The sequence below is a fragment of the Oncorhynchus nerka genome, linkage group LG9b (assembly GCF_034236695.1).
Source record: "Oncorhynchus nerka isolate Pitt River linkage group LG9b, Oner_Uvic_2.0, whole genome shotgun sequence".
Lineage (NCBI taxonomy): Eukaryota > Metazoa > Chordata > Actinopteri > Salmoniformes > Salmonidae > Oncorhynchus > Oncorhynchus nerka.
Window position 1 is genome coordinate 34211204 of NC_088424.1, and position 144179 is coordinate 34355382.

The following is a 144179-nucleotide window of genomic DNA, read 5'->3' on the forward strand; positions in this document are numbered from 1 at the left end:
CGACGACGACCCGCCCCCCACACACACACAGCGCAAAAGGGAACGCACTACCTTTGAAAACACACTGTTCTAACTTTCAGCCAACCCAATTAAATTCTAAAAACACACATACGCCCACATGATATGGCTATTTCTGGTGGGCAGGAGTCTGGAAATATCTCAGTGACCCCCCCCCTCCCATACACACTTCAGCCCCCACCTCCCCCCAGACACAACCCTGTACCCATAGAATTAATGTAGGAACCTTATTTAGAAACTACAAGTACTTTCACCCCCTCACACACCCTCCAATCCATTAAAACCTCTTAAGGATCTGACCCTTTTTTCATTTTCCGCTTAAAATGACATTTAAATGATATTGTTTGAAAGAAAACACTTTGAAGTTTGTGGAAATGTTAAATGAATGTAGGAGAAAATAACACATTAGATCTGTTAAAAGATCAAGTAAAAAAACGAGGTTTTTTTTGTACCATCATCTTTGAAATGCAAGAGAAAGTATTTGCACTTGGGAGTATGGCTAGACGGTACACTATCCTTCTCTTGGTACATATCAAAGCTGCAGGCTAAAGTTAAATCTAGACTTTCTCTATCGTAATCTCCTCGTTCACCCCAGCTGCCAAACTAACCCTGATTCAGATGACCATCCTACCCATGCTAGAACACAGACATTTATAGATCGGCAGATAAGGGTGCTATCGAGCAGCTAGATGTTCTTTACCAGTCGGCCATCAGATTTGCCACAAATGCTCTTTAATGGACACATCACCACACTCTATACTCCTCTGTAAAACTGGTCATCTCTGTATACCTGTTGCAAGACTCACTGGTTGATGCTTATTTATAAAACCATCTTAGGCCTCACCCCCCCCCCCATCTGAGATATCTACTGCAGCTGCTACCGTGTTGTGTCGCTAACATGCTGTGTTGTCGTCTTAGGTCTCTATGTAATGTTGTCTCTTGTCGTGGTGTGTTTTGTCCTATAATTTATATTTAAAAATATATATTATTAATCCCAGCCCCCATCCCCTTTTGGTAGGTCGTCAATGTAAATAAAAATTTGTTCTTAACTGACTTTCCTAGTTAAATAAAAATTAAATAAAATAAATGTATTATTCCAGCCCAGGCACAATTTAGATTTTGGCCACTAGATGGCAACAGTGTGTGAGCAAAATTTCAGACTGAACCAAATAACCATGTTGTATTAAGACTGCCCAAATGTGCCTAATTGGTTAATTAATACATTTAAGTTCATAACTGTTCATAACTGTGCACCTTGCTCAAACAATAGAATGGCATTATTTCACTGTAATACCTACTGTAAATTGGACATTGCCGTTAGATTAACAAGAATTTAAGCTTTCTACCCATATCAGATATGTCTATGTCCCAAGATGTTTTTTTGTTACTTACAACCTCAGGCTAATGTGATTAGCATATGTTAGCTCAACCATCCCGCGGGAGGGGGAACACCAATCCCGTATTAATGTAGAAAACCCCTAGCATTCAGGCTGAGCTGGATTAGGCAGGCCCAGAGAGGATCACTGCTTATGCTCTGAGACAAAGAAACAGAGCCAAAACGCTGTATTTTGTTCAGATCAACCCTGCCGGTCTCTTTTGGCTTCTAATACCCAGGAAACTACTTACAACGTTTACAAATGTGTGTGTGTGTGTGTCTCTCATTACCTTCAGTACGTCCGTTGGGTTGGCGATGGACGAGGAGATGACTCCAGACAGAACACCACACAGGACGTTGGTCAACAATGTCTCATCTGAGAAAGAGAGGAGAAATTCAATTCAGGCTAGTCTTTGTACATTGAATTATAGTTCCTCTAAGTCTCACCCGCGCACACACTACCTCTATGATGTGTGTGTCCGTGTTACAATAGTGTATAATGGAGATATTATTCTCAGCAGAAACTGGGTCACACACATTAACTTGACCTACAACCTTCACACAGCTTGGGGTAGGTAAGCTCGTAGCATGTTCTGGTCCTAGCACATAAGGAGCTTTGCTGTCCTGTGGAATATATGCCCCAGAAGGCATCTCATAGCTCCTACCTACTCTTCTTTTCTCATACCTAGTCTTAGGGCTGGGAAATACATTTTAATAAATCAAATTCATTTGATATATGTTTTTGCGTGTTATTCCAAATGCCTGTATGACAGAATCAAGTAACTTTTCTGAACATGTATGTCTGCTTGTTCTCATGTTGTATGTTTAGTCTCATCTCCTTCGCGCCTTCTGTGCACCTTCCCATTTACACCAGAGATCTGTATATAATGATGAGATGCACGTCTCTGCCCTAACAATGGGAGTCCTTGTCCCAAAGACAGGCGAAGCAGTTGAAAAAACGTAGGTCCAAAATAAGCCCATGGAAAGACATCGGCCTCTTCCTCTGTTAACACACACTAAGCCCCTCCATATCTCTCACGCCAACAAAGTTGAGAGATCACATCTTTCTCTGACAAGTGGTTTCAACTCGATATTTAGTCCAAAAAAAACAAAAAAGGGTCATATGGACACCAATACACATGAATAAAAGAATGTCTCAGGGGAGAAGGTGACTTTTCTAAAGATATCCTTTTCAAATGTCTCAACTACTCAAATTGCACGCAGAGCAGAACCTACTGAAACATGAGTATCAATGAACATTAACAAACTGGAAATACATTTTCCAGAATCACTCGGGACATTGCGGTACCACTAGCAGCAATTTAGCCAAAGACTTAAACTAGCTGTCTAGTCTGTGTTTTATAAATGTGCAATAAGCATAAAACACAATTATATATCGAATTGGCAACTCGTCATTCTGAGAAATAAGATAGGTCACGATTTCAACATCTGAACAAAGTGGACAGGCTAACATGCTTTTTCAAACAGAACATTGTGTTCATAACAAATCAACTGTTCAACCTTGTTAGTTAGCAAATAGATTGAAGTTTGCTATACTTGAAATACAGTATAAAGATTAGCTGGCTAATCACTAGCACGTGGCCTTGAGAGATTGATGAGACGTGTTAATTTTCTATAGCCTAATACAAGAAGTTAGTTATTATTAGTGGATATCCATTATGCCTGGGTAGGGCATTTTCAGAGACTTGAAAGCCAGATCAGTGATTAGTGTGTCCCCCCCCAAAAAAATGGAGGTTAAACTGTTTTCATAAAATAATTAGTGGGTCTTATGGTTGTGTAAGGCTTATATTTATCCTAGGTACAACTTCACACGCCCGGAATTCATTAGATTATTGCTGTTTGAAATGCAGTTTGACCTTTAATTGTACAACTCTTATTTACATCGATATATATACAGTGGGGCAAAAAAGTATTTAGTCAGCCACCAATTGTGCAAGTTCTCCCACTTAAAAATATGAGAGGCCTGTAATTTTCATCACAGGTACACTTCAAATATGACAGACGAAATTAGAATAAAATAAATCCAGAAAATCACATTGTAGGATTTTTAATGAATTTATTTGCAAATTATGGTGGAAAATAAGTATTTGGTCACCTACAAACAAGCAAGAATTCTGGCTCTCACAGACCTGTAACTTCTTCTTTAAGAGGCTCCTCTGTCCTCCACTCGTTACCTGTATTAATGGCACCTGTTTGAACTTGTTATCAGTATAAAAGACACCTGTCCACAACCTCAAACAGTCACACTCCAAACTCCACTATGGCCAAGACCAAAGAGCTGTCAAAGGACACCAGAAACAAAATTGAAGTTCCTGCACCAGGCTGGGAAGACTGAATCTGCAATAGGTAAGCAGCTTGGTTTGAAGAAATCAACTGTGGGAGCAATTATTAGGAAATGGAAGACATACAAGACCACTGATAATCTCCCTAGATCTGGGGCTCCACGCAAGATCTCACCCCGTGGGGTCAAAATGATCACAAGAACAGTGAGCAAAAATCCCAGAACCACACGGGGGGACCTAGTGAATGACCTGCAGAGAGCTGGGACCAAAGTAACAAAGCCTACCATCAGTAACACACTACGCCGCCAGGGACTCAAATCCTGCAGTGCCAGACGTGCCCCCCTGCTTAAGCCAGTACATGTCCAGGCCCGTCTGAAGTTCGCGAGAGAGCATTTGGATGATCCAGAAGAAGATTGGGAGAATGTCATATGGTCAGATGAAACCAAAATATAACTTTTTGGTAAAAACTCAACTCGTCATGTTTGGAGGACAAAGAATGCTGAGTTGCATCCAAAGAACACCATACCTACTGTGAAGCATGGGGGTGGAAATATCATGCTTTGGGGCTGTTTTTCTGCAAAGGGACCAGGACGAATGATCCGTGTAAAGGAAAGAATTAATGGGGCCATGTATCGTGAGATTTTGAGTGAAAACCTCCTTCCATCAGCAAGGGCATTGAAGATGAAACGTGGCTGGGTCTTTCAGCATGACAATGATCCCGAACACACCGCCCAGGCAACGAAGGAGTGGCTTCGTAAGAAGCCTTTCAAGGTCCTGGAGTGGCCTAGCCAGTCTCCAGATCTCAACCCCATAGAAAATCTTTGGAGGGAGTTGAAAGTACGTGTTGCCCAGCAAACATCACTGCTCTAGAGGAGATCTGCATGGAGGAATGGGCCAAAATACCAGCAACAGTGTGTGAAAACCTTGTGAAGACTTACAGAAAACGTTTGACCTCTGTCATTGTCAACAAAGGGTATATAACAAAGTATTGAGATAAGTATTTGGTCAATAATAAGTTTATTTTCCACCATAATTTGCAAATAAATTCATAAAAAATCCTACAATGTGATTTTCAGGATTTTCTCTAATTTTGTCTGTCATAGTTGAAGTGTACCTATGATGAAAATTACAGGCCTCATCTTTTTAAGTGGGAGAACTTGCACAATTGTTGGCTGACTAAATACTTTTTTGCCCCACTGTATACAGACTTTATAGCTATAGCATGTGCACATCGCAATGAAAGTGACTGGGAGATATATACATACATACACTGTACCAGCCAAAAGTTTGGAAACACCAACTCATTCATTTTTACTATTTTCTATATTGTAGAAGAATCGTGAAGATATCAAAACTATGAAATAACACATATGGAATCATGTAGTTACCAGAAAAGTTCAATCAAATAGCATTTTATATTCTTCAAATATATAACTTCTCGGCACATGTGGGAACTCCTTAAAGACGGTTGGAAAAGCATTCCACATGAAGCTGGTTGAGAGAAGGCCAAGAGTGTGCAAAGCTGTCATCAAGGCAATGGGTGGCTACATTGAAGAATCAAAAATATACTTTGATTTGTTGAACCCTTTTTTGGTTACTGCATGATTCCATGTGTTATTTCATAGTTTTGATGTCTCCACTATTATTCTACAATGTAGAAAACAGTACAAATAAAGAAAACACCTTGAATGAGCAGGTGTGTCCAACCTTTTGACTAGTACTGTATGTTAAGTTTCCCTATATTTCTGTTGTTAGTGAGTCTGCGCAAGAATCTCACTTTGATGGACCTGGCCTGAGTGTAATGGCAACGATGTACTGTGGTAGGTAAAGTTGTTAAACTGGAACCTAGTCGTTGTGTAATTTTGAGTTAACACTGTGTGTGTGAGATATAGATGTAGATATATCCAAGTCAGTGTTCATTGCAATGCACACACACATGTAACAAGGTGAATAAATAGCTATGAGATCTAAAACCCTGATGTGTGTGCGTTCTCTTACCTTCTGGCCTGTCCACCAGTAGTCTTTTGAAGCTCTGGTATGTGCCAATCTTTATGGTCCCATAGGATGCCTGGCGCAACATTGCAGGGGCGAGACTGCAACACAGAAACACACAACGCGCGAGCATGACGTAAATAAAACAGGCTTAACAGTTACAATCAAAGGAGGACTTCCACTTATTGCTGCAGTTTTCAAACTAGGGGTCGTGACCCCATGTGGGGTCTCCTAATATGAAAATGTGGTCATGGGATAATTTTAAAAAATCCAGAAAAAAAAGGTACCAGTCAAAAGTTGACACACCAACTCATTCCAGGATTTTTCTTTATTTTGAATAATAGTGAAGACATCAAAACTATGAAATAACACATATGGAATCATGTAGTAACCAAACAAGTGTTAAACAAATCAAAATATATTTTATATTTGAGATTTTTCAAAGTAGCCTCCCTTTGCCTTGATGACAGCTTTGCACATATGGCATTCTCTCAACCAGCTTCACCTGGAATGCTTTTCCAACAGACTTGAAGGAGTTCCCAAATATGCTGAGCAGTTATATTTGAAGAACATCAAATTATTTTTTATTTAACTTTTCTGGTAAATACATGATTCCATACATGCTTTTCCTTTACTCTGTGGTCTGACTCATCCCAAACCATCTCAATTGGGTTTATGTCCAGTGATTGTGGAGGCCAGGTCATCTTGATGTAACGGCACAGGGGATGCTGCGTGGCTATATTCCATTGGATCGAATGGTGGAGGCTTTTTGCACAGATGGGGCTCCATCTATGGCGGGATGGCCTCTGCACTCTAGTTATGAATGTGTCTCTCTCTGCCATGTGGACGCATTGTATGTTACACCGAGAGCAACTGGCGGCAAAGGAGCGGAGCACAGAACTCCGAGCTATACTGCAGCAGGTAACTAAGACTAAACTACATCAAGCCACATTCCCTGCACACACACCTGTTCACAAAACTAAGTGGAGATATGGAATCAGAGCAGGACAATGTTCCATTTCACTCTGAGGTGATGTATTTGAAATATTTTCTCACATTCAGAGAGGAACTGTTCACAATGAATGTAAAAAAAAATAAAGGTTAAAAAGTTGACTTTCTGTGTAATGAAAATACATTTGTCTCCTTGCATATGTAACATACATGTTTGGGAAACTGAACGTAAGCACACAGGGGAAATACTAAAACATTCTACAGATGAGTGACCGAATCAGTGGATTCAGAGGAAAGAATTCTTATTGGAGAGTCTTTCAAAAGCGAACCATGCCCCCTTCCCTCAGCTGTGCATGTTTCAAACAGGAAAACAGCATCAGTAAGTGTCATACAAACACACACATAATGACTGCTCACCTCCAACGCTTAGAAGAGCACATTGGGACCTACTTCCCAATCCGTTTTATTTTGATCCTGGATCTGTTGATTGAGCTGTCATGTGACCAAATTCACAGGTCACTAAGGAGGACTTTTGGTTCTGACTCAAAGGGAATACCAAATATCTTTATAACTAAACCAAGATAAACCACAGCCTGTCATTTCAAATGGGAACCAATTAGTCAGTGAACAGAACAAGCAAGAAGGTGGGCAGTGCCAGTACGAGCTAGCGCAATCCTATTGGCACAACCATTTGCATATTTCCTTTAGGGAACGCCTACTCTGAAGTGCACGTGTGCAATAACTCAATATACATTTGCACTCCTAAACACACACAAAAAAAATACTTTGGCAGAAAGTAAAGTCTACAAAAATGTTGCCACTATGTTCGTAAAATATTATAGTTTGGGAACAGAAAATTGTACTGAGACCAAATGTTTCACCAATGAGAAATGTAGCAGAACGTTGGCCAAAATCCATGTCGTTCATATTTGGAAGTGAGTGGAAACACCAAGCAGCTGCTTCACATTTATACAACCAGTGCAATATCTGCCTCATTGTTCCACCTGTGGAAATATGTTGCCATCTCCCTCTGAGCATTAATACTGCATTTAAGACAACTGGGAACTTGTCAAAAATTAGCTCCAACTGGGAAAAATCTTTTAACCGGTCAGCCAACTTGTAATTCCAACTCAGGAACCTTTCTAGAGCTCTGACTTTCCGACCTGAAAGGTCACGGTCGTCCTGATTTCACCTCGTATTTTCCCCCAGCATCATCAGTGCTCTTGTCTTCATTAAAATATCGATTCAGGTTGGATGTGGCAGCTGAGATACGCACTGTCGACCAACTCCTGACTTTGAGAAGCGCTGACTCAACATGCATCAAGAACACCCATCTCATTAGTGATGGTGAGATAAAACATCAGACTAATTTGCAATTGACTATCATAGCCCCACATTAAAACGATGCGATGGTGAATTGAGAAAACAAATCACAAATACTGTTAGAATGTTTTCAATTGACTGCCATAGCACCAAGTAAAAAAGTTAACATTGGCTGTTAACCTCTGAGCACAGAACCCGGTAGCGGGCTGAAATTCCACAACATACGGTGATCGCTACAAAAATAGTCATATTAAACAGTCATGAAAATACAGGTGTCTCACATGTATCGAAAGTCTAGAATCTTGCTAATCCAACTCCGTTGTCAGATTTAAAAAAGGATTTACTGCGAAAGAATACGATTATCTGAGGATAGAGCCCCATAAAAAAAAAAAAAATCTCAACCAGCACAGGCGTAACAAAATCTCATGCTGCATTAAAATAAATAGTTTACCTCTGTTTGCAATCCCAATGCTCATTGTTACACAATGAATGATCTTTTGTTTGATAAAATCCGTTTTTATAGCCTAACACGAAACATTTTGTGAACCGCTTGTGTGAATTCCGTCTCATTCCATTTTCGACGACACATTCCAGGTAAATAACCCATACAGAACGTGACTTTTCCAGTCATGTTTGGTTTCATTACAATCAACTAGTTTGTTTGTAACACAACCAAACCTGATGGGCCATTTCGCGGGACGTATTGACTGAAAGATACCGATTTGAAGACAACAAGTAATGACATCATTGTGCACCAATGATATGACCACTGTTTCGTTGATTGACTGTATTTTAACCCAATGACCACTGATCGTCTTGAAATCTAGCTGGGTAGATAGCCAATGAGCTGAGGTAAACGGCAGTATGCAATGGTTGTGTGTTGGAAGACCAACCCATGTCGTAAACTCCGGCGTAAAGAGTCATTCGCTATTGAAGTTATTGCGGAAGGAGCTACGCATTTTAGGCACAGCGTTGTTTTGGTAAACGTTCAGATTCAGCTGTTTATATATCAATCAGTGTGGCGACTAAGTCAGGGAAAGCTAAATCTAAGTCTAGATATACACACAATTTTTGAAGAAATTGATCGGAAAAGTGAGACAGAGTGTTGTAAGACGATTCATTTAGCGATTCCCAAGTGGAGGAATATTTTTTGAACAGAGAGGACACCATTGTAGCCACTGTGTATAATCTGTAACGTGCCTGCAGAAGAGGAACAATGTCACCGTTTTGCCCTAGGACCATGCGTCAGGACTACCTGGCATGATGACTCCTTGCTGTCCCCAGTCCACCTGGCCTTGCTGCTGTTCCAGTTTCAACTGTTCTGCCTGTGGCTATGGAACCCTAAACTGTTCATTTTTACTCTTGAGGTGCTGTCCTGTTGCACCCTCTACAACCACTGTGATCTCCACCTGGCACAGCCAGAAGAGGACTGGCCACCCCTCATAGCCTGGTTCCTCTCTAGGTTTCTTCCTAGGTTTTGGCCTTTCTAGGGAGTTTTTCCTAGCCACCGTGCTTCTACACCTGCATTGGTTGCTGTTTGGGGTTTTAGGCTGGGTTTCTGTACAGCACTGAGATATTAGCTGATGTACGAAGGGCTTTATAAATACATTTGATTTGAGAGGACTGAGGGTCTTCCAAATATTGAAAGTGTGTAAATAGTTCACCAAAAATGGAGAAAAAAATATGGGTGAGTGTGTTAGAATACCATTTTGGCATTTTGTATATAGTTATTCCATTCAAAATGTATAACTTCACCAATTTGGCCACTTGGGTACATTTGGGCTACTTGTGTGGGACACCTGGGTGACTTTATGATAAATGTCATGTAGCACACTCATTTTGGAAGTTACCATTCTGAAACTTTGCACAAGTGCTGTTGCCCTCATATTTGTCACTGAAATTGTCCCCATCATCCTATCTGAATGTTTGTTTTATCTTGTTCAGTTTAAAGATGATACAACAATAAAAAAAAATTAAAAAGTATGTTTTTATCTAAACCAGATCTATTGTGTTATATTCTCCTACATTCAATTCACATTTACACACACTTCAGAGTGTTTTCTTTCAAATGGTACCAAGAATATGCATATCCTTGCTTCTGGGCCAGAGCTACAGGCAGTTAGATTTGGGTATGTCTTCAGGCAGAAATGGAAAAAAGGTTTTAATTACCATTTTTTCACATAGTTGGGGTCATGAGAATTTCCAGAGTTCCAGATCAAAATGTGGTCGTTGGCCAAAAAAGTTTAGGAACCCCTAATTTATTGGAAACTTCGCTGGCATGTGTAGCAACACACGGATGATCACATAGCTCGGTATTTATTGAGTAGCAGGTTTGATGGAGACAGATTAAGACAACATACTTTACGAAGAACACATTTCAATGGTGAATCTGAATTGAACATGCATTTTATTCTAGAACTAGGCTTAATCTGTGCTAATTTTGTGCAAAACGCAGAAAAGGACTTCAATCAAAATGGAATCATCATCATAAAACTGGTCAACACTCACCCTGAATAAAGTGCACTTATTCCCTCCTCTCTGCATATTCTGCCGATGGCGTGCAACATTCCCCGGTATCGAATCTCTCTATACTTGCTGTCGCCCACTTGGCCTTGAACTTGCAGCCGCGTCTTGGTCAAATCTATAGGAAATGTACCTACACAACGGATAGAAAGACATCAATTGAGAAACAATGACAGTAAATTAATGTTAATCCACCTCAAACACCTATGTGTAGTAAAAAATGAATAAATAAAAACTCACCGCATTCTGCAGTGACGGATGCCAGACCGCCGAAAACGAAAGGTTTCCAGTTGAAGTTGGACATTTGGATACACGCTGTAGTTATTCCGGTAGACAGAAAGTATACCGGTGTGTGGTGGTTGCAATATCTGTGGTAAGCACACTATTAGTGACAGCCGGAGAGACTAATAAATAAACCGGTAAAAAGGTTGCTGTCGCACACTTATTCAGTTCCCTCTCTCTTTTCAGTAGTGTAGCACATTTGCGTCGCCACTCCCACCTGCTCTTTCTATAACCCCTCCCACAGCTGTTGCCATAGCAGCAGTGGATCAGAGTTGCGCGCGCCGCCACCATCACAGTTTGCTCACTGATCCAGATACAGTTTTAGTTTTTGTTGTTGCTGCTTTAAGAATAATATCCTGCAATTATACACATTTTGCCACGAGGCAGAGAGAAAACGTGTAAGAGCTGTTTGTAATGACTGCCTGAAATGTCAGCCTGTTTGGGTATGAGTTTTGGCCTGCCTGGTGACATCACCAGGTGGTAAATGAGTAAATAGACCAATAAGAAAGTTCAACTAGGTCCTACAATGACTAAATAAACAGTTGATAAGGCTGTGATAAACAGTCATCTGAAATTAAAGTAGCTAAAAGCAACACAAGAAAAATATAATAATAAAAGGTATATAGTGTTTGTTTGATCCTCTCTTTTTTAGGACAGAGTGACTGGCTCCCCCTACTGCTAGCAACAGGATTTAAGGTGCTGCCTAAAAAAGTTGTGCAGGCACAGCCCTCACTCCATTAGAGTAGAGTTTCACTAAACTCGGTCCAGGGACCCCTCCCCTTGATTCAAATACCCCAGGTGGTGAGGGTAGGTAACAACATCTCCACCCCGCTGATCCTCAACACTGTGGCCCAACCAAGGGTGCGTTCTCAGCCCTCTCCTGTACTCCCTGTTCACCCATGACTGCATGGCCATGCACGCCTCCAACTCAATCATCAAGTTTTCAGGCGACACTACAGTGGTAGGCTTGATTACCAACAACGACGAGACGGCCTACATGGAGGAGGTGAGGGCCCTCAGAGTGTTGTGTCAGGAAAATAACCTCACACTCAACGCCAACAAAACAAAGGAGATGATCGTGGACTTCAGGAAACAGCAGAGGGAGCACCCCCCTATCCACATCGACGGAACAGTAGTGGAGAGGGTAGTAAGTTTTAAGTTCCTCGGTGTACACATCACGGACAAACTGAATTGGTCCACCCACAAAGACAGTGAGGTGAAGAAGGCGCAGCAGCGCCTCTTCAACCTCAGGAGTCTGAAGAAATTTGGCTTGTCACCAAAAGCACTCAAACTTTTACAGATGCACAATTGAGAGCATCCTGTTGGGCTGTATAACCGCCTGGTACGGCAACTGCTCCGCCCACAACCGTAAGGCTCTTCAGAGGGTAGTGAGGTCTGCACAACGCATCACCGGGGGCAAACTACCTGCCCTCCAGGACACCTACACCACCCGATGTCACAGGAAGGCCATAAAGATCATCAAGGACAACAACCACCCGAGCCACTGCCTGTTCACCCCGCTATCATCCAGAAGGCGAGGTCAGTACAGGTGCATCAAAGCAGGAACCGAGAGACTGAAAAACAGCTTCTATCTCAAGGCCATCAGACTGTTAAACAGCCACCATTAACATTGAGTGGCTGCTGCCAACATACTGACTCAACTCCAGCCACTTTAATAATGGAAAAATGTATGTAAAAAATATAATGTTTACATACCCTACATTACTCATCTCATATGTATATACTGTACTCTATACCATCTACTGCATCTTGCCATCTTTATGTAATACATGTATCACTAGCCACTTTAAACAATGCCACTTTTATATGCTTACATACCCTACTTTACTCATCTCATATGTATATACTGTACTCGATACCATCTACTGCATCTTGCCTATGCCGTTCTGTACCATCACTCATTCATATATCTTTATGTACATATTCTTCATCCCATTACACTTGTGTGCATAAGGTAGTTGTTGTGAAATTGTTAGGTTAGATTACTCGTTGGTTATTACTGCATTGTCGGAACTAGAAGCACAAGCATTTCGCTACACTCGCAATAACATCTGCTAACCATGTGTATGTGACAAAAACAATTGATTAGATTTGAAATAATCAAAGCTTGATGATGAGTAGGTTATACCTACACGTACGCTACGGTCACAAGACGCAGGCCTCCAACTGTCCCTAGAATTTCTAAGCAAATAGCTGGAGTCAGTGCTTTCTCCTATAGAGCTCCATTTTTATGGACTGGTCTGCCTACCCATGTGAGAGACGCAGACTTGGTCTCAACCTTTAAGTCTTTATTGAAGACTCATCTCTTCAGTAGGTCCTATGATTGAGTGCAGTTTGGCCCAGGAGTGTGTAGGTGAACGGAAAGGCACTGGAGCAACGAACCGCCCTTGCTGTCTCTGCCTGGCAGGTTCCCCTCTCTCCACTGGGATTCTCTGCCTCTAAATATATACAAGAGTCAATGTCTCACAATAAAACACATTCCCAATAACTACAGTCCCTTGTGAAAGTCATGCACATCCCTTGCACAGTCTTCACATTTTTGCTGCCTTTAAATAAAATCTAAATGGGTTACATTTGTTTTTTTCCTACAGATCTACACAACCAAATTATAGACCAAAAAAAAGATGTCTTGATTGCGTATTTCTTCTCACCCCAGAATTAATATTTGGTGGAAGCACCTTTGTCACGCCCACTCCTGCTCCCTCCCTCCGGTGCTCAACCTCACCGGTCTACTAACCACCAGCTCTGGCAACTATGATTATGCACTCCTGCTCCCCATCATTATGCACACCTGCTCATCATTATCTCTGTGCTTACTCCCCCTTTATTTAGCCCTCAGTAGACATCTGCCATAGACGTGTGTACAGGTGGCAGGGAAGTCAGGTGCAGAAGAATCAAACTTAAACAAGACAAGACAAAACCAATGGAAAATGAAAAATGGATCAATGATGGCTAAAAGACCGGTCACGTCGACCGCCGAGCACCGCCCGAACAAGGAGAGGCATCGACTTCGGCAGAAGTTGTGACAGTACTCCCCCCTGAAGCGCGGCTCCAGCTGCACGTCGACACCGGCCTCGGGGACGACCCGGAGGACGAGGCGCAGGGAGATCCGGATGGAGACGGTGGAGTTCTCGCAGCAGGGAAGGATCTAACACGTCTTCCACCGGAACCCAGCATCTCTCCTCCGGACCGTACCCCTCCCAGTCCACGAGGTACTGAAGGCCCCTCGCCCGACGTCTCGAATCCAGGATGGATCGAACGGAGTACGCCGGGCCCCCCTCGATGTCCAGAGGGGGTGGAGGAACCTCACGCACCTCAGCCTCCTGGAGCGGGCCAGCCACCACCGGCCTGATGAGAGACACATGGAACGAGGGGTTAATGCAGTAATTGGGGGGAAGCTGTAACCTATAACATACCTCGTTCACTCTCCTCAGGACCTTAAATGGCCCCGCAAACCGCGGACCCAGCTTCCGGCAGGGCAGGCGGAGGGGTAGGTTGATACCCTAATACACATTGAAAGGGAGAAAGGTTAGTGGAGGAGTGGCGGAGCAAGTTCTGGGCCATCTCTGCCCAGGGCATGAACGCCGCCCACTCCCCCGGCCGGTCCTGGCAATAAGACCTCAAAAACCTACCCACATCCTGGTTAACTCTCTCCACCTGCCCATTACTCTCGGGGTGAAAACCTGAGGTAAGGCTGATGAGACCCCCAGACGTTCCATGAACGCCTTCCAGACCCTTGACGTGAACTGTGTACCCCGATCAGACACTATATCCTCAGGCACCCCATAGTGCCGGAAGACGTGTGTAAACAGAGCCTCCGCAGTTTGTAGGGCCGTAAGGAGACAGGGCAAATGGAGGAGACGACAGGACAGAAAAACGATACACAACGACCAGGATCGTGGTGTTACCCTGTGAAGGTGGAAGCTCGGTTAGGAAATCCACCGACAGGTGCGACCACGGCCGTTGTGGAACGGGTAAGGGTTGTAACTTACCTCTGGGCAGGTGTCTAGGAGCCTTGCACTGGGGACACACTGAGCAGGAGGAAACATAAACCGCCACTTCCTTAGCTAAAGTGGGCTACCAGTACCTCCCATCAAGACAGCACACCGTACGACCGATCCCAGGATGACCAGAGGAGGGTGACATGTGTGCCCAATAGATCAGTCGGTCGCGGACAGCAGCCGGAACGTACAGGCGCCCAGCTAGACACTGAGGGGGAGTGGGCTCTGCATGTGATGCTCGCTCAATGTCCGCGTCCAGCTGCCACACTACCGGCGCCACCAAATAAGAGGCTGGGAGTATGGAAGTGGGATCCATGGGCCGCTACTCTGTGTCATTCAGCCGGGACAGTGCATCTGTCTTCACGTTCTGGGAGCCTGGTCTGTAAGAGAGGGTAAACACAAAACGGGTGAAGAACATGGCCCACCTTGCCTGACGAGGATTCAGTCTCCTCGCCTCCCGGATGTACTCCAGATTGCGATGGTCAGTCCAGATGAGAAAATGGTGTTTAGCCCCCTCAAGCCAATGTCTCCACGCCTTCAAAGCCTTGACGACAGCCAACAGCTCCCGGTCCCCCACATCAGAGTTTCGCTCCACCGGGCTGAGCTTCTTCAAAAAGAAGGCACATGGGCGGAGCTTCAGTGGCGTACCCGAGCGCTGAGAGAGCACAGCTCCTATCCCAGCCTCGGATGCGTCCACCTCCACTATGAACGGCAAAGAGGGATCCGGATGAGCCAACACAGGAGCCGAGGTAAACAGAGCCTTCAGGTGCCTAAAAGCCCTGTTCGCCTCAGCTGACCACTGCAAGCGCACCAGGCCCCCCTTTAGCAGTGAGGTAATGGGAGCAGCTACCTGACCAAAACCCTGGATAAACCTCTGGTAGTAGATGGCAAACCCTATGAATCGCTCGGACTGTTGAAAGAACAGGTATTTCTCAGCCTTGACGTACAGGCGACCAAGCACTTTGCGCACCATTGACACATGCTCGGCGAGTGTAGCGGAGTATATCAGAATGTCATGATATACACCACTTCACCCTGCCCGAGCAGGTCTCTGAAAATCTCATCTACAAAGGAATGGAAGAATGATGGAGCATTGTTCAACCCATAGAGCATGAAGAGGTACTCATAATGCCCTGAGGTGGTACTAAATGCCGTCTTCCACTCATCTCCCTTCCGGATACGCACCAGGTTGTACCAGCACTCCTGAGATCCAATTTAGTGAAGTAGTGTGCCCCGTGCATTGACTCAAACGACGTAGCGGGTAACTGTACCGCACCTTGATTTGATTGAGACCTCGATAATCAATGCACAGGCGCAAACCTCCATCTTTCTTCTTCACAAAAAAAAACTTGTGGAGACAGGTGAAGTGGAGGACCGAATGTACCCCTGACGCAGGGATTCGGAGACATGTCTCCATAGCCACCATCTTCGCTTGTGACAGGTGATACACGTGACTCCTGGGAAGTGCAGCTTCTACCAGGAGATTTATCGCACAATCCTGCCTGCGTGGCCATGGCAAGGTAAAGGCTTAGTTGGAGGAGGAAACTCTGGCAGTTGGCAGCACCGCCGTCGTACCCCTGTGGCATGGATAGACGGATCCCACTGGGTTCAGGCGGGAAAGGGGCCCTCAGGATAGACCCCGGTTGTGCTGGTGGAGGCGCTGGAAAAACTATGTTTTCTCCCAGAGGTCCATATTCTGGACAACGCGATCCATGGCGGCGATCAGATGGTAAATGTTCTCCGTATGTTCATGGACGAACTCCTCCACCTCCATGGCCGGGGTACCTTCTCCTGCTGACTTCATATATTTGGTCAGAGATTCTGTCATAGACGTGTGTACAGGTGGCAGGGAAGTTAGGCGCAGGAGAATAGAACTTGGTAAAATGGAGTAGTTTAATAACGTAAAAACATAGCTCCAAAACCATGACAATAATCAAAACAAAGTGGGTACGAGGACCCGACACGCACTAATACAAACAACACGATAAATGAACAACAAACAATCTCTGACAAGGACATGAGGGGAAACAGAGGGTTAAATACACAACAGGTAATGAATGGGATTGGAATCAGGTGTGTAGGAAGACAAGACAAAACCAATGGAAAATGGATCAATGATGGCAAGAAGACCAGTGACATCGACCGCCGAGCACCGCCCGAACAAGGAGAGGCATCGACTTCGGCAGAAGTCGTGACAACATCAGTCATTAGATAGCATTGTTTTCTCTCGCGTTCTGTGCACTTCTCATGTCTGTTCATCTGCATCTATTCATTATTAAACTTACCTTCTGCACCTTCTTCCTGACTCCCGGCGTATTACGTTACAACATTTGGCAGCCATTACAGCTATGAATCATGTTGAATAAGATTCTACCAATTTATCCGTTGTTTTTGTTAAAATTGGTCAAGCTCTGTAAATTAAGTTGGGAATAACTGATGGACGGCAATATTCAAACCTTGTTTCTGATCAGTCAGGACTGAGACTGTACCACTCAGGAACACTCAACACCTATTGGAAAGCCATTTTTGTGTGTCTTTGGCATTCATTCTTTTGTAAATGTCCAGATGAAAAATAAAACTTTATCCCAGGGTTAGGTTTTTAGAAGACTGTGGCAGGTTTTCCTCTAACTTTTTACCTGGAAATTGGTCCTTTCATATTTCTTTTGATCCTTACAAACTCCCAGTTCCTGTTGGTGACAAGCATACTCATAACATGATGATAATCTCGCGCTCTCATTGAGGTGCGTGGACTGAGTCTGAGATTAGAGTGTCATAAAATAGACCGATAATTTAATGAGATTAATTTAACGAAGTACAGTATGCACACACGGAAGTTCCATTCACTGGGTTGAGTTCCATTTGGCTTCCAATGCTCAAACACTTGAGATACTGTATAATACTGTCTTCTACATTTGCCAACATTTCAATGTGTTAATAGGGATTCCATGCATTCACTATGTCCCTCACTATGTCACTCCTGTATTCAAATTAAACTAAAGTTTATGAGAATCATTGTCAAAATGTCAAGCCCTATGTGTGGTATAAACCATCATTATATTAAGCAATAAGGCCCGAGGAGGTGTGGTATATGGCCAATATACCATGGCTAAGGGATGTTCTTATGCCCAACGCAGCGCAGAGTGCCTGGATACAGCCCTTAGCTGTGGTATATTGGCCATATACCACAAACCCCTGAGGTAGCTTTTGCTAAACTGGTTACAAATGTAATTAGAACAGTAAAAATACATGTTTTGTCATACCGTGGTATACGGTATCATATACCACGGCTTTCAGCTAATCAGCATTCAGGGCTCGAACCACCCAGTTTATAATAGCAAATAAACCGTTTATTACAAAAAGCTGTAACCATATCATGATGAAACATTACTTCGTACATGATCTAATATGGTTAATGTGCAGTTGTGGGTCTAGTTATGAAACCAATCAAATAGGTATTTTGATTAGTTGGCACAAGCACCAAAATTGGACACAATAGCCATTGTTGGCACCATCTTTGTGAGAAATCATTAAATAGTTACCCCTGCAGGTGTCAGTATGGCCATGCAGTTCAGTGGTCTACAGGCGTAGTGTTGACTGACCCCATCTACTAGCTACATCCAGGAAGAAAGATAACCGTACAACCAAAGAGTTCGATACAGCCAGCCAAGCAATCAATCCAGGCAGCACAAGGGAATTTGTGGAAGCGACGTTTGGAGCAGACTTCAATCTCAATGGAGTAACATCTATATTAAAATAGATAGGATGCTATTTGAAAATGTTCAATAGAAAGAAAAAGGAATTAAATAAAACTTCAGTTTCAAAGAAGAATCTTGGGGGAAACTTTGGGTCACATAACTCAACAGTAAGTAACGTTAACTCGCTAGCTAAACTAGCCTAGCTTTATGAAGACTATTTGCATCTCAGTCCTGGATAGTTTTCTGAGTTTGCGTGTTTGAATAATTTCGTAATTTATATCACTGCTTGTAAAGCCCCGCGAGTATATACATAATTTAGCTACTAGCTAAATATACTTGAAGTTGCATCAGGCATTGGTAGTGTAGGATAAGATAGAACGAATGTCCCTGAGGGGGAAACTGTTTTACGTTACATGTGTATTGCTTGCTAATGCCAACTTTAAGGGATTTATGTTTTGCAATGCCGCCAGGTGTGGGCGTGGCTTCCAGTCTGACACACCTGTCACCTGGCAATGATAAGTCAACTTGTCAGTGTTTGGGAATTTTCCAGTGTTGGTCATCCTCATTGAATCATCTTTCTCTTTCTGTGTTTTTTCCATATGCTTTTGCATTGTGACTCATGGCCTTTCAAATTGTTTTAGAGGTGCAGGTTTCTCAACAACACTTGTCTTCATCATCAGCATCATCATCCTCTAGTCGTAACATCTGTGTCATCACTCATCACCACCATTCTTCACCCCATCTCTTTCCTCTCCTTTCTCTCTTTCTACCTACCCGGCTCTCACTCTCCCATTCCCCACCCTACCTCTCCCTTGTCCTCTGGTGTGTCTCAACACCAGCTATCTGTCCTCCAGGAACAACCCACTAGAGATGGTGGCTTGGATGTCCCCCCCCCTTTCCCTGCATCCCTCCAGGACCCCCAGGCTCCTCCCTGCCCCACTACCACCTGTCTGCTGCACCCCAGGCTGGCCACGGCCACCAGCCCTCCCCCTGTCCTTGGAGCCTGCCTTAGACGGCCCACAGCCCTGAGTCGACATGCCAGTGCGGCTGGCTTCCCCCTACAGGCGGCTGGAGCCTGGGCCTTCAGTAAGACCCAGGGGAAAGGAGCGAGCCTTGCCTCCAGCCCCACCACAGAGGCCTCGGAGGTGGGCATCGAAGTGGAGGACATCCCCTCTTTGCTCCGGGACGTGGCTTGCTTCGCTGAGGCTGTGGAGAAACTGAAAGAAATGGTGCTGGGGGAAGGTGAGAGAGGCATTATAATTGCCAGGAGTTTTTGACCAGTAAAAATTCTTATTTTTAGCCTATAACTAGAGTTCAGAGTTTTCTTAGTCACATCATATGGAAAGGAAAAAACCCTGGCCCTTAGTTATGTTGTAACATTGTGTGTGTCCCAGCCAGGTTGTGTGTGTGTGTGTGTGTGTGTGTGTGTGTGTGTATGCCTTGCGAAACTGAGGAAGGAAGAGGGAGTATGTCACACAAGGTACGCTGCACTATAGTATTTGTCTGGTGTGTAAACACAGCTCACAGGCTTTCCTATAACCCAGAACCCTTACATTACGAGGACTAGGGGTCGATTTGGAATTTAGCAAGCCGGGTCGTTCCACCTATTCGGTGCCTTTTCAGATGTGTAACTTGGTGATTTTTTAAAAAGATTTCACCTAATTCTATAATTCTGTCATAAAGACCACATGTTCAACTTAATAACAATAAAAATCCCATCTCAAAAAAGTACTATAGTAAGTGCCTATTAAGTTCCAAATAAAGTAACAGGGTTCACGATTTCACCTTAAATCAGCCATACATCTCCATGTGACAGGGAAAATAGAAGCTTGTTGTGTACAACAGGGAGGGGCAATTGAATGCAAGCTTAAAACATTTCTAGCCTGTCTATCTATGGGTAACATGGTTGACCTGTTGTGCTCGACCCACTCAGTTTTCCACCACAAAACACCAGAAAATTACCCAAAATAGTAAAACCAGCTCATCTGCTTTTACACTACACTTTGACTATTAGATGTTTATTTTTGAAAACATTATTTAAAAAGGAATAGTTTCACCAAATTAAAATGAGAGTTCAGTTCACGTAACAGGGTTGACCTTAAAATGAGGGACGTTTTCCCATTAATCACATGACATAAATAATAATCTTCAGAAATGCCTTTGTCAAAGCAACAAAATAACTAGGGATTTACAATGATGGTGAAAACATGGAGACATTTTGTGGTTAAGTGGTATAAATATTCCTGGAAGTCACAGAGGGTCAAAGAGGGACAAAATGCTGAATTCTGGCACTTTAGCAGGTCTTTATTCCAGTGGAGGCTGGTGAGAAGAGGACCGCTCATAGTAATGGCTGGAATAGAGTGTAATGGCCGGAGTGAATGGAATTGGTATCAAACAGATGAAAACCATGTCTTTGATATCATTCCATTCACTCTATTCCGGCCATTATTATGAGCCTCCCCTCAGCAGACATCCTCCACTGCTTTATTCATATAAAAATTGTATTTATTCATTTCTCCATGTGGTCTATATTAAAGGGCACTTCATTGAATATAACAGGCTTTTGACATTCAATATTGGTGCACAATTTCTACTTAAAAATATCAAAGGGATGCAAAAGAGCCCTCATTTCTTGGAACGAACCCACTAAGCCATGTCAGAGTGACTTCACTTCCTGTCCAGGCAGCTATTTTCATCGCAACTTCCTGTTCTCAGTCTCCAAGTAGGGCGAGGAGATAAGGGAGAAAGAGAGAGAATGAAGGGAGGAGAGAGAGAGACTTTTCTTAGTGGGTACGTGTGTTATTACAATATGACAACAGAGGTAGGAGTGTTAAAATCAACCACAGAACAAGAGCCAACTGATGGTACACTCACAAAGAGTTAGGCCCCTAAATAATTAGGGGTCTAAGCAGTAGTACACAGTACATTTTTCTTAAACATTGACGTTTCAGCCCCAAACTGCATTTTGACTACATTTTAAAGTTGGTTCACGTGCTGTCCATGTCCACCACCACTTCCTACATCAAGAGTGGTAGTGTGACAGACAACAGCCCTACAGTTCCTGGTTTTCACACTTTAGTCGTCCAAGGCCCAACTGAAAAACAACACACACAAAAGGAGAAGTATAACAGTAGCTGTGTTTCAATGACGGCTACTGGTGCTGGTTCTCTTTTTTCCCAGTAAACAGTGCTTCATTACATGGTCTCTTGCTTGATTCATTATATGTGTGTTTATACTGCCTGTTTATGTACTATTATGAACTGGGTGGTTCGAGCCCTGAATGCTGATTGGCTGACAGCCGTGGTATATCAGACCGTGTACCACGGGTATGACAAACATTTATTTTTACTGCTCTAATTAAATTGGTAACCAGTTTATAATAGCAATACCGTACCTCGGGAGGATGACCACATGGAGAAAGTAATACATCTGATTTTTTATATGAATAAAGCAGTGGCCAATATACCACGGCTAAGGGCTGTTTCCAGGCACCCCCTGCGATGTGTCGTGCTTAAGAACAGCCCTTAGCTGGGGTATATTGGCCATATACCACACCCCCTAGTGCCTTATTGCTTAAATAACCTACATTTTCTATAACATATTGTTCCTTTGTGTGTGTGTGTGTGTGTGGGTGTGTGTGTGTGTGTGTGTGCGTGTGTGTGTGTGTGTGTGTGTGTGTCAGGGTTGGGGTGAATTGAATTTGCCTCAACCTACAGGAAGCAAAATATTAATTGAATGAAGTAGAATTTAATTCAAACCAATTCAACTAAGAAGTGAAACATGAAAGTTTCATTCATTTGACAAATCTTTTATCGTAAGGATATGCCATTTATTAATGTAATGAATACAAATATTCCCGAGTGGTGCAGCGGTCTAAGGCACTGCATCTCAGTGCAAGAGGCGTCACTACAGACACCCTGGTTCGAATCCAGGCTATATCACAACCGGCTGTGATTGGAAGTCCCATGGGGTAGTGCACAATTGGCCCAGCATTGTCCGGGTTTGGCTGGTGTAGGCCGTCATTGTAAGTAAGAATTTGTTCTTAATTGACTTGCCTAGTTAAATTTAAAAAATCAATTTAAATATTAGTTTGATTATAATTTAGATGTAAAACATTACTTTTCTTTGTCATGAGATGTTAGATTGTTCCCTTCCATACTGCCGTGTTTGATCTAATGCATTCTGGGAAATGTTTGTTCTGATATTTAACAAAAAATTGAATTCAATCCAAATTCTGCGGTGTGTACGTGTGTGAGCATATAATCCAAGGTTATTATAGTACATTTTTAAAGTTGTGTTTTAAAGTAGAACCTTATCACTCGCATGGTTGCCTCACTGCACTGATGTTACAATTATGAATATCACCTCAAATTAGGAATTTTTCATTCTTATTTCTTTATGTTTAGTTTCAGTTTTAGTTCTAGACAAATAAATAACATAGCTGTCTGTCACTGTCTCAGACAGGCAGATAGATAACCTCTCAGACAGGCAGCTGGACCGTCGTGACCTGGCCCAGGAGTGTTTGGGAGAGGTGTTGCGTGTGTTGAGGCAGGTGATCGGTGCCTACCCCCTCCTCAACACTGTAGAGACCCTCACTGCTGCTGGAACACTCATCTCCAAGGTCAAAGGTCAGAGCTCTACTGTTAGAACTGGACACCTGTTGGAATGTGTGTGGATCAAGGTGTGGGTGGTGTGTGTACTGAGAGTGTTCTGAGATCAAATGTATGTATTTGATTTGATGTGTCCAGGGTTTAGTTACAAGGACAGCAGTGACATGGGTAAGCAGGACTTTGAGAAAGCCATCGAGACCATGGCTGTGGCTTTCAGTAGCAGGTAAGTGTGTGTGTGTGTTTTGCTTTACTATCCCTAGGATCTACATTGATAAGGTTTTTCCCATTCTCCCCCTCTCTCCCTATTTTACACCCCTTTCCTTCTCTCTCCCTCAGTGTGTCGGAACTTCTGATGGGAGAAGTGGACAGCAGCACCCTCCTGTCTCTACCGCTAACAGAGAGGAGCAGGGTGAGTGTGTGTGTGTAAAAAACAAACAATGTTTTCTTTAATCGTAAAGGATGGCTCAGTCTAAGCATTTGTGTGACCTCGGAGATGGTGTGTGTGTGTGTGCAGTCTATGGAGAACCTGTATGACTTAGACTCGGCCCAGGCCAAAGACTGTCAAGGGAGGAGTGACCAGCAGGACTGCTGCAGTAAGTACAAAATGACATGTTGTCCTCGATGTCTAAGCATTTTGTTTCCCTTTCCAATCATGTCATACTCATACATTCTCATGTGTGTGTGTGTGTGTGTGTGTGTGTGTCAGTGCTGAGTGGAGAGCAGGTTGACCTCCTACTGCAGTGCAGTGAGGGAGGAGTGGACTCCGCTCTCTCCTATGCCAAGGCTGTGTCCAGATATCTGAAGGACGTTATCAGCTATGTGGAGAAAAGGACTGCTCTGGGTGGGTTGATCACTTTGACTCATCTAATTATTCTGTCTCTTTTACTCTTCTATCTGTGTCCATCAGAAGTTGTTCCCAGCCTCTTAGGGCTTCAACTACATTACATCCACATGTCCAGTATCTAGGGGCAGAAATGGAACTGAGCCAAACCTTTTGTTGTCTATTTCAATTTCTGCTAACAAGGCAGTGTGTGTATGTAAGTAGTGTGTGAGTTTCTGTGTCTGTGTTTTCCAGAGATGGAGTTTGCCAAGGGTCTGCAGAGGCTGTGTCAGTCCTGTAAGCAGAGCATTGCACAGGTAATGGGAGAACACACACAAATAAACACACACACACGGACATACGTGCACATAAACACACACAAATCTCTCTCTCTCCTCTCCCTCCCTCTCTCTCTCAGCCCCAGATGCCATTCTTCTCCATCTACTCTCTGGCTCTGGAGCAGGACTTGGAGCAGAGTGTGGGTGTGCAGCAAACCACTGGCTCCATACACACTGTTCTACAGGTAGATACAGTATCTCACACACACACACACACACACACACACCAGCAGGTTGGTGGCACCTTAATTGGGGAGGACGGTTGTGTTAATGACTCTGGAGAGGAATCATTGAAATGGTATCAAATACATTAAAACACATTGTTTCCAGGTGTTTGATGCCTTTCCATTTGTTCCGTTCTAGACAGTATTATGTCCTCCCTCAGCAGCCTGTGACACACACACATACACACACACACACACCTACAATGATTATTACAAGTGAAATAATGTCTCTATCTCAACCCCTCTCTGGCCCAGCCTCTGATGCAGTGTAAACAGGAGCATGAGAGGAGACGCAGAGAGCTCGGAGAGCAGTGGCAGAGGGCCCAGAGGAAACTGGTAAAGTCACTGCTATGTCTTGTCCATGTTGCTTTGACAGGTTAATGCTGCGTACGTGTTATCATGTCTCACTCTTATGTCATGTATGAGAAAGACATTGATATTCCATATTTCAGTGAGAGTAGATGGTTTACCAATCGCTCTGTCAAAAAGCCTCGGTGTCACTCTAGATTGCTCCCTCTATTTCGAACCACACGTAAAAACCATCACCAGGATGACATCACCTCTGCAATATCTCCAGGCTCCGCCCCTCGCTATCACACTCCAGCAAGGAAACTCTCATCCATGCCCTGGTCACTTCCCGTTTGGACTATTGTAACACTCTCCTCACTGGTATCCCCACCAAACTCACCAACAGACTTCAACTGGTCCAGAACTCTGCTGCCAGAATCCTCACCAGCACCAGATCAACTGAACACCACACCAATCCTCATCAATCTACACTGGCTCCCTGTGCAATCCTTTATTAACTTAAAGACAGGCCTCCTCACCTACAAAGCCCTCCACAACCTGGCACCCACCTACCTCTCTAACCTTCTCTCAGTCTATGCCTCTTCACGCTCCCTCCGCTCCTCCTCTACTGGTCTCCTTGTCACCCCTTCATTCCACCTCTCCACCATGGATGCCCGGGCCTTCAGCTGCTGGAATGAGATCCCCCCCCCACATACAACATGCAGATACAATAATCTCATTCAAAAACCTCCTTAAAACACACCTCTTCAAGGATGCCTATAACCTATAGCCTGTGTTCTATGATTCTCTGTCCTACGCTCCATTCTGTGCATTCTCACTATACCTATGTATCCCTATGTGTCCCCCCAACCCACACCTTTACCCTAAACCCTTACCCTAAACCCTTACCCTAAACCCGTACCCTAAACCAGGTCTGTATTTTATTTCCAACGGTACCCCCTAAACCCTTACCTAAACCAGGTCCGTATCCTATTTCCAACCCTACCCCCTAAACCCTTACCTAAACCAGGTTCGTATCCTCTACCCAACCCTACCCCCTAAACCCTTACCTAAACCAGGTTCGTATTCTCTACCCAACCGTACCCCCTAAACCCATACCTAAACCAGGTCCGTATCCTATTTCCAACCCTACCCCCTAAACCCTTACCTAAACCAGGTTTGTATCCTCTACCCAACCCTACCCCTAAACCCTTACCTAAACCAGGTTCGTATTCTCTACCCAACCCTACCCCCTAAACCCTTACCTAAACCAGGTTCGTATTCTCTACCCAACCCTACCCCCTAAACCCTTACCTAAACCAGGTTCGTATCCTCTACCCAACTCTACCCCCTAAACCCTTACCTAAACCAGGTTCGTATCCTCTACCCAACCCTACCCCCTAAACCCTTACCTAACCCAGGTTCATATCCTCTACCCAACCCTACCCCCTAAACCCTTACCTAAACCAGGTTCGTATTCTCTACCCAACCCAACCCTACCCCCTAAACCCTTACCTAAACCAGGTTCATATCCTCTACCCAACCCTACCCCCTAAACCCTTACCTAAACCAGGTTCGTATTCTCTACCCAACCCAACCCTACCCCCTAAACCCTTACCTAAACCAGGTTCGTATCCTCTACCCAACCCTACCCCATAAACCCTTACCTAAACCAGGTTCGTATTCTCTACCCAACCCAACCCTACCCCCTAAACCCTTACCCAAACCAGGTTCATATCCTCTACCCAACCCTACCCCCTAAACCCTTACCTAAACCAGGTTCATATCCTCTACCCAACCCAACCCTACCCCCTAAACCCTTACCTAAACCAGGTTCGTATTCTCTACCCAACCCAACCCTACCCCCTAAACCCTTACCTAAACCAGGTTCATATCCTCTACCCAACCCTACCCCCTAAACCCTTACCTAAACCAGGTTCATATCCTCTACCCAACCCTACCCCCTAAACCCTTACCTAAACCAGGTTCATATTCTCTACCCAACCCTACTCCCTAAACCCTTACCTAAACCAGGTTCGTATTCTCTACCCAACCCAACCCTACACCCTAAACCCTTACCTAAACCAGGTTCATATCCTCTACCCAACCCTACCCTCTAAACTCTTACCTAAACCAGGTTCATATCCTCTACCCAACCCTACCCCCTAAACCCTTACCTAAACCAGGTTCGTATTCTCTACCCAACCCAACCCTACACCCTAAACCCTTACCTAAACCAGGTTCATATCCTCTACCCAACCCTACCCTCTAAACTCTTACCTAAACCAGGTGCATATCCTCTACCCAACCCTACCCTCTAAACTCTTACCTAAACCAGGTTCATATCCTCTACCCAACCCTACCCTCTAAACTCTTACCTAAACCAGGTTCATATCCTCTACCCAACCCTACCCTCTAAACTCTTACCTAAACCAGGTTCATATCCTCTACCCAACCCAACGCAACCCTACCCCCTAAACCCTTACCTAAACCAGGTTCGTATTCTCTACCCAACCCAACCCTACCCCCTAAACCCTTACCTAAACCAGGTTCATATCCTCTACCCAACCCTACCCCCTAAACCCTTACCTAAACCAGGTTCATATCCTCTACCCAACCCTACACCCTAAACCCTTACCTAAACCAGGTTCATATCCTCTACCCAACCCTACCCTCTAAACTCTTACCTAAACCAGGTTCATATCCTCTACCCAACCCTACCCTCTAAACTCTTACCTAAACCAGGTTCATATCCTCTACCCAACCCTACCCTCTAAACTCTTACCTAAACCAGGTTCATATCCTCTACCCAACCCAACGCAACCCTACCCCCTAAACCCTTACCTAAACCAGGTTCGTATTCTCTACCCAACCCAACCCTACCCCTAAACCCTTACCTAAACCAGGTTCATATCCTCTACCCAACCCTACCCCCTAAACCCTTACCTAAACCAGGTTCATATCCTCTACCCAACCCTACACCCTAAACCCTTACCTAAACCAGGTTCATATCCTCTACCCAACCCTACCCTCTAAACTCTTACCTAAACCAGGTTCATATCCTCTACCCAACCCTACCCTCTAAACTCTTACCTAAACCAGGTTCATATCCTCTACCCAACCCTACCCCCTAAACCCTTACCTAAACCAGGTTCATATCCTCTACCCAACCCTACACCCTAAACCCTTACCTAAACCAGGTTCATATCCTCTACCCAACCCTACCCCTTAAACCCTTACCTAAACCAGGTTCATATCCTCTACCCAACCCTACCCCTTAAACCCTTACCTAAACCAGGTTCGTATCCTCTACCCAACCCTATCCTCTAAACTCTTACCTAAACCAGGTTCATATCCTCTACCCAACCCTACCCCCTAAACCCTTACCTAAACCAGGTTCATATCCTCTACCCAACCCTACCCTCTAAACTCTTACCTAAACCAGGTTCATATCCTCTACCCAACCCTACCCCCTAAACCCTTACCTAAACCAGGTTCATATCCTCTACCCAACCCTACCCCCTAAACCCTTACCTAAACCAGGTTCATATCCTCTACCCAACCCTACCCTCTAAACTCTTACCTAAACCAGGTTCATATCCTCTACCCAACCCTACCCCCTAAACCCTTACCTAAACCAGGTTCGTATCCTCTACCCAACCCTACCCTCTAAACCCTTACCTAAACCAGGTTCATATCCTGTTCCCAACCCTACCCTCTAAACCCTTACCTAAACCAGGTTCATATCCTCTACCCAACCCAACCCTACCCTCTAAACCCTTACCTAAACCAGGTTCATATCTTCTTCCCAACCCTACCCTCTAAACCCTTACCTAAACCAGGTTCATATCCTCTACCCAACGCTACCCCCTAAACCCTTACCTAAACCAGGTTCATATCCTCTACCCAACCCTACCCCCTAAACCCTTACCTAAACCAGGTTCGTATCCTCTACCCAACCCTACCCCCTAAACCCTTACCTAAACCAGGTTCATATCCTCTACCCAACGCTACCCCCTAAACCCTTACCTAAACCAGGTTCATATCCTCTACCCAACCCTACCCCCTAAACCCTTACCTAAACCAGGTTCATATCCTCTTCCCAACCCCTGTAGTACTATGTACTACACTTGCTTTTAATGGCTACTTGTAATGTAAGATATCCTTGATTACCCTGAAAGGCATCCACCAAATAAAATGTATTATTGTTATTTAATGTGTGTGTGTGTGTGTGTGTGTGTGTGTTTGTCTGTTCCTAGACTGATGCTGAGAGTGTCATGCGTAAAACTCGAGGGTCATACATGATTCGCTGTGAGGAGTATGACAAGGCCAGGGGTCGGGCAGAGGAGGAGCTACAAGGGGGAGCAGGCGGGCTTAAAGCTCTGGACCGGAAGAAGCGATTGGAGGAGGAGGCCAGGACCAAGGTCAGCTGACTAGTCTGACCTTTTCCTAGACCTTTTCATAGATCCTGAAGTGCCAACTCAGTTATGCCAGGTGAGCAAAATGAATCGCACCTAATGGCTGGTCCATGTGTGTCTCTACAGGCTGAAGAGGCAGAGGCTGTGTATCGTGCATGTATATCCGAGGCGGAGGCACGGCACCAGGAGAGAGAGCAGACTAAGGGCAGCACTCTCAGACAGATCCATGATGTCATCAGACACACAGACCACACCCTCAGATCTGTAAGTCAACTCACGCCTCTGTCAGTGAAGTAAAACCCTCAACTTATTTGCAGGTGGATTGCACTGACCAATCAAACGTCCTAATCATGACTACATCCACCTTTAGGTTTGATTATGTTCATGAAGTCTGTTCACGAGAGATCTTGGGAGAGACGAAATGTGTTCATGGAAATTGTAATTTGTCTCCATCGAATTGCTTATTCCTGGGTGTTGTAGTTCTTTACAACATGTCTCCCTCCCCAGTGCACGGTGTCGTACTATCAGCTGCTGCACATGCAGACAGCAGTGCTGCCAGTCCACTACCAGACTCTGTGTGAGAGCACCAAGCTCTACGAGCCGGGACAACAGTACGCCGCTCACGCAAGACATCTACACAAGAGCCCAGAGGACGCCAGACATCTCTACACGAGCCCAGAGGATGCCAGACATCGCTACACGAGCCCAGAGGACGCCAGACATCTCTACATGAGCACAGAGGATGCCAGACATCTGTCGAACCCAGAGCCTGCAGCTCACTACCACTTCGAGCCCTACTCATCAAACCAGTTTGTTCCCACTTGAAATTGTTTACGTTTGACCTTTCAGTAATTCATATTGTTGTCGAGATCAGAAAATACCAGGTGCAGAGAAACGTTTTGTAAGTGGCGTTACCCTTCAAAGGGTCAGAACAGGCCAGTTAGTTGGCTACCAACTACTATGATTTACAGGAGGAGGCAATGTCATTTTCTCCTTCCCTCATCAGTCTGTCTGGACACACCCGCCACAACAGCTCTAACACGGATGTACCAATCAGCACGGAGACCACACCTCCCACGGATTCACCAATCAGCACGGAGACCACACCTCCCACAGATTCACCAATCAGCACGGAGACCACACCTACCACAGACGAGGATGGTGGTGCTGAGGATGGAGTCACACAGAGATGTGGTGAGTCCTGATTAACTCGTGTAAGGGGTCATCCACTTTTCTAATGGTCTAAGAAGAAGAGTAGCACACGTTTCTAACCACAGATGTGATTTATAGGAACCACGATCCAAGATTAGAACTTTTCATTATGGTGCTTCATTTGAAAGCTCATTGGTGGTATGTGTCCTTATTGAAGGGCAAGGTCACCAATCACACAAGTCCTGGCCGTCAACGATGAAGGACTCGGACTGTCTTGGAGGAGTCTATGGTCTGGAGTCCTCCAACACTGGTATCTCCTGATGTAGAAAGTAGAATGTCAACCTCCAGCACAGCTACCATAGAGCCTCACCAATTTATAGATTACACAAAAGAGTCCAGCAATGTATCATTCAGAATATTCAACGATATATAATAGTTTATTGCATGTGTGTTTCAGGGCACGTACCTAAAGCCAGTGAAGAAGAACATGATGGAAACGTCACCTCGTTTGAACAGGGTAACAAACACTCCTCCTCAAGTCTCCGTTTGTCTGAACTCTGTCTAAATCCAGATCCACACAGCGGGAGAATTGCATGAATAGTTCAGGTTAGGATACAACCCTCTCTTTCTCATTCTGAACTCTCTCTTCTCTCTTGTATGTCTTTTCTCTTGCTGTGTGTTCAGGGACAGAGCCAGAGATCGCCGCTCCCACTGGTCCCTTCCGGAATGTGGGAATGTCCAAGGCAGCAAAGACCCACAGACTCCGCAAGCTCCGCACACCTGCCAAATGTAGAGAGTGTAACAGCTATGTGTACTTCCAGGGTGCAGAGTGTGAGGAGGTGAGACACACACACACACACACCCTAGGAGGTACAGTAGACTGTGTAATGTCTACTCTGTTTACTGACTGTAAAGTTACTATACTGCTCAAAAAAATAAAGGGAACACTAAAATAACACATCCTAGATCTGACTGAATGAAATATTCTTATTAAATACTTTTTCTTTACATAGTTGAATGTGCTGACAACAAAATCACACAAAAAGTATCAATGGAAATGAAATTTATCAACCCATGAAGGTCTGGATTTGGAGTCGCACTCAAAATTAAAGTGGAAAACCACACAACAGGCTGATCCAACTTTGATGTAATGTCCTTAAAACAAGTAAAAGTGTGTGTGGCCTCCACATGCCTGTATGACCTCCCTACAACACCTGGGCATGCTCCTGATGAGGTGGCGGATGGTCTCCTGAGGGATCTCCTCCCAGACCTGGACTAAAGCATCCGCCAACTCCTGGACAGTCTGTGGATGGAGCGAGACATGATGTCCCAGATGTGCTCAATTGGATTCAGGTCTGGGGAACGGGTGGTCCAGTCCATAGCATCAATGCCTTCCTCTTGCAGGAACTGCTAACACACTCCAGCCACATGAGGTCTAGCATTGTCTTGCATTAGGAGGAACCCAGGGCCAACCGCACCAGCATATGGTCTCACAAGGGGTCTGAGGATCTCATCTCGGTACCTAATGGCAGTCAGGCTACCTCTGGCGAGCACATTAAGGGCTGTGCGGCCCCCCAAAGAAATGCCACCCCACACCATGACTGACCCACTGCCAAACCGGTCATGCTGGAGGATGTTGCAGGCAGCAGAACGTTCTCCACGGCATCTCCAGTCTCTGTCACGTCTGTCACATGTGCTCAGTGTGAACCTGCTTTCACCTGTGAAGAGCACAGGGCGCCAGTGGCGAATTTGCCAATCTTGGTGTTCTCTGGCAAATGCCAAACGTCCTGCACGGTGTTGGGCTGTAAGCACAACCCCCACCTGTGGACGTCGGGCCCTCATACCACCCTCATGGAGTCTGTTTCTGACCGTTTGAGCAGACACATGCACATTTGTGGCCTGCTGGAGGTCATTTTGCAGGGCTCTGACAGTGCTCCTCCTTGCACAAAGGTGGAGGTAGCGGTCCTGCTGCTGGGTTGTTGCCCTCCTACGGCCTCCTCCACGTCTCCTGATGTACTGGCCTGTCTCCTGGTAGCGCCTCCATGCTCTGGACACTACGCTGACAGACACAGCAAACCTTCTTGCCACATCTCGCATTGATGTGCCATCCTGGATGAGCTGCACTACCTGAGCCACTTGTGTGGGTTGTAGACTCTGTCTCATGCTACCACTAGAGTGAAAGCACCGCCAGCATTCAAAAGTGACCAAAACATCAGCCAGGAAGCATAGGAACTGAGAAGTGGTCTGTGGTTATCACCTGCAGAACCACTCCTTTATTGGGGGTGTCTTGCTAATTGCCTATAATTTCCACCTGTTGTCTATTCCATTTGCACAACAGCATGTGAAATGTATTGTCAATCAGTGTTGCTTCCTAAGTGGACAGTTTGATTTCACAGAAGTGTGATTGACTTGGAGTTACATTGTGTTGTTTAAGTGTTCCCTTTATTTTTTTGAGCAGTGTATATTATTTGCTTGTCTTCCCTCCTGCAGTGTTATCTGGCATGCCATAGGCGTTGCTTGGAGAACCTGGCTATCCAGTGTGGCCATAAGAAGCTACAAGGTCGCCTGTCGCTGTTTGGCAGGGACTTCACCCAGGGGCTGGGAGACCCCGATGGTGTGCCTCTGGTCATCAGGAAGTGCATCACAGAGATAGAGAGCAGGGCTCTTAGGATGAAGGTGCTTTTACACTTACACACAGAGTAGGACACACACATTGAAAAAATGACTTGACATATAAACTCTGTGTGTGTGTGTGTGTGTGTGTGTGTGTGTGTGTGTGTGTGTGTGTGTGTGTGTGTGTGTGTGTGTGTGTGTGTGTGTGTGTGTGTGTGTGTGTGTAGGGTATCTATCGTGTGAATGGGGTGAAGACTCGTGTGGAGAAGCTGTGCCAGGCCTTTGAGAATGGGAAAGAGCTGGTGGAACTGTCCCAAGCCTTTCCTCATGATATCAGCAACATGCTCAAACTTTACCTCAGACAGGTAACATACTGCTACATACACTCACAAAATACTCTCCCTCCACTTCTAGACTCACTATTCCTCCTTCACTCTGCATCCCACTCCCTCCCCTCACCCTCTGTCCCCTTCTTTCTCCTCTCCTCTCCCCTCCCTCACTTCCTCTCCACCCCCCTCACTCTGTCCTCTCCACCCCTCTCACGCTCTGTCCTCTTCCTCTCAACCCCTCTCATGCTCTGTCCTCCTCTTCCTCTCCACCCCTCTGTCCCACTCTTCCTCTCCACCCCCTCACTCTGTCCTCCTCTTCCTCTCCACCCCCTCACTCTCTGTCCTCCGATTCCTCTCCACCCCTCACTCTGTCCTCCTCTTCCTCTCCACCCCCTCACTCTCTGTCCTCCGATTCCTCTCCACCCCCTCACTCTCTGTCCTCCTTCCTCTCCACCCCTCACTCTCTGTCCTCCTCTTCCTCACTCTCTGTCCTAATCTCCACCCTCTCACTCTGTCCTGCTCTTCCTCTCCACCCCCTCACTATTTGTCCTCCTCTTCCTCTCCACCTCCTCACTATTTGTCCTCCTCTTCCTCTCCACCTCCTCACTATTTGTCCTCCTCTTCCTCTCCACCTCCTCACTCTCTGTCCCCTTCTCTTCATCTCCACCCCCTCGCTTTCCCTTCTTCCCTCTCCAGCTGCCAGAGCCTATCTTGCCTTTCCATCTCTATCAGTCTCTGATGGGGCTGGCCAAGGAGAGCCTGCGTTCTGCATCTCCTAGCCCAGATGGAGGTGAGGTGGCTGGGGCAGCAGTGCTGGCAGACCTGGGTGCTGAGACTCCCCTGGAGGTCCTGACTCTGGTCCACAGCCTGAGGGAGCTAATGCTAACGGAGCTGCCGCAGGCTAATACAGCCACACTGCGCTATATTGCACAGCATCTGCGCAGGTGAGGTGACCATGAGTAAGGCACACACACATAAAGTGTGATTTTAACACGGAACATTAATCCTAACGTTTGATGAAGAACAAATAGCTCATCGTGCCCATTTCTCCTTTCTTACTATTTCCTTCCTCCCTCTTATTTCTTCACTTTTTCCGTTTCAGGGTGTGTGAGTGTGAGCAGGAGAACAAGATGAGTCCCAGTAACCTGGGCATTGTGTTTGGCCCCACCCTGATGCGTCCCCGTCCCTCCGGGGCCACCGTGGCCCTGTCCTCCCTGGTAGACTACCCCCACCAGGCCCGCATCGTAGAGACTCTCATAGTCTTCTACAGCACCCTCTTCCATGACAGCTCCTACGGCACCCCTGTTTCCTCCTTAGCCCTAAGCCAGGTGAGAGCGACTGTGGGTGTAGGGTGTCATAGTGAAACAGTGTGCTGGTTCTGGTCTAGAAACAAGTAATGTGAGGAAAATACAATTATGGGCCTCGAGAGTGGAAGAGCGGTAGCAACCAAACAAATAGAAGGACGCATTTAAAAATATATATACATTTTTTTTATTTAACAAGGCAAGTCAGTTAAGAACAAATTCTTATTTACAATGACGGCCTACACCAGCCAAACCCAGATAACGCTGGGCCAATTGTGCACCGCCCTATGGGACTCCCAATCACAGCCAGTTGTGATACAGACTGGATTCGAACCAGGGTGTCTGTAGTGACGCCTCCAGCACTGAGATGCAGTGCCTTAGACCGCTGCGCCACTTGGGCATACATTCATACACACTATTGTTTATCACATTCAACCATTTCTCCTGTGTGTTTCTCTTAGGACGGTGGAGGGGAGGAGGGGAGAGACTGTGGGGGTGGGGGAGGAGTCCAGGGGAGAGACTAGGGAAACAAGACAGACTTAAAACACGACGGGGGTGAGACGCCAGATAACCACACTGAGAGACCAGTGGAATTAGACCGAGGAGGAACCCTCAGCCGCAGCACCCACTGACCCTCTCTGGACCTGAACTCTTCAACAAAGAACTTCTGGGAAAAATGGAATGGTTTTCAAATGAAAAAGTACTTTAGTAAAATCTACAAATTTGAATTCATTTGGGAAATTGCAGTTGAAATGAAAGTGGTTCCAACTTACTGTTTTAATGCGTTGACTACTGATGAAAGAGTTAGTACACTGACTAGATAGCAGAATATCATATTGCTGTTGTGTGAACGTGGTTCCAACTTACTGTTTTAATGCGTTGACTACTGATGAAAGAGTTAGTACACTGACTAGATAGCAGAATATCATATTGCTGTTGTGTGAACGTGTTCATTTCATTGCATGACTTGAGGTATGATTTTCTAAACCAGTTTTGCCAAAATGCTGCACAAAGCTATTTTTATTGTTTTAATTACCTGGTGAGATACCAGGAAGGAATGTGAGATTCAGTGTTTTTGTGCCTGCAATTTCCTCTTGTTGTATTCTCTCTGTATACCCCTTGTATGGTGTATTCATATGGTATGTCTATACTCCTGTGTACTCACACCACTACTTCAGCACTGCTGCTGGTTGGTATGCTAGTCATCGAGAGATATGTATATATTGTTACAGTTCTAACATGATTTGTTGTATATCCTTGGTGACATAAAATTCAAACGTCAAGCACTACGCAAATGTTTGACTCCCAATGATTGTTGCTGAGATTTGACTGTTTTGCAACACAGTAACTGCAGTCACGGTAATAATGAACACAAATGTTCAGTGTGCATTCAACTTCAATCAGTTATGTGGGACATCTTTTCAAATGTGAAAAGACCTTGCCTTGCTCTTTGACATTAAAAACAGTTCTTCTGAAATAAATCATTTGCCCGTTGAAATTAAAAATGCTTATTTAAAAAGAAAAAACAACAAATGCAGAGGTTATCACCTCAAGCACATTGATAAAAACTAGTAGTGCCAAAAGGTAAGCAAGTCAACTTATTCACAAAAGTTATTGGGAGACAAAGTGATGAGAGCATGTTCTTTCTTCTTCATATGAAACATCTTCAGTCATTCCCTGTCCGCAATCATCAGATCTCATACTCCTTCTGGTCCATAATAGAGCTGGTGTGTGTTTACTGCACCAGTCTGTAGGTGATGTATCTACCAGCAGTCTCACTAGGTCTGATGATCTTCACTACCTGTTAGAACAGACAGGCCAGCAGGTCAACACAGGAGAAAACTAAAATTGCACATAAAACACCTTAGTCATTTGTTTATGTGTGTGTCACACCTGTCCTCTTTTCAGTCCAAAGTATCTGGCCACAGGGTCTCCTGCTTGAATCCTGGGTAGCTGGCTCTCCTTCAGTTTACTGACACATCAATCAAGGAATCACAAAGGCAACATCATACCATCATTCATGTTCATGAATTATGTGTGTGTGTGTATATACAGTGGGGAGAACAAGTATTTGATAACCTGAAAAATCGGCAGTGTTTCCTACTTACAAAGCATGTAGAGGTCTGTCATTTTTATCATAGGTACACTTCAACTGTGAGAGACGGAATCTAAAACAAAAATCCAGAAAATCACATTGTATGATTTTTAAGTAATTAATTTGCATTTTATTGCATGACATAAGTATTTGATACATCAGAAAAGCAGAACTTAACATTTGGTACAGAAACCTTTGTTTGCAATTACAGAGATCATACATTCCTGTTGTTCTTGACCAGGTTTGCACACACTGCAGCAGGGATTTTTGCCCACTCCTCCATACAGACCTTCTCCAGATCCTTCAGGTTTCGGGACTGTCGCTGGGCAATACGGACTTTCAGCTCCCTCCAAAGATTTTCTATTGGGTTCAGGTCTGGAGACTGGCTAGGCCCCTCCAGGACCTTGAGATGCTTCTTGTGTTTCGGGGCATTGTCATGCTGGAAGACCCAGGCACGACCCATCTTCAATGCTCTTACTGAGGGAAGGAGGTTGTTGGCCAATATCTCGCGATACATGGCCCCATCCATCCTCCCCTCAATACGGTGCAGTCGTCCTGTCCCCTTTGCAAAAAAGCATCCCCAAAGTATGTTTCCACCTCCATGCTTCACAGTTTGGGATGGTTTTCATGGGGTTGAACTCATCCTTCTTCTTCCTCCAAACACAGTGAGTTGAGTTCAGACCAAAAAAGTATATTTTTGTCTCATCAGACCATATGAACTTCTCCCATTCCTCCTCTGGATCATCCAGATGGTCATTGGCAAACTTCAGACGGCCTGGACATGCGCTGGCTTGAGCAGGGGGACCTTGTGTGCGCTGCAGGATTTTAATCCATTTTTTTTTTATTTTTACCTTTATTTAACTAGGCAAGTCAGTTAAGAACAAATTCCTATTTTCAATGACGGCCTAGGAACAGTGGGTTAACTGCCTGTTCAGGGGCAGTTCAGGGGTTTGAACTTGCAACCTTCCGGTTACTAGTCCAACGCTCTAACCACTAGGCTACCCTGCCGCCCCATGACGGCGTAGTGTGTTACTAATGATTTTCTTTGAGACTGTGGTCCCAGCTCTCTTCAGTTCATTGACCAGGTCCTGTCGTGTAGTTCTGGGCTGATCCCTCACCTTCCTCATGATCATTGATGCCCCACGAGGTGAGATCTTGCATGGAGCCCCAGACCAAGGGTGGTTGACCGTCATTTTGAAATTCTTCCATTTTCTAATAATTGCGCCAACAGTTGTTGCCTTCTCACCAAGCTGCTTGCCTATTGTCCTGTAGCCCATCCCAGCCTTGTGCAGGTCTACAATTTTATCCCTTATGTCCTGACACAGCTCTCTGGTCTTGGCCATTGTGGAGAGGTTGGAGTCTGTGTGGATAGGTGTATTTTATACAGGAAACGAGTTCAAACAGGTGCAGTTAATACAGGTAATGAGTGGAGAACAGGAGGGCTTCTTAAAGAAAAACTAACAGGTCTGTGAGAGCCGGAATTCTTACTGGTTGGTAGGTGATCAAATACTTATGTCATGCAATAAAATGCAAATGAATTACTTAAAAATCCTACAATGTGATTTTCTGGATTTTTGTTTTAGATTCCGTCTCTCACAGTTGAAGTGTACCTATGAAAAAATTACAGACCTCTACATGCTTTTTAAAGTAGGAAAACCTGCAAAATCGGCAGTGTATCAAATACTTGTTCTCCCCACTGTATATACAGTGGGGCAAAAAAGTATTTAGTCAGCCACCAATTGTGCAAGTTCTCCCACTTAAAAAGATGAGAGAGGCCTGTAATTTTCATCATAGGTACACTTCAACTATGACACACAAAATGAGAAGAAAAAATCCAGAAAATCACATTGTAGGATTTTTAATTAATTTATTTGCAAATTATGGTGGAAAATAAGTATTTGGTCACCTACAAACAAGCAAGACTTCTGGCTCTCACAGACCTGTAACGTCTTCTTTAAGAGGCTCCTCTGTCCTCCACTCGTTACCTGTATTAATGGCACCTGTTTGAACTTGTTATCCGTATAAAAGACACCTGTCCACAACCTCAAAACAGTCACACTCCAAACTCCACTATGGCCAAGACCAAAGAGCTGTCAAAGGACACCAGAAACAAAATTGTAGACCTGCACCAGGCTGGGAAGACTGAATCTGCAATAGGTAAGCAGCTTGGTTTGAAGAAATCAACTGTGGGAGCAATTATTAGGAAATGGAAGACATACAAGACCACTGATAATCTCCCTCGATCTGGGGCCCCACGCAAGATCTCACCCCGTGGGGTCAAAATTATCACAAGAACGGTGAGCAAAAATCCCAGAACCACACGGGGGGACCTAGTGAATGACCTGCAGAGAGCTGGGACCAAAGTAACAAAGCCTACCATCAGTAACACACTACGCTGCCAGGGACTCAAATCCTGCAGTGCCAGACGTGTCCCCCTGCTTAAGCCAGTACATGTCCAGGCCTGTCTGAAGTTTGCTAGAGAGCATTTGGATGATCCAGAAGAAGATTGGGAGAATGTCATATGGTCAGATGAAACCAAAATATAACTTTTTGGTAAATACTCAACTCGTCGTGTTTGGAGGACAAAGAATGCTGAGTTGCATCCAAAGAACACCATACCTACTGTGAAGCATGTGGGTGGAAACATCATGCTTTGGGGCTGTTTTTCTGCAAAGGGACCAGGACGACTGATCAGTGTAAAGGAAAGAGTGAATGGGACCATGTATCGTGAGATTTTGAGTGAAAACCTCCTATCAGCAAGGCCATTGAAGATGAAACGTGGCTGGGTCTTTCAGCATGACAATGATCCCAAACACACCGCCCGGGCAACGAAGGAGTGGCTTCGTAAGAAGCATTTCAAGGTCCTGGAGTGGCCTAGCCAGTCTCCAGATCTCAACCTCATAGAAAATCTTTGGAGGGAGTTGAAAGTCCATGTTGCCCAGCAACAGCCCCAAAACATCACTGCTCTAGAGGAGATCTGCATGGAGGAATAGCCCAAAATACCAGCAACAGTGTGTGAAAACCTTGTGAAGACTTACAGAAAACGTTTGACCTCTGTCATTGTCAACAAAGGGCACATAACAAAGTATTGAGATAACTTTTGTTATTGACCAAATACTTATTTTCCACCATAATTTGCAAATAAATTCATTAAAAATCCTACAATGTGATTTTCTGGATTTTTTTTCTTCTCATTTAGTCTGTCATAGTTGAAGTGTACCTATGATGAACATTACAGGCCTCATCTTTTTAAGTGGGAGAACTTGGACAATTGGTGGCTGACTAAATACTTTTTTACCCCACTGGATATATTTATTAGTGTGGAACATGGTAACAAAAAACTATTGTATTGTGTAATGCATGGTACAGAAATAATTCTGCATTCAGTGCTAAAAAGATACTATCGAAGCAGCAACTCTGACAGTTCTTTTGTCATCACTATGTGCTCAGGAACCAGCTAAAAAGATAGGAAATAAAAGACTCAAATCAAAGAGCATATAATTACAGAAAATATTTTGTTTATGTAGTATAAAGACATTGGGCTTGTTTGAACACATCAGTTTCATGCATTCAGAGACCACCTTTGATCAGTACTGATCACCAACTTTCAATGTGTTGCATTTTGGGTATAAAAATTGTCTGACTTGTCTACATGTCGACTGCATGAACTTTACAAAAACCACATGATCAAAGGTCAGGCAGTTTAAAAAAAAAACGTCTTTAAAGTTTCTCCACACCAACTGCCAGTGGTGTAGTAGTACTTTATAAATAATTTTTACTTAAGTAGTTTTTTGGGGTATCTGTACTTTACTATTTATATTTTTCACAACTTTTACTTCACTAAATTCCTGTAGAAAACAATGTACTTTTTACTCAATACATTTTTCCTGCCTCCCAAAAGTACCCATTACATTTTTAATGCTTAGCAGGGCAGGAAAATTGTCAAATTCACACACTTAACAAGAGAACATCCCTGGTCATCCCTACTGCCTCTGATCTGGCGGACTCACTAAACACATGCTTCGCTTGTAAATTATGTCAGAGTGTTGGAGTGTGCCCCTGCCTATCCGTAAATTAACAAAAACAAGAAAATTGTGCCGTCTGGTTTAATTTAAGCAATTTGAAATGATTTATACTTAAGTATATTTTTACAATTATATTTACTTTTGACACTTAACTATATTTAAAACCAGATATTTACTCAAATAGTATTTTACTGGGTGACTTTCACTTGAGTCATTTTCAAAAATGGTATCTTTACTTTTACCCAAGTATGACAATTTGGTACTTTTTCCACCAGTGCCAACTGCACCCTGTCTTCAGCCATCAACTGCACCGTGTCTTCAGCCATCAACTGCACCGTGTCTTCAGACATCAACTGCACCCTGTCTTCAGCCATCAACTGCACCCTGTCTTCAGCCATCAACTGCACCCTGTCTTCAGCCATCAACTGCACCCTGTCTTCAGCCATCAACTGCACCCTGTCTTCAGCCATCAACTGCACCCTGTCTTCAGCCATCAACTGCACCCTGTCTTCAGCCATCAACTGCACCCTGTCTTCAGCCATCAACTGCATTGTGGGAGGCACTATTGTCAACCAATCAATCATTAGGGTGTTTTTCCCTGACTAATGTGAATATGACCAAAAATGTGACAAACAAGAACCAACTATGCCACAATTCATTTGCTACAACGGATTGGCTACAAATACATGTAAATCTTTGAGACCCCTCTTTCACAAATGTATTGTATGTTTTGAGTTTGAGAGTGTGTGATATGGATGGTAGAGAAAAGGTTATTTGGACATTCTGAAGGAAAAGTTTTAAAAAGAACACCTGCTATGTTGACACTGCCATGTTGATATGAGCCTTGTTAGAAAACACTGACTTTCAGTTGTCGCAGATGTACCTCCCCCAACCATCGACTTCCATCTGTTCTCATCTGCTTTAGTAAGCCAACTCGAACACGCTCAAAGTCCCCTTTAAGCAAGATACTGTGTGTGTAGGTTATAGTTTGCAGCCAAATAATTGGCACTCTTGCACCTTTAATTCCCAATGTCTTCTTCTAAAAAAAGTTGACATTTGAAGAAAATGTTGGTCTCCACACCTTATTTTTTAAATAAAGCACAAATAGCATGGACAACATTATTGGCACCCTGAAATTAGTACTTGGTTGCACAGCCCTTGACCAAGATAACTTGGACAAATGCTTCTTGTAGTCATCAATGAACCATTCCAGGGTTCTTTTGATGAGTGTTTTTTCTCTGAATGCTTCGTTTGGTTGTGGGGAAGCCCCCACTACTGAAGGAGACACGAAGGCCTGATTGAACTTCACAAAAAAAATACACCTAAACAAGCCTAAATCCTGGGCGAAATGTTCTGTGGACAAATTAAACTAAATTAGAGCCCTTTGGCAATACAGATCAGAGCTCTGTTTACTGTCATCCAAAATGAAGTATTCAATGAAAAGAACACCCTCCCTACAATCAACCATGGGGAGGTTTGATAATGCTGTGGGGTTTCTTTGCTGCATCTGGTACTGGGGGCCTTGAACATGCGCAAGGCATCGTGAAATCAGCAGATTATTAGGTCAAAAAGCACAAAGGAATGGTTCAAGAAGAAACACTGGACAGTTCTGAATCACATCCAAAACCAGCAGTTGGTGGAGAGCATTCCTCAAATATAGAAGAATAAGAGCAGTTTGCCAAATTGCCTGTAGAAAGGTACAGCAAGCTTATTGATGGCTACATTATCTTGGCCAAAGGCTGTACAACCTAGTATATGCTCCGGGGTGCCAGTAATTTTGTCCATACCATTTAATCTTAATAAAAATTGTAAACTTATGTTTACAAAAATAAAATCATTCTGCAATGCTGAAAATCCAATAAGGTGTATAGACAAAGTTTTTCAATTTCATCAATTTTTTGGGGGCAAGAAATAGAGAATCATTTAAGAAAAGTGGAAGTGTACCAATATATTTGGCTGCAACTGCAACTCTAAACGAGCGCACATACCTCATGCTCTGTGATGTTGATGAGGAGCCCCTGTTGTAGAAACTGCTCCAGGATGTATTTGGGTGCCATGTCCACTAGCGACTGAAAAGAAAGAAACAAGGGAGTCATAACTGGCCCCTGGATAGGGACGAGTGATCCGCATAGGACAGGGCCACATGAAAAGTAACATCTCTGTTAAAACACTATGAAAACATGTATATTTTATTATTCTGCTCCATGGAGTAATCTGATGTGAATTAGCAGGTGTTAACTGTAGTGTAATTAGGGCTGTGACCTACAGTCTACTCAGAAACCCTTCAGGCCCCTTCACTTTTTCCACATTTTGTTACAGCCTTATTCTAAAATGGATTAAATTGATGAGGGGAAAAAACAATCTACACACAATACCCCATGACACAGCAAAAACAAGTTTAGACATTTTAGCAAAAAAATAAATAAAAAAATACACCCCGGAAATATCACATTTAAATAAGTATTCAGACCCTTTACTCAGTACTTTGTTGAAGCACCTTTGGTAGCGATTACAGACTCGAGTCTTCTTGGGTATGATGCTACAAGCTTAGCACACCTGTATTTGGGAAGTTTCTCCCACTCTTCTCTGCAGATCCTCTCAAGCTCTGTCAGGTTGGATGGGGAGCATTGCTGCACAGTTATTTACATGTCTCTCCAGATACATTCGATCAGGTTCAAGTCTGGGCTCTGGCTGGGTCACTCAAAGACATTCAGAGACTTGTCCCTAAATCACTCCTGCAAAATATTGGCTGCGTGCTTAGGGTCATTGTCCTGTTGGAAGGTGAACCTTCACCCCAGTCTGAGGTCCTGAGAGCTCTGGAACAGGTTTTCATCAAGGATCTCTGTACTTTGCTCCGTTCATCTTCCCCTCGATCCCAGTCCCTGTCACTGAAAAACAACCCCACAGCATGATGCTGCCACCACCATGCTCCACCGTAGAGATGGTGCCAGGTTTCCTCCAAACGTGACACTTGGCATTCAGGCCAAAGAGTTCAATCTTGGATTCATCAGACCAGAGAATCTTGTTTCTCATGGTCTGAGAGTCTTTTAGGTGCCTTTTGGCAAATTCCAAGCTGGCTATCATGTGCCTCTCACTGAGGCATGGCTTCCGTCTGTCAACCGTGGGACCTTATTTAGACAGGTGTGTGCCTTTCCAAATCATGTCCAATCAATTTAATTTACCACAGGTGGAATCCAATCAAGTTGCAGAAACATCTCAAGGATGATAAATGGAAACAGGATGCACCTGAGCTCAATTTAGAGTCTTATAGCAAAGGGTCTGAATACTTATGTAAATAAGGTATCTGTTTATGTTTTTAATTGTTTTGAAAAAATAAAAAACAATTTGCGCTTCACCATTATGGGGTATTGTATGTAGATTGAGGAGGGAAAATGTGTATTTAATCAATTTTAGAATAAGGCTGGAACGTAACAAAATGTGGAAAAAGTCTGAATGCACTGTGCATGACTGTATTATAAAATCAAATCAAATCAAATCAAATTTTATTTGTCACATACACATGGTTAGCAGATGTTAATGCGAGTGTAGCGAAATGCTTGTGCTTCTAGTTCCGACAATGCAGTGATAACCAACAAGTAATCTAACTAACAATTCCAAAACTACTGTCTTATACACAGTGTAAGGGGATAAGGAATATGTACATAAGGATATATGAATGAGTGATGGTACAGAGCAGCATACAGTAGATGGTATCGAGTACAGTATATACATATGAGATGAGTATGTAGACAAAGTAAACAAAGTGGCATAGTTAAAGTGGCTAGTGACATAAGAATGCAGTCGATGATCTAGAGTACAGTATATACATATGCATATGAGATGAATAATGTAGGGTAAGTAACATTATATAAGGTAGCATTGTTTAAAGTGGCTAGTGATATATTTACATCATTTCCCATCAATTCCCATTATTAAAGTGGCTGGAGTTGGGTCAGTGTCAATGACAGTGTGTTGGCAGCAGTCATTCAATGTTAGTGGTGGCTGTTTAACAGTCTGATGGCCTTGAGGTAGAAGCTGTTTTTCAGTCTCTCGGTCCCAGCTTTGATGCACCTGTACTGACCTCGCCTTCTGGATGATAGCGGGGTGAACAGGCAGTGGTTCGGGTGGTTGATGTCCTTGATGATCTTTATGGCCTTCCTGTAACATCGGGTGGTGTAGGTGTCCTGGAGGGCAGGTAGTTTGCCCCGGTGATGCGTTGTGCAGACCTCACTACCCTCTGGAGAGCCTTACGGTTGAGGGCAGAGCAGTTGCCGTACCAGGCGGTGATACAGCCCGCCAGGATGCTCTCGATTGTGCATCTGTAGAAGTTTGTGAGTGCTTTTGGTGACAAGCCGAATTTCTTCAGCCTCCTGAGGTTGAAGAGGCGCTGCTGCGCCTTCTTCACGACGCTGTCAGAGTGAGTGGACCAATTCAGTTTGTCTGTGATGTGTATGCCGAGGAACTTAAAACTTGCTACCCTCTCCACTACTGATCCATCGATGTGGATAGGGGGTGTTCCCTCTGCTGTTTCCTGAAGTCCACAATCATCTCCTTAGTTTTGTTGACGTTGAGTGTGAGGTTATTTTCCTGACACCACACTCCGAGGGCCCTCACCTCCTCCCTGTAGGCCGTCTCGTCGTTGTTGGTAATCAAGCCTACCACTGTTGTGTCGTCCGCAAACTTGATGATTGAGTTGGAGGCGTGCATGGCCACGCAGTCGTGGGTGAACAGGGAGTACAGGAGAGGGCTCAGAACGCACCCTGTGGGGCCCCGTGTTGAGGATCAGCGGGGAGGAGATGTTGTTGCCTACCCTCACCACCTGGGGGCGGCCCGTCAGGAAGTCCAGTACCCAGTTGCACAGGGCGGGGTCGAGACCCAGGGTCTCGAGCTTGATGACGAGCTTGGAGGGTACTATGGTGTTGAATGCCGAGCTGTAGTCGATGAACAGCATTCTCACATAGGTATTCCTCTTGTCCAGGTGGGTTAGGGCAGTGTGCAGTGTGGTTGAGATTGCATCGTCTGTGGACCTATTTGGGCGGTAAGCAAATTGGAGTGGGTCTAAGGTGTTAGGTAGGGTGGAGGTGATATGGTCCTTGACTAGTCTCTCAAAGCACTTCATGATGACGGAAGTGAGTGCTACGGGGCGGTAGTCGTTTAGCTCAGTTACCTTAGCTTTCTTGGGAACAGGAACAATGGTGGCCCTCTTGAAGCATGTGGGAACAGCAGACTGGTATAGGGATTGATTGAATATGTCCGTAAACACACCGGCCAGCTGGTCTGCGCATGCTCTGAGGGCGCGGCTGGGGATGCCGTCTGGGCCTGCAGCCTTGCGAGGGTTAACACGTTTAAATGTCTTACTCACCTCGGCTGCAGTGAAGGAGAGACCGCATGTTTTCGTTGCAGGCCGTGTCAGTGGCACTGTATTGTCCTCAAAGCGGGCAAAAGTTATTTAGTCTGCCTGGGAGCAAGACATCCTGGTCCGTGACTGGGCTGGGTTTCTTCTTGTAGTCCGTGATTGACTGTAGACCCTGCCACATGCCTCTTGTGTCTGAGCCATTGAATTGAGATTCCACTTTGTCTCTGTACTGACGCTTAGCTTGTTTAATAGCCTTGCGGAGGGAATAGCTGCATTGTTTATATTCGGACATATTACCAGACACCTTGCCCTGATTAAAAGCAGTGGTTCGCGCTTTCAGTTTCACGCGAATGCTGCCATCAATCCACGGTTTCTGGTTTGGGAATGTTTTTATCGTTGCTATGGGAACGACATCTTCGACGCACGTTCTAATGAACTCGCACACCGAATCAGCGTATTCGTCAATATTTCCATCTGACGCAATACGAAACATGTCCCAGTCCACGTGATGGAAGCAGTCTTGGAGTGTGGAGTCAGCTTGGTCTGACCAGCGTTGGACAGACCTCAGCGTGGGAGCCTCTTGTTTTAGTTTCTGCCTGTAGGCAGGGATCAGCAAAATGGAGTCGTGGTCAGCTTTTCCGAAAGGGGGCGGGGCAGGGCCTTATATGCGTCGCGGAAGTTAGAGTAACAATGATCCAAGGTTTTACCACCCCTGGTTGCGCAATCGATATGCTGGTAAAATTTAGGGAGTCTTGTTTTCAGATTAGCTTTGTTAAAATCCCCAGCTACAATGAATGCAGCCTCCGGATAAATGGTTTCCAGTTTGCAAAGAGTTAAATAAAGTTCGTTCAGAGCCATCGATGTGTCTGCTTGGGGGATATATACGGCTGTGATTATAATCGAGGAGAATTCTCTTGGAAGATAATGCGGTCTACATTTGATTGTGAGGAATTCTAAATCAGGTGAACAGAAGGATTTGAGTTCCTGTATGTTTCCTTCATCACACCATGTCTCGTTAGTCATGAGGCATACGCCCCGCCACTCTTCTTACCAGAAAGATGTTTGTTTCTGTCGGCGCGATGCGTGGAGAAACCCGTTGGCTGCACCGCATCGGATAGCGTCTTCCCAGTAAGCCATGTTTCTGTGAAGCAGAGAACGTTGCAGTCTCTGATGTCCCTCTGGAATGCTACCCTTGCTCGGATTTCGTCAACCTTGTTGTCAAGAGACTGGACATTGGCAAGAAGAATGCTGGGGAGTGGTGCGCGATGTGCCCTTTTTCGGAGTCTGACCAGAACACCGCCTCGTTTCCCTCTTTTTCGGAGTCGTTTCCTTGGGACGCTGCATGCGATCCATTCCGTTGTCCTGTTTGTAAGGCAGAACACCGGATCCGCGTCGCGGAAAACATATTCTTGGTCGTACTGATGGTGAGTTGGCGCTGATCTTATATTCAGTAGTTCTTCTCGACTGTATGTAATGAAACCTAAGATGACCTGGGGTACTAATGTAATAAATAACACGTAAAAAAACAAAAAACTGCATAGTTTCCTAGGAACGCGAAGCGAGGCGGCCATCTCAGTCGGCGCCGGAAGTTGGACACAAGTTGGATACAAGTGATTACTCCGAGCGGGAAGGAAGGCTAAAGAGCAACAGAGAAGCTTAATGGCTCAGTCCTGCCCCACCTGTTTGGCAGAAGGCGTCATCCCCATCTGGACCACGATGCAGGCACGTGTGATATTCTCCTCCTGCATGCGCTGGCAGTACATCTTTATAGTCTTGATTCCCACCTTGGGCTCCTCTGTGGACAAAGAGATTTGTTGATTGATGTGCAACAATTGTAGCGAAGTAAAGGTCCAGACAACTGATGCTCACAGACCAAAAGTTATTTTCAGAAAATAGCTTGTGACACCTTGGAAATGCGTGCTGCTGTGGCAGTCAGGTGTGTTTGTCTTCTAGTTACCTGGAAAGAAGACGAACATCTGGTCGGTCGGGTCATCGTTGTGGGCGACCAGCACAGTGAGATCTGTCCGCCGTGGGCGCCCTTCACTCGGCTTGTCCCCAAACTGGCTCTTGAACTCGTCCAGAGTCTGGTCCAACTCATCCTGCGTCACAAGGTAGCCTCTGTCGTGGCACAACTATGTGAAAGGGGAAAAACAAATAAGTGGAGTTAGCTAGCTACCGGTAGCTGAAGAATCAATTACAGAAGACAGATGGAAGACAGAAGCAACCACCTGTGCAAATTCGCTATCTAGCATGCTCTGAACACCTGTAACTAAAGAAGGACGTGGGTTTCTGTTGTGCATTTCCGCCACTGACCCCGTTCGTCTTTCAGTCACCCATGTGGGTATAACCAAAGAGGAGATGGCACGTGGGTACCTGCTTCTAAAAACCAATGAGGAGATGGGAAAGGCAGGACTTGCAGGGCAATCTGCGTCAGAAATAGAACTGACTTCTAATTTAGCCCTTGGCAACGCAGACGCTCGTTGACACGCACAAGCAATGTGGGTGCAATAATTGAATAATATAGATGAATACATTTATTTTGCGACGCGAGCGGTGTAGTCAGCCTGTTAGAATTCAATTTAGCCTAAATGGCACCAAAAAAATGTATCCCTTTTTATTTTACCACTACAATCTGTTCTTAGGACGAAACTGAAAAAAACAATTTGTGTAGAAAGTAAACATCCGCACCTCAATGGTGCCAAGTGTGCTTATGTCTGCATAACAGGAAGTTAGCAACTTCTGACTATTTCTGGTCTAGCGTTTGATGACGAGATACAAAAACTAAATATACAAATTTCGAGATATTAGGCTAAATAGACAGACATATTTCCCTATGGTAAACAATGGGACGACCTCAGAGTTCCATGAGTAATTTGTTGTTGTTTACATTTTAACTAAAAACAACGTGAGCAGGTGTTCATTGCCAACTATAGAGAAGCTGCCATTGTGACATAGTACAACAACATGGGATTAGAAGCTTCGGAAGGCGAGTTGGTGCCACAGTGCCCAATATAACTAATAGGAGCTGGCAGGGTGAAAAATGCTGTTAAATTAATACCTGTTTTTTCGTGATTACTTCAAAACTACGGCAGGCAGCTGGGATATATGGTAATTTATGAAACTGGGCTCCACCGCGGATGCAATTAACTACTTTTTATTCGAAAAAAAAACAATTGTTAAAAATGTCATGTGTCCAGCCTACCTGGGTACTCGACAACAAGTTGTAAACCCAGTGCCTGGGATGAAGTAGTCTCAATTTTACAATTTACCTGCATGATTGTTTTGCTGATTTTCCCTAGTCTGTAGGTCTCCTCCTCGTCATCCATAATGTATTCTATAGGTTAGCTATTTTCCAATGTTTTCCACCCGTCAAAAACAAATGTTCACTTACGTTTTCCCGAAATCACAACTTTACTTCCGCACTTCAAAATCACGTGTTTAGGAGGTCTTCTTTTGTTTGTCTACAATTTTGCCTGCCATATTGATATTTGAACAATTCGTTTAAACGATTAGCTACATAAACAGTTTCATAATTTAATATGTAATTAAATAGGTCATATTTCAAATTAAAATATTGTATATTTCAAATTTGTAACGTTGAAGATTATGTCATCGCAGTAAAAACAGGCATTCATTTCTTACTGTGCATGCACCGTCGGATGATGCATTGAGCTTTGGGTCTAATGTCGTAAACAAGATTTTCACGGACAGATTTATCAAGAGAGCCACTGTTTTTGGTCTAGCTAATGTTTGCAAAACAACAAAATGCAAACGCTCCGGGAGGAAAAGGGTAAACTATCCATATATTGCAATTAATTGTATAGGTGACCTGTTGCAGTGTGCATTGCTGCCACAATTTCTAGCTAGCTAGCTAGCTAGCCAACCACCATCTTTGCCAGCAGTCTCGCGAAAAGGGCCATATATAAAAGGTTATTTGTTTAGTGGCTCCACGGACTTTTCTGACGTGCAAATCGATATTTAATGTCAGAATTTGTAAAACATTTGGTTAATGTCAGGGTTAATGGTTTGGTTAAGTTAAGGGTCATTTTTCGATTTGGCTAGTCTTGCACGTCAGAAATGTCCGTAATGTATAGCCCTTCCCCCAGTCCCTCAACCTGAGACTGAAGCTGGGCCCAGGGGCGTATTCATTACGCCAATTCTGTTGAAAAACGTTTCTTAAGCAGACGCAAACTGGATGAAACGTGATGGACCTCCCAGAATTCGTCCATTAGAAACTCTCGTTTTAGCTGCAAATTGTTTCGTTTTGCAACTGTTTGGACTAATGATTACACCCCTGGCTTGAGCCTGGGGACGAGGTTAAACCACAGCCATTTTGTAAAATATCTATAGCCAGATAGAATATCCTGCGTTCGAACTCAATAATATAAATCATTAGAAATGTATTGCAACTCAGACAGTAGTATTTCTTTGTGTAATACGTGTAGAATTTAGTGTAATGTGTGTAGCTATATAGCAGGGGTGCTCAAACTTTTGGGTTTGGTGGGCCAAAGTATAATCTGACTGGTGGGCCCAACAAATATACAAAAAATAATAGGTAAACAATAGCTTTCTTGAAAACAATTGTAGAATTGCACTTCAAACAATCAAATTGCAGCCATATATCTTGACACCTAACACATTCTGATTACCAGTATTAAATATTTTCCCGTTGTATTGTAGAAACTGCAACCAAGTTTCTGTGTTTGCAAGGCTAAACATGTGAATATGTGCAGGGGGCCCTAAGTGAGATTCAAGATGGTCCTGAAATATTTTTAAAAAATCATGCATTGCTTTGCTTCTCTGGTTGGCTGGAAGTTTCACCATCCAATTATTTCAAATTTACAGGAGTGCAAAATTTCACCATGGTACGGACGATACATTGGCCCATGAGAGTTATTAGAATATGGCAAATATTATTCTATTTTTGCATTTTATCCATGCTTGCTTTCATGGCCTACCTCAGACATAAAACAGATAGTGTCTTCAGAAAGTATTCATTCCCCTTAGCTCTTGACTTATTTCACATTTTGTTGTTACAACCTAAATTCAAAATGTATGAAATAGTATTTTTTCTCACCTTTCTACACACTACCCCATAATGACAAAGTGAAAACATGTTTTTAGAAATTATTGCAAATGTATAGAAAATAAATGTGTATGCACACCGCTTTGCTATGACACTCCAAATTGAGCTCAGGAGCATCCAATTTCCTTGATAATCCTTGAGATGTCACTACTAGGCTTGAATGGCTGGTTACCGAGATTTACCGCCAAAAACCACTCCCCTTTCCCCGGAGAAATAACTGCAAAAAAAATGGTAAATCATAATAAATTATTTATATGAACAACATAACGTGAAATGGAACAGTTAATTTATATGCATTGTCTAAATCTGGCTCTCTACGGCCTTCTGTCTGCATGATGAATCATCAACGCACAGGGTGGGGACAGACATCTCCGTATGGAGCACAGTTCACAATGCATGTAGACCTATCATCTCATCATGGGAACTTTTTGTCCTATCACAGGTAGGCGTACATTTGCTGCCTATGATACAGTAATATAAAGACCAAATTCGTGTCTTAATTTACACATTATGATACAGTAATATAAAGACTGAATTCGTGTCTTAATTTACACCTCCATTTGGCTTTTGGCGGTCACCTTATTATTTTACTTGTAATTTTCTTTTCATTGCAGCTGCAGAGTTTTAAAACTCTGAAACTTGTTGGTTTAAATCATTGCACGCATGACCATACTCTCAGTATTTCTCTCCATCAATTCCATTCAAAATAGTTAATCCAGTTCAAGATTTATATCAGGCCTATATATGAATGATGGGTGATGCAGAATAATCTTCGTACGTATAGCCTCTGTCTCTTGCGCAATATGCGTGCTCCGCTGGCCTCCCTAAAAAATGCTCCTTAACTCTTGGAGACCCATGCAGGAAATGCTAGACTTGAACAGCTTGCGGGACATGATTTTCTTTAGCATTTCTTATGCCAATAGAATATTAGAAGAGGAAAACATTCTCATGTTTGCTGAATGTTACATACAGCAGCCAATAGAACTTTACAGATCATTTTGAAAGAGTGAACGCGCAATGGCAGTAGGTTATTCAGTTATTTATTCAGACCCATAACCATTCAATCTTCATGAAGAGAAGTGCAAGCCTTCTGCATCTCATTCTAGTCCTATATTATTCAAGCATGTCCTTAGAATGATGAATATAAGGACAACAAAACGTATTGCATTTAGGAAAGAATGAAGCAACACTGGAGAGAGAAAGAAGAGGTAGGCTAATAACATTAGGGGAAATATTCAGAATTCTTTTTTCAACACTTGTTTCTGCAATTTCTTTTTATTGAAAAAAAATTGGTGTGATGTCATTTCTTCCAGCTGTTGTTATTGAAGTAAGATAGTTCAATCAAATTTGAAGAAAAAAAAGTGGGAAAAGTGCTGATGCATTACCAAATTTTAAACCAGAGGTCGAGCAAAAATCCGGGCGGAGTCATCAGGGAAGATGTTCCCTTGTTTGGGCTATACCAAGAATCAATTGCGAATCAAATCACATGACTCTAGACAACCTATGGCAGCTGGAGGCAGTGTAAACTCGGCTCTATTTAATTCGATTCACTTTGAACAATTGCCTGAAGTGGCGGAAGGATATATTTTTCCATTTTCAGAGAACAGATTTTCATGCACTTTTCGATGAAACGCCCGTTCTGTAAATGCCACAGGCGTGATTTAAACAGTTTTGGAAACGTCTGAGTGTTTCCTTTCCACACACACTAACCATATGAATGTACTATATTCCTGGCATGAATAGCAGGGCGCTGAAATGTTGCGCGATTTTTAACAAAAAGCTAAGAAAATTCGCAACATCCTTAACAAGTTTTTAACATCAGAAGCCTCCTCCCTAAGTTTGTTTTATTTATTGCTTAAGTTAAGCACACTCTGCCAACCCTGATGTCCTAGCCGTGTCTGAATCCTGGTTAAGGGGTGGAGGGGATTGGTCCGCGGTCGCCAGTTGCCCATCCCTGGTCTAGACGGACAGCAAATTCTTGTACTTCATAGTATATTCTGATCGGATGGCTTGTTCTGGTGTCAGGAAACTAAATACCACAATAATCAGGTAGTATACCTGGCAAGTACAACAGATCAAAGATTTTTTGACCAAATTCATACTTGCTGCACTTTGCCTTTGAAGAGCAGTATGTACAATGACTATTTTAACCATTTACACTGAACATTTTCCAAAAACACATTTACTGGAAGAACTGTGTAGATGCAATCTCCCTCAGTATTTTGCGTGACTACGTTTTCCAAAACTCTTAAATATCTGCTCCGAATTCAGATTAAAATATGTTTTCAGAAAAAGAATGGGGGGTCAGCTATGACGTGACACCTTGAGTTTGAAATCTCTTTTGGTTATTGAACTGCAGTAAATAACGTGGATTTACTCCCGGTAACTGAATTGCCATAATGACATTTCATAATGGGTCTCTGATCTGTACTATATGAATGGCATTATCTTCATGGTGATGTGTCCTAAATAGGTACACAAAAGTATAAATATACAATATCCTCCTTTTTGGGTAGTATTCTACATACTGGCTATTATTTTAATGAGCTCTGCCCCCAAACAAGACCAAATTTGATTGATCCGGACCAAATCTGAACCAATCATAGAGGTCTATGTTTCACAAGTTTGGACATCAAAGTACATTTACATTTAAGTCATTTAGCAGACGCTCTTATCCAGAGCGACTTACAAATTGGTAGTACAGCTTAATAGAGTACAGTAGAGTGAACCACATCTGAACCAATCATGGACCTCTATGTCTGGGCCAAATCAAGTCCGGACCGAACCAAAAATATGTATCTGTGGATGTTGAAATTAAGGCCAGGGCGGGCTGACCATATTTCAACTACTTTTCATCATCCATGGACGTCCGGTGTCGGATGCTGGTTACAGTAAATTGAAAGAGACGGGCTCATGGGTAGGTGTCAGTCAGAGCCAGGTGGTTTGTGACTACTTGGATTTCCCAATGTAGACAATTTTATTTCAGTAATTCCAAAACTGATTTTTAATGGAATATCAAGGCACAGGGCAATGCTTTCTCTCGTGGTCCAGGTGGGCCAAACCAAACATCGTTACCTTGGCCTTCTGGCCTCAGTTTGGTCAGCCCTGCTGTTAAGCTTCCTCCCTAGAATTAGGAATTAGGATCTCTATAGCTTCCTCATTGATCAAGGCTGAATTTGATTCCCATAAGGTTTTCTCTGCCTCTGTTACTCCTCATCATTGATCTGACATGGATGGCACTGTAGAAAATCAAATGGATGTCACGGTTGTTTACACCTACCAGCTAACTTTAATAAACAACTAGAAACTGATTTTCTGGTTAATTAAGAAATCTAAACACACATATGTCTTTTTGGTTTGTTGAGTTAATTAGAACATCCCCATTTCAAGCTTATCTTTCTAAAAAATGGAATGTTATTTCAGAATATTCAGGCAAGTTAGCTGGCTAACTCATTGATTCGGCTTTGTAGTATAACCCACTGGAAAGGGGAGTGAACAAGAGCAAAAGGGGTTGGGACATATATGAAGTATGCCCCCCCAAGTTATAGTAACTAGCTTGTTTTTTCATTTAGATGTCAAATTTAAATGTTTCATTTTCTCTTCTAGGTCCTCCTCTTCCTCTGTCGTCTATGCGTCTTTTTATTCCTCCACTGCGCCTGGTGTGTGCAGCTCTGTGGCAGGTTGTAGAGCGGAGAGACATCATGGACTATGGGCTGCTGGAGGAGTTTGCCACCAGCGTGTTGGACATAGTCCCTGAACTGATGACTTACAGAGAGAGGGTCCAACTCCTCATGGGACTGAGAGCACGGGTGAGTGGGGGTGACGGGAGGGAAAGGAGTTGCTGCTAGGCACAGATCTAGGATCAGTGTACCCTACTGAAATGTGGACAGTTTATGGAAGGAAAACAGGGCTGTGATGGTCATGGAATTTTGTATGCAGGTTATTTGTCAGCCAAAGGACCTCCGTCAACATTATAACCTTTCGAATAGCAAAAAACTGCAATTCCTCTCCTCCGCTCCTGACACTGCGTGTGCACCTAGGCGTTGCCTAGGACTCAAATCAGAAATGTGATGTTCTGTCTTTACTGTTTAGCCAAACAGTATAACACTAACCCACCTTGCGAGTTATTTGCCGAACTGGTGCCTGTATGAGCCTACAGTGCATTCAGAAAGTATTCAGAGTAGTGATGCACCGATATGACATTTTTGGCTGATACCACTATCCAATATTTTCCTTGCCAAAAAAAACTATACCGATATTTACAATTTTAGCGGCCTTTTTAAGTATTCTAGTATAGTTAACACACACATGGACGCAGCGGTTTAAGGCATTGCATCTCAGTGCAAGAGGCGGCACTACAGTCCCTGGTTTGAATCCAGGCTGTATCACATCCGGGCATGATTGGGAGTCCCATAGGGCAGTGCACAATTGGCCCAGCGTCGTCCGGGTTTGGCAGAGATAGGCCTTCATTGTAAATAAGAATTTGTTCTTAACTGACTTGTCTAGTTAAATGAAAGTTACACACACCATACTGACCAAAAAGTTATTTTTTTGTCATTTACATTTGTCCCCATTACCAGTATAACACAATCAAAACCTATTTCTTTTACTTACTTGCTGTGCTGTTTTGTTGTTCAGTCGTTTCATTCTCAACCAGGATTTCTATGGAAAGCCGTTTGGGTATTTGCATGTCAAAGAATATGCTATTTAACACTATTTGCCATGTAAAATAAGCTTGTTGATCAATCAGGACCTGAATATGACTGCACGTCACACAATAATTTAACGCGTTGATACATTTTTTATGTAGTTATTACACATTGATTACACTCACTCGTATTTCATACGTCACAACAATTCATTGATACGTATGCTATGATGCTGGTAAAGTTGTCTCGGGCACCTACAGTCCTGGTCATAAAAAAAAGCTAGATAGCTCATGGATGCAAACAATGTTCTTCCCCAAAAACATAGCAAAACGACATCATCTGTTTCAGTAGCTATAGTTAGCTAGCTATAGTTAGCTTCACCGTTAATCAAATAAGAACTGTCTTCTAACCCTAATTTAGAAGACAGTTCTTATTTGATTAATGGTGGTCAGACCCATCTATGTGAAGCTAGCCACAATAGTGAACTTTGCGGTTAGCCTTCAAAATAAAAGTATGGCATCATTCTACTATTTGCATCACTGTCAATGACACATTTATTTTGAAGGCAAACCACAAATTCCTTTATTGTGCCTAATCCTTATTGTGGCTAGCTTCACAGCCCATAACCCGTTCCGGTCAATCCTCACTAGCCAGATGAAGCTAACTGGCTGCTTATAATGTTAGCTTTGGGCAACAGGGTTAAGTAGCTGGCTAGCTATTTATTTTCATGAAATTAAGTTCAATTTCATTAGGCAAACAACAAGTGGCAACCTAGCTAATACTTACTCACTAGGATTCCTAAATCATTGCTAAGAATAATGAAAATGACTGCAGTTTCTACTGGTTATTGTTTTCAAATCAAATCAAAGTTGATTTGTCACGTGTGCCGAATACAACAGGTAGACCTTACAGTGAAATGCTTCCTTACAGGCTCTAACCAATAGTGCGAAAAAAAGGTATGTGTGTGTGTGTGTGTGTGTGTGTGTGTGTGTAGGTAAGTAAAGAAATAAAACAACAGTAAAAAGACATTTGAAAATAAGAGTAGCAAGGCTTTATACAGACACCTGTTAGTCAGGCTTATTGAGGTAGTATGTACATGTAGGTATGGTTAAAGTGACTATGCATATATGATAAACAGAGAGTAGGCTGTCTCATTGTTGGGGCGGCAGGGTAGCCTAGTGGTTAGAGCGGTGGTTAGAGCGGTGGACTAGTAAACGGAACTTTTATTTTACTATATTTAGGTCAAGTTTGTCCACTTCAAAATGAAGTTGATAAAAAAAAACATGTTTTTATTTTTATTAAAACGCTTATGATAGTTATTTTTATTTACATGACGGCCTTCATCCATAATAGTCGGTTACACGATTGTACAATTACTGTGCCAGCCCTAGGAAAATGCGAGATTTACATTAGATAAGTGCAACCTCATCCTACTTAAACATTGAACTCAACAATCACACATACACACACCTGCTGCCATTTTTGACCAATTCTCATTTGATTGACAGCTGGTTCTGGAGTTGTGTCGCTGTGATGATGAGCTGTGTCGCCCTGATACTGTCCAGCCACACCTGAACAGGATAAGGAGCTGTGTCTCCAATCAGAAGGGAGAGGTGAGGACTGCTCGGAGAAGGAACCTTGATTCTAATAGCTCTGTTGGTAGTAGTGTGGTCCTTGTAACATGGTACTTGTAATGTGGGTTTTATTCCCACATTTGCCTCAAAAGACTATGTATGTAAGTCAGTATGTAAGCCTGTAAGTATATTTGCTAAATGTCTATAGCATTTAGCATAGGAGTCTTGTTAGTTTTACTTACCCACTGTGCATTATTGCTGCAGGTTTCAGATCCAAAGGTGGAAGCATCAGAGGCCAGCTTCATGAAGCTGATTGAAACCCTACTGGAGCAACCAGAGGAGAGGGAACTCTTCTTTCAGGTCAGTGTCATAACATGCTGGGGAAAAGGGACATGATTGCATTTCACTGCTTCCGTGTCCAACCTGGTGCGAGAATCATAGTGAGTGAGCTGTTCATTTCAACGGAACCCGTTTTTTAGCCAGAGATTGCAAACCAACAACTGTATTTTCAGGCTTATCTTATTCACTATGTACAGTGCCTTCGGAAAGTATTCATACCCCTTGACCTATTCCACATTTTTTTTATAGCCTGAATTCAAAATGTATTAAATAGTTGTTTTTTCCTCACCCATCTACACACAATGCCCCATAATGACAAAGTGAAAACAAAGTGAAAACATGTTTTTAGAAATGTTTTGTACATTTATTGAAAATGTATTGAAAATTAAACTACATACATATCTCATTTACATAAGTATTCATAACCCCTGAGTCAATACTTTGTAGAAGCACCTTTGGTATTGATTATAGCTGTGAGTGTTTCTGGATAAATCTCTACCCAGTGGGCATAAAATGTAATAAAGACATCTTTTACTGGTTGAAATCTGGTCTGGACTTCATAACCACATCACAACCAGATTAAGACGTCTTCTACATCACGTCTTTTTGACGTCATGAAAAATATTTATGACAGTCTCTATGGTCCTATAGCTATCAGAGATTTTACCTACTTTAGAGAATATCCCATACTATAAATGCTTTTGCTTTTACTAAAGGCTATGTTTTTCGTAGTTGCAGTCCACCCAATTGAAAAGTGCACATTAACTTCCTTAACACGTGTTCTAGGCAACCAGCATGTAAGACCATGCACAATATGACAGGATACCCTTAAAAAAATGTCACTGCTGTTAAAATGCAGTAAAACTGCGGAACAATGAAATAATGGTTGTTTAATTAATGATATCTGGTAGCTTGCTGTGTGTGTTGGCTTTCTAATGGTAATCTTTTGTCTGTGTTAACTAATTGTACTGTTTATTGTGCTGCACATTTTCTTCTGTTCCACTGAATGCTGTTTTGATGTTCTATTATGACTAACAAATAACATGTAGGCCTAGTCTTTTATTTCAGTATCCTGCTACAATCCACCAGGATTTACAAAACCCTATTTTTATCACCCTTTTTTTCAATCAATAATTTGTACAAAATGATTGCACCTGAATTTGACCCATATAATATGACTATTATATTTTTCCTTAAAGCTTTTAAACAATTAACATAATGTGTGCTGTAATTGCATTTTAATTTCAGTAGCTAAATTAGGAGGTAGGCATATCAGTTCCAGCTAAAACTTGGATTGGAATCTGTGCTTCATGCACAGCAATAGATCTCATCGCAGCCTACTCGAGCGCATAGGTCAACATTCCATGTTAGTTGGGACAGCTCGCCCAATAGGCTACACAACAACACAGTTGGAAAACGACAACAGTTTCTTGAAATTTAAACAAAACAACTAAAATATTTGCCCGCTGTGGTAGTCCCTGTTTTCCTGCAATCTTGTTTTACTTTTGTAATTGAAGCAGTGGTTTGTTGGTGAGAAGAACGTCAAGGAAAGATTTGCTAGCTAGCTATATTGGCTGGCTAATTTGAGCTAACTAGCTGTCTAACGTTAGCTCTCTGGCTAATCTCCATGGACATGGTAAGTTTCAATTTTACCTTTTGTAGGCGTTGGGTCTAGCTAGCTAACATTTTGATATATGTTTAGTTAATGAAAGTAAATGTGTGTGTTCTCTGCGTGTGTGCGTGAGAGATGATGATCATGTCAACATTGTCACGCTAGCTATGAGTGTGTGTTCTGGGAGAGAGAGGGGGAAGAGATGATGATTATGACCACAATACCTTAAAGAAAAGATTGTCAACATTGTGAGAGAGATGGTACATGAATACACATATAGTAAACATTTATTGTGTGTGAGACGGTAAGCTAGCCTAATTCTTGAAACGTGTACCCCCAATATAGATGTTTAGACTTTCTTGATTCATCAGAGATATTTTTGTCTATATTTAATTTGACAATATGATACATTTTGCCTGTCCCTGCTCCTCCTCAACACTCATTCTAAGATTACACCTCTCAACTGCCTTTTTCAATTATTGGTTCTCTTTTTTTTGCAGGAAACTCTAGCTTGGATGGAAGGTTGGAGGAGGGAAAAAAAGGGAATGAGTATAGAAGTTATCCAGTCTGCGGACTAAGAAATGCAAATAGACAGCAAAACATAGATGGAGAGAGAGTGCCTGTCTGCCGGAAGGCTGAGGTGCAACATAGTCAATGCACTTGCTAGGCTATGTCTAACTTCGTGAAGACCTTGGGTAATGGCTAATCATGATTTGTCTTTACAGTTCCTGAAACATGTCAATGACCTGATGCATGGCCTCTACAGCAGTGCCTGGCCACCCACTCAATTACCAGTGACCTACCTATTCTGCCACATCCCAGGTAAAGGAGAGAGCAGAACCACTCCTCCTTAAATGAATAGTAATTGACAGTAAGTTGTTTGCAAAATGTTTATTTCTTCGGTTTGATACTCTGATCTTCAGTGTGTATTGATTCCTACCAACCAACTTTGTAAAGGTTAGGTTTGTACTAGCAATGCTGATGATCATTAACTTTTTTCATTGCATCATGTGTCACTGAGACTGGATTTTCCAAGAGACATGCTATTCAGCTGCCTATTCAGCTGCCTATTCAGCTGCCTATTCAGCTACCTATTCAGCTGCCTATTCAGCTGCCCGATCTTACACTCTTAGAAAAAAGGGTGCTATCTAGAACCTTAAAGGCTTCAATCGGCTGTCCCCATAGGAGAACCCTTTGAAGAACCCTTTTTGGTTCCAAGTAAACCCCTTTGGTTCCAGGTAGATGTATTTTGGGTTTCATGTAGAACCCTTTCCATAGAGTGTTATACGTGGAACCCAAAGGGGTTCTACATGGAACCAAGAAGGGTTATCCTATGGGGACAGCCGAAGAACCCTTTTGGAACCCTTTTTTTCCTCAGAGTGTTGTGTAAGTAGATACAATTGAAGTAGCAATAATATACATTTGTAAAGCAAATCGAATCCTATTTTAACTCACCTTTTTTTCAGGTGCACAACCCATGAGTCCTGATTCAACACAAACTCACACGTGTGCAGTTGCAGAGAAGAGGAAGAGATTTGGAATTACACCCATTTCTAACAATATTTGTTGTAAGAATGATATGACACACACAATTTATTGGTTTCTATTGCCTCCTACACATACTTACATTGTTGTATTTAGCTTTCTTTGTTTAAGACTAGCAAGCTGTCCTCAATGGGGGGATCCTCTGTCCGGAACAATGTCCACAGGATTTTGGAGCGGTGTGTTATATAAGAAGTTGTTTGAATATTACAACATGAATTCAGATTAAGCAAAACTTTACTATTTAGAGATGAGTTAAAAATTGTAATATTCCAACTACTAATTTTGATATCCTCTTTCTTAAAAATGTGTCAGATTGTTGACCAATGAATTAATGTCTCACTTCAATATGAAGGGACAGAAGAGCAAACATGCCTTTGCCTTACTTATAGTAGATTCTGACTGTTAAAGATATTTTACTGTGCATTACTGTTCTGTCGTGTCCTGCATGCCCACATTATGCAAATCATTCATTTATTTTCTTCTCTTTCTATGCATACAGTAAGTGTCCGCAAACTCAAGAGGTTATTGTGTAGCAGGCCCTCTGGAAAGTCTTAAAATATGCCCGTGACCACCCTGATGGAGGAGGAGGCAAAGTATGTACAATACCAGTCAAAAGTTTGGACACCTAGTCATTCAACGGTTTTTATTTATTTGTACTATTGTCTACATTGTAGAATAGTAGTGAAGACATCAACACTATGAAATAACACATATGGAATCATATAGTAACCAAAAAAGTGTTAAGCAAATCAAAGTATATTTAATATTTTAGATTCTTCAAAGTAGCCACCCTTTGCCTTGATGACAGCTTTACATGCGCTTGGCATTCTCTCAACTAGCTTCATCTGGAATGCTTTTCCAACAGTTTGTCTACATTGTAGAATAGTAGTGAAGAGATCAAACCTATAAAATATTCTGAGCAGTTGCTGGCTGCTTTTTCTTCATTCTGCGGTCCAACTTATCCCAAATGGTCTCAATTGGGTCGAGGTTGGATGATTTGTGGAGGCCAGGTCATCTGATGCAGATCTCCCTTCACTTTCCTTGGTCAAATCGCCCTTAAACAGCCTGGAGGTGTGTTGAGTCATTGTCCTGTTGAAAAACAAATGATTCTTCCACTAAGCGCAAACCAGATGGAATGGCGTATCGCTGCAGAATGCTGTGGTAGCCATGCTGGTTAAGTGTGCCTTGAATTCTAAATAAATCACTGACAGTGTCACCAGCAAAGCACCCCCACACCATCGCACTCCCTCCGTGCTTCACAGTGGGAACCACACATGCGGAGATCATCCGTTCACCTACTCTGTGTATCACAAAGACAGGTTGGAACCAAAAATCTCACATTTGGACTCATCAGACCAAAGGACAGATTTCACCTGTAATGTCCTTTGTCCATGTTTCTTGGCCCAAGCAAGTCTTCTTATTGGTGTCCTTTAGTAGTGGTTTCTTTGCAGCAATTTGACAATGAAGGCCTGATTCATGTCTCCTCTGAACAGTTAATGTTGAGATGTGTCTGTTACTTGAACTCTGAAGCATTTATTTGGGCTGCAATTCCTAAGGCTGGTAACTAATGAACTTATCCTCTGCAGCAGAGGTAACTCTGGGTCTTCCTTTCCTGTGGCGGTCCTCATGAGAGCCAGTGTTCATCATAGAGCTTGATGGTTTTTGCGACTGCGCTTGAAGAAACTTTCAAAGTTCTTGACATTTTCCAATTTAACTGACCTTCATGTCTTAAAGTAATGATGGACTGTCATTTCTCTTTGCTTATTTGAGCTGTTCTTGCCATAATATGGACTTGGTCTTTTACCATGTCACAGCACAACTGATTGGCTCAAACATATTAAGAATGAAAGAAATTCAACAAATTAACTTTTAACAAGACACACCTGTTATTTGAAATGCATTCCGGTGACTACCTCATGAACCTGGTTGAGAGAATGCCAAGAGTGTGCAAAGCTGTCAAGGCAAAGGTTTGCTACTTTGAAGAATCTCAAATATATATTTTGTTTTATTTCGTCGTTTTTATGTCTTCACTATTATTCTACAACGTAGAAAATAGTACAAATAAGGAAAAGGCCTGGAATGAGTGTGTCCCAAAATGACAGGTACTGTATATGAGCAAGTTGCTATTTGTTGAAGACATCTCTAAGCTATAACTGTCACAACATTTTTCAACTAGTACCAAGGAAATAGTTTTAGCCAGCTGAGTCCACAAAGTTTCTTCAGTGATATCCTTTTCTAGTTTGCTTTTAAAATCTCATTATTGATTAATATGTAATGTGCTGATTGTCTTTACTGCAGATCTGACCCATCACATGACTCTTCAAGAGGGCCATTAGGCTCCAGATCTCCTTCTGTGTTCAGAGCTCCTTGATGAGGATCTACCCCATCACACCGCTCTGATTAATCATTAATCAAATAAAACAATGGGCCTTTATATACTCTGTCCCAGTCTTTCTATGCATCTAATGTCTGAGTGAATTATGAAACAATTACTGTAAATTGTGATGTAGATTTGTTTTTGCCATTGCTTGATCTATTTTAAATGTAAGAATATGTTGCAGATTAAATGTAATTGGTGACTATGGAACAAATATAAACAAATATAAATGTAATCAGCAATGTTTTCAATATCTGACTTTATCCTCTGCAATACTTTTTACAGTACACTCTTAGCACCTTTTTTTCTATCTAGAACCTAAAAGGGTTATTCAGCAGTTCCCATAGGAGAACCCTTTGAAGAACCCTTTTTGGTTTCAGGTGAACCCTTTTTGGTTCTATGTAGGACACTTCCCACAGGGGGTTCTACATGAAAACAAAAAGGGTTCTATGTGAAACCAAAAAGGCTTCTCCCTAGAACCAAGAAGGGTTCTCCTATGGGGACAGCTGAAGAACTCTTTTTTTTCTAAGAGTGTATGTAATAAACTGTAATCATAACCTGGTAATGACCACCTGACGAGGTCTTAACTATGACCACCAGTAGGCTACATCATATAGCAGCACATAATAGTGGTCAGAATCATGACCAACTGGTCGTATGGTGGTCAGAAAAATACATAATATTCTGGTCAGTAAAAATACATAAAACAAAACGTCCTATTTCAACCGTTTTGCGACCAGAATAATACGCCATAAGACATCTTGTCAACCAGGTTTGCCCACTGGTTAAGAGCTTTCCACACCTGGATTGTGAAACATTTTTTCATTATTCAAGCTCTGTCAAATTGGTCGTTGATCATTGCTTGACAACCATTTTCAGGTCTTGCCATAGATTTTCAAGTAGATTTCAAAATGGTCAAAATTGTAAATCGGCCACTCACTCAACATTCACTGTATTCTTGTTAAGAAACTCCAGTGTAGATTTGTGTTTTAGGTTATTATCCTGCTGAAAGGTGAATTCATCTCTTAGTGTCTGGTGAAAAGCAGACTGAACCAGAATTTCCTCTAGGATTTTGCATGTGCTAATCTCCATTCCGTTACTTTTTTATTCTGAAAAACTCCACAGTCCTTAACGTTTACAAGCATACCCATAACACCACTTATGCTTGAAAATACAGAGAGTGGTACTCGGTAATGTGTTGTATTAGATTTGCCCCAAACGTAACACTTTGTTTTCAGGACCAAAAGTGAATTACTTAGCCATTTTTTTTACAGTATTACAGTGGTATTACATTCCTTTAAAAGTTGCAGCTTGCTGTGGCGCAGCTTGCATGTTGCCACAGAATTCTATGGCACTTTAAGTGTGAACCACTGGTAATTAATGCTAGTGCTAGTTTGACTACCATATTTGAGAAGCATTTGATAGCCTTCAATAATGGCTGTAATAAAGAATGCGGGCACACGGGAGACCGGGGTTCAATTCCCCGATGAAGAGGAAGGAGTAGGCTGTCCTTGTAAATAAGAATGTGTTCTTAACTGATTCAATATGTGCTATTTCGTAGTTGTGATGTCTTCACTATTATGCTACGATGTAGAAAATAGTAAAAATAAAGAAAAACCCTGGAATGAGTAGGTGTGTCCAAACTTTTGACTGGTACTTGCTTAATTAATTTGCTCTATATTATGGTGTTTCTATTCCAAGAAAAATGAAAACCCTCTGGGTTTCCGTTATGGCGCGGTACAACGTGACGGTCGGGAGTACAGTACTGGGCCATTTAGCTAAAGAATCTCTTGTGTCGTGTGGGCAGGGCACACGGAATACTGGGGTTCAATTCCCAGACGTGGAGGAAGGAGTAGGCTGTCCTTGTAAATAAGAATTTGTTCTTAACTGACTTGCCTAGTTAAATAAATGTTACACTAAGAGCATAACATTTCCACACCCTAATTTTCTAATTCTAGTCTAACCAATACCCAAACTGAGATTAAGTGAAAATAAAAATCTCATTTTATTTATCAAGACCATGCTTGTCTCAGAGTAGCGTGAAACGGTGCTAAATCATATTGCTTCTAACTTCAACATGCTCTTTAAATAAATAAGACCTACACCACGTTTAACAGCACATTACTCAGCACTAGTGAGACTCATGTCGGCTACGGTAGTCCAACAGTATGTCTAAAAACGTGACGTGACTCTCCGCCAATAATTACATATAGAGGATTGGAGGATTCTAAATTAAAACAAAAGCTTGTGCTCAGTGGATATTCTGAAAGTAGTTTGAGGGTCGTAGGTCATAAGACTAAGGAGCTGTTGAAATTTGAATCTATCATAAATTATCGTAAAATCTCATGAGATGCAAATGGACAAACAAAAAACGTCCAATGTGTAGGCCCACTGAGTGTACATTATGAACCTTGTTTGAGGTGTGTGGGTCACATGACCAAGACACTAATGAATTTCACAAATTAAAATAAATAATTTAAAATCGTGTGAGATGTATACCAACAAAAAGCTAGAACCAGTTTTGATCGTTTAAAGAGCTATTGAAATTTGAAAAATGTGATGTGTCACTATGTTGAAGGATTCTAAATTAAAACCAAAAGCCACCTCATGGGTCTCCCAGTGGCGGCCGGCACAGGTATCGAACCTACATCGGTAGCAACGCATTTTGCACTGCAAGAGCCCCCATCCAAAAAGTATAAAAATACAGAAAGGTGTTGGTAAAGATATATTGTCCTGCTAATAGCCCGTAATGGGCTATTATAATACTGTACATGGTGTCCAGGTCAGGATATCCAAAACATTTCTTTATTAAAGACTATCAGAAAGAATGTTGCTACTTATTTATTTTGATCCAAAGCCATGAATGAGTGAGTCACTCAGCTTTATGTAGGTGCCGGCTATATGACTGATAATATATAACAATATTTTGTTTTCAAAAAAAACAAAACAGAGCAATTGTAATCTGAATAAATCCCAAAATAATATTTGTAAAGGCCAAAACATTTATTTTTGTTTTTAGAGGGAGAGAAACACTGGGCCAATTGTGCGCGCCCATAAAGGCCAAAATATAGCCCTGCTAATAGCCATAATAGCGCTGTACAACGTGACTGTGTGTTTGAAAGAGTATTTTCCAGTAAGCAACAATTTGTTTACCTTCAATAGACAGCTTTGTTCCAGTAATTCTGTAATTCACTGATATTTATTCCCATAGTAATTCATTATGGATCCAAAGCTAAATAAACATCAGCATTTTGAAAGAGTATTTTTATCATTATTTTATTAACGAAAGCATAAAGATGTTGATGAAGAAATACTGTACTGCTGTTTTGAGTTAGAAATGTAACACTTCAGAGTACTTAAGCATCAAATACATTGCAGGTAGGGGGATGTTCACAACTACAGTAGCCGGGCTATAAAGAGTCTATTTTCCTGATAATCGGGCTACAAGTGTATGAAAAACTGTTTTCAAAATGTCACAAGCTGTTCATCACTACTGTAAATAAAAACACAGCATCTTGTTTACATCTTGTTTACATTCTTTATTGTAACCACAATGTCACAAATCATTTGTATCTACCTTTCCAATTACTTTTAGAATTTGGGATTATTTTTATTAATATTATGGTGTTTCTATTCCAAGAAAAATTAAAAACCCTCTGGGTTTCCGTAAGAATGGACCGGAAAATATGGAGCTGTACAACGTGACGGTCGGGAGTACAGTACTGGGCTATTTAGCTAAAAAATCCAGTGTCCTGCGGAGACCAGCGTTCAATTCCCCGACAGGGAGGAAGGAGTAGGCTGTCATTTGTAATTAAGAATTTGTTCTTAACTGACTTGCCCAGTAAAATAAAGGTTACACTAAGAGCATAACATTTCTACACCCTAATTTTCTAATTCTTGTCTAACCAATACCGAAACGGAGATTTAGTGAAAATAAAAATCCCATTGATTTATCAAGACCAGTCCCCATGCTCAGAGCCGCACGAAACTGCTAAAATAGTTGTAGGCTATTGCTTTTAACTTCAATATGCTCTTTAAATCAATAAGACCTACACCACTTTTAACAGCACATTACTCAACACTAGTGAGACTCATGTCGGCTACTGTAGGCTTACAGTATATCGAAAAACATAACATGACTCTCCGCCAATAAGTACATATGGAGGATATTTCTGTAATTCAGTGATATTTATTCCCATAGTAATTCATTATGGATCCATAACTAAATAAACATCGGCATTTTGAAAAGGTTTTTTTATTATTTTTTATTAATGAAAGCATAAAGGTGCCATTGTTAGTTACATTGTTTTAGTTTGAACGTGCAGACTGGCAATAAAAACAGAACAGCGGGAACGTTTCCCTAGTCAGCACCATTATTAGTCCAATGCCCCTTAAATATTTTGGATATGATTTTGTTTTCAAATAACGTAAAAAAGCGAGAAAAAGGCCATTTTTGAACATGGGATGAGACATTGTTACTCAGTTACATTCTTTATTGTAACCATAAAGCCAGTTTGTTATTAAGAGTGATTTATTTCTGTTTGTAGAGGGAGAAAAACCAAAAACGTACAGACCGTTGCACCAATCTCCCAGTCAAGACCAGCATAGGTATTGAACCAGCATCTGTAGCAACACGGCTTGCACTTCTATGCAGTGTCTTAGACCGTTGCGCCACTCAGGCGCTGTACAACATGACTGGTCGGGAGTGGCATACAGTACCACAGTAAGAGCAAAATAATCCTAACAAAATAAAATATTAAAAACCTTAGTGTAACAACAGTTTTAATAAGTAATACTGAAGTCATGCACAATTATCAGTTTCTATTTAGGTTCATGTCAGAGACACAGTAGGACCCAAAAGCATAATCAGTGCTCTAACTCCCCCTTGCGCTGGTCTGGAGCAATGAAGTGGTGGCGCAGGGTACCGTACGTAAAGATTCATATATCTTTATGTACATATTCTTTATCCCCTTACACTGTGTATAAGACAGTAGTTTTGGAATTGTTAGTTAGATTACTTGTTGGTTATTACTGCATTGTCGGAACTAGAAGCACAAGCATTTCGCTACACTCACATTAACATCTGCTAACCATGTGTATGTGACAAATTTGATTTGATTTGAAATTACCTCTAAATCCCACGGCATAAGTTCACAACTTTTAAAGGTGGAACCACTGTACTTTAGTGCCTTGTTACAACAGGATGCATGTTTTGAATATTTTTTATTCTATACAGGCTTCCTTCTTTTCACTCTGTCAATTAGGTTAGTATTGTGGAGTAACTACAATGTTGTTGATCCATCCTCAGTTATCTCTTATCACAGCCATTAAAGTCTGTAACTGTTTTAACGTCACTATTGGCCTCATGGTGAAATCCCTGGGTGTTTCCTTCCTCTCCAGCAACTTAGTTAGGAAGGACGCCTGTATCTTTGTAGTGACTGGGTGTATTGATACACCACCCAAAGTGTAATTAATAACTTCACCATTCTCAAAGGGATATTCAATGTTTGCTTTTTATTTTTACCCATCTACCAATAGATGCCATCTTTGTGAGGCATTGGAAAACCTCCTTGGTCTTTGAATCTATATTTTAAATTCACTGGTCGACTGAGGGGCCTTACAGATAATTGTATGTGTGGGGTACAGAGATGAGGTAGTCATAATAAAATCATGTTAAACACTATTACTGCACACAGAGTCCAGGCAACTTATTATATGACTTGTTAAGCACATTTTTACTCATTTAGGCTTGCCCTAACAATGAGGTTGACTGCTTATTGATGCAAGACATTTAAGCTTTTAATTTTTAAGTCATATCTACAAATAAATAAAAAGTTACACTTTGGCATTATGAGGTATTATTATGTGTAGGCCAGTGACACTTTTTTTCTCCATTTAATCCATTTAAAATACATCCTGTAACACAACAAAATGTGGGAAAAGTAATGGGGTGTGAGTACTTTCTGAAGGCACTGTATGTACTTTTTACTGTCATCTGCTTGTCCTGTCTATCAGAATGTTTTTCCAGAGGAGTATGGCCCCAAATATGACTCAACACTGCAGATTCTTGTGTGGGAGTTCCTGTCCAGGCTGGAGAAACTGATTCCTGCTCCAAACCTTAAGCAGGTATTATTGTACTGTACATCATCTGAGGTATGAATTAGGGATGGCCATTTGAAAGAATGTCCATGTTCGAGTACTCTCATATTATAATTATTTTAGTTCTCTAGTACTCTCATGTCAATGTGAAACGGGGCTGAATGCAAAATAAAGTTTACGTTATGCTGTCGGTTGCTGTAATTTTTGTTCTGATAAGGAAATGTAACACATTTTCACTGCACTTGACACACTCCACAAACAATTGAAACTTCTTAGAGTTTGTAATTTTGTCCGTGCTTATACATTTAACCTGTTTAATAGTATAATTTGTAAATGTTTTGTATTTGTATTTTATTATTAGCAATCAAATACACTCCCTGGATTAGTACTAGTGCCCATCCCTAGTATGAATTCGGCTCTCAAGTAAGAATGTGTCCCAAAGTGCCTTTCATTCCAAACAAAACCTTGAAACACCATTTTGTTATGGAATAGGTTAGGTAGGTTAGGTCTTAGATGCATGATTAGACACTACCGCTTCAGCAATATTAGCAGGCTAGTTAATTGATTTTGTAACAATTGTTAATTTCTCCATCTCTTAGACTGCATCTTGGCTCAGCCTTGCCCCTGCTCTCTTAGAGGAGTGTGTGCAGTCTGTGGCTCACCCTGAGCCATTACAGGCACTCCTCCATCACCATAAAAATGGACATCACTTAGACACCAATGGTAGGTGGGGTGCAGGATTTGGAAATCATTTACTTGCCTGTTTGCCTGAATTTATTTTCTTTGTTAAAAAAAACCACTTCTGTCCAAATATTTCAATATTTTCCAGTAGAACTTAGGAAATGCTGGAAATGTAGTTAAGATATTCCTGACGTTAACCTGTGACGGTCTCTCCTTTTCTAGCTCTAAGGTCCACTGGTGGTGACTACATCCTCTCTTCACTGTCTTTCCCTTCCTCTGTGAAGGAAGAAATTGCCTCTTGCCAAGCAGGCCCAGAGAGACAGTCCTATCCCACCATAAAGGGATATCAAACCCCTTTCCCATCTGATAAACCAGAGATGAGCTGGGACTGCAGAATGGCAGATCGTAAGGTCTGGACTGTAAAGCCACCAGCCCGTTCTGCTTCTGTCGAGGTCAAGACTATAGAGGACGCCACTGAGATAACCGTTAAACGCAAGACAATCAACAAAGAGTTGATAAAAGAAACCAGGAGAGAAAAAGCTGTTCTCTGCCCTCAGACTCGCAGTGGGCTGAAAACCAGCCGCTTGACTGCTTCCTGTCTGCGCCGTCATCCCGTACTGCGGTTGAACAGGCTTGACATTCGCAATATGTCATTACCCAAGTCCTTGCTAACACTGATTCTAAGGAGAGGGAGGCTGCAGGCTGAGACAAGACGCCCAGGACCGAAAGGAATTGACAGAAAAAAGAAACGGAGAAGAGGTCGTGGTATTACAAATGAGAAGATTAAATCACACACACTTGATATAAGCGATATGCCGCTACCCAAGTCCCCGCTAACACTGACCCTAAAGAGAGGGGTACTGCTGGATGATCCGACGAGTTCCCAAGTACAGAAAAAAAGAGGTAGAAAAAAAGGAGAGAAAATAGGACCTGCTATCACAAGATTAAAGATTGAGAAGATTGGAGCACACACGCTTGACATAAGCGATGTGCCATTACCCAAGCCCTCTCTAAAACTGGTCATAAGGAGAGGGAAACTGCAGGCTGAAGCAACAGGTTCTCAAGTGAAAAAAACAAGGGGTAGAAAGAAAAAATGGAGAAGACGATGTGGTGTCAAAAATGAGGGTGTGAAAAGAGAGCGGTCCCCTGAAACTGAGTGAGTGTCCACGGTGGAAAAGAGGTATTCAAATCCAGGCCTCAAGGTCTGCAGTGCTGCTGGTTTTCTTTTCTCCCAGGTTGTACATTTATTTATGAATATCATTGATTGTTCAGAGAATACACTCACCTAGTGTACAGAGGACTGAATCAGTCCCTGATTCGAGGGGTATTGGGGAAAAGTTTATAACCATCAGTGGTGCAGACCTCAGTCCAGATTTGAAGTAGTAGCGGTTACTAGTAATGGCTAGGACCTTGGCAGTGAACTTACCCATTTGAAAACTGACTTTCATTTTGGTCTCTTCTCAGGGAAGAAGCTGAACCATCAGATTATGAACTTTGGACCAGCGTTAATAAAGGGGTCACGCTCAATGAAAGGGCCCTTGTCGATGATTCTGGTAAGAAAAGTTCCTTAATGAGTGTATAGCAATGAACGTCAAGCTCCTTAGATATGCAAAACTCTTGAATAAAGAATAAGAAACTAGAAATGACAGCCTTAAAGATGCAGAAGAACGTGGTTACTAGACCAAAATGGTCCAGATATTCTGCAGTAAACACTTTCCCTGCATCTATTAGGCTGCAGTACCTCATTCTTTATTTGAAGAAAGTTCCATATCTCTTCACTGCACTGTATTGAGATTTGTTCAAATGTGGTCTAGTCTGTTTTTATCAAGCACCGGATCTGTCTTACTTGTTCTCTTTGACTTTGAGTTAATGTCTATGTGGATGTCTTGCTCACTTCTCTCTTTTCAACACTAGGTGGAGTCCATGCTTCTCATTTCCCATCATCTCATAAGAGGGAGGAGGAACAGCCCATACAGACCTTTCACACAGAGGAGCACAGTGGTCATATGGCCGAAGGGCAGAACAGAGTAGAAGTCTCAGAGATTGTACCTCAGGACTCACTAACTCCTGAGCCATCCAACACCGCTCACAGAATTCATTCAGAGGAGCACAGTGGTCAGATGGCCGAAGGGCAGAACAGAGTAGAAGTCTCAGAGATTGTACCTCAGGACTCACTAACTCCTGAGCCATCCAACACCGCTCACAGAATTCATTCAGAGGAGCACAGTGGTCAGATGGCCGAAGGGCAGAACAGAGTAGAAGTCTCAGAGATTGTACCTCAGGACTCACTAACTCCTGAGCCATCCAACACCGCTCACAGAATTCATTCAGAGGAGCACAGTGGTCAGATGGCCGAAGGGCAGAACAGAGTAGAAGTCTCAGAGATTGTACCTCAGGACTCACTAACTCCTGAGCCATCCAACACCGCTCACAGAATTCATTCAGAGGAGCACAGTGGTCAGATGGCCGAAGGGCAGAACAAAGTAGAAGTCTCAGAGATTGTAACTCAGGACTCACTAACTCCTGAGCCATCCAACACCGCTCACAGAATTCATTCAGAGGAGCACAGTGGTCAGATGGCCAAAGGGCAGAACAGGGAAGAACTTCCAGAGATGGTATCTCAGGATTTTCTAACTCCTGAGCCATCCAACACCTCTCACAGAATTCATTCAGAGGAGCACAGTGGTCAGATGGCCAAAGGGCAGAACAGAGACGAACTGCCAGAGATGGTTCCTCAGGACTTAAGAACTCCTGAGCCATCCAACACCTCTCACAAAGTTCACTCCGAGGAGCACAGTGGTCGTATGTTCGAAGAGCAGAACAGAGACGAACTTCCAGAGATGATACCTCAGGACTTACTAACTCCTGAGTCATCCAACACCGCTCACACAATTCATTCTGAGGAGCACAGTGGTCAGATGGCTGAAGGGCAGAAGAGAGAACTCCCAGAGGTGGTACCTCAGGACTCACTAACTCCTGAGCCATCCAACACCTCTCACAAAATTCATTCCGATGAGCACAGTGGTCAGATGGCCGAAGGGCAGAAGAGAGAAGAAGTCTCTGAGATTGTACCTCAGGACTCATTAAGTCCGGAACCATTCAACACCTCTCACAAAAGCTTTCACTTACAGGAGCATAGTGGTCATATGACCGAAGGGCAGAACGTAGAAAAACCTTTAGAGAGTGTACCTAAGGACTTACTAACTGAGATTGTACTTCAGCACTCGTTAACTCCTGAGCCATCCAACAGCTCGCACAAAAGAAGCCAGCGCGTCAAGGTATGCTCTTTCTGTGGCAAGACTTTCACTGACACACTGGGCTTGACAAGACACATGCGATCTCACATTGAGCAGAGGTCACACCAATGCACCCAATGTGGGCAAGACTATGATTCCAGTGAGGACTTAGAGGAGCACCAGAAGAGAAGCTGTGAGGAAAAGATAAAAAAAGACATTGGTGGGGAAACTGTCCAGAAAAAAACGCATCTGAAAGCAGACAAAAAACCTGATCTGAAAGCAGACAAAAAACCTGATCTGAAAGGACACACAAAAGATCGCTCCATAATGTGCCATGTGTGCGGGAAAGTAACTACTCGTATGTTGGGTTTGCGAAGACACCTTCTACTTCACTTCAACAATGGCGCATACAAATGCCCTGTATGTCCAACGACTTTTATAACAAATGCTGATTTGAGATCACACCTGAGATTGAAAAGATCTTGTAGGGAAAAATGTTCTGATGAAGTAATTAATACCAAGGTCCATCTCCAATCCAACCCTGGGGATTACAAGTGTCCTTACTGTGGGGACACTTTCCAGCTACCACATGATCTGAAAGGACACACAAAAGACTGTTCCAGAAAGTGCCATGTGTGTGGGAAAACAACTTTGAAGCCATGTGGCATGCGAAGGCACATGTTAAAACACAACAACAATGGCCCCTACAAGTGCCCGGTGTGTCCAAGGACTTTTATATCCCGTACTGATTTGAAGATGCACCTGAAAAAAAATAAGCAATGTAGAGAGACATGTTCTGATGTCATGGTGAAGGAATTGCTGTCATCAGTAGATGGTAGATGTAGGAAAACTGAAACAGGAGTCATGACAAGCTGCCAACAACCAAGCTCCAGCAAGACAGGTGGGCCTTCAAAGAATATTGAACAGTTCTTTGAACAGTTCTCTTATGACTTTCAGCAATCCAATAACAGCGCAAGTAGTGATGTGAAGCTGAATAGCCTCAATGAAAACTACAGTAAATACCAACCCATGAAGGATGTTGACTTGAATAGCCTCCATGAAGCCTCCATGGTGACCACTGAAGACTACAGTGATGAGATCAGTCAATACCAACCCATGAAGGACAAAAAGTCTGTGGATGATTCATTGGAAAATGAAATGCCCAATGACAAAGAACCAAACTCAACCATTGGCTTAACAGGGAAGCAGGTGTTCCAGACTGACCCAAAGCCTCTCCAGGATTCTCAACCAGAGATAAGCGGAGAAGTGAAGAGCGAGATACAGGTGATACCGGTTTCGACAATAGATATGACAATACTAAAGGCCCTGCAATTTGAGGTTTTAAGGAAATACAGGGCTCTAGACTCATTTTCCCCTGATGGCACTGGTGCCACTAACTTCTTCAGTTGGTGGCACCAGCTGTTATTTGGTGGCACCCCCAAAAAGGGGCATCACATAGACCTGGGCGATAGGAACAAACATCCATAATGCGCTAAATTGCCTGAATTGGTGCGATAACAATAAATAGAACGATACGTTTAAAACCATTTAGTTTTTCTTTAAACTACTTCTACTACTAGTTTGATGGTTTTAGCATAAATTATTCCATATTAGCAAACTTATTTGAATACTAAATAAATGTAATTTATGAAGTCAGTCATTCATAATGCTTTATCAAGAAGTGTAATAGACTACTGAGATGGTATTCAATAAATAAGTTGTTACATCTAACATGTCCAAGCAGGAATGCATGATTCAAAATATTTTGATATCCAATCTAATCCATATATTATATTATATTTTACTGTCAAAATAGGGCTTTAGGCACTGCAGAGCTTGAGGCGTCACTATAGATATGGGTTCAATCACGGGCAGTGTTGCAGCCGTCCGGAACCGGGAGACCCATGAGGCGATTCACAATTGGCCCAGAGTCGTCCAGGTTAGGGGAGGGTCTGGCCGGCCCTGGATGTCCTCGTCCTCATCTCACTCCAGCGTTACTTCTGTGACGGGCCGTGCTCATGCACACTGACACGGTTGCCAGTTGTACGGTGTTTCCTCTGACACATTGGTACGGCTGGCTTCCGGGTTAAGCGAGCAGTGTGACTTGGCAGGGTCATGTTTCAGAGAACGCACGGCTCTCAACATTCTCCTCTCCCGAGTCCGTACGGGAGTTGCGGCGATGGGACAAGAGTGTAACTTCCAATTGGATATCACGAAATTGGGGAGGAAAAGGGGCTTTAGAATTTTCATATTTTTTTGTTCAATAGAGATTAATTTGCATTCCTCATCTTCATGTACACTAATATTATATATAGCTTAGGCCTAATTCAATTGGTACTAATTGTTGGTACTAATTCACCATCTGAAGAAGTGAAAACCCAAAAATGCATTAGCTAGATAGATCACATTAGCTAGAACTCTAAATATAACACCTACTGCTAGTAGCCATGTGTTAATCTAACAGTAAATGTAATGTCCTAAAAAAAACTTTGCAATGAGGCATAGTGCGCTCGTGATTGCCGATGCACAATTTTGCACGCTCTGTGTTTCAAAGCCATATCAGGTATCTTGATTGCAAAACAGTGTGCTTTGAGCTCAGTAATGATAGTTAAGAAATAAAAGTATACCTACAGAAAGCTGAGACACTCCTCTCTTTAATATGGACAACTAGTTGTTCCTAAAGTTGTTTCTTTCCCACAATTGCATTTTGAAGTGGTATACAATCACGAGGGGCGATAGAGAGTGTGGGAAGCTATCTCGTTACATCCGGCCCCAGTGAAACAGGCAGGACAGACACTTTTATTACAGGAATCATGAGGATAATGTACGTGACTATTTAACAAATTCACGGTTTTATCCAGCCAACGAAATAGGACGTTTTGATTGAGTTGACCGGGTAGAATGTTCAGCTTGCACCAGTGAGACCAATTATTTGTTTTTACTTGCACAGCCAAATTCAGAGGGACTAAATGGTCACAGTCTGGAGCCCTGAAATTAAGGACAACAATGGCTTTCAACCCCTTTCTCCATATTGCATTAGTTTTTGCAGATGTGTAGAAACTCGAAAATGTAAGGAATATGGTGGTAGCTCTCCTAAACTGGGCCCCTATTCACAAAGTGTCTCAGAATAGGAGTGCTGCTCTCAGATCAGATCATAATAAATAAGCACTCGTTCTTTGAGAAGCTTTTGTATCTAGGGCCCTGATTGGAAGGCAAATTGAGCACCAACATGTTGCTGTAACGGAGTGCGTTTCATCCCACCAACATGTACACAACACTTGGCACTGAAGTCAACTGTACTGACAGACAGAGCTTGTGACACAGTGAGAAACGGTTCACTTAAGATCTTGGTGAGGATGACTTCACCACATGGTGACTACTAGTTCTAGCCTGTAAGTTTCTCTTCCACTACACTCACCCCCTAGTAGTCTGCTACAGTAGTCTGTGATCCGAGTTACAGCACCATTGTAACAGAGTGAGTTCTGTCCCCACCTGGGACACAAACTCTGGGGGTTGCCTCTGGACTGGGCTAAGAGACATTCCTTTTATTTATTTATTATATATATAGGTCAAAATTGAACTACTATATATTTTATCCCCATTTTCTTCCTATATATCATAAATGATCCACTTTTATACTTCACTTCAATTTAATTTTGTCACTGGATAAAACCATCCGGTGTTGTCTACATGTTGATCCACCTTGATTTCAAGTTTGCTTAAGTGTGATACATTTAAGTTAATTCAAGAAAATAAATGAAAAGGCAAGGCTTTAAGTCAGAGTGTGCATTTTTATGACCATAATCTATATTTTATACAGAGCGGGAAACTGCAGGCTGAGGCCACGGGTTCCCACGGACAGAAAAGAAGAGGCAGAAAGAGAAAACAGAAAAGAGGACGTGGTGTCAAAAATGAGAAGAGCGAAGCAAAGGGTGTGAAAAGAGAGCGGTCACCTGAAACTGAGTGAGTGTCAGCTGTGGAACAGAGGAATTCAAATCCAGGTAGAAAATGAATTAACCAAGGAATACACTCACCTAGTGTACAGAGGATTGAATCCGTCCCTGATTTGAGAGGTTATTGGGGGAAGGGTGAAAAACAGCAGTGGTGCAGACCTCGAGGCCCAGATTTGAGAGGTTATTGGGGGAAGGGTGAAAAACAGCAGTGGTGCAGACCTCGAGGCCCAGATCTGAGAGGTTATTGGGGGAAGGGTGAAAAACAGCAGTGGTGCAGACCTCGAGGCCCAGATTTGAGAGGTTATTGGGGGAAGGGGGAAAAACAGCAGTGGTGCAGACCTCGAGGCCCAGATTTGAGAGGTTATTGGGGGGAAGGGTGAAAAACAGCAGTGGTGCAGACCTCGAGGCCCAGATTTGAGAGGTTATTGGGGGAAGGGTGAAAAACAGCAGTGGTGCAGACCTCGAGGCCCAGATTTGAGAGGTTATTGGGGGAAGGGTGAAAAACAGCAGTGGTGCAGACCTCGAGGCCCAGATTTGAATGCCCCTATTGTAGTGGCTAGGACCTTGGAAGTGAACTTACCCATTGAAAATCAAAACTGGCTTTATATTTGTCTGTCCTCAGGGAAGATGCCGAACCATCAGATAATAAACTTTGGACCACTGTCATTAAAAGGACCACTGTCTGTGATTCTGGTAAGGAGTGTTCCTTAGTGTGTAGAACAGTGAACATGAGCTCTTTATTCAAAACTACTGAATAAACAAACTACAAATGACAGCCTTAAAGATGCAGAGAAATTGGTTACTAGTGTTATGTTCTAATTTTCAGAGTAAATAACTCACGGACACTAGAGAAGCTTAACCAAGTTGAATTCTTCCCAAAGGGTTACAGCTGTAATTCAGACACAAACATGGCTTCCCGTGTGGTTGTATTCATACTTCACTTTGGGTGGAGTCTCCTTATCGCTAAACAGTGCATTATTGCTGAGCAGGGAGCTGAGATATATGAGCCTTCAACGGTTTCTCCCATTATTAGTACTGCCACATGCGATCGTGTTCCCTGCACTCAGCCCTTCCCAAGCTTCATTATGGCACCCCTCATGTCTCTTTAGTACCTAATGTTCCTATACTTCTGAGTATAACAATGTTCAAAGTTTCACCCAGAATCCAACACTAGACCTAAGCGTCCATGCTATTCTGCTGTCAGAATAACCAAGTGCTTATGTGTATCATTCTTTGAGTTCAGTGAACACTTTCACTGTATCTTTTAGGCTGCAGTACCTTGACTTTGTCAATAATATGTGGATGTCTTGCTCACTTTTCTCTTTTCAACACTAGGTGGTGTCTCAGAGAGTGTACCTCAGGACTCACTAACTCCTGAGCCATCCAACACCTCTCACAAAAGAAGTCAACGAGTCAAAGCATGCTCTTTCTGTCGCAAGACTTTCACTGAAACACTGGGCTTGACAAGACACATGCGATCTCACATTGAACAGAGGTCACACCAATGCACCCTGTGTGGGCAAGACTTTGAATTCTGTGAGGACTTAGAGGAACACCAGAAGAGTAGCTGTGAGGAGAAGAAGAGTGGTGATGACTACTGTGGGGGAACTGTCCAGAAAAGAAAATATCTGAAAAAAAACCCTGATCTGAAAAGAGACAAAAAGCCTGATCTGAAAGGAGACAAGAAAACTCATCTGAATAGAGCCAAAAAGAAATATCGGAAAAGAGACAAAAAATCTGATCTGAAAGGACACACAAAAGAGGGCACCATAATGTGCCATGTGTGCGGGAAAGTAACTACTCGTATTGTAAGTTTGCAAAGGCACCTTCTACTTCACTTCAACAATGGCGCATACAAGTGCCCTGTATGTCCAAAGACTTTTATATTAAATTGTGATTTGAGATCGCACCTGAGATTGAAAAGATGTTCTGATAAAGTCATTACAACCAGGCTCCACCTCAAATCCAACCCTGGGGATTACAAGTGTCCTTACTGTGGGGACACTTTCCAGCTACCACGTGATCTGAAAGGACACACAAAAGACTGTTCCAAAAAGTGCCATGTGTGTGGGAAAATAAGTTCTCGAAAACTGGAAATGCGAAGGCACATGTTAAAACACAACAACAATGGCCCCATCAAGTGCCCGGTGTGTCCAATGACTTTTGTATACCATACTGATTTGAAGAAGCACCTGAAAACAAATAAACTATGTAGGGAGAAATGTTCTGATGTCAAGGTGAAGAACAATGCTGATTTGAAATTGCCCCAAAGATTGAAAAGGTCTTATAGGAAGACATTTTCTGATGATGTAATTACAACCAAGATCCACTTCAAATCCAACTCTGGAGATTACAAGTGTCCCTACTGTGGGGACACTTTCCAGCTACCACGTGATCTGAAAGGACACACAAAAGACTGTTCCAGAAAGTGCCATGTGTGTGGGAAAACAACTTCAACGGCACGCGGCATGCGAAGGCACATGTTAAGACACAACAACAATGGCCCCTACAAGTGCCCGGTGTGTCCAATGACTTTTATATACCATCCTGATTTGAAGAAGCACCTGAAACTGAAAAAACATTGTAGAGCGAAATGTTCTGATGTGATGATGAAAGAAATACTGTCTTCAGGAGGCGGTAGATGTTGGAAAATGTTCAATGAAACAGCAGTCATGACAAACAGCCAACAACCAAGCTCCAGCAACACAGCTGGGCCTTGGAAGAGAATTGAAGAGCTCGCTCATGACTCGCAGCAATCCGATAACGGCATGAGTAGTGATATGAACCTTAATAGCCTTGAAGAAGACCACAGTGACAAGATCAGTCAATACCAACCCATTAAGGATGTTGACCTGAATAGCCTCGATGAAGACTACTGTCAGGAGATCAGTCAATACCAACCCATTAAGGATGTTGACCTGAATAGCCTCTATGAAGACTACTGTCAGGAGATCAGTCAATACCAACCCATTAAGGACGTTGACCTGAATATCCTCTATGAAGACTACTGTCAGGAGATCAGTCAATACCAACCCATTAAGGACGTTGACCAATCCAACCCTGGTGAGTACAATTGTCCTTACTGTTGGGACACTTTCCAGCTCCCACGTGATCTGAAAAGCCACACAAAAGACTGTTCCAGAAAGTGCCATGTGTGTGGGAAAATATCCTCAAAGGCATGTGACATGCGAAGGCACATGTTAAAACATGACAACAATGGCCCCATCAAGTGCCCGGTGTGTCCAAAGACGTTTATATTCCATACCGATTTGAAAACACACCTGAAAACAAAAAAACTTTGTAGGGAGAAATGTTCTGATGTGATGGCAAAGGAATTACTGTCTTCAGTAGATGGTAGATGTAGGAAAAATGTGAATGAAACAGGAGTCATGCGAAGTTGCGATCAACCAAGCTCCAGCAACACAGGTGGGCCTTCGAAGGGCGGGCCTGTGTTGGGTTTGAAGAGCTTTGAAGAGTTCTTTGAAGAGCTCTCTAATGACTCCGATATCAGTATGAATAGTGACGTGAACCTGAATAGCCTCGATGAAGACTACAGTCAGGAGATCAGTCAATACCAACCCATGAAGGATGTTGACCTGAATAGCCTCGATGAAGACTACAGTCAAGAGTTCAGTCAATACCAACCCATTAAGGATGTTGACCTGAATAGCCTCTATGAAGACTACAGTCAGGAGATCAGTCAATACCAACCTATTAAGGACGTTGACCAATCCAACCCTGCTGAGTACAATTGTCCTTACTGTAGGAAGACTTTCCAGCTCCGACATGATCTGAAAGAACACAAAAAAGACTGTTCCAGGAAGTGCCATGTGTGTGGGAAAGCAACTTCGACGGCATGCGGCATGCGAAGGCACATGTTAAAACACTACAATGGCCACATCAAGTGCCCGGTGTGTCCAGCGACTTTTGTATACCATACTGATTTGAAAAAGCACCTGAAAACAAAAAAACTATGTAGGGAGAAATGTTCTGGGGTGATGGCGATGGAATTACTGTCTTCAGTAGATGATAGATGTAAGAAAAATGTTAATGAAACAGAAGTCATGGCAAGTTGCGAACAACCAAGCTCCAGCAACACAGGCGGGCCTTCAAATGGCATTGAAGAGTTTTCACATGATTTGCAGCAATCCGATAACAGCATGAGTAGTGATGTGAACCTGAATAGCCTCCATGAAGACAACAGTCAGGAGATCAGTCAATGCCAAGCCATTAAGGACATTGACCTATCCAACCCTGGTGAGTACAAGTGTCTTTACTGTGGGGACATTTTCCAGCTCCCAGATGATCTGAAAGGACACACAAAAGACTGTTCCAAAAAGTGCCATGTGTGTGGGAAAATATTCTCAAAGGCATGCGACATGCGAAGGCACATGTTAAAACACTTCAACAATGGCCCCATCAAGTGCCTGGTGTGTCCAAAGACATTTATATTTCACACTGATTTGAAAACACACCTGAAAACGAAAAAACTTTGTAGGGAAAAATGTTCTGATGTGATGGCGAAAGAATTACTGTCTTCGGTAGATGGTAGATGTAGGAAAAATGTGAATGAAACAGGAATCATGACAAGGCTCCAAGAACCAAGCTCCAGCAACATAGGCGGGCCTTCGAAGAGCGGGCCTGTGTTGGGTTTGAAGAGCTTTGAAGAGTTCTTTGAAGAGCTCTCTAATGACTCTGATATCAGCATGAGTAGTGATGTGAATCTGAATAGCCTCCATGAAAACTACAGTCAGGAGATCAGTCAATACCAACCCATGAAGGATGTTGACTTGAGTATCCTCCATGAAGACTACAGTCAGGAGATCAGTCAATACCACCCTATGAAGGATACTGACCCCAATAGCCTACATGAAGACTTCAGTCAGGAGATCGGTCACTACCAACCCATGAAGGATGTTGACCTGAATAGCCTCCATGAAGTCTATAGTGATGATATCAGTCAATACCAACCTGTTAAGGACATTGACCCACACACAGGGGGACAGAAGGTCTGTAAATGATTCAGGGGTAAATGAGATGCCCAATGACAAAGAACCAAACTCAACCAACGGCCCAGGGCCTCTCCAGGACTCAATCTGAGCCAAACAGAGAAGCTAAGAACGAGATACAGGTGATTCCGGTGTCAACAATACATACAACAAAACTAAAAGCCCTGCAATTTAAGGTTATAAGAAAATGATGAACAGCAACAACTTCCTTATATGTATTTGTTTTTTTTGTAGCTATTGTTATGGATTAGGTTAGGTATTTAGAGATGATAGAGAGATTCCCACTAGTAATTACCAGTTGGAGGGGCATTCAAGTGGATCTTTTTCCCAGTTGTATGTAGGGATTTGCGAATTTGCGAGATGTTTGAACGCAGCATAACCCGAGTGAAAAGTCAGTTGTCTCTTAGGTGGCGGAGTCTCTCGATAGTTGTGAGGTATCCCCGGTTTGTGAAGCTACTCATGTTCATAAGAGTGCTGATGGCAAACCAGATGGGGAGAAGGATGATTTATGTGGGGACATAGAGGAAACATTCTTTGCCAAACTAGACAGTGGTTTCCAGGTAATGGTTCATCATAGTGAGAAAGTGTATTCTTGTGTGTATCTCGGTTAGAACTTCTGGGCAGAGATATACAGTGCCGTGAAAAAGTATTTGTCCCCTTTCTAATGTTCTCTGCTTTTGCATTATTGTTATACTGAATTATCAGATCTACACCCAAAATATAATATTAGATAAAGGGAACCTGAGTTAACAAATAACAAAATTACATACTTATTTCATTTATTTCATGAACAAAGTTATGCAACACCCATTTCCCCTGTGTGAAAAAGTCATTTCCCCCTTACACTCGATAACAGTCTATGCCACCTTTAGCTGCGATGACTCCAACCAAACGCTTCCTGTAGTTGTTGATCAGTCTCATGTGGCTGTGGAGGAGTTTTTGCCCACTCTTCCATGCAGAACTGCTGTAACTCAGCGACATTTTGGGGTTTTCAAGCATGAATTGCTCGTTTCAGGTCCTGCCACAACATTTCAATTAGGATTAGGTCGGGACTTTGACTAGGCTATTCCAAAACTTTAAATGTGTTGCTTTTTTAGTCATTTTCATGTAGATTGTGTGTTTTGGATCATTGTCTTGCTCCATCACCCAGCTGCGCTTCAGCTTCAGCTCATAGACGAATGGCCTGACATTCTCCTGAAGAATTCTATGATATAGAGCAGAATTCTTGGTTCCTTCTATTAAGGGAAGTTGTCAAGGTCCTGAGGCAGCAAAGCATCCCCAAACCATCACACTACCACCAACATGCTTGTCTGTTCGTGTGAGGTTCTTACTGTGGGAATGCAGTGTTTTGGTTTATGCCAGGCATAATGGGACCCATGCCATCCAAAAAGTTATCATTTTAAATGATCTGTCCATAGAACATTCTTCCAAGAGTTGATGATCATCAAGGTGCTTTTTGACAAACTTGAGTGAACTTTTTGGATGACATGGATCCCATAATGCCTGGTGATAACCAAACACTGCATTCCAAAGTAAGAACCTCAAACCCAACGGTCAAGCATGGTGCAGCTAGACAATGATCCAAAACACACTATCAAGTCTACATGAAAATGTCTAAAAAGCAACATATTTGAAGTTTTGAAATGGTCTAGTCAAAGTCCAAACCTAATCCCAAATGAGATGTTGTGGCAGGACTTGAAACGAGCAGTTCATTCTTGAAAACCCACAAATGTTGCTAAGTTAAAGCATTTCTGCATGCAAGAGTGGGCCATAATTCCTCCACAGCGATGTGAAAGACTGATCAACAACTACAGGAAACATTTGGTTGCTGTCATTGCAGCTAAAGGTGGCACAACCTGTTGAGTGTAAAGGGGCAATTACTTTTTCACACAGGGGAATTGGGTGTTCCATAACTGTTAATACATTATTATATTTAAATAAAAATGTTTAACTTAGGTTTCCTTTAATATTAGGTTTTGGTTGAAGATCTAACATTCAGTATAAAAATGATGCAAAAATAGAGAAAATCAGAAAGGTGGCAAATACTTTTTCACAGCACTGTATTTGAGGAAGTGTGTCATCTGCACAGGATGAGGTTGATTCATGTTTCAATTTATGGGAGACGTTCTTTGTTATGTTGAGTGACACTGAGCAACTAGGTTCTCTTGGTGGTCTGAGAAAGCATTTGGTTCCCCGAGTGATCTGTTGGATTCAGAGTTTGTCAGTGATGATTTTGTTCCTTTAGTTGACATATTCTGTGAGGTTAGTGAGGATCCGCTGGAAGACCCGGTCTGGGTATTGCGGGATGACACGGCTGTGTCTTGTTACAAGAATAGGGTGCTTGAAGAATTGGGTTTGGAAAAGCCAGATCCACTACAGAGTGAGTTTTGTGAAGTTAAGTGTGAGGAGATGAAGATGTTGGTCAATGTTCACTTGTCCCTGTTGGTGGTTGCTCCAGGTCTCTAATCACTGGACACCTCTCAGATGGAGCTTGGTGCGTGTGACCATGGGCGCTGTGAATGGAGTTGGTCTCTCAGGGGGCGGAGTCTCTCAAGGAGAGTTTTGAGGTATCCCCAGTTTGTTAAGATGCTCATGTTCAGAAGATGGCAAACCAGATGGGGAGAAGGATGATTTGTGTGAGGACTCTGTGTCTCTGTTCCTCTCCCTCAAGTTTGAGTTTTGCAGGTTCAGGCAAAAATTAAACAGTTTATCGCAGACAACGTTTTCTGCACTAAACTATGTTTAATTTTTGCCTTTTGAAAACGACAACTTCCTATGTCCCACAGTTTGTGCTTCTCAGATTTCTTTCTAAAAATCTGTGCTTTGAGCTCACACAAAAACTAACTAAATTGAATTAAAATAATTGAAAGCTAAATTAAACCGAAATGTAGGCTAATCGCTCAGCACTAGTGTACATATTGGTCTCTTTAGTTAAGGAAGTTTTATGGGGGGGGGGGGTGTATTACAAGTTTAGAAAAATTCAGGAAAATAGATTGTGGTGACTGTGAGGTTTTTTCTTGTTGGGGGAGAAGTTATAGAATAGGTTTGGTAGTTAAGTATGTAGGCTTAGGACCCCTAGACATAACGAGTCAGTAGGCGAGTAAATCGGTTTCATAACAATGTGTAGGAATAGGAACTCAAAAGTGTAGAAATATGGCGGTAGTTCTCCTGAACCTGGGCCCCTATTCTCAGTGTTTTTGCCTTTCAGATAATAATAAATAAGAGAAGGAGTAGCTGATCCTAGATCAGCATTCATACTCTGAAAATCTTTAGAACCTTTATAATCTAGGACCCAGACTGAAAGGCAAATGGAGCACCAACATGTGGCACTGAAGTCAACTGTACTGACAGACAGAGCTTGTGACACAGTGGTAAACGGTTCACTTAAGATCTTGGTGAGAATGACTTCACCACATGGTGACTACTAGTTCTAGCCTGTAAGTTTCTCATCCACTACACTCAACCCCTAGTAGTCTGTGATCCGGGTTATGGCACCATTGTAACAGTGAGTTCTGTCCCCACCTGGGACACAAACTCAGGGGGTTGCCTCTGGACCGGGCTAAGAGACATTCCTTTTTATTATTCTTTACAAAAATGTGACAAACTATATATCTTCTTTCCCCTTTCTCTCCCTCTCTTTATCCACTTTTTTAACACTTCTATAACACTTAACTATCATGTAATGTCACTGTATACTGTAAGTCACTTTGGATAAAAGCTATGGGTTGCCTATCGGCCGAGCTGAAGTGACTTTTTGGTGTGCATGTTTTTCTTTTTACTTAATGTCAAAATGTGGTAACTGTATATTCTTTCTCCCTCTTTCTATATATCATTAATTACCCACTTTTATAACATTTTTATAATGCTTAAATGTCATGTCACTGTATACTGTAAGTCACTTTGGATAAAAGCATCTACGACGCTTTGTATTTACATGTTTATCCATCCGTTTTTTAAAGTTGACATTGGTGTGATACATTTCAATATATTAAAGAAGACAAATTAAAAGGCATGGCTGAGTCTGAGAGTGCATTTTTTATGAATATAATATACTGAACAAAAATAAACCCAACATGTAAAGTGTTGGTCCCATGTTTCATGAGCTGAAATTAAAGATCGCAAAAATATTCCATATACACAAAACTTATTTCTCTCAAATGTTGTGCACAATTTTTTTTACATCCCAGTTAGTGAGCAATTCTTTGTTGCCAAGATAATCCATCCACCTGACAGGTGTGGCCTATCAAGAAGCTGGTTAAACAGCATCATCATTACACAGGTGCACCTTGTGCTGGGGATAACAAAAGGCCACTTTAAAATGTGCCATTTTGTCACACACATAATGCCACAGAAGTTTTGAGGGATCATGCAATTGGCGTGATGACTACAGGAATGTCCACCAGAGCTGTTTCAAGAGAATTTCATGTTAATTGCACACTCCCTCAATACTTAGTGGGAGGCTGAGGAGTAATTCTGATTGGCTGGGCCTGGCTCCCAACTGCACCTCTGCCCAGTTGTGAAATCTATAGATTAGCGCATCATTTTTGTTATTTCTATTGACTGATTTCCTTCTATGAACTGTAAAATCTTTGCATGTTTGCAAAATTGTTTGCAAAAAAAATTGTTGCATGTTATATATTTTTTGTTTGTTCAGTATATACAGTGCCTTCGGAAAGTATTCAGACCCATTGAGATTATATTTTTTCAGTAATCTACAGACAATACCCCATAATGAAATTAGCTAAATAAATGTTTGCAAATTTATTTCAAATAAAAAACAGAAATACCTTATTTACATAAGTATTCAGACCCTTTGCTATGAGAGTCAAAATTGAGCTCATGTGCATCCTGTTTCATTGATCATCCTCGAGATGTTTTTTACAACTCGATTGGAGTCCGTCCGCCTGTGGTAAATTCAATTGATTGGGCATGATTTGGAAAGGCACACACCTGTCTATATAAGGTCCCACAGTTGGCAGTGCATGTGAGGGAATAAACCAAGCCATGAGATTGAATGAATTGTCCGTAGAGCTCCGAGACAGGATGGTGTCGAGGCACAGATCTGGAGAAGGGTACCAAAAAATGTCTGCAGCATTGAAGGTCCCCATAAAAACAGTGGCCTCCATCATTCTTAAATGCAAGAAGTTTGTAACCACCTAGATTCTTAGAGCTGGCCACCCGACCAAACTGAGCAACCGGGGGACAAGGGCCTAGGCCAGGGAGGTGACTAACAACCCAATAGTCACTCCGACATAACTCCAGAGTTCCTCTGTGAAGATGGGAGAACCTTCCAGAAGGACAACCATCTCTGCAACATTCCACCAATCAGGCCTTCATGGTAGTGGCCAGACGGAAGCAACACCTCAGTAAAAGGCACATGACAGCCCGCTTGGAGTTTGCCAAAAGGCACCTAAAGGACTCTCAGACCATGAAAACAAGTGCTCTGGTCTGATGAAACCAAGATTGAACTCTTTGGCCTTAATGCCAAGTGTCACGTCTGGAGGAAACCTGGCACCATCCCTATGGTGAAGCACGGTGGTGGCAGCATCATGCTTTGGTGATGTTTTTCACCAGCAGGGACTGGGAGGCTAGTCAGGATCGAGGGAAAGATGAACAGCGCAACGTGCAGTGGGAATCTTGATGAAAACCTCCAAAGTACTCAGGACCTCAGACTGGGGCGATGGTTCACCTTCCAACAGGACAACAACCCTAAGCACACAGCCAAGACAACACAGGAGTGGCTTCGGGACAAGTCTCAATGTCCTTGAGTGGCCAAGCCAGAGCCCAGACTTGAACCCGATCTAACATCTCTGGAGAGACCTGAAAATAGTTGTGCAATAACGCTCCCCATCCAACCTGACAGAGCTTGAGAGGATCTGCAGAGAAGAATGGTAGAAACTACCCAGATACAGGTGTGCCATATGGAAAAAAGTAAAGGGGGCTGAATACTTTCCAAATACACTGAGTGTACAAAATATTAGGGACACCATCTCTTTCCTTGACATAGACTGACAAAGTGAATCCAGGTGAACACTATGATCCCTTATTGATGTCACCTGTTAAATCAACTTCAATCAGTGTAGATGAACGGGAGGAGACTAGTTAAAGAAGCTCGACCCAGCGACCTTTCGGTTAATGGTCCAACCGTCTCGAATGTTAAAGTTGCCGGGATTTCACACGCATCACACGTATATCAGTATACTCGTAACAACCTCAGCATTACACAACTTCTATTAGATCAAATAAGCCTCACGTATCAAAATAGCAATACATTTTATATTGACTAAATTTGACCATCTAGTAGAGAGGCTATGTCATATACTCTCAATGTTCCAGAATGGGAGGAAAATGACAACCATAAGGGGCCAGGGTTCCGGCCTAGAAGCACGATCGATTTGATGATGGCGTCAACAGAGATGGTTGCCTCGCTTCTGGTCCTTAGGATACTATACAGTATTTTGTTTTATTTTTATGTATTATTTTTTACATTGAAAATCTGAAGTGTTATTACATACAGCCGGGAAGAACTGTTAGATTTAAATGCGACGTCAACTTACAAACATTACAACCAGGAATACGACTTTCCTGAAGCGGATCCTTTGTTTAGACCTCCACCCTGGACGTGGGATCTTATCTTAATCCAAAGCTGTCGCCGCAGGAGGCAGAAGGAGCGACCTACTGGTCATACTTAGAAGGCTAGCACACTATACACCGCTTCCGAGCATATTACTCGCCAATGTCCAATCTCTAGACAACAAGGTAGACGAAATTAGAGCACGAGTTGCCTTTCAGAGAGACATCAGAGATTGTAGCATTCTCTGTTTCACTGAAAAATGGCTCATTCGGGATATGTTGTCAAGAGTTGGTACAGTCACCCGGTTTCTTCACGCATTGCGCCGACAGAAGCAACTCTCTGGTAAGAAGAAGGGCGGGGGTGTATGCCTTGTGATTAACGACTCATGGTGTGATCATAACAACATACAGGAATTTAAGTCATTTTGTTCACCTGACCTAGAATTCCTTACAATCAAATGCCGACCTTATTATATACCAAGAGTTTTCTCTTCAATTCTCTTCGTCAAGGTATCCCCCTCAAGCAGATACTTTGGCGGCCCTGAAAGAAATTCACTGGACTCTGTGAACTGAAAACCATACATCCTGAGGCTGCATTTATTGTAGCTGGGTATTTTAACATGGCTAATCTGAGAACAAGGCTTCCTAAATTCTATCAGCATATTGAACGGGCTGGTAGCATTCTCGACCATTGCTACTCTAACTTCCACGATGCATACAAAGCCCTCGCATGCCCTCCCTTCGTCAAATCTGACCATGACTCCATTTTGTTGCTCCCAGCCTATAGACAGAAACTGAAACAGGAAATGCCCATGCTCAGGTCTATCCAACGCTGGTCTGACCAATCAGATTCCAAGTTTCAAGTTGCTTCGATCACGTGGACTGGGATATGTTCCCGGGTAGCCTCAGACAACAACGCTGACACGTTAAGTGAGTTTATTAACAAGTGCATCGGTGATGTTGTACCCACTGTGTCTATTAAAACCTTCCCTAACCAGAGACCATGTATTGATTTCGTCAGTATAGAGAGAAAGTAGAGTTGCAATTCAACGGCTCAAACACGAGACGTATGTGGCAGGGTCTACAGTCAATCATGGATTACAAAAAGAACACCAGCCCCGTTGCGGACATCGACGTCTTGCTCCCAGTGTGTCCAAAGAAGGGCCAGAAGTATACAGAATGGTGTCGCCTGCGTAGAGGTGGATCAGAGAATCACCAGCAGCAAGAGTGACATCATTGATGTGTACAGAGAAGATAGTCGGCCCGAGAATTGAACCCTGTGGCACCCCCATAGAGACTGCCAGAGGTCCGGACAACAGGCCCTCTGATTTGACACACTGAACTCTATCAGAGAAGTAGTTGGTGAACCAGGCGAGGCAGTCATTTCAGAAATCAAGGCTGTTGACTCTGCCGATAAGAATGTGGTGATTGACAGTGTCGGAATACGGCTGCACAGTAATGTCTCTTATCGATGGCAGTTATGATATTGTTTAGGACCTTGAGCGTGGCTGAGGTGCACCCATGACCAGCTCGGAAACCAGATTGCATAGCGGAGAAGTTACGGTGGGATTCGAAATGGTCGGTGATCTGTTTGTTAACTTGGTTTTCGAAGACCTTAGAAAGGCAGGGTAGGATAGATATAGGTCTGTAGCAGTTTGAGTCTAGAGTGTATCCCCCTTTGAAGAGGGGGATGACCACGGCAGCTTTCCGATCTTTGGGGATCTCAGACGATACGAAAGATAGATTGAACAGGCTAGTAATAGGGGTTGCAACAATTTCGGCAGATCATTTTAGAAAGAGAGGGTCCAGATTGTCTATCCCGGCTGATTTGTAGGGGTACAGATTTTGCAGCTCTTTCAGAACATCAGCTATCTGGATTTGGGTGAAGGAGAAATGGGGAGGCTTGGGCGAGTTGCTGTGGGGGGTGCAGGGCAGTTGACGGGGGTAGGGGTAGCCAGGTGGAAAGCATGGCTAGCCATAGAAAAATGCTTATTGAAATTCTCAATTATCGTGGATTTATTGGTGGTGACAGTGTTTCCTAGCCTCAGTGCAGTGGGCAGCTGGGAGGAGGTGCTCTTATTCTCCATGGACTTTACAGTGTCCCAGAACTTTTGGGAGTTTGTGCTACAGGATGCACATTTCTGTTTGAAAAAGCTAGCCTTAGCTTTCCTAACTGCCTGTGTATTTTGGTTTCTAACTTCCCTGAAAAGTTGCATATCACGGGGGCTATTTGATGCTAATGCAGAACGCCACAGGATGTTTTTGTGCTGGTCAAGGGCAGTCAGGTCTGGAGTGAACCAAGGGCTATATATGTTTCTTTTTGAATGGGGCATGCTTATTTAAGATGACGAGGATGGCACTTTTAAAGAATAACCAGGCATCCTCTACTGGCGGGATGAGGTAAATATATCCTTCCAGGATACCCGGGCCAGATCGATTAGAAAGGCCTGCTCGCTGAAGTGTTTTAGGGAGCGTTTGACAGTGATGAGGAGTGGTCGTTTGACCGTATACCCATTACGGATGCAGGCAATGAGGCAGTGATCACTGAGATCTTGGTTGAGGACAGCAGAGGTGTATTTGGAGGGCAAGTTGGTTAGGATGATATCTATGAGGGTGCCCGTGTTTACTGATTTGGGGTTGTACCTGGTAGGTTCATTGATATTTTATGTGAGATTGATGGCATCAAGCTTAGATTGTAGGATGGCCGGGGGGGTTAAGCATGTCCCAGTTTAGGTCACCTAGCAGCACGAGCTCTGAAGATAGATGGGGGGAAATCAATTCACAAATGGTGTCCAGGGCACAGCTGAGGGCAGAGGATGGTCTATAGCAAGCGGCAATGGTGAAAGACTTGTTTCTGGAAAGGTGGATTTTTAGAAGTAGAAGATCGAATTGTTTGGGCACAGACCTGGATATTAAGACAGAACTCTGCAGGCTATCTCTGAAGTAGATTGCCACTCCGCCCCCTTTGGAAGTTCTATCTTGTCGGAAAATTTTATATTTAGGGATGGAAATTTCAGGGTTTTTGGTGGTCTTCCTAAGCCAGGATTCAGACACGGCTAGGACATCCGGGTTGGCAGAGTGTGCTAAAGCAGTGAATAAAACAAACTTGGGGAGGAGGCTTCTAATGAACCTCTTAGAGCTACCCCCCTACTTTTTTCCATTTCCGCCTGAAGACATACCCAAATCTAACTGCCTGTAGCTCAGGCACAGAACCAACGATATGCATATTCTTGGTACCATTTGAAAGAAAACACTCTGAAGTCTGTGTACATGTGAATTGAATGTAGGAGAATATAACACAATAGATCAATAGATCTTCAAAAAATATTCCTCCATTTGGGAATCGCTAAATTAATTGTCCTCGATCAATTTCTTCTAAAATTGTGTGTACATCTGTATATCTAGACTTAGATTTAGCTTTCCTTGACTTAGTCGCCATACTGATTGATATATAAACAGCTGAATATGTGCTTTACCAAAACAATGCTGTGCGCAACATGCGTGACTCCTTCCAGTATGAATCGTCAATGGCGAATGAACCTCTTTACGCCGGAGTTTACCACATGGGTTGGTCTTCCAACACATAAACATGACATATTGCCGTTTACCTCAGCTCATTGGCTATCTATCCAGCTAGATTTCAAGACGATCAGTGGTCATGGGGTTAAAATACAGTCAATCAACAAAACAGTGGTCTTATCATTGGTGCACAATGATGTCATTACTTGTTGTCTTCAAATCGGTTTCTTTCAGTCAATACATCCCGCGAAATGACCCATCAGGTTTGGTTGTGTTACAAACAAACCAGTTGATTGCAATGAAACCAAACATGACTGGAAAAGTTACGTTTTGTGTGTATTTACCTCGAATGTGTCATCGAAAATGGAATGAGACGGAATTCACGATACAAGTGGTTCACAAAATGTTTTGTGTTAGGCTATAAAAATTGATTTTATCAAACAAAAGACCATTCATTGTGTAATAATGAGCATTGGGATTGCAAACAGAGGAAGATCGTCAAAGGTAAACTATTTATTTTATTACAGTTTGTGATTTTGTTACGCCTGTGCTGGTTGAAATAGTTGTTTTTTTATGGGGCTCTATCCTCAGATAATCGCATCATATTCTTTCGCAGTAAATCCCTTTTTAAATCTGACAACGCAGTTGGATTAGCAAGATTCTAGGCTTTCGAAACATGTGAGACACCTGTATTTTCATGAATGTTTAATATGACTATTTATGTAGCGATCACCGTATGTTGTCAAATTTCATCCCGCTACCGAGAGGTTAACATGCATGAAACCAAGGCTTTTACGGTTACAGAAGTCAACAAATGAAAGCGTCTCGGGAATGGAGGTGGAGATAGGCACTGCAGGGCCTGGATTAACCTTTACATCACCAGAGGAACAGAGGAGGAGTAGGGTAAGGGTACGGTTAATGGTTATAAGAACTGGTCGTCTAGTACGTTTGGAACAGAGAGTAAAAGGAGCAGGTGTCTGGGTGCGATAGAATAGATTCAAGATCAAATCAAATTTTATTTGTCACATACACATGGTTAGCAGATGTTAATGCGAGTGTAGCGAAATGCTTGTGCTTCTAGTTCCGACAATGCAGTGATAACCAACAAGTAATCTAACTAACAATTCCAAAACTACTGTCTTATACACAGTGTAAGGGGATAAGGAATATGTACATAAGGATATATGAATGAGTGATGGTACAGAGCAGCATACAGTAGATGGTATCGAGTACAGTATATACATATGAGATGAGTATGTAGACAAAGTAAACAAAGTGGCATAGTTAAAGTGGCTAGTGACATAAGAATGCAGTCGATGATCTAGAGTACAGTATATACATATGCATATGAGATGAATAATGTAGGGTAAGTAACATTATATAAGGTAGCATTGTTTAAAGTGGCTAGTGATATATTTACATCAATTCCCATTATTAAAGTGGCTGGAGTTGGGTCAGTGTCAATGACAGTGTGTTGGCAGCAGCCACTCAATGTTAGTGATTGCTGTTTAACAGTCTGATGGCCTTGAGATAGAAGCTGTTTTTCAGTCTCTCGGTCCCAGCTTTGATGCACCTGTACTGACCTCGCCTTCTGGATGATAGTGGGGTGAACAGGCAGTGGTTTGGGTGGTTGATGTCCTTGATGATCTTTATGGCCTTCCTGTAACATCGGGTGGTGTAGGTGTCCTGGAGGGCAGGTAGTTTGCCCCCGGTGATGCGTTGTGCAGACCTCACTACCCTCTGGAGAGCCTTACGGTTGAGGGCGGAGCAGTTGCCGTACCAGGCGGTGATACAGCCCGCCAGGATGCTCTCGATTGTGCATCTGTAGAAGTTTGTGAGTGCTTTTGGTGACAAGCCGAATTTCTTCAGCCTCCTGAGGTTGAAGAGGCGCTGCTGCGCCTTCTTCACGACGCTGTCAGTGTGAGTGGACCAATTCAGTTTGTCTGTGATGTGTATGCCGAGGAACTTAAAACTTGCTACCCTCTCCACTACTGATCCATCGATGTGGATAGGGGGGTGTTCCCTCTGCTGTTTCCTGAAGTCCACAATCATCTCCTTAGTTTTGTTGACGTTGAGTGTGAGGTTATTTTCCTGACACCACACTCCGAGGGCCCTCACCCTCCTCCCTGTAGGCCGTCTCGTCGTTGTTGGTAATCAAGCCTACCACTGTTGTGTCGTCCGCAAACTTGATGATTGAGTTGGAGGCGTGCATGGCCACGCAGTCGTGGGTGAACAGGGAGTACAGGAGAGGGCTCAGAACGCACCCTTGTGGGGCCCCCGTGTTGAGGATCAGCGGGGAGGAGATGTTGTTGCCTACCCTCACCACCTGTGGGCGGCCCGTCAGGAAGTCCAGTACCCAGTTGCACAGGGCGGGGTCGAGACCCAGGGTCTCGAGCTTGATGACGAGCTTGGAGGGTACTATGGTATTGAATGCCGAGCTGTAGTCGATGAACAGCATTCTCACATAGGTATTCCTCTTGTCCAGGTGGGTTAGGGCAGTGTGCAGTGTGGTTGAGATTGCATCGTCTGTGGACCTATTTGGGCGGTAAGCAAATTGGAGTGGGTCTAGGGTGTCAGGTAGGGTGGAGGTGATATGGTCCTTGACTAGTCTCTCAAAGCACTTCATGGGTATGGTAGGATGTGAATACAGTGGAGGTAAACCTAGGCATAGAGTGACGATGAGAGAGATATTGTCTCTAAAAACATCATTTCAACCAGGTGATGTCACCTCATGTGTGGGAGGTGGAACTGAAGGGTTAGCTAAGGCATATTGAGCAGGGCTAGAGGCTCTACAGTGAAATAAGACAATAATCACTAACCAGAACAGCAATGGACAAGGCATATTGACATTAGGGAGAGGCATGCGTAGCCAAGCTATCATAGGGGTCCAGTGAGTAGTTTAGCTGGCTGGAGACATGGCGATTCAGACAGCTAGCGGGCCGGGGCTAGCAAGCTAGCAGAAGGGCCTTAGAGGGACGTCACGACGGAAGAAGTCTGTTGTAGCCTCCTCGTGCGGAGCCTCCTCGTGTGCTTCTGTCGGCAGACCAGCCGTGATGGATTAGTAGGGTTCCGTGTAGTATAGGGGCCCAGTCCAATTGGCAAAATAGGTATAGTGGCCCAAGAAATTGACCGATGGACCTATTCAGCTAACAATCCGATATGCTCTAGACAGCTAGCTGGCCGTGGCTAGCAGGCTAGATGGGCATTCAGGGGACGTCGCGACAGAGGGGCCTGTTGGAAAAAGAACCCTCGGGCAGATTACGTCGGTAGTACAGTCGTGATGGATTACGGTAGTACAGTCGTGATGGATTAGCAGTGCTTTGTGTAGTAAAAAGGGTCCAGGCCAATTGGCAAAATAGGTATTGTAGCCCAAGGAGTGGCTGATGGACCTCTTCAGCTTGCCGGGAGATGGGCCTAGGATGGGCTAGCTCCAGGCTAATTGGTGCTTGCTTCGGGACAGAGACATTAGCCAGGCGTAGCCACTCGGATTGCAGCTAGCTAGCTGCGATGATCCTGGTGAAAAGGTTCAGAGCTTGCGGTAGGAATCCGGGGATATGGAGAGAAAATAAGTCCGGTATGCTCTGGTTTGAATCGCGTTGTGCAAACTGGCAAGACATTTCCGAGCTAGAGGTTAGCTGAAGACCGCTAGCAGTGGTTAGCTGACTAGTAGCTAGTTAGCTGGCTAGCTTCTGTTTTGCGATTCCGGTTCGAAAGTAAAGAAAAATACTTTAGAAAATAGCAGATCCATACCAAAATGGGTGAGGCAGGTTGCAGGAGAGTATTTTGAAGTTGAGGAAAAATATTAAAAAGATATGCAAAGGAAAAATATATAAAAATATATATACACGGGAAACGACAAGACGAGGACAAAGACGTCTGACTACTACGCCATCTTGGAAGATTATGAGGCCAGAATGCTCAGATCAACCCTTCTCCTCTGCCAGAGCGTTCAGTGTGCGCTCTAAACGCTCAGAGAGCGGAACGCTCTGAATTTACAAACGGACAATCTGACAATGCTCTGAATTTACTAATGCCCAGAGGGCACTCTGGCACTCCAGATTGAATTTACGAACACACCTTTAGCTTGCTATTATGAAAATCCAATTCAACAATGCCAATAATGTTTCAATTCGACTTTTGCTTTCAAAAGCAGCTCAAACATAGAACATGTAAGAATGAGCTATAGCCATTGAATTCTACCATTAAAAATATACCATGCGTTATTTAACAAACAAGGCACAAGAGGGTGTGGTATATGGCCAATATACCATGGCTAAGGGCTGTTCTTGTGCATGACGCAGCGCAGAGTGCCTGGATAGAGTCCTTAGCTGTGGTATATCAAATCAAATCAAATCAAATTTATTTATATAGCCCTTCGTACATCAGCTGATATCTCAAAGTGCTGTACAGAAACCCAGCCTAAAACCCCAAACAGCAAACAATGCAGGTGTAAAAGCACGGTGGCTAGGAAAAACTCCCTAGAAAGGCCAAAACCTAGGAAGAAACCTAGAGAGGAACCAGGCTATGTGGGGTGGCCAGTCCTCTTCTGGCTGTGCCGGGTAGAGATTATAACAGAACATGACCAAGATGTTCAAATGTTCATAAATGACCAGCATGGTCGAATAATAATAAGGCAGAACAGTTGAAACTGGAGCAGCAGCACAGTCAGGTGGACTGGGGACAGCAAGGAGTCATCATGTCAGGTAGTCCTGGGGCACGGTCCTAGGGCTCAGGTCCTCCGAGAGAGAGAAAGAAAGAGAGAATTAGAGAGAGCATATGTGGGGTGGCCAGTCCTCTTCTGGCTGTGCCGGGTGGAGATTATAACAGAACGTGGCCAAGATGTTCAAATGTTCATAAATGACCAGCATGGTTGAATAATAGTAAGGCAGAACAGTTGAAACTGGAGCAGCAGCATGGCCAGGTGGACTGGGGACAGCAAGGAGTCATCATGTCAGGTAGTCCTGGGACATGGTCCTAGGGCCCAGGCCAGTTGAAACTGGAGCAGCAGCATGGCCAGGTGGACTGGGGACAGCAAGGAGTCATCATGTCAGGTATATTGGCCATATACCACAACCCCCCAAATTGCCTTATTGCTATTATAAACTGGTTACCTATGTAATTAGAGCAGTAAAAATACATGTTTTGCCATACCCATGGTATACGGTCTGATATACCCAGTTTATAAAGGGAAATAAATGAATGCTCTAGAATGCCCTTCAAGCGATTCAGGAACAAGTATTCAACAATGCCATGGTATAATGGCAGTTCATTTGAAATAATTATGGAGTCCTTCCGATAAAACTTAGTGGTGCACAACTTCAGGATGTTTGGAGTCAAAAAGAGTAGACTCTTGCTCAACTCCCAAAACACGCAGAAACTGATGCGCACACACACACTACCTCATTGTTGCAGTCCTATTAGGAAGACTACATTTGCATTCTAGAGGACTGACATGAACATAATGCTGCACATTTGCCTATAATATTTTAATATAGAAGGGGATGTGTAGGAAGGTAGCAACTAGAATATTTCATTGATATTTCAGTTGTGTGCAGCCTTGACAGATCCCATGGGATGATATGCACTATAAAAAATGAAGGGTTCAAAAAGGGTTCTTCTAAGATCCTCAAAGTTCTTAGAAGAACCTTAGGGTTCTTGGCACTGAAAAACAGGTTACCAAAAGGTTCTTCCAAGAACCCCATTGGAGGTGGGGTTCATAGAGGAACCTCCTTAGTTGTTGGGGGTTCTTGCAGAAACCTAACTGCCCAACTGAAACATTTGAATTTGAAAGGACAGCAGGTGCAGGCACTTAACTGAAAAATGTAAAGATCTCCTTAATTTAAGGTAAGGTTTGCCCCTTGTATGATCTAAATTCATATTACTTTACGATGATATCATCTATCTTTTCAAATCTGTGCAAATCTTTCTAAAACAAAAATGGACACAATTCAATGGATATCAAACAACAAAGAGCTAAGAATATGTAGGCTATAAAAATATGTTGAATGCTAGCTGTATTGGGTGCAGATGACTGAACTGCTGACTTTTGTGTTTGTGTCTGCAGGTATATAAATGAGGAGGCATACAAAGGGATGTCTATTGGTATGTTATGTTATGTTATGTTATGCAGATCACATTTACCACCACCTCTTCAATAATATCCCATAGGTCTCTACATTATGGATAAGGTATGTGTCTGAAAACCATTATCAAAACAGTTTTTTAAATTCATATTTACCACAAAAACCCAAGGTATGAATACTGCTGTGTGCATGTTTTGTTAATCATCTGTATAATGACTATTTTTTGGATTCACAGACTTCACCCTCCCTACAACTCTGATGAATAAAACAGGAAACCTGTTAGATCACCATGCACTGCAAAATCGTTCTGGCTATGGATACAGAGAACATCAACACATTAACATCAACACGCCAGAGGATATACTCATTGGACTTGGGGCTCTGCTGGGAGTTTGCCTCATATTTAGATTTTTTTATTCTGCTTTGGCACTAAAATCATAATAAACACTGACAACTAAAACATTGTGTTATTGTTGTTATTGTTATGCATATTATTATTATTACTATTAATAATAATAGGGAAGGGGGGGTAGTGAAAAAATGAATCCCAAAAGGTTCTTCAAAAGATTATTTAAGGATCCATTAAAATAGGTTATTTGAGGAACCATTTTAATGGGTTTTTCAAAGAACTTATAGGGGTTCCCCCACAGTTTCAATTTGAAGAACCCATAAAGGATACTCCGGGAACCTTTTCTCTTTAGTTTATGTTTTATAAAAAGGCAGTAAATGAGGCTGATTGAACTGTTTTGGTGCCAGACAAGGCTCAACTGATAGCCATGTGTAGCAGTGGTAAGGATTCACTCCATGGTGCTGAAAAGAAAGCTCTGCTGTTGGGACACCTTTATGTCGGCCCTAACAGTTTGTGAGCACTGTTCGTTGCCGTTATAGTGCATTTCGTGTATTGTTTAGTGTTGTGTAGTGGCTTTGCTGGCATGAATAAAAAATGTAAAATGTATGTTTGCCCCACCAAGATAGATCCAGATGACCAAGATATAGCCCGTGCAAACGGTTCTGGCTGTCTCTCTGCCTGTCCCGGTCCTTTCTCTCCCTCGCTTGCTCTTTCTCTTTGCTATAAAAACGCTAGCATGTGTTTGGTATTCGGTCTGTTCCGTGTAGAATAGCTCAGCCTACTGATTGATAGCCCTTACTATAGTGTAGAACTTGCCCGAGACATTGCAAGCCAAGAAATGAGGAAATACAGCATTGCGATAGCCTATAGCCTACATCTTTTGATTACAGATGCATGGTTCTGACTGTCTGCCTGGTTGCCGACATACCTACCTAAACGTGGCTGTGGCTCTCCCATCTCTTTCAATGCAATTCAATTTCAGGGGGTTTCTTGGCATGGGAAACGTATGTTTATTGGCTTGTTTATTGTTTATTCCATGTGTAACTCTGTTGTTGTCTGTGTCACACTGCTTTATCTTGGCCAGGTCGCAGTTGTAAATGAGAACTGATTAATTAAAGGTAAAATATATTTTTTTTTTTACATTGCCAAGCAAGTGATGTAGATAATTAAACAAAAGTGAAACAAACAACAAAAATGTACAGTAAACATTACACTCACATAAGTTCAAAAATAATAAAGACATTTCAAGTGTCATATTATGTCTATATACAGTGTTGTAACGATGTGCAAATGGTTAAAATAAATAAACATAAATATGGGTTGTATTTTGGTTGTGCTTTTCTTGTGGCTACAGGTCACAAATATTGCGGATGTGATGGCACACTGTGGTATTTCACTCAGTAGATATGGGAGTTTATCAAAATAGTTTTTTTTTGTGGATCTGTGTAATCTGAGGGAAATATGTACCTCTAATATGGTCATACATTTGGCAGGAGGTTAGGAAGTGCAGCTCAATTTCCACCTCTTTTTGTGGGCAGTGTGCACATAGCCTGTCTTCTCCTGAGAGCCAGGTCTGCCTACGTCGGCCTTTCTCAATAGCAAGGCAATGCTGAGTCTGTACATAGTCAAAGCTTTCCTTGCGTTTAGGTCAGTCACAATACCTGCCACTGTGTATTCTTTGTTTAAGGCCAAATAGCATTATAGTTTGCTCTGTTTTTTTTGTTAATTCTATCTAAAGTGTCAAGTAAGTATCTATTTGTTTTCTCATGATTTGGTTGGGTCTAATTGTTATTTAACTCCCTCGCTAACTCGCTCTTTCTTTGCTGTGAAAGATGCGAGAGTTTGTGTTATCGAACTGAATAGACGACTGAAGTTGCAAAAATACAGAATGAGTCGAGGAGTCGATTCCTAGCGGAAATGTGTATCGACACCGGGAGTTGACATTGTGGAGTCGACTCCTCACCACTACTAAAATTGGCTGGCTAACTAACTAACACACCGTGCAGATAAATTATTCGAATTCATTGTTTTACACAATATCTTTTCACAGTACTGGCAAACCATGTTTGACTAACTTCCTCACCAACATTAAGGACTTTTTATACCATCAGATTAATGTCCATTCAAACGGTTTTATATTAGCTTCACTATACAGCTCAGGGATTGGCTACTTTCATGGTTTTCCCCTCACTGGGCGGGACTACACTACTTAAACAGGTTGGTCACAGGATGTGGATCGTAACGCGTGGGTTAGTTTTTGGTTTGCTGGGCAGCAGTGGAGTCGGTAGAGCAATGGTAAGAATGTTTTGTGTGCTAAACTTTTATGCTAGGTTGGTTTGTGACATTACACGTGTAATGAGTGTTTGAGATGTTAACTAAAGGTAGGTCAAATACTGGACTGCTATTACACAATGTCGGGAGGTACAACGGTTAACTCTGTCCGATGTGGAACATTTGCCAGCCAGTTTGGAGAAATTACCTAGCTTGCCCGTCAGCTGCTTGTTATTGGTCATCCCAGCAAACGACTGCTGTTTGTCTGTTTAAAACGTTAGTTTTAAAAACTGTTGGTCTAAATGCTGTGGTTTATCTAGTTAAGGTACTGTAGCCGACGAATCAACTACTACAGGTGTCTGGCTAGCTAAACCCCATTTTTATACATTTTAGCAGAATGGCGGTATAATAATCACGAGCCTAAAATGAGCGTGCAGACCAAGTAATTCGCAATGAGGAGTTTACATGGTTGTGATCATGCAAACGTACAACTTTAACATAGGAAGTGACGGCTCGTGATCGCGCTGTCAAGTTTGAGTCCAGAAAATAAGAAATTCATTGCCATCAGGATTTGAGGATGTGGGGGGAGAAGTCTCGCGCTCCCTGAGAGTCATACCAAATAAACGTTGCGGTTATTGGTAGTGTTATTTTAGTTTACTTGTGGTACCTAATCCATGTGACTATTTATCAGCTCACCATTGGAGAAACAATCCATTTGTATACCGCGTTCACGTTCTAGTCGAAATATGGACTTTTCCGGCTTGCTTACTAGTTATACACGTGCCGTGTTCAACCAGTTAGCAAGTCGGAAATTTTCGGTGTTCCGACTAACACCTGAGTGTAGCATTATGAAGACATGACAGCCAGTCTTGGCAAACTGCCCGATCACGTGAGGCAGCCTAGTCTCATAGACTGACTGTAACATGGTCAATTTAAATGAGGGACACTCCAATTAGTATATGAGGTTAATGTAACCATACCTATTAAGCCCATGTCCATCTATAGATTAAAACAAATAATAATCTGCTTTGTAATATTTAAACCAATTCTTCTGACGGTTTATTCTAAGCCAATCAGATTTAAAGTTATGTCCAAGTTCCCACTAGTGGGAAATTTCAAAGCTGAAAAACCTGAGGCAACCTTCAAACTAATTTTCCCTAGTTGAGTAACTTTTCTAGCAAGTGATCATACTTTATCTAAATTTAGAGTAATGTGCTGATATATTTAATAGACATTAATGACTATTTCATGCTTTGAGGTTTTTTCATGCTAGTATGAAGTTAAAGGAATGTGCAATTGGCATGGACTGCAGGAATGGCCACTAGAGCTGTTGCCAGAGAATTGAATGTTCATTTCTCCACCATATGTCATTTTAGAGAATTTGGCAGTGCGTCCAACTGGCCTCACAACCTTAGACCACGTGTATGGTGAGTGGTTTGCTGACGTGAACAGAGTGCCCCGTGGTGCTGAGGTAATGTTATGAGCAGGCATAAGCTACAGACAACAAACACTGACAATTTGATTGCATAGAGAAACTGTGACTAGATCCTGAGGCCCATTGTAATGCCACTCCTCTTCCATCGCATCATGTTTCAGCATGATAATGCACAACCCTTATGTCGGAACAATCTTTACATAAATCCTGGAGGCTGAAAATGTCCCAGTTATTCCATGGTCTGCATTCTCACTAGACATGTTGCCTATTTAATTGTTTTTATTTTTTAAATCACCTTTATTTAACCAGGTAGGCTAGTTGAGAACAAGTTCTCATTTACAACTGCGACCTGGCCAAGATAAAGCATAGCAGTGTGAACAGACAAGAGTTACACATGGAGTAAAAGATTAACAAGTCAATAACACAGTAGAAAAGTCTATATACATTGTGTGCAAAAGGCATGAGGTAGGCAAATAATTACAATTTTGCAGATTAACACAAGTGATAAATGATCAGGTCAAGTACAGGTAGAGATACTGGTGTGCAAAAGAGCAGAAAAATAAATATAAACAGTATGGGGATGAGGTAGGTCAATTGGGTGGGCTATTTACCGATGGACTATGTACAGCTGCAGTGATCGGTTAGCTGCTCAGATAGCAGATGTTTGAAGTTGGTGAGGGAGATAAGTCTCCAACTTCAGTGATTTTTGCAATTCGTTCCAGTTACAGGCAGCAGAGAACTGGAACGAAAGGCGGCCAAATGAGGTTTTGGCTTTAGGGATGATCAGTGAGATACACCTGCTGGAGCGTGTGCTACGGGTGGGTGTTGCCATCGTGACCAGTGAACTGAGAAGGCGGCGCTTTACCTAGCATGGACTTGTAGATGACCTGGAGCCAGTGGGTCTGGTCACAAATATGTAGCGAGGGCCAGCTGACTAGAGCATACAGGTCGCAGTGGTGGGTGGTATAAGGTGCTTTAGAAACAAAACGGATGGCACTGTGATAAACTGCATCCAGTTTGCTGAGTAGAGTATTGGAAGCTATTTTGTAGATGAGATCGTCGAGGATCGGTAGGATAGTCAGTTTTACTAGGGTAAGTTTGGCGGCGTGAGTGAAGGAGGCTTTGTTGCAGAATAGAAAGCTGACTCTAGATTTGATTTTAGATTGGAGATGTTTGATATGAGTCTGGAAGGAGAGTTTACAGTCTAGCCAGACACCTAGGTACTTATAGATGTCCACATATTCTAGGTCGGAACCATCCAGGGTGGTGATGCTAGTCGGGCGTGCAGGCAGCGACCGGTTGAAAAGCATGCATTTGGTTTTACTAGCGTTTTAAGAGCAGTTGGAGGCCACGGAAGGAGTGTTGTATGGCATTGAAGCTTGTTTGGAGGTTAGATAGCACAGTGTCCAAGGAAGGGCCGGAAGTATACAGAATGGTGTCTGCATAGAGGTGGATCGGCGACTCTCCCGCAGCAAGAGCAACATCATTGAGCATGTTTGAGATGGTCTGGTTTGGCATGTATGACAGTGTGTTCCAGTTCCTGGCAATATCCAGAAACTTCGCACAGCCATGAAAGTGGGACAACATTCCACAGGCCACAATCAACAGCCTGATCAACTCGATGCAAAGTAGATATAGTGCTGATATAGGCAATGGCAGTCACACCAAATACTATGTGGCATTATATGCATCTGTATTCCCAGTCATGTGAAATCCATATATTTAGGGCCTAATGAATGCATATCAGTTGACTGATTTCCTTATGAACTGTAACTCGCTAATCTTTTGAAAGTTCAGTATACATTTGTGGGCTTAACCTGTGGTACAAATGGGATGCTAGCCCCACCTCAACAGCCAGTGAAATTGCAGGGCGCCAAATTCAAAACATAAATCCATAATTAAAATTCCTCAAACATACAAGTATGTCACCATTTCTAAAGAAACTTCTTGTAAATACAGCCACAGTGTCCTATTTCAAATGGGCTTTACGGCAAAAGCACACCAAACGATTGTTAGGTCAGCACCTATTCACAGAAAACCATACAGCCATTTTCCAGCCAAGGAGAGGGCTCACAAGTCAGAAATAGCCATTTAAATGAATTACATTTACATTTAAGTCATTTAGCAGACGCTCTTATCCAGAGCGACTTACAAATTGGTGCGTTCACCTTAAGACATCCAGTGGAACAGCCACTTTACAATAGTGCATCTAAATCATATAAATAAATAAATGAATCACTAACCTTTGATCATCAGATGGCACTCACAGGACTTCATGTTACACAATAAATGTCTTTGTTCAATAAAGTTAATCTTTATGTCCAAAACCTCATTTGAAATTGATGTTCAGAAATGCATGGTCTCAAACAAATATCTGGTGAAAGAGCAGAGAGCCACATCAAATAACAGATACTCATCAACATTGATGAAAGATGCAAGTGTTAAACATACGAATACAAACTTATCCTTAATCTTGGAACTCCCTCTCCCGGATCCGGGAGAATTGTCACTAATTAGCATAACGCAACGGACAAAAATATTACTAGAAAATATTAATATTCATGAAATCACAAGTGAAATATATTGAAACACAGCTTAGCCTTTTGTTAATCACCCTGTCATCTCAGATTTTGATATTAACTTTACAGCCAAAGCAAGACAAGCATTTGTGTAAGTTTATCGATAGCATAGCATTATGCCTAGCTAGCTACAGGCAGCGTGGTCACAAATCAGAAAAGCAGTCAAATTAAATCGTTTACCTTTGAGCTTCGGATGTTTTCACTCACGAGACTCCCAGTTAGTCAGCAACTGTTCATTTTGTCCCATGAGGATTATTTTTATAGCCGAAATACCTACGTTTGTGCTTCACGTTTGGTTTGAGAAATCCACCGGAAACTGAGGTCACGACAACGCCGAAAAATATACCAAATTAGAACCATAATATCGACAAACATGGCAAATGTTTTTTTATAATCAATCCTCAAGGTGTTTTTCAAATATCTATTTGTTAAAATATCAACCGGGACAGGTGGCTTCTTAGTAGGAAAGAGGAACAATGGCTGCATTTGTCATTGCGCACAACACTCAGAGCCTCCAGCTGACCACTGACGTAATGTTGTCGTTCAGGCTCATTTTTCAAAATAAAAGCCCGAAACTATGTATTGTGACACAAGACACATTAGGGAAGCCATAGTAAGAGGAATCTGTCCCTTCCTGGTTGGATTTTTCTCAGGCTTTCGCCTGCAATATCAGTTCTGTTATACTCACAGACAATGTTTTTACAGTTTTGGAAACTTTCTATCCTAAGCTGTCAATTATATGCATATTCTAGCATCTTGTCGTGACAAAATAACCCGTTTACTTTGGGAACGTTATTTTTCAAAAAATGAAAATGGTGCCCCCTAGTTTCAAGAGGTTAATGCAACCGCTGTCAGATTTCCAAAAAGGCTTTATGGCAAAAGCACACTTTGCGATTGTGTTAGGTCAGTGCCTAGACACAGAAACCCGTACAGCCATTTTCCAACCAAGGATAGTGTTGCAAAAGTCTAATATAATCACTTACCTTTGATCTTCATCTGGTGGCACTCCCGGGTGTCCATGTTAGACAACAAAAGTTTGTTTGATAAAGTTCATCTTTATGTCCAAATACCTCTTTGTTGGTGCGTTTTAGTTCAGAAATCCAAAGGCGCAATGCGTGCTCTCCACCAAGACAACGTAGAAACGTGTCAAACGATGTTTAAAATCAATCCTCCGGTTTGTCATAAATAATCAATAGTATTTCAACCGGACAAAAGTTTCGTCAATGGAAAAGGTAAACAAGAAATGCTCGCTCCCGATCATGTGCTTGGTTCATGTCTGGAAATTTCCACTGTCCCCTCATTGAAAGCGGTGTATCTCCCTAATTTTTCAGAGTAAAAGCCTGAAACAATGCCTAAAGACCGGTCACATATTGAGGAAGCCATTGAGATCGTGAACTGGGTCATTGTATGTTGGATGTTGGATAGGCTTTCAATGGAAAAACAGCCTCAAAATAATAATACTTCCTGGTTGGATTTCTCTGGTTTTTGCCTGCCACAAGTTCTGTTATACTCAGACATTATTTTAACAGTTTTGTAAACTTTAGTTTTCTATCCAAATCTACTAATTGTAAGCATATCCTAGCTTATGGGCCCGAGTAGCAGGCAGTTTCATTTAGGCATGCTTTTCATCCAAAATTCAGAATGCTCCCCCCTCCCCTTGTAAAGTTAATAGGTACACTTACCCTACATAAGACCGGTTACTTTAGGTTAAAAGGAAAAGGTAACGCAAACATCTAGCAACCCAACGGTTGTGTGGCCGTGATGAGATTCTTACACAGCTTTATTTTAGCTAATCGGCAACTACTTTGCATGTTACCTAACCTTAATGCTTTAACCTACTTAACTTTAGCCAGCTAGCTAATGTTAGTGTTGGCAACACAATTTTGAATTTGTAACATATAATACATTTTTTCCAAATTCAGAAACCAATTGTACAAATTGCAATTCAACACATCACAATTTGTTGGATTTGCAGTCAGAATAATACACTGAGATCAGGTTGTGTGAAGATTGCAGTAGCATGACACGTACTAGATTAGTGTTTCCACGAATAGGCATCTCATCAAAGATTGCGCTGAAGTTGCCCTTTCCCTTACTGATCACCTCAAAACTGACCTTAGACCTTAGATCAGTGTCATTCTTCACACAGGCTATTCTTATAGGCCTAGCTGCCATGTTAAGGTCATGAGGAACCCTGCCCTCTTACAATTTTTATTTTATTTTTTACAATCTGCATATTATCCCTCCTGTGGCTAATGATAGAACAGTGGCGTCTGTCTGCCTCTGAATAGCTCCGATCTAAGTCAGTTAATTTACTAGGGAGTTATTCTGTACAACACTTCTCCAGCTACACACAGCTTTTTGATAAGGTAAAAGTGACACTGGTGGTATTAGATTTGGGGTCAAATACCTTCAGCGTAACATCCAGTGTGTGCATGACCATATTACTATTTTTCACAACTCTAATGTTGTCTTAAATTATCTTTCTGAAGCTGTAGGGTTTCTCATGAAGCCTGTTGCAGTGACTTATTTGCTTATGACTTGTGGTCCAAACGCATTGGGTGGATTTCAAGCCCATTGTAGTCACGCCTGTACAACAGCTGATTTTTTTTTTTGTGTTTTTTTTGTGCTATGTCCTAATAGTTGCTGGTTGACAATCCAGTTTACACAGGATCTTCTAATCAGCCAGTTGTGTGGGTGGTGTTTTGATAGCGAGTATGCTTTACGTAGGCCCTTATCAGTATTGAGAAATGATTGAGTCATTTTCAGGGCCATCAGGATTTATGAAGATGGAACAAGTCTGTCACTCCCTGAAGTCATACTAAACGTTGCAGAAGAGTTGCTGTTGTGGTTATGGAAGTGTTAGTTTGGCTTACTTGTGGTACCTGATCCTTATGCATACTGATCTGCCCAATCATTAAGGCCACGTGCCTCAAATTCCATTTTATACCACATGGTGACAATTCCAGTCGGTAACTGAGTTAATAGACCAACTTCTAAACCTCTTTTCCAATAATGGCTTGTTTTTGCCCTCCCTAAATACTTGCTTTTTAGCAAAATGCCATTAAAATTGACATTGAACTATTGCAGTTAGGTACTTAATCCAGAAATGATTTTATATTGATAGAATGGCTGCTTTGGACTTATTTTTAACTGGTCATTCCATTGTCCTTGTCATGTTCCCTGTGGTTGCACAACATAACCCCTTAGTCTACAGTACAGCAACTGACCCAAACATCCATCTTTCTCAGTGTGCGCAAGTGGGTGACTGGAAGACAGCCAAATCTATCTATGAGTTTGGCGCCAAGGACATAGATGGTGAAGATGTGTCCCTAGAGAAATATAGGTGAGTGAGCAGGCCCAGAAAGGTAGGAACTCACCCCATGTATGGGTACTACCTGTCTAACGTTACCCCCCACGGTGTTCTCTCTCTCCTCTGCCCAGGGGGTTTGTCTGCATCATCACCAACGTTGCCTCTAAATGAGGTAAGACCAGGGTAAACTACACTCAGCTAGCGGGAATGCACGCCTCCTACGCTGACAAAGGTTTACGCATCCTGGGCTTCCCCTGCAACCAGTTTGGAGGGCAGGTATGGTGCCGGTTCCAACCACTACTGTAGCATAGCCTTTTCATTCATCCACAGTGGTGTCGCGTCATGGGGGCAGTTTTACAACCAATTTGGCCACCGGACTCTGGCTTTGAATTGGAATTTCCATTCTCCAAATCCTAATTATATGGTTTGCTTGCTTCTCCTTTCCCATTCTCTAGGAGCCAGGTACAGAGGTGGAAATCAAGGAGTTTGTCAAACAATTTGACGTTCAGTTTGACATGTTCAGCAAGATTGATGTGAACGGAGACAGCGCTCACCCTCTCTTTAAGTGGCTGAAGGAACAGCCCAAGGGAAAGGGTACTCTGGGAAAGTGAGTTTTGACCCCCTGATGGGTCTATGCTCCATATCCTACCTATTTGGATTTGACCTGTTAGATTATTTTGACTTCAGTTGCCCAGAACATTGTAATGCTTTAACTCTATGGTTGTAACAGCAGTTTCTCTCTCTGCAGTAACATCAAATGGAATTTCACAAAGGTGACTTTTTCTCACTGACATGATTAACACAATTGAATTAAGTTGCTTGCTAAACATTTTGCTATGATCTATTGTACTGTATGTCATGCTGTGCATTTCCCCCTCAGTTCCTGATCAACAGAGAAGGGCAGGTGGTGAAGAGATACGGGCCAATGGATGATCCCATTGTAAGTGGCCAGCAGTCGTGCATCAGTCTAATCTCATGTTGACTATTTGTAGGGAAAGGATACCCTGTAGTGGCCAGTTAGATGGTTTATGAAGCACATTTGGCTACCAAAGTTGTGCCAACTGGCATGAAGGTTAATCAAAGATACACTGCTCAAAAAAATTAAGGGAACACTAAAATAACATCCTAGAAATATTCTTATTAAATACTTTTCTTTTCATAGTTTAATGTGCTGACAACAAAATCGCACAAATTATCAATGGAAATTAAATTAATCAACCCATGGAGGTCTGGATTTAGAGTCACACTCAAAATTAAAGTGGAAAACCACACAACAGGCTGATCCAACTTTGCTGTAATTGTTACAGGAATTAAATTCCTCTGTTTTAATACCCAATTAAAATTAAACACTCTGTCAATTCATAAGAGTTTGTAAGACTCTTATTTGTATAAGATGGACAGAGACCAGTCTTTGAAATCAACCAGCTGCATTTATTCTCGTGAGTACTGAGCATGATACATTTTATCGCAGGTTATAAACTGAAAATGACATCAGCGTTTTCTAAACTGTTCAGTCTCTTCTTGACACTGGTACAAAGGCTGTATAGTCCTCAAGCCTTCCCACATCGTCTAGAGCCAAGGTCCGCCTGTGTAGATAAGCATTCTAGCCAGTCTGGCGATATAGTTCATTAATTTCTACCAAGCAACAGACAGTCATTGTTCTAATTCTTGATTATATTTACACACATTATATTCAGTACCAGGATTAAAAAGAATTCATACATATACAGTAACATAATAGTATTCTTATTAGTCAGTCCTGATTGAAATGAGTTATTGATAAAAATACCCTTAGCGGTAATGTCCTTAAAACAAGTCAAAATGAGGCTCAGTAGTGTGTGTGGCCTCCATGTGCCTGTATGACCTCCCTACAACGCCTAGGCATGCTCTCGATGAGGTGGTGGATGGTCTCCTGAGGGATCTACTCCCAGACCTTGACTAAAGCATCTGTGAACTCCTGGACAGTCTGGTGCAACGTGGCGTTGGAGTGAGGCATGATGTCCCAGATGTGCTCAATTGGATTCAGGTCTGGGGAACTGGCGGGCCAGTCCATAGCATCAATGCCTTCTTACAGGAACTGCTGACACACTCCCGCCACATGAGGTCTAGCATTGTCTTGCATTAGGAGGAACCCAGGGCCAACCGCACCAGCATATGGTCTCACAAGGGGTCTGAGGATCTCATCTCGGTACCTAATGGCAGTCAGGCTACCTCTGGCGAGCACATTAAGGGCTGTGCGGCCCCCCAAAGAAATGCCACCCCACACCATGACTGACCCACCACCAAACCGGTCATGCTGGAGGATGTTGCAGGCAGCAGAACGTTCTCCACGGCGTCTCCAGTCTCTGTCACGTCTGTCACATGTGCTCAGTGTGAACCTGCTTTCATCTGTGAAGAGCACAGGGAGCCAGTGGTGAATTTGCCAATCTTGGTGTTCTCTGGCAAATGCCAAACGTCCTGCACTGTGTTGGGCTGTAAGCACAACCCCCACCTGTGGACGTCGGGCCCTCATACCACCCTCATGGAGTCTGTTTCTGACCGTTTGAGCAGACACATGCACATTTGTGGCCTGCTGGAGGTCATTTTGCAGGGCTCTGGCAGTGCTCCTCCTTGCACAAAGGCGGAGGTAGTGGTCCTGCTGCTGTGTTGTTGCCCTCCTACGGCCTCCTCCACATCTCCTGATGTACTGGCCTGTCTCCTGGTAGCGCCTCCATGCTCTGGACACTACGCTGACAGACACAGCAAACCTTCTTGCCACAGCTCGCATTGATGTTCCATCCTGGATGAGCTGTACTACCTGAGCCACTTGTGTGGGTTGTAGACTCCGTCTCATGCTACCACAAGAGTGAAAGCACCACCAGCAATCAAGTGACCACAACATCAGCCAGGTAGCATAGGAACTGAGAAGGGGTCTGTGGTCACCACCTACCTGCAGAACCACTCCTTTATTGGGGGTGTCTTGCTAATTGCCTATAATTTCCACCTGTTGTCTATTCCATTTGCACAACAGCATGTGAAATGTATTGTCAATCAGTGTTGCTTCCTAAGTGGACAGTTTTGATTTCACAGAAGTGTGATTGACTTGGAGTTAAATTGTGTTTAAGTGTTCCATTTATTTTTTGAGCAGTGTATTATTGAAAGGCTAAAGGGCTGTCCCTGATTTTGCTTAACCTCAGTATAACGCTGTAATAGGAACCTTGCGCTGACTCATCTCTCTCACAGGTAATCGAGAAGGACCTTCCTAAATACCTGTGATGTCTCTGTGATTTCTGAGCCCTTGTCCATCCTGCTGGCTGATTTCTCCTTTGGGATTGTGGGTATAAGTGGCTGTGTCCTGGACCAGTGACGGCCTGTCTGTAAACCCGGCCTGCGGAGAGGACAGGCCTGATGAAACCTAGCGTGCAAAACCCCCAGGAACCACCCACCCATACCCAGTTAGAACACAGAGGACTCGATAGCTACAGCAGTTTGTGTATATTTAAAACACTGCACTCCCAAGCACAATACCCCAACAAATGAGACCTATTGCATCCCCATAGTACTGATATGAATGTCCAACTGTCCCTGCTTCCTATAAATTGTGAACTTTGTCTGTACCAGTGTTAGTAAAAAAATAAATATTTGAAGCTATTTATATGGAGAATAAACTGGCAAAGCTACTGAAACTGTTCATGGTCTGTAATTGATGAACTACATTCAACACAGACATTGTACAACACAAGTTAGATGACTTGCATGAAATATCTATTTTATGACTTTTTTTACTGGAAGATATTTTATTCTGTAGGTTATATAGCCTTGTCCTTAATTTTGGGATGGAAATTATTTGTGTTGCCAGTCTACCCAGCTGGACGTCATTTAGTGGGTGAACATGCCCAATGAAATTATGATTTGATTTTGCACAGACTGGGTTTTTGTCACTCATTAGCTGAAATAATAGGTCTCTGAAATGTTCCATACTCGCAAAGTGTATTTAGTGAGTATTGTACACCTCCCTGTTAATGAGCATTACTCCTTTGCCAAAATAAGCCATCCACTTGAGAGGTGTGGCAAATCAAGAAGCTGATTAAACAGCATTCACACAGGTGCACCTTGTGCTGAGGACAAAGGCCACTAAAATGTGAAGTTTTGTCACAATGTCATGTTTTGAGAGCGTAATTGGCTTGCTATTTGCAAGAATGTCCTCCAGAGCTGTTGCTAGAGAATCCAATATTAATTTTTCTACCAATAGCTGCCTCATGTCATTTTAGAGAATTTGTCAGTATGTCCAAATGGCATCACAATCACAGACCACGCGTTACCACGCCAGCCCAGGACCTCCACATCAGTCTTCACCTGCTTGATTGTCTGAGACCAGCCCCCTGGACATCTGGTGAAATTGTGGGTTTGCACAAATCAATCTCCAGAAACTCAAACTGCCTCAGGGAAGATTGTTTGTGTGCTCGTTGTCCTCGGCAGGGGTCCTGATTGCAGTTCTTCGTAACTGACTTCATTGTGCAAATGCTCACTTTCACTGGCATGCTGGAGAAGTATGCTCTTCACAGATGAATCCTGGTTTCAGCTGTACCGGGCAGTAGGGTTTTGGTATGGGCAGGCATAAGCAACGAACACATGCATTTATTGATGGAAATTTGAATGCATAGACAGGTGATGAGATCCTGAGGCCCAATGTTGCATTCATTTTCTGCCATTACATGTTTCAGCATGATAATGCACAGCCCCATGTCGCCAGGATCTGTACACAATTCCTGGAAGCTGAAAAGATCCCAGTTCTTCCATGGCCTGCATACTCACCTGACATGTCACCCATTGAGCATGTTCAAGATGCTTTGGATCGATGTGTATGACAGTGTTCCAGTTCCCGCTAATATACAGAGACTTCGCACAGCCATGAAAGATTGGGACAACAGCCTGATCAAATCAAAGTTGAATTGTCATGTGCGCCCAATACAACAGGTGAACCTTACAGTGAAATGCTTACTTACAGGCTCTAACCAACAGTGCAAAAAATGTATTAGGTGGACAATAGGTAAGTAAAGAAATAAAAACAGTAAAAAGACTGAAAAATAGCAGGCACCGGTTAGTCTGGATGGTTGAGGTAGAATGTATAGTTCAAGTGACTATTCATATGATAAACAGTAGTTTATCATAGTAGCAACAGTGTAACGGGGGAGGGCACACATTGTAAATAGTCCAGGTAGCCATTTGATTATCTGTTCAGGAGTCTTAAGGAGTAAAAACTGTTGAGAAACCTTTTTTCCTAGACTTGGCACTCTGGTACTGCTTGTCATGCGGTAGTAGAGAGAACAGTCTATGGCTGGGGTCTTTGACAATTTTTAGAGCCTTCCTCTGACACCGCCTGGTGAAGAGGTCATGGATGGCAGGCGGTTTACTGGGGCTGTGCTCTATGCCTACCTGGTTAAATAAAGGTCAAATAAAAAAATATGCGAAGGAGATGTTGCGCTGCAGGAGGCATATGGTCACACCAGATACTGACTGGTCCCTACTTTTTTAAGGTACAGGATCGGTGACCAACACATATCTGTATTCCCAGTCATGTGATATTTATAGATTAGAGCCTGCATGTTGCGTTTATTGTTCAGTGTATGAGCATGTCAACTGCAAGAGGATGCTCCGATGACATGTATGATAGACCATCTTCCTTGAATGACGCAGACACAGCTGTGAGAATGCAACCGAGTGGGTTTATAATGCTCGAGAGGAACAGTATGATATAGCCATTATGCGACAAGACAACCCCCATAGTGTGTGCATCATGCTCGTACAATTGCCGCGATGAAGATACGACTAATGTTGAAAAGGCGATGAGGCCAACTATGTAGCCTATTCAACGTGATGTCAGAGTCCTATACATTCGGCATTCGCCATAGCGTCAACGAAGGGCATATAACGCGCCGTTTATCTGGGAATTGTAAATGGATGAGATTGCGACATCCGGGGAGGCCGGGGGAAGCATGCCCACATCTGGGGCGGAGAGATCGGACCAGATAGATACGGTCGGCTTCTTGCTCAAGCTTTCTTCTGCAGACATGGGTTCGTATGCCTGTGGTTAATTATGAGACGAATTGACTCACAACATTTGCATTATTTAGAGCTCGTTCAGATGAGCTCAGGCGTCAGTAGAGCGCTGGCACTGTTCGATGGTGCGTAAAAGCGTTCATGCGGGTTTTGGTCCAGCTGTCAAATATGGTTTGTCTCAGTAGCCTAAATGATCTGTCAGTTTCCACACCTGATAAATGATTAACATTAATAGGCCTATAGCTAACCAAGATAGTCACTCTGCTATATAAAATGGGGTAGTTGCATTCTAGTCTATTAAGGGATAATATCTATTACATCAATCTCAGAACCCAGAACCAAATTGGGTAGTTGTATTCTAGTCTGTTAAGGGATAATATCTATTACATCAATCTCAGAACCCAGAACCAAATCGGGTAGTTGTATTCTAGTCTGTTAAGGGATAATATCTATTACATCAATCTCAGAACCCAGAACCAAATCTCTCACTTGCACAGGCCAGCTACTCGATTTGGTGTCTGTAACGAGAGACCATTTCATATATGTATATATAACAGCAGTGTAATGTAACCAATCTTTATTTAAAGATGATGAGTCAGAGAGGAACTGGATGCAGTATTTGTGTATTAGACGTCATGTTAACTGAACCATCAAGCTGTACTCCATCTTTTGTGCTTCCTCTCATTAAAGCTGCACAAGCAGTGTTAAACACACACACACACACACACACAGAAATACAGTGTACAAAACATTAGTAACACTTGCTTTTTCCATGACATGGTAGACTGTCCAGGTGAAAGCCATGATCACTTATTGATGTCACTTGTTAAATCCACTTCAATCATCAGAGGAGGATGAAGGGGAGGAGACAGGCTCCAGTGCTTGAATACATTAACAATGAAAAGTTGAATGCCATGGCAGATTCCATATTGCACATGGAGTAAAGGGACATTTAATGGTCAACAGCAGTATTTGTATTCATAGTTCACACATACAGGTAACTGCCAAAATAATGGAAACACCAACATAAAGTGCCTTAATAGAGTGTTGGGCCACCATGGACAAGAACAGCTTCAATGCACCGTGGCATAGATTCTACAAGTGTCTGTAACTCTACTGGAGGGATGCGACACCATTCTCCCATGATAAATTCCTTAGTTTGGTGGTGGAACATCCCGTCTCAGGCGCCGCTCCAGAATCTCCCATAAGTGTTCAGTTGGGTTGAGATCTGATGACTGAGACGGCCACGACGTCTATGGTTTACATTGTTTTCATGCTCATCAAACCGTTCAGTGACCACCCATGCCCTGTGAATGGGGGCATTGTCATCCTATGGAGGCATAGCCATGGGAACCAAAATAATGGCCTGCCCAGCATTTTTATACATGACCCTAAGCATGATGGGATGGTAATTGCTTAATTAACTACTTTCAATATACTTTCAACTCAAGTGTTTCCAATATTTTGGCAGTTACCTCTACTCTTGACATTGCAGTCAATTCACCATTGCATTTTCACAGTTTTCCATCTGTAGAGAAGCAGCATTTCCCCGCCACACACACAAACACACACACAAAGAAACAGCCCTGGTAATCAGTTTACTGTCACGCTGGTATAAGGGATCGGGAGACAGGCACAGGAATGCGTAACAGGGGTTTTTAATTTACCGAAATTACAGCGTGCCGTGTAAAGGCACGGGACGAAGACCAAACACTATCACAAAACACAGCGTTGACACCCAAACAAAAGAGCGAGGAGTAACTCGAATAAATAACACAATCGCACAATCATTATCACACGGGACGAGACCCGTAATCGTCTGCACAATATACGTGGCATGAAAGCCAAAACAACAGCACAGGCACTTTCACGAACATTGTAACAATAATCGACAGGACAATGATAAACCAAGTACACAATTACTAATCACTGGGAATTGTTTTATTTATTTGTTATCTTTATTTAACTAGGCAAGTCAGTTAAGAACAATTTCTTATTTTCAATGACATCCTAGGAAGTGGGTTAACTGCCAGGTTCAGTGGCAGAACGACAGATGTTTATCTTGTCAGCTCAGTGATTCGATCTTGCAACCTTTCGGTCACTGGTCCAACGCTCTAACCACTAGGCTACCTGTCACCCCCTGGAATAGGGGCCAGGTGTGCGTAATGAAAGTTCCGGGATTGTGCCGTGACATTTACCAGCAGCACTTAGACTAGTGATAGTGCTAGAGACTGGCATCTGGTCCACTCCGCATCCAGCAGACCTTTAGCCACTCTCTCTTTTTACTCCCTCACTCTCTCTGTCCTCTCTTTCCCCCCTCTCTCTCCTCTTTTCCCCTCTCTCACTTTCTCTCATGTATTCTTTACACTCTCTTCTCATCTGTTTCTCTCTTCCCTTTTCTCCATTCTCTATTAACCCTAAAGAGTGGATTGGATTATAAAACATCATGTATGATTATTACATAAGACAAGAGCAGGACAGACACACAGTAACAGTGACCACTGAGCCATGGGGACTGAGATGATACGATACGATACATTGATATGTCTGTTCATGTGAATATAACCCCATAGTTACTCACTCAGGGCATATTTGTGAGGCACTATGTTTCAGAATGCAGATCCAGTGTGAGGCTATTTGAAATAGCGCATTATACCTTTTATACATACTGTAGCTGACATTCTGACTTCCACCAGCACAAAACTACTCAAGGCTGAAGGTGTCTGATTTAGACTTGAATGAGCTTGAACGGTGGAGAATGTGGATGTGTTCAGTGTGTGTGTTTACATGCTTGTGTGGGGGTGTATGTATAACCGCTCTATCCCCTAGACGGCAGTGTTGTGCTATTAGACAATCTTACACAACTCTTGTTTATGTCTCAATAACACTCGGCATCAGGCGGCCATATTGTGAGCCGGCCAGTGAGAGGCTTAATCCTCTTTATACCATCTCTCACACGCACGCACACACACACACACACATACACTCACTCACTCCTAACAGTCTAATTTAATACATTCCAATACAATCTCTGGAAATTATGCCACCTCTGGAAACTTAATCAGTCATTTTATGATCTGAAACATTCTGCTTTTTCAAACTATATTACAAAAATAACCTTTGAGCATAAAAGGATGCCAGTGTCTAAGGCATTGATCCAAATCTCGATTTACAACTTTCTCACGTTTCTTCTGAATAACCGAGTGATGAACGAGACTTGGAAGTCTGGTACCGCGAGACTACGTTGACCCTGATACAGTAGTATTGTATACTGTAGTATGGTGATCGGTTGCCTTTGAGTATAGCTCCTCAGCAAATTATGTCCTGACCTTAATCCTACAGCACAGAGGTACTATCTGGGTATGGGCTACCTGAGGGTTCTGTCTGAAGGTTTTGTTTGGGTGTTCCATTCTGTTTCTGTTCCATCTGAGTGTTCCACCATCTACTTGAGTGTTCTGTATGTCTGAATGTTCTGTCTGTTGAATGTTCTGTCTTTCTGAATGTTCTGTCTGTTGAATGTTCTGTCTTTCTGAATGTTCTGTCTGTTGAATGTTCTGTCTTTCTGAATGTTCTGTCTGTTGAATGTTCTGTCTGTTGAGTGTTCTGTCTTTCTGAATGTTCTGTCTGTTGAATGTTCTGTCTGTTGAATGTTCTGTCTGTTGAATCTTCTGTCTGTTGAGTGTTCTGTCTTTCTGAATGTTCTGTCTGTTGAATGTTCTGTCTGTTGAGTGTTCTGTCTTTCTGAATGTTCTGTCTGTTGAATGTTCTGTCTGTTGAATGTTCTGTCTGTTGAATGTTCTGTCTGTTGAGTGTTCTGTATGCCTGAATGTTCTGTCTGTTGAGTGTTCTGTATGCCTGAATGTTCTGTCTGTTGAATGTTCTGTCTGTTGAATGTTCTGTATGTTGAATGTTCTGTCTTTCTGAATGTTGTGTCTGTTGAATGTTCTGTCTGTTGAATGTTCTGTCTTTCTGAATGTTCTGTCTGTTGAATGTTCTGTCTGTTGAGTGTTCTGTCTGTTGAATGTTCTGTCTGTTGAATGTTCTGTCTGTTGAATGTTCTGTCTGTTGAGTGTTCTGTATGCCTGAATGTTCTGTCTGTTGAATGTTCTGTCTGTTGAGTGTTCTGTATGCCTGAATGTTCTGTCTGTTGAATGTTCTGTCTGTTGAATGTTCTGTCTTTCTGAATGTTGTGTCTGTTGAATGTTCTGTCTGTTGAATGTTCTGTCTTTCTGAATGTTCTGTCTGTTGAATGTTCTGTCTGTTGAATGTTCTGTCTGTTGAGTGTTCTGTATGCCTGAATGTTCTGTCTGTTGAATGTTCTGTCTGTTGAGTGTTCTGTATGCCTGAATGTTCTGTCTGTTGAATGTTCTGTCTGTTGAATGTTCTGTCTGTTGAGTGTTCTGTCTGTTGAATGTTCTGTATGTTGAATGTTCTGTCTTTCTGAATGTTGTGTCTGTTGAATGTTCTGTCTGTTGAATGTTCTGTCTGTTGAATGTTCTGTCTTTCTGAATGTTGTGTCTGTTGAATGTTCTGTCTGTTGAATGTTCTGTCTGTTGAATGTTCTGTCTGTTGAGTGTTCTGTCTGTTGAATGTTCTGTCTGTTGAGTGTTCTGTCTTTCTGAATGTTGTGTCTGTTGAATGTTCTGTCTGTTGAATGTTCTGTCTTTCTGAATGTTGTGTCTGCTGAATGTTCTGTCTGTTGAATGTTGTGTCTGTTGAATGTTCTGTCTGTTGAGTGTTCTGTCTGTTGAGTGTTCTGTCTGTTGAGCGTTCTGTCTGTTGAGTGTTCTGTCTGTTGAGTGTTCTGTCTGTTGAGTGTTATGTCTGTTGAATGTTCTGTCTGTTGAATGTTCTGTCTGTTGAATGTTCTGTCTGTTGAGTGTTCTGTCTGTTGAATGTTCTGTATGTTGAATGTTCTGTCTTTCTGAATGTTCTGTCTGTTGAATGTTCTGTCTGTTGAATGTTCTGTCTGTTGAGTGTTCTGTCTGTTGAGTGTTCTGTCTGTTGAGCGTTCTGTCTGTTGAGTGTTCTGTCTGTTGAGTGTTCTGTCTGTTGAGTGTTATGTCTGTTGAATGTTCTGTCTGTTGAATGTTCTGTCTGTTGAATGTTCTGTCTGTTGAGTGTTCTGTCTGTTGAATGTTCTGTATGTTGAATGTTCTGTCTTTCTGAATGTTCTGTCTGTTGAATGTTCTGTCTGTTGAATGTTCTGTCTGTTGAATGTTCTGTCTTTCTGAATGTTGTGTCTGTTGAATGTTCTGTCTGTTGAATGTTCTGTCTGTTGAATGTTCTGTCTTTCTGAATGTTGTGTCTGCTGAATGTTCTGTCTGTTGAATGTTCTGTCTTTCTGAATGTTCTGTCTGCTGAATGTTCTGTCTGTTGAATGTTGTGTCTGTTGAATGTTCTGTCTGTTGAGTGTTCTGTCTGTTGAGTGTTCTGTCTGTTGAATGTTCTGTCTGTTGAATGTTCTGTCTGTTGAGTGTTCTGTCTGTTGAATGTTCTGTCTGTTGAGTGTTCTGTATGTCTGAATGTTCTGTCTGAATCATCTGCCTTTCTGAGTGTTCTGCACATATGCAGTAATTAGGAATTAGAACTCTGCATGACTAGCAAAGTCCTACAAAAGACCCTGCTAGGAAGACAACATTCCAGAAACTAATCTGTAGTCTGAAGGCCGTTAGACCAGTGTCATTGCTAGACCTTAAATCAATAACTTAAAAGATTGAGTTGTCTGTTGTGTGTCTCATTGTTTTGGCCCGGTGTATCTATCTGTCCTCTCTCTCTCGCTCTTTCTCCTCTCTATCATTACAATCTCTCTGTCTCTCTCTCGTTTTCTATCTTTCTTTCGTTCTTTCTTTCTTTCTTTCTTTCTTTCTTTCTTTCTTCCTCTCTCTTGCTAACCTCCATCACGGGCCATCTTCCTGCAGCTTGTTGTTCCAGTAGCTGGCACCTCTCTTAATCCTGCACTCTGATTGGATGCTCACTGCTCAGGGCATCCAGTCTACTGGGAGACGGTGGTGGTGTCAACCAATGACAGGGAGTTCAGATTAAAGAGTCAGGACTGATCTACTCTAGAAATAGATTTTATCTACGTCAGCTGCAGACAACAACTAGCGACAGGTCAGATTTTTTTTTTTAATGTGTTTTTGGTAGCAGCAACTGTAGTGCCATTTTACCTTCAGACTTGAGTGACAGAGAGGTGAGTGAGACTTTCAAAACTCTTAAAGGGTAGATGTGTTTACGCAACTCAAGGTTTGCACTCTGATAAGTGTTAAAGGTATTACTGTATGTACAACCAGAAGTGTTTCTTGGGTTGAGTCTAGCTGTGCTTGTACATATCCAGGAAGATTAGCCCTGATGGTACTACCAGTGGGTATTCTGATTTCATTTGTGGATTTGTTATTTGAATTCTGGGCATCAGCATTAGTCACCTACCCTGTTCTAGCTTAGAAACAGTAATGGCGCCGGAGAGGATGGCTGCCGTTTTATTGGCTTTTAACCAACCATGCTATTTGTTTGTAACTTATTTTGTACATAATTTTGCTGCTACCGTCTCTTATGACTGAAAAGAGTTTCTGGATATCAGAACATCAATTACTCACATTTGGACTAATCATTTTTCTTTAAGAGTTGGACGGGAGGGATTTACTCAGACACCCGAACAGGACCTCATCCCTGTCTTTCGCAGGAGAAAGAGACAGCGATTTCGCAGAAGGAGATCGGGGTGCCTTGTGAAGATCAGTCGACGAGTGGCAAATCTACCGCTGCCATCCGTACTGTTAGCCAACGTAAAATCGCTGGATAAATGGGACAAACTCAAAGCAGACATATCCTACCAATGGGACATTCAAAACTGTAATATCTTATGTTTCACCGAGTTGTATCTGAACGACGACATTAATGTAACATACAGCGGGTGGGTTATACACACTATCGGCAGGATAGAACAGCAGACTCCGGTAAGACAAGGGGTGGCAGTCTACGTATGTTTGTAAACAACTCCTGGTGCACGATATCTAAGGAAGTTTTGAGGTTTTGCGAGCCTGAGGTAGAGTGTCTCATGATAAGCTATCTACCTAGAGAGTTTTCATCTGTATTTTATGTAGCTGTCTACCTAGCACCACAGACCGATGCTGGCACTAAGACCACACTCAATGGGCTGTATACCGCCATAAGCAAACAGGAAAACGCTCATCCAGAGGCGACGCTCCTAGTGGCCGGGGACTTTAATGCAGGGAAACTTAAATCAGTTTTCCCTCATTTCTATCAGCACGTTAAATGTGCAACCAGAGGGAAAAAAACTCTAGACCACCTTTACTCCACACACAGAGACGTGTACAAAGCTCTAACTCGCCCTCCATTTGTAAAATCTGACCAGATTCTATCCTCCTGATTCCTGCTTACAAGCAAATATTCAAGCAGGAAGCACCAGTGACTCGGTCAATAAAAAAGTGGTCAGATGAAGCAGATGCTAAACTGCAGGACTGTTTTGCTGTCACAGACTGTTTTGCTGTCACAGACTGAATATGTTCCGGGATTCTTCGGGATTCTTCCGATGGCATTGAGGAGTACACCATATCAGTCATCAATATGTGCATCGATGACTTTGTCCTCACATTGACGGTACGTACATACTCCAACCAGAAGCCATGGATTACAGGCAACATCCGCACTGAGCTAAAGGGTAGAGCTGCCGCTTTCAAAGGAGCTGGACTCTAACCCGGAAGCTTATAAGAAATCCTGCTATGCCCTCCGACGAACCATCAGACAGGCAAAGCATCAATACAGGACTAAGATCGAATCGACTACACTGGCTCCGGTGTTCCTTGGAAGTGGCAGGGCTTGCAAACTATTACAGACTACAAAGGAAAGCACAACCAAGAGATGCCCAGTGACACAAGCCTACCAGACGAGCTAAATAACTTGTGTGCTCGCTTCGAGGCAAGTAACATTGAAACATGCATGAGAGCGTCAGCTGTTCCGGACGACTGTGTGATCACGCTCTCCACAGCCGATGTAAGATGCAAGACCTTTAAACAGGTCAACATTCACAAGGCTGCAGGGACAGAATGATTACCCGGACTTGTACTCTGAGCATGCACTGACCAACTGTCAAGCATCTTCACTGACATTTTCAACCTCTCCCTGTCTGAGTCTGTAATACCAACATGTTTCAAGCAGACCACCATAGTCCCTGTGCCCAAGAATACTAAGGTATCCTGCCTAAATGACTACCAACCCGTAGACCTGACGTCTGTAGCCATGAAGTGCTTTGGAAGGCTGATCATGGCTCACATCAACACCATAATCCCAGAAACCATAGATCCACTTCAATTTGCGTACCTACCCAACAGATCCACAGATGATGCAACCTCTATTGTACTCCACACTGCCCTTTCACACCTGGACAAAAGGAACACCTATGTGAGAATGCTATTCATTGACTACAGCTCAGCGTTCAACAGCATGGTGCCCTCAAAGCTCATCACTAAGCTAAGGACCCTGGGACTAAACACCACCCTCTGCAACTGGATCCTGGACTTCCTAACGGGCCATCCCCAGGTGGTAAGGGTAGGTAACAACACATCCGCCACACTGATCCTCAACATGGGGGCCCCTCAGGGGTGCGTGCTCATTCCCCTCCTGTGCTCCCTGTCATTCATGACTGCACGGTCAAGCACGATTCCAACACCATCATTAAGTTTGCCGATGATACAACGGTGGTAGGTCTGATCACCGACAACGACGAGACAGCCTATAGGGAGGAGGTCAGAGACCTGACAGTGTGGTACAATGACAACTACCTCTCCCTCAACGTGATCAAGACAAAGGAGATTATTCTGGACTACAGGAAAAGAAGGATCGAGCACGCCCCCATTCTCACCGATGAGGCTGTATTGGAGCAGGTTGAGGGCTCCAAATTTCTTGCCGTCCACTTCACCAACAAACCAAAATGGTCCAAGAACACCAAGACAGTCGTGAAGAGGACATGACAAAACCTATTCCCCCTCAGGAGACTGAAAAGATTTGGCATGGGTCCCAGATCCTCAAAAGGTTCTACAGCTGCACCATCGATAGTATCCTGGCAGATTGCATCCCTGCCTGGTATGGCAACTGCTCGGCCTTTGACCACAAAGCACTACAGAGGGCAGTGCGTACGGCGCAGTACATCCCCCGGGCCAAGCTTCCTGCCATCCAGGATCTCTATACCAGGCGGTGTAAGAGGAAGGCCCTAAAAATTGGCAAAGACTCCAGCCACCCTATTCACAGACTGTTCTCTCTGCTACCGTATGGCAAGCGGTACCGAAATGCCAAGTCTAGGTCCAATAGGCTTCTAAACCGCTTCTACCCCCAAGCCATAGGACTCCTGACATCTAATCAAATGGCTATGCAGACCATTTGCCTTGCCCGCCCCCCCCCCTCTCTTCTACGCTGCTGCTACTCTCTGTTATTATCTATTCATAGTCATTTTAATACCTCTACCTCGACTAAACGGTGCACATTTTCTCTGTACCGGTACACCCTGTATATAGCCTCACTATTGTTATTTTACTGCTGCTCTTTATTCGTTACTTTAATGTCTTACTTTTTTAAAGGTATTTTCTTAAAACTGCATTGTTGGTTAAGGACTTATAAGTAAGCATTTCACTGTAAGGTGTACTACACCTGTTGTATTCGGTGTGACAAATAAAATTAGATTTGATCTGAAACAGGTGTGAATAATACAAACGTAATATAATGCATTTGATGGATGGGCCGTGTGTGTGACACCTTGTTGGGTTGGTAAGTGATGACCACCTGCACTTGACTGCCAACGAGGGCAAGAGTCCAGCATTGTATGGTTAGGGCAGCATGGGTCAAGTCTCAGGTTGATGTGTGTGTGAGTGTGTGTCGGTAATGTCAGTGTGTGTTGGGTATGGTGTCCAACACTGGTGATAGTAGACTTGGGTTGGCCCATCATTATTCTTCACTACACCCCTCTAGCTGATGTTTCCCAGAGGAAATACACCTTTAATAGTAGTAGTGATATAGTATAGAAACATAGATGTACGTAGCTTGATTTTGATGTTTTATACCTTCCTGGCAATAACAGGTGCATACTGGGGCCTTTTATCCTGGTTCATGTATGTATCTAACAATTAGGCCTAAATTATGCATTGATGTTCTCTTTTTCTCTCCTCTGTTTATCAACAAAAGACACTGGTCGTAGGGAGTCTACAATAACTAGTGAGGTGAGGGCTAGTTACACACACACACACACACACACACACACACACACACACACACACACACACACCTAAAATGACATGTGTTTTTATGCAGTGCAGCATGCTATGTAAGTAACCCACAAGTAAAGCCAGTCTCCCCTCTTCTCTGTCAGATGCCGTCCCCCACAGCTCAGGGTCTAGGCCCAGGTCAGGAGAAGAAGATCGGCCACAGGAGAGTAGATGCCTCTGGAGAGACCACCTATAAGAAGGTACACTACTCCTTTCCTCTTCTGCATCCCTCTCTCACCTTTCCTCTCCTGAATCCCTCTCTCTCCTTCCCCTCTCATATTCATGTTCTTCTATTCTCTCTCCACTATCTCTCCTCCCTCCATCCCATACCTTACTTGTCTCTCCTTCTTCCCTCTCTTCCATGTCCATGTCTTCCATGTCCTCTCCTACCTCTCTGTTTTCTTCCTTCTTCTCTCCCCAGACCTTTCTGTACTTCTTTGACTTCTCCTATCTCACTGTCCTCTTCTCATCCTTTTCCTCCCTCATTTTAATTTTCATGGATCTATTTTGGTGACTAGTGGTTTGTAACCTGCCTGCCTGTGCCCTCTAGACAACGTCCTCTGCCCTGAAAGGTGCCATCCAGCTGGGCATCAGCTACACGGTCGGCAACCTGAGCTCCAAGCCAGAGAGAGATGTCCTCATGCAGGACTTCTACGTGGTGGAGAGCATCTTCTTCCCCAGGTGTGTGTCTGACTTTGTGTGTGTGTGTGTGTGAATGGCAGATGTGTGTCTGACTTTGTGTGTGTGTGTGGATGGCAGATGTGTGTGTTTACAAATGGGGAGGGGTGTTTTTTGTTTTTGGTGTGTGGATAAAACCACCTACAAAGTGAAATGCTCTCTAGTACAATAACTCGTTCTCTCCCTTCCTCTCTCCTGTCGTTCTCTTTCTGCCTCTCATCCTCACTCCCATCTTCTCTTCAGTGAGGGCAGTAACCTGACTCCTGCCCATCACTACCCAGACTTCAGGTTTAAGACCTACGCCCCCGTGGCCTTCCGCTACTTCCGAGAACTGTTTGGGATCCGGCCAGATGACTACCTGGTGAGAGACAGTAACCATAGTAACCTCAGTAAATATAGCACTACAGATAGTCTTGTTAATACCTAGGTTAAAGCTGCAATATGTAACTTTCTGGGCGACCTGACCAAATTCACATAGAAATGTGAGTTATAGCTCTGCCATTCTCATTGAAAGCATGTCTAAGAAGCTATTTCTATGCGCTATTTCTATGCTTCCCATTCTTAAGTTTCATTTTAGCGTCTTTTACTTGCTGTTTTGTATACCAGCTTCAAACAGCTGAAAATACTTTGGGTTATGGAAAATATTTTTCACAGCGGGTACAATGATTCTCTACACAATGACAACTTGTTTTGTCACAAACTGAAATTAGGCAAACTATTTGAATTTTTGCAACCAGGAAATGGCGGAGCGATTTCTGCATATTGCACTTTTAAATAAAGTGTCCTACATCAGGTGATTAAATGCATAACTAACATGACATCCTGTGGATTTATCAAGGAAACATAACCCCCGGTTACATCCAGTCTGACTTCCTCGTCCTCTGGCCACACACACACACACGCACACACGCACACACGCACAGAAATGCACAGAAATACATTAGGAACACCTAATGTATTAGGAACACCTGCTCTTTCCATGACAGAGTATCCAGGTGAAAGCTATGATTTCTTATTGATGTTATTTGTTAAATCAACTTCAATCAGTGTAGATGAAAGGGAAGAGACAGGTTAAATAAGGATTTTCTAAGCCTTGAGACAATTAAGACATACATGATTCTGTATGTGTGCCATTCAGAGGGTGAATGGGCAAGACAAAATATTTAAGTGCCTTTGAACAGGGTATGGTAGTAGGTGCTAGGCGCACCGGATTGAGTGTGTCAACAGCTGCAACTCTGCTGAGTTTTTCACAAGCAACAGCCAATTTGACACAACTGTGGGAAGAATTGGAGTCAACATGGGCCAGCATCCCTGTGGAACGCTTTCAACACCATGTAAAGTCCATGCCCCGATGAATTCAGGCTGTTCTGAGGGCAAAAGGGGTGCAACTCAATATTAAGAAGGCGTTAGGAATGTGCTGGATTAATGCAGCAATCTATGCATATGTACACTGAGTGTACATATGCATAGATTGACTCACACACACCACACTTACACTCTTACACAGATACTGTAAATGCATGCACATACACACGTGCACACACAGTCACTCCTATAAAATCACACTCTACCTGCACCAGATGGAGATTAGCAGATTAAGACTTTCTTTTTAAAGCTCCAAGCTGATAACAGTAGACAGTCAGGTACAGTATAGGCCTAATCAGAAACAACCTTTTTGTGTATCTGTTTCTATTTGTATCTATGGGTTTTCTATGCATGGTTTTACACTTTCAGGAAATAATAATGTTTTAGTCTCATTGCATTAATCCAGCATGAGGAATACATAGTGCCACATTCTCCGTTTTTCTGAATACGGGGTATCATATACTTGTGTAGAGACTGAGAGGATCTTCACACTCTCCCCTTAAGCTTATTAAGCCCCTGTGTTTATCTGGCCTTCCAGACTCCACTTCAGGTGTCTGTAGAAAGTAGAAACCCTGCAAAGTGCCTAGTGAAGCTCTGAAGCACCATGTAAAGTGCCCTATTTGAACCACTCCAGTGTTGGTGCCATTTTCTATGCTCTCTATGACCCACTGACCTAACCTGTGTGTATATCTATGCTATCTCTATGACCCACTGACCTAACCTGTGTGTATATCTATGCTCTCTCTATGACCCACTGACCTAACCTGTGTGTATATCTATGCTCTCTCTATGACCCACTGACCTAACCTGTGTGTATATCTATGCTCTCTCTATGACCCACTGACCTAACCTGTGTGTATATCTATGCTCTCTCTATGACCCACTGACCTAACCTGTGTGTATATCTATGCTATCTCTATGACCCACTGACCTAACCTGTGTGTATATCTATGCTCTCTCTATGACCCACTGACCTAACCTGTGTGTATATCTATGCTCTCTCTATGACCCACTGACCTAACCTGTGTGTATATCTATGCTCTCTCTATGACCCACTGACCTAACCTGTGTGTATATCTATGCTCTCTCTATGACCCACTGACCTAACCTGTGTGTATATCTATGCTATCTCTATGACCCACTGACCTAACCTGTGTGTATATCTATGCTATCTCTATGACCCACTGACCTAACCTGTGTGTATATCTATGCTCTCTCTATGACCCACTGACCTAACCTGTGTGTATATCTATGCTCTCTCTATGACCCACTGACCTAACCTGTGTGTATATCTATGCTCTCTCCCCAGTACTCTCTATGTAACGAGCCCCTGATCGAGCTGTCCAACCCGGGGGCCAGCGGCTCCATATTCTATGTAACCAGGGACGATGAGTTCATCATCAAAACAGTCAATGCCAAGGAGGCGGAGTTTCTGCAGAAACTACTTCCTGGATACTACATGGTTAGTCTGTCACAAGCTCCCCCTTCATTCTAATAAATAAAAAGTGTGTGTGTTTGTGTTGGTCACTTTGACCCTTGGCCCCTGGGGTTAACCTATGGTCAGCTGTGACGCGAATGAGGCTAAGCACACTACTAAGACACACGCCTAAAGCACACACATGACCAGAGGCTTTGAGTCCAGCCGACTCACGTCTGTCAAGTGTATGGGCCAGGAGCCAGGGTCGCTCTTGGCAGAATCTGCAGGGGCATTTTCTTGTTAATATTGTTATCATAATAAAGTTTATATAACGTATAGCAAGCTTATCAACAAAACGACAGTACACTATTCTAGTTTTTGTATCAATTTATGGTTTAATGAACATTCATTTCCCAGACATTTCTTATTTCTAATCATTTTGAAGGGGAAATGTTGGTCGTACTTTATCTGGATAGTCTCAAGTAGATGATCTACAGATGGTCATACTATCAACAAACTACAGTGTCTTCAGAAAGTATTCATACCCCTTGACTTATTCCACATTTTGTTGTGGTACAGCCTGGATTCAAAATGAATTCAATTTGTTTTGTTTTTCACACATCTACACACAATACCCCATGATGATAAAGTGAAAACATGTTTTTAGGCACCTTTTCAAATATATTGAAAATATCTCATTTACATACAGTGCCGTGAAAAAGTATTTGCTCCGTTTCTCTGGTTGACTCAAGTGTTCTAAAAAGCACCTGGATGATCATCAAGACTCTTGGAAGAATGTTCTATGAAAAGATGCGTCAAATGTAGAACTTTTTGGATGAGATGGGTCCCATTATATCTGGCGAAAACCAAACACTGCATTCCACAGTAAGAACCTCATACCAAAGAAAACCAAACACTGCATTCCACAGTAAGAACCTCATACCAAAGAAAACCAAACACTGCATTCCACAGTAAGAACCTCATACCAACGGTCAGCATGGTGGTGGTAGTGTGATGGTTTGGAGATGCTTTACTACCCCAGGACCTGGACCACCTGCTTTAATAGAAGGAACCATGAGTTCTGCTCTGTATCAGAGAATTATATATGAGAATGTCAGGCCATCCATCAGTGAGCTGAAGCTAAAGTGCAGCTGGGTCATGCAGCAAGACAATGATCTGGATTGTACAATATTTCCACATTATTATAAAAAAAATATTCAAGATCTGTCAAGTTGGTTATTGATCATTGCTACACAGACATTTCTCAAGTCTTGCCATAGATTTTCAAGTAGATTTAAGTCAAAACTGTAACTCATCTTGGTAAGTAGCTCTGTAATTGTTTTAAAGTCATCATTGTAGCTGTTTTAAAGTCATCATAAGCCTCATAGTGAAATCCAGGAGCAGTTTCCTTCCTCTCTGGCAACTGAGTTAGGAAGGGTGCCTATATCTTTGTAGTGACTGAGTGTATTGATACACCATCCAAAGTGTAAGTAATAACTTCAGCATGCCATCCACATCGACGGGACAGTAGTGGAGAAGGTGGAAAGTTCCTCGATGTACACATCACTGACATACTGAAATGGTCCACCCACACAGACAGCGTGGTGAAGAAGGCGCAACAGCGTGGTGAAGAAGGCGCAACAGCCTCAACCTCAGGAGGCTGAATTAATTTGTCTTGTCACCTAAAACACTTACAAACTTTTACAGATGCACAATCAAGAGCATCCTGTCGGGCTGTATCACTGTCTGGTACGGCAACTGCACCGCCCTCAACCGCAAGGCTCTCCAGAGGGTAGTGTGGTCTGCACAACGCATCACCAGGGGCAAACTACCTGCCCTCCAGGACACCTACAGCAACCGATGTCACAGAAAGGTGCTTACTGCACTGCAAGCGGTACCGGAGCGCCAAGTCTAGGACCAAAAGGCTCCTTAACAGCTTCTATCCCCAAGCCACAAGACTGCTGAACAACTAATCAAATGGCCACCCTGACAATTTACATTGTCCCCCCCCCCCTTGTTTTTACACTGCTGCTACTCGCTGTTTAATATCTATGCATAATCACTTTACCTCCTGTACAGTATATAGACGCGTTATTGTTATGTACATTTATTGTGTTACTTTTTGATTGATTCATTTTTTAAATGTACTTTTCTTTATTTAGTAAATATTTTATTAACTCAATTTCTTGAACTGCATTGTTGGTTAAGGGCTTGTAAGTAAGCATTTTACGGTAAGGTCTACTACACCTGTTGTATTCGGTGCATGTGACAAATACAATGTGTGGTCTACCACATCGCAGCTGAGCTATTGTTGCTCCTAGACATTTCCACCTCACAATAACAGCACTCACAGTTGACTGGGGCAGCTCCAGCAGGGCAGAAATTTGACGAACTGACTTATTGGGAAGGTGGCGTCCTATGATTGTGCCACGTTGAAAGTCATTGAGCTCTTCAGTTAGGCAATTCTACTGCCAAAGTTTGTCTATGGAGATTGCATGGCTGTGTGCTCAATTTTATAAACCTGTCAGCAATGGGTGTGGCTGAAATAGCTGAAGCCATTAATTTGAAGGGGTGTCCACATACTTTTGAACAGTATATATAGTGTATGTTGTTTAAGTGATAATGCCTGAGAAGCCAGTGTTTGGAGGATATAATTGGCAAACCATGCCAATATATCCTCCAATCACAGGCTTCGAGGGCATTGGCATTTTTATACAACGGATTACCAACATATAAAAATTATGATTGACATTTTTCCATTAAAAACGTTTTGGGGGATCAATTTATTCATACCATTTCATCCTTCCACAAGATATAGTCCTGACACAAATTTAGGGTAGCTACCCAAAACGGCTTGTTGTTCGATCTATCGGTTCGGTTGCCAGAGACGCAACCTAGTTCTTTTTGTTCTGTATCTATGGATGCCACAGGAGGCTGCTGAGGGGAGAACGGCTCATAATAACGGCTGGAACAGAGCAAATGGAATGGCATCAAACACATGGAAACCATTCTGCTCCAACCATTACCACAAGCCCGTCCTCCCCAATTAAGGTACCACCAACCTCCTGTGATGGATGCGACCCAGTGGTTCATTCTAAATGTTCTATTGTCGTACTGGCTGGCAACGTTCTTATCCCTTGCTTAGCCAACTACGGCTAATTTACGTTCAGGTCAAACAGTGCAGCCAGAATAACAGCAAAGTTGCTGCATTTGTTTAAGCTGTTTTCTAGTGACATTTATTTGGATACATCCATAACAATGAGCTAATGATGCACGATTTCACCTGGCATAGAAAATGTGCTCCCTCGTCAGGACACTGTTATTCAGAGGAGCTAGCCAACAACACAGCTAACACAATAACTTCAAACTGAAGCTGGAAAGACTGCAAACGAATTGCTTTTCGTTTCGTTTGACCTGTTTTCTTTTGACATTAATTTGTATATATCCACAAATATTTAGCTGATTCATGATTTTGATTGGCTGAGAAAAGCTGCCTTTCTGTCTGTCTGTCTTATCCCTAGACCAACAATGTTGCAAATGTTGGAGAGAGAGACAGCAAGATTTATACAAATCTCCGCTATTGAAAACCAATTGCTATTCTAAAAGAAATGAGAGATAATGTCTACATGCTTTTTATGGTGGAGATTAAGTTTATAAATTGCCTGGCTGGGCTGATGAGACAGTGGATTGAGCTGTCAGATGGAACAATAGGCATAACAATAGGCATAGTAAATAGGCATTTTAAAGTCATAGATTCAGCCAGTGGTAACTTGTGGAATAGACACCGGCTGGGATGCGGTTTAAACCAATCAGCATTCAGGATTAGTCCCCCTTATTGAACATCTACAAACTATCCACAAGCATCTACCTGGGACTATCCAAATAAAGTGTTTCTGAAATGTTTAACTAGTTGAACTGACATATCTCTGAAATCCACTGGATTTTTCATGTCCTGCTCAATATGATGGCCAGTAGGATTTCCTGTTGTTGCATGAAAAGAACACTGAAACAGGCACACAGTTCTCTTTTTTGCACCCTTTAATTTTCTCTCCCTCCTCCTCTTCTTCTTCTCCCCTCTTCCTCTCCTCCTCTCTCTAGAATCTGAATCAGAACCCGAGGACCCTGCTTCCTAAGTTCTTTGGTCTCTACTGCGTCCAGTGTGGTGGTAAAAACATCCGTATCGTGGTCATGAACAATGTGTTACCGCGCGCCGTACGCATGCACCTCAAGTTCGACCTGAAGGGCTCCACGTATAAACGCCGTGCGTCGAAGAAAGAGAGGGAGAAATCGAATCCCACCTTTAAAGATCTGGACTTTATAGCAGATGTACCGGACGGACTGACACTGGATCAGGATACATATGGTGCTCTGCTTAAGACCCTACAGAGAGATTGTCTGGTGAGAGAGAGGGAGGAGAGGGGATGTAGAATGGATGTGGATGGGGAGGGGGGCATTATGACCTGTGTGTCTGTGCTGTCTGGTAGCTCCTGCTATCATTCATTCTGACCTCCATTCTCTGTATGGGTGGTACCCCAGGTGCTAGAGAGCTTTAAAATCATGGATTACAGTCTGTTGCTGGGGGTCCATAACCTGGGCCAGGCTGGGAGAGAGTCCCATGGCTCACCAGCAGGGGGCGATGAGAAGAGACCTGTGACCCAGAGAGCCCTCTACTCTACTGCCATGGAGTCTATACAGGGAGGGAAGACGTGTAGAGACACACTAGACCACGATGCTACGTGAGTTATCCAGCTTAACACACAAAGGCACAAGTGTGCAAACACACACACACAATGATTCCATGTGTCTTGAAGTCTTTTCCCCCTACATGAGATTCTCTCTGCCTGTTTCTTTCTTTCTTTCTTTCTTTCTTTCTTTCTTTCTTTCTTTCTTTCTTTCTTTCTTTCTTTCTTTCTTTCTCTCTCTCTCTCTCTCTCTCTCTCTCTCTCTCTCTCTCTCTCTCTCTCTCTCTCTGTCTCTCTCTCTCCAGAATGGGTGGTATTCCTGCTGTGGATGGTAAAGGAGAACAACTCCTTCTTTTTATTGGAATCATCGACATCCTGCAGTCCTACAGGTTCATTTCACAAAATCACTCACTGTGCTACTAATGTCCTACTAATCAATAGCACCAGTACTAATATAATGATGTATGAATCACTGAGTTTTTTTCTCATCCAGTTACCTTTACTGTCCTTTAGGGTCATCAAGAAACTGGAACACTCATGGAAGTCTCTGATTAGTAATGACGGGGTGAGTCCAGTCCGTAGACTGTAGCACCTTACCTAGGCTTGCACAGGCCCAGTGACTAGTACCTTACCTAGGCTTGCACAGGCCCAGTGACTAGCACCTTACCTAGGCTTGCACAGGCCCGGTGACTAGCACTTTACCTAGGCATGCACAGGCCCAGTGACTAGCACTTTACCTAGGCTTACACAGGCCCGGTGACTAGCACCTTACCTAGGCTTGCACAGGCCCGGTGACTAGCACTTTACCTAGGCTTACACAGGCCCAGTGACTAGCACTTTACCTAGGCTTACACAGGCCCAGTGACTAGCACTTTACCTAGGCTTGCACAGGCCCAGTGACTAGCACTTTACCTAGGCTTACACAGGCCCAGTGACTAGCACCTTACCTAGGCTTGCACAGGCCCGGTGACTAGTACTTTACCTAGGCTTGCACAGGCCCAGTGACTAGCACGTACCTAGGCTCATACAGGCCCAGTGACTAGCATTGTACCTAGGCTCACACAGGCCCAGTGACTAGCACCGTACCTAGGCTCATACAGGCCCAGTGACTAGCACTGTACCTAGGCTCACACAGGCCCAGTGACTAGCACCGTACCTAGGCTCATACAGGCCCAGTGACTAGCACTGTACCTAGGCTCACACAGGCCCAGTGACTAGCACTGTACCTAGGTTTACACAGGCCCAGTGACTAGCACTGTACCTAGGCTCACACAGGCCCAGTGACTAGCACTTTACCTAGGCTTACACAGGCCCAGTGACTAGCACCTTACCTAGGCTTGCACAGGCCCAGTGACTAGCACCGTACCTAGGCTCATACAGGCCCAGTGACTAGCACTGTACCTAGGCTCACACAGGCCCAGTGACTAGCACCGTACCTAGGCTCATACAGGCCCAGTGACTAGCACTGTACCTAGGCTCACACAGGCCCAGTGACTAGCACCGTACCTAGGCTCATACAGGCCCAGTGACTAGCACTGTACCTCGGCTCACACAGGCCCAGTGACTAGCACCGTACCTAGGCTCATACAGGCCCAGTGACTAGCACTGTACCTAGGCTCATACAGGCCCAGTGACTAGCACTGTACCTAGGCTCACACAGGCCCAGTGACTAGCACTGTACCTCGGCTCACACAGGCCCAGTGACTAGCACTGTACCTAGGCTCATACAGGCCCAGTGACTAGCACTGTACCTAGGCTCACACAGGCCCAGTGACTAGCACTGTACCTAGGTTTACACAGGCCCAGTGACTAGCACTGTACCTAGGCTCACACAGGCCCAGTGACTAGCACTGTACATAGGCTCACACAGGCCCATTGACTAGCACTGTACCTAGGCTCACACAGGCCCAGTGACTAGCACCTTACCTAGGCTTACACAGGCCCAGTGACTAGCACCTTACCTGGGCTCATACAGACTATGTCAATTAGCCTATCAGAAGCTTCTAAAGCCATGACATAATTTTCTGGAATTTTCCAAACTGTTTAAAGGCACAGTCAACTTAGTGTATGTAAACTTCTGACCCACTGGAATTGTCATAGTGAATTATAAGTGAAATAATCCGTCTGGAAACAATTGTTGGAAAAATTACTTGTGTTATGCACAAAGTAGATGTCCTAACCGACTTGCCAAAACTATAGTTTGTTAACCAGAAATTTGTGGTGTAGTTGAAAAACAAGTTTTAATGACTCCAACCTAAGTGTATGTAAACTTCCGACTTCAACTGTACACACACATACATACCCATATGTATATTTTTATAGATGACTAGCAGTGGGGCAAAAAAGTATTTAGTCAGCCACCAATTGTGCAAGTTCTCCCACTTAAAAAGATGAGAGAGGCCTGTCATTTTCATCATAGGTGCACTACAACTATGACAGACACAATGAGAAAAAAAATCCAGAAAATCACATTGTAGGAAGTTTTAATTAATTTGTTTGCAATTTCATATGTTTGGGGAGTCTCCCACATGTATTTTGGCGAACACCAAACGTGTTTGCTTATTTTTTTCTTGAAGCAATGGCTTTTTTCTGGCCACTCTTCCGTAAAGCCAAGCTCTGTGGAGTGTACAGCTTAACGTGGTCCTATGGACAGATACTCAATCTCCACTGTGGAGCTTTGCAGCTCCTTCAGGGTTATCTTTGGTCTCTTTGTTGCCTCTCTGATTAATGCCCTCCTTGCCCACCTTTGGTGAGCGGCCGTCTCTTGGCAGGTTTGTTGTGGTGCCATATTCTTTCAAATTTTTTTTTTACAATGGATTTAATTGTGCTTTGTGGGATGTTCAAAGTTTCAGATATTTTTTTATAACCCAACCCTGATCTGTACTTCTCCACAACTTTGTCCCTGACCCGTTTGGAGAGCTCATTGGTCTTTAATATGTAATATTCTAGGCATTTATATGTAAACTCCAGTCGTACTTTATGAAACACCTTTTCAAAATCAGCTATGAAAACCAGGCCTGGTTTCCGTGATATTTCATAGTATTGTATTGTTTCCAGTACTTATCTTATATTATCTCCAATGTATCATCCATGTAAAAACCTGTTTGATTAGGAAGAATAATATCTGACAATACCTTTTTAATTCTATGCGCCAAGCATTTTAGCTAGAATTTTTGCATTACAACGCTGGAGTGAAAGAGGCCTCCAATTTTTTTAAATGGACTGATCTTTATACAGTATATACCACTTGGATCCTGTTTCAGTAATAATGAAATCAGACCTTCTTGTTGTGTGTCCAATAATCTACCGTTTATATAGAAGTGGTTAAAAAAGCTAATAATGGTCCTCTGAGTATATCAAAAAAAGGGTTGTAATATTTCCACTGGTCTGCCATCCAGCCCTGAAGTTTTCCCAGACTTAAAGGCTTGAATTGCATCAAGAAGTTCCTCCTCTGTAATTTGGCCTTCACGTGAGCTTTTCTGTACAGATGTTCATTTTACATTATTATTAGGAAAAAAATCCATACAATTAGCTTCAGTTAGTGGAGATGGAGGAGACTGAAATGAAAACACATTCTTAAAGTACTTTACTTCCTCTTTCAAAATATCATTAATTTGTAACAAGTTTCAATACATTTTTTTGGTAGCATTTCTATGTTGAAGATTGAAAAATAATTTGGTGCATTTTTCCCCATATTCCATCCAGTTTATATGTATAATATATTACACTGGATCTTTCCTGAATAAGTTCCTCCATTTCTTTTTGTTTCCCCTCTAACTTATTATGTGCCTCTATGGTACAGTTTTTATTGCTACTGTTAGTCCTTCAAGTTCCTTTGTAAATATGGACTCTTTTGATCCAAAATGCTTTTGTTTTATAGATGAGTACTGAATTGCATGGCCTCTAAAGGCACATTTAAAAGTGTCCCATACAATAAGGGGATCTGCTGTACCTGTTATGTCTGAAAAAGTCAGTTATAAATTATTCTGTCCTACTTATAAACAAGTTATCATCCAGTAGACTTTGATTAAATTTCCAATATCCTCGCCCATGTGGAAAGTCTGTAAGAGTTATATATATGCCAATTATGTGATGATCCGACCACATTCTTTCCCCTATCAACACTTTTTAAACGTTTGGTGCCAGAGAGAATGGCATAATGTCACGTTCTGACCTTAGTTCCTTTGTTTTGTCTTTGTTTTAGTATGGTCAGGGCGTGAGTTGGGGTGGGCAGTCTATGTTTGTGTTTTTATGTTGGTTTTTGAGTTTGGCCTGGTATGGTTCTCAATCAGAGGCAGGTGTCCTTAGTTGTCTCTGATTGAGAATCATACTTAGGTAGCCTTTTCCCACCTGTGTTTCGTGGGTGTTTATTTTCTGTTTTGTGTGTCATCACTAGACAGGACTGTTTCGTTTGTTCGTTCGTTCTTCCTAGTTGTTATTTTATTTAGTGTTCAGTTTTGATTATATAAAAAGAACATGAAAACTTACCAAGCTGCACCTTGGTCCTCACCTTCTTCCACCGACGACGGCCGTTACACGTAAGAAAGTAGTCAAGACGACTAGCTTGATTAAGCCTCCACCATGTATCTCTCACTAGGTCAGGGTATTTAAGCCTCCACCATGTATCTCTCACTAGGTCAGGGTATTTAAGCCTCCACCATGTATCTCTCACTAGGTCAGGGTATTTAAGCCTCCACCATGTATCTCTCACTAGGTCAGGGTATTTAAGCCTCCACCATGTATCTCTCACTAGGTCAGGGCATTTAAGCCTCCATTTTTCCACTAATTCCAATATATCCATGACATGCCCACCCCACATCACACCCTGACCTCACCAAATAGAGAAATAAAAAGGCTCTCTAAGGTCAGGGCGTGACAGTACCCCACCCCCAAAGGTGTGAACACCCGGCCGCAAACCTAAACCTATAGGGGAGGGTTCGGGTGGGCATCTACCCTTGGCGGTGGTTCCGGTTCGGGCGTAGCCCCCGCTCCACCTCTGACTACCCCCATTTTGGTTGCGCCTCTGGTGTGGGGACCCTCGTTGCCGGACTGGGGACCCTCGCCGTAGGCTCCAGACTCGGGACCCTCGCTTCAAGACCCGGACTGGGGACCCTCGCTGCAGGCCCCGGATTGGGGACCCTCGCTGCAGGCCCCGGACTGGGGACCCTCTCTGCAGGCCCCAGACTGGGGACCCTCTCTGCAGGCCCCGGACTGGGGACCCTCTCTGCAGGCCCCGGATTGGGGACACTCGCTGCAGGCCACGGACTGGGAACCCTCGCTGCAGGCCCCGGACTGGGGACCCTCTCTGCAGGCCCCGGATTGGGGACCCTCGCTGCAGGCCCCAGACTGGGAACCCTCGCTGCAGGCCCCGGACTGGGGACCCTCTCTGCAGGCCCCGGACTGGGGACTCTCACCGCAGGCCCCAGACTGGGGACCCTCGTTGGAGGCTCCAGACTGGAGACCGTTGCTGCAGGCCCCGGACTGGAGACCCTCTTTGCAGGCCCCGGACTGGGGACCCTCATTGCAGGCCCCGGACTGGGGACCGTCGCTGGTGGCTCCGGATTGGAGACCATTGCAGCAGGCTCCGGACTGGGGACCCTCGCTGTAGGCTCCGGACTAGGGACCCTTGCTTCAGGCCCCGGGACTTGGGACCGTGGCTGGAGGCTCTAGACTGGGGACCGTCGCTGGAGGCTCCGGACAGGGGACCGTCGCTGGTGGCTCCGTGCCATAGATCATCACTGGGGGCTTCGTGCCATGGATCATCACTGGAGGCTTCGTGCCTTGGATCATCACTGGAGGGTGGGTTCGTGGAGCTGGCAGAGGATATACTGGGCCGTGGAGCCGCACTGGAGGTCTGGCACAACACGTCCTGACTGGATGCTCACCCTAGCCCGGCAACTGCGGGGCGTTGGCACAGGACACACTGGGCTGTGAAAGCGCACCAGAGACACTGTGCGTAGAGCCGGCGCAGGATATACTGGACCAAGGAGGCGCACTGGAGGTCTGGAGCATAGAGCTGGCACCACCTCTCCTGGCTGGATGCTCACCCTAGCCTGGCAACTGCGGGGCGATGGCACTGGACGTACTGGGCTGTGGAGACGCACCGGAGACAGAGTGCGCAGAGCCGGCGCAGGATATCCTGGACCGAAGAGACGCACTGGAGGCCAGATGCCCAGAGCATCTGACCATCCATCCTGGCTAAATGCCCACTCTGGCTCGACAAATGCGAGGAGCTGGCACAGAGCGCACCAGGCTGTGCATGCGCACCGGTGACACACGACGCAGTGCCGCATAACATGGTGCCTGACTAGTCACTCTCTCCCCACGGTAAGCACGGGGAGTTGGCTCAGGTCTATAACCTGACTCCGCCAATCTCCCCATGTGCCTCTCCCCATGTGCCACCCCCCCAATGCTTCGTCGTGCCAACTCCTCGTATCTTCGCCGTTCCGCCGTTGCTGCTTCTAGCTCCTCCTTAGGACGGCGATATTCTCCAGCCTGCGCCCAGGGTTCGTTGCCTTCCAGTATCTCCTCCCATGTCCATTCCTCCAGAAAACACTGCTTGGTCTTTTTGTGGTGGGATCTTCTGTGACGTTTGTCGTCGAAAGGAGACCAAGGTGCAGAGGGGTAAGTGTTCATGATCTTTAATACTCAGAACACCAAACAAAAACAACAAAAGGAATAACTGGCTTCACAGCGCTAACAATAAACAAGATCCCACAATATAGGTGGGAAAACAGGCTACCTAAGTATGATTCCCAATCAGAGACAACGATAGACAGCTGCCTCTGATTGGGAACCACACTCGGCCAAAACCAAAGAAATACAAAACATAGAATGCCCACCCCACATCACACCCTGACCTCACCAAATAGAGAAATAAAACGGCTCTCTAAGGTCAGGGCGGGACAGCCATTACAATTTTAACTGGCTATACCTGTTTCAGCACTTCAGCACCATAATGAGACACAGGTTTCAATTCTATTTATCAAAATACATGTTTGTAAACTTACAATTAAAAAAGTAACATGATCATTGAGTGTCTATATAGCTGTACCATGATATTTGCATTGCTACTAAGTAAACCTACAATTGGTCCCCCCTATTCCACCTGCTAAAAGCCCTCCTCATCCCGAGTTGGGTTGTCATCCCAATGCCTGGCAGACCACCCCCGACCCACAATATGCCACAGCCCTGAAAAGACTAGGATCCATCCTTCAAAAAAGAGCACGCAGTGCCATTTACAGAACAGAAGTAGATTAACCGCCAAATGCATTTCCATCACCCACACCTCAATTTGTATTATATATAATTAGTCTACAGATGGAATATGCCTCTGATACTGAGAATGACTAGTAGGTTATTATTCTAGAAACAACTAGAGGTTTGAAAAGGTGACAGACTAACTCTCCCATTTCAATAATTCACTATGCCTGAATTTGCAGATGTGTTTTGTTTACTAAGATTGTTTCCCCTTCTCTCTCTCTCTCTCTCTCTCTCTCTGTCTCACTCTCTCTCTCTCTCTCTCTCTCTCTCTCTCTCTCTCTCTCTCTCTCTCTCTCAAATTCAAGCTGCTTTATTGGCATGAAAAACATTGTGTCAATATTGCCAAAGCAACAATGTATACAATATACATTGTAACAAAATTATAAATGATAGCAAATAATAATATTAAATGGTATTAAATAATAATACAAAATTAAATACATAAATAATAACAATAAAATGGTAACAGTCAATAGTAGAAATGTAATAAATATAAAATCAAATTATGGAAAATGAAACTATAACTAACTTATAACTAAATAACGGTCATCTTCTTCTTTATATCAGTACTACAACTACAATCATCATTACTACGACTACTACTTCTCTCTCTCCCTCCCTCTCAGGACACAGTGTCAGTCCACAGGCCTAGTTTCTATGCAGACAGGTTCTACAAGTTCTGCAGCACAACTGTCTTCAGAAAGAGCTGCTGTGAGTAGAAACACATTCACTACATAAATGCTTCACAAATCATCTATAACTCTACAGCTGTGTGACACAACCATGCATTTATTTGTTCACATTTATTAATCCTTTATAGATCAGGAAATACAGTTATATATGAATCCCATTTATGTAGTGCTTATGAAGCATATATGAATGCATTTAAAATAAAACAGGAACGATATTTCTGCTCAGAAACCATATATCGAGATTGAGTAATTGATTCATTGAGTTTTCCTTCTGACTGATTTCATTATCCTCTGTCCTCCCCCTCCTTCTCTCATGTTCTCCTCCCACCCAGCCCTGAGGTCTTCTCCCTCCAAGAGGGGGCGAGGAGGGGCTCTGCCCACACCCAAAAACAGTGTCCAAACACAGCTGTCCATAGAGAGAGAGGAGAACCAGGAGAACGAGGAGCTGCACCTCAGAGCGGCTCGCGGCTCCCGCCTGCTGGAGGAGGACGGTAAGACAGTTACTACACTCCACATCCATGCAGAGGGTGACCTGAAAATGGCAGACAAGTGTTTGAGGACCGAGCTCTTTTCAACACAAGCTATTTAGATGTTGTGTCATGTTCTCTAGTGGTAGATTACTAATACTGATGCTGTTTTCAATGTCAGCAATTTAATGAGTATTTAATTCAAAATGGGGGTTGAATGGGTCTCTCTCTCTCTTTCTCTCTCTCCCTCTCTCTCTGACAGGTCAGAGAGAGCACCCCCACACCCCTCCATCTTTTGAGGATGCGACCACAGCATCCATTGCGACCACTCTCTCCTCCAACAACTCTCTCCCTACCACACCGTTTGACACACCAGAACACCCACGCTTCAGGTACACGTATACACACACACACACACACACACACACACACACACACACACACACACACACACACACACACACTCCTACATTTACGCACACACACACACACTCCTACATGTACACAATCACCTGTCCCTGTTCTACCCTTCAGGAGGCCAACTCACTCTCCACGGGACCGTGAAGACAGGTAAGCAGTCTTATTTCTTACCCTTCAATCCAACACATCTCATCCCATCTGACTGTGATTGAAGTTCTGATGTCACATCCTGTGCTGTCCCATATAGTTTCAGGTCACAGCTGGAAGTAGTGGAGGTGCACGAGCAAACTGTCACTGTGGCGGTGGAGGTGAAGAGGGAACCTACAACCAGGTACACTCACACACAAAAACACACACACACAAACACACACACACACCTATCTGACTGTAGCGTTTCTATCTCTGTCACAGTGTGGTTCCAGAGGACCTTCAGGACTCTAAAGTAACAGAGGAGAAAGTCATCACACAGGCCACAGCTGCTGCCCACACCTCCACTACACCTCCTTCAACCCCTCCTTCCTCCTCCACCCCTCCATCCTCCACCCCTCCCTCCTCATTCCCTCCAGCGTCCACTCTCCCTCATTCACTTCCTCCCTCAATCTCTTCCTCCTCTGCCCCTCACTCTAACTCCACTCTGCCCTATTCTTTCACTCGTCCTTCCTCCACCCCTCAGTCATCAGCTGTCATCGCCTCCACTCTTCCACCCTCTGCAGTCCCTCAAGACTCCGCCTCTCCCTCTTCCACCACTCATGCATCTACCCACCCCTCTTCCTCTCCCCATTCTTCACTCCTTCCCACCACCCCTCCCTCCTCTCTCCCTCCGAGCCCCCAGGTGACAGCGGAACGCTATTCGTCCAATCATCTGTCTGTCACCTCGTCCGTCAGCCACAACTCACTGGAGGGGGAGGTGCCAGTCTCTGACATCTACTTCGTAAGTCGTGTGTGTGCGTGTGTGTATTCTTGACTGCGTGTGTGTGTGTGTGTGCGTGTGTGGGTGACTGCTTGTGCGTGCGTGCGTGCGTGCGTGCGTGCATGCGTGCGTGTGCGTGCGTGTGTTGAGTGTGACAGCTGTTTTTGTTTACTGGGGTTTTGGTTTTCTTACTGTTGGGCAGTAAGGACAGCAAGTTTGATGAGGGTGAGGGTGTGTGTCGTTTGCTGCTATCGATCATTAATCACAAAGTGGAGCTTTAAAGCATGTGGTCATAGAGGTTGGATTGAATCCTGAGACACCACATGCTGGATTATAACTATACTGCTGAAACAGCAACGGGGAGAGACTACAGAATACTGCACTAAAAGTCTGTTCTGTGTTGTGTTGTGTGTATTGCATGATGTTTGCATGTTTGCATGGTGCATGTGTGTTGCTCATGCCTGACCGATCCATATTAATCCAGTCATGTGGTTCATAATCACTCAGTCATGTGATTTATAATCACTCAGTCACGTGATTTATAATCACTCAGTCACGTGATTCATAATCACTCAGTCACGTGATTCATAATCACTCAGTCATGTGATTCATAATCACTTAGTCATGTGATTCATAATCACTCAGTCACGTGATTTATAATCACTCAGTCACGTGATTCATAATCACTCAGTCATGTGATTCATAATCACTCAGTCATGTGATTTATAATCACTCAGTCACGTGATTCATAATCACTCAGTCATGTGATTCATAATCACTCAGTCATGTGATTCATAATCACTCAGTCATGTGATTTATAATCACTCAGTCACGTGATTCATAATCACTCAGTCATGTGATTCATAATCACTCAGTCATGTGATTCATAATCCCTCAGTCATGTGATTCATAATCCCTCAGTCATGTGATTCATAATCACTCAGTCATGTGATTCATAATCACTCAGTCATGTGATTCATAATCACTCAGTCATGTGATTCATAATCACTCAGTCATGTGATTCATAATCACTCAGTCATGTGATTCATAATCACTCAGTCATGTGATTCATAATCACTCAGTCATGTCAGTATATGTCAACAGCAGTCAGTAACAGACTGGTGGTTCATTCAATATACTGTTGTTTTGGCTCTGTGCTCCATCACATTGGATTTGAAATGATACAATGACAATGACTATAGCTTTAATTTGAGGGTATTTTCATCCATATCAGGTGAACCGTTTAAAAAGTATTGGGACAAATTCACTTATAAAACTGTTCTTCGGCTGTCCCCATAGGAGAACCCTTTGAAGAACCCCTTTTGGTTCCAAGCAGAACCCTTTAGGTTCCAGTTAGAACCCTTTCCACAGAGAGTTCTACATGGAACCCAAAAGAGTTCAACCTGGAACCAAAAAGGGTTCTCCTATGCAGACAGCCGCTGAACCTTTTAGGAACCCTATTTTCCAAGAGTGTAATGGTGAGAGGTTAGCATGTCTTGGGGGTATGATATGTGGGCGTCTGAGACAAAACAGCAGAAATTGGTCCCTGTCCCAATACTGTTGGAGCTAACTGTACAGTATGTTCTTTCTTCATCCATTTTGGAGGTGTATTATTCCATCTTCCATCTTCATTCTCT

General features: G+C 43.1%; 5 protein-coding genes, 1 long non-coding RNA gene and 1 pseudogene across 14 annotated transcripts in view; 5 read left to right on the forward strand and 2 right to left on the reverse strand.

Moving 5' to 3' along the window:
- Positions 1-10970, reverse strand: part of LOC115114704 (kidney mitochondrial carrier protein 1-like) — a 17516-nt gene extending 6546 nt beyond the window's left edge. Inside the window, exons 1-4 of one of the 2 annotated variants that reach the window (XM_029643161.2) lie at positions 10726-10970; positions 10471-10618; positions 5695-5789; positions 1684-1769 (exon numbers count right to left, since the gene is read on the reverse strand). In XM_029643161.2, the coding sequence (XP_029499021.1) occupies positions 1684-1769; positions 5695-5789; positions 10471-10618; positions 10726-10789 (393 nt within the window). In that variant the 5' untranslated portion in view covers positions 10790-10970. The remainder of the gene's footprint in view (positions 1-1683; positions 1770-5694; positions 5790-10470; positions 10619-10725) is intronic. The other variant, XM_029643162.2, reaches the window with a different exon arrangement.
- Positions 10971-18424: 7454 nt separating this feature from the next.
- Positions 18425-35869, forward strand: LOC115114706 (rho GTPase-activating protein 45-like). Of its 4 annotated transcripts, none has more exons than XM_029643168.2 (22): positions 18425-18651; positions 19324-19726; positions 22945-23112; positions 23233-23317; positions 23431-23503; positions 23609-23687; positions 23801-23935; positions 24170-24231; positions 24333-24437; positions 24732-24812; positions 29024-29188; positions 29309-29446; positions 29690-29991; positions 30189-30376; positions 30552-30644; positions 30792-30851; positions 31019-31173; positions 32825-33010; positions 33175-33312; positions 33973-34220; positions 34379-34604; positions 35042-35869. In XM_029643168.2, the coding sequence occupies exons 1-22, from the start codon at positions 18565-18567 to the stop codon at positions 35102-35104; spliced, it is 3240 nt and encodes a 1079-aa protein (XP_029499028.2). In that variant the 5' UTR covers positions 18425-18564; the 3' UTR covers positions 35105-35869. The 4 variants fall into 4 exon arrangements, with proteins under 4 accessions (XP_029499028.2, XP_029499030.2, XP_029499029.2 ...); XM_029643170.2 differs by having other exon boundaries at positions 34009-34220; XM_029643169.2 differs by having other exon boundaries at positions 30552-30623.
- On the reverse strand, positions 34744-49518 carry LOC115114708 (DNA-directed RNA polymerases I, II, and III subunit RPABC1-like). 4 transcript variants are annotated; one of them, XM_029643173.2, is made up of 7 exons: positions 49326-49479; positions 48014-48188; positions 47736-47851; positions 42689-42769; positions 40077-40132; positions 36474-36552; positions 34744-36381 (listed from the first exon to the last, which is right to left on the reverse strand). In XM_029643173.2, exons 1-7 carry the CDS (start codon positions 49380-49382, stop codon positions 36316-36318), a joined length of 630 nt encoding a protein of 209 aa, XP_029499033.2. In that variant the 5' UTR covers positions 49383-49479; the 3' UTR covers positions 34744-36315. The 4 variants fall into 4 exon arrangements, with proteins under 4 accessions (XP_029499033.2, XP_029499035.2, XP_064869662.1 ...); XM_029643175.2 differs by lacking the exons at positions 36474-36552; positions 40077-40132; XM_065013590.1 differs by lacking the exons at positions 34744-36381; positions 36474-36552; positions 40077-40132 and adding an exon at positions 40174-41245 and having other exon boundaries at positions 49448-49518.
- Positions 49519-49666: 148 nt separating this feature from the next.
- On the forward strand, positions 49667-86228 carry LOC115114705 (uncharacterized). The gene is made up of 12 exons (XM_029643164.2): positions 49667-49846; positions 54749-54951; positions 57300-57404; positions 57630-57725; positions 69254-69364; positions 69937-70060; positions 70241-71174; positions 71483-71571; positions 71933-74538; positions 77075-77217; positions 77830-77900; positions 78543-86228. The coding sequence occupies exons 1-12, from the start codon at positions 49822-49824 to the stop codon at positions 82226-82228; spliced, it is 8193 nt and encodes a 2730-aa protein (XP_029499024.2). The 5' UTR covers positions 49667-49821; the 3' UTR covers positions 82229-86228.
- On the forward strand, positions 60891-66760 carry LOC135559637 (uncharacterized). Its single transcript, XR_010461809.1, has 2 exons — positions 60891-61037; positions 61361-66760. It is a non-coding gene; the product is annotated as an uncharacterized LOC135559637 (long non-coding RNA).
- Positions 86229-100925: 14697 nt separating the features above from the next.
- Positions 100926-112003, forward strand: LOC115114709 (phospholipid hydroperoxide glutathione peroxidase-like; annotated as a pseudogene).
- Positions 112004-119645: 7642 nt separating this feature from the next.
- LOC115114710 (phosphatidylinositol 4-phosphate 5-kinase type-1 gamma-like) overlaps positions 119646-144179 on the forward strand; it is a 27986-nt gene continuing 3452 nt past the window's right edge. The window contains exons 1-16 of one of the 2 annotated variants that reach the window (XM_065013591.1): positions 119646-120570; positions 124569-124603; positions 124753-124848; positions 125199-125329; positions 125570-125687; positions 128001-128153; positions 132207-132506; positions 132645-132844; positions 133096-133179; positions 133304-133355; positions 140680-140764; positions 141078-141236; positions 141475-141604; positions 141747-141782; positions 141880-141963; positions 142044-142563. In XM_065013591.1, coding sequence (XP_064869663.1) covers positions 124753-124848; positions 125199-125329; positions 125570-125687; positions 128001-128153; positions 132207-132506; positions 132645-132844; positions 133096-133179; positions 133304-133355; positions 140680-140764; positions 141078-141236; positions 141475-141604; positions 141747-141782; positions 141880-141963; positions 142044-142563 — 2148 coding nt within the window. In that variant the 5' untranslated portion in view covers positions 119646-120570; positions 124569-124603. The remainder of the gene's footprint in view (positions 120571-124568; positions 124604-124752; positions 124849-125198; positions 125330-125569; positions 125688-128000; positions 128154-132206; positions 132507-132644; positions 132845-133095; positions 133180-133303; positions 133356-140679; positions 140765-141077; positions 141237-141474; positions 141605-141746; positions 141783-141879; positions 141964-142043; positions 142564-144179) is intronic. The other variant, XM_029643180.2, reaches the window with a different exon arrangement.

What these genes read in the sequence shown, in the direction of transcription:
- LOC115114705 (XM_029643164.2), top strand. Translation starts at nt 49,822, where the DNA reads ATGCAAACGCTCCGGGAGGAAAAGG. An exon ending in TCTCCAATCAGAAGGGAGAG is followed by an intron (nt 57,405 to 57,629) that starts GTGAGGACTGCT and finishes TTATTGCTGCAG; the next exon opens with GTTTCAGATCCAAAGGTGGA. An exon ending in ACATCACTTAGACACCAATG is followed by an intron (nt 70,061 to 70,240) that starts GTAGGTGGGGTG and finishes CTCCTTTTCTAG; the next exon opens with CTCTAAGGTCCACTGGTGGT.
- LOC115114706 (XM_029643168.2), top strand. Translation starts at nt 18,565, where the DNA reads ATGTTCAATAGAAAGAAAAAGGAATTAAATAAAACTTCAGTTTCAAAG. An exon ending in ACTCATCTCCAAGGTCAAAG is followed by an intron (nt 23,113 to 23,232) that starts GTCAGAGCTCTA and finishes TGATGTGTCCAG; the next exon opens with GGTTTAGTTACAAGGACAGC. An exon ending in CGCTAACAGAGAGGAGCAGG is followed by an intron (nt 23,504 to 23,608) that starts GTGAGTGTGTGT and finishes GTGTGTGTGCAG; the next exon opens with TCTATGGAGAACCTGTATGA.
- LOC115114708 (XM_065013589.1), bottom strand. Translation starts at nt 49,382, where the DNA reads ATGGATGACGAGGAGGAGACCTACAGACTAGGGAAAATCAGCAAAACA. An exon ending in GATGTTCGTCTTCTTTCCAG is followed by an intron (nt 47,852 to 48,013) that starts GTAACTAGAAGA and finishes CTTTGTCCACAG; the next exon opens with AGGAGCCCAAGGTGGGAATC. An exon ending in TGACGCCTTCTGCCAAACAG is followed by an intron (nt 42,770 to 47,735) that starts GTGGGGCAGGAC and finishes CTTTCTTTTCAG; the next exon opens with TCGCTAGTGGACATGGCACC.